The sequence below is a fragment of the Camelus dromedarius genome, chromosome 10 (genome assembly GCF_036321535.1).
Source record: "Camelus dromedarius isolate mCamDro1 chromosome 10, mCamDro1.pat, whole genome shotgun sequence".
Classification (NCBI taxonomy): Eukaryota; Metazoa; Chordata; class Mammalia; order Artiodactyla; family Camelidae; genus Camelus; species Camelus dromedarius.
In genome coordinates, this window is record NC_087445.1 from 58439567 (window position 1) to 58546523 (window position 106957).

The 106957-nt window shown below is 38.4% G+C and overlaps 1 protein-coding gene across 1 annotated transcript; it reads left to right on the forward strand.

The window, feature by feature from the left end:
• Window positions 1-4918: 4918 nt before the first annotated feature.
• Window positions 4919-92594, forward strand: MUSK (muscle associated receptor tyrosine kinase). The gene is made up of 14 exons (XM_064490389.1): window positions 4919-5135; window positions 16542-16668; window positions 20575-20726; window positions 26000-26127; window positions 27443-27584; window positions 53186-53310; window positions 63414-63573; window positions 70683-70689; window positions 75881-76144; window positions 81013-81188; window positions 87449-87650; window positions 88154-88345; window positions 89718-89866; window positions 91554-92594. The coding sequence occupies exons 1-14, from the start codon at window positions 5057-5059 to the stop codon at window positions 92234-92236; spliced, it is 2586 nt and encodes an 861-aa protein (XP_064346459.1). The 5' UTR covers window positions 4919-5056; the 3' UTR covers window positions 92237-92594.
• Window positions 92595-106957: the final 14363 nt, after the last annotated feature.

Consider the following 106957-nt stretch of genomic DNA (forward strand, 5'->3'; position numbering starts at 1 on the left):
TAGCATATAATAAAGTACTCCATTTTCTACATTCACTCAATTTTTCAAGTTGGAAATCTGGTATTCACCTAGACTTTATGATCCAATTCTTCTGATTCACCTTTCTGTAACTGTCTTAAATCTATCCATTCCTCTCCATCTGTACTATTACAACCTCATTGTCCCTCATGGGACTAGCAATGGCTTCAGAGCTGGTCTCCACTCTGAGAAATGAGCTTAACTAGACAGAAGCAAAATGGCCCCAGGTCATGAGCTACATTTCCCAAGGTGAACTCCTAAACTGGTTTAAACCTACCCACATCACTTAATCCCTCCCTTTACAGTGCTTGGCCCCATTATCCACTTTCCTGCCTTCCCTGTCCTGCCAATATCATCATTTGTTGATTGACTATCTCTGTCCTCAGTACATCATCCACTTTGCTTCCGACCATCACATTTCATTTTCTCTTCTGGAATGCGGTTTTCTTGGGTTACTATATCACTAACAAGTACTCTTTTCCTCCCCTCATCCCCAAAATAAACCTAACCCTTCAACATCTGTCACCTGAGAAGAGCTAGAGAAAAAAAATTACACCAGGGTATATGAGAATCAGCATAACTTTATAGGGAACAGCCTCAACCATATGCTCTCTTCTTCTCCAGAATAACTGCTTTAAATCTTCTTCGACCTCATCCTCTATTATATAGAGATGATAGAAGTCATCAGATGATGGCTCAGTAGACTCTTCGCCACTCCTGCCTACAAATTTCCCTGCTTATCCCTTCCTCATCATCCTCCATGACAAGAACCTATCCTCGGGCTCCAGTGCCTCCTGCCTCCCTTGAGACCGTGAACTGTCTGTTATCTCTTTTCTTTCCCATGGCTTTAACTTCTTTCTCTGTAGAGGATCCTTCACAGCATATCTTCAACATAAGTGAAAAAGAAATCAATTGTGTCTTCATCCAACCTCTCCCTCTAGCTGCTGCTTAACTTTCTCTATCCTTTCGATGTCATCCTTCTTGAGAGAAACATGTTCACACACTGTCTCCATTTTCATACCTCTTATTCACTCTTCAGTCTCTACATACCACTCTGATTTCTCACCTCATTCCCCACTCTCCCTTGAGACTGCTCTCAAGGTCACAGATTACTGCTATACTGTTAATTCAATGGAAAGCTTTCAGTTCCTTCTTACTTGACCTCTCCGTACCATTCAACACACTCCTGGAAAGTATGTTCTCCTTCTGGAAATGCTCTCTTCCCTTCTCTTCACTTTCATGACACTCGATGAATTTTTTCTATCTCAATAGCGGCTCCTTGTCAATCTCTTTCTCTAGTTCTTTATCTTTTACTGACTTTTAAAGGTTGGGATGTTTCATGGCTCAGTGCTAAGGCTTCCTCTCCTACCCTTAGCACAGCTGATTTACTTTTATAGGCTTAATTCCCATCTACCTTCCCATGATTTGTTTTCCTGCTCTTAGAATAAAGTTCTTACAGAAACACACAAGATCCTGAATGACCTCCCTCACCTGTCTCTGTAGGTTTTACCCTCAGTTTCTTTACTCCAAACACACTGTCTTTCTTTTATTCCCATTGCATCACTATGTTCCTTCACATTCTGGGTCATGTCCACATTCTTCTCCCACTTCCTGCTATGGTCCATTCCCAGACCGCCCGAGTTTGGCTGTCTGACTTTTACTCATCCTGCAGGGTTTGTCCTCACCAGTACCTTCCCAGAGAAGCACTTCTCGAGCCCTCAGACTAGGCTAGGTTCAATTCTTACATAATTTCACAGCACAGTGTGTCTCCCCAGATTATATTTTAGTTAATTATCAACGGAATTGTATGATATTTACTCTATCACCAGCTATTGTTTCTTGCTCCATTATGTCTTGCTGAGTGTCCAGCATGTAGTAGGTAGTCAATATGATTCATTCATTCATTGAACAAACATTTTAAGACTCCCTCCCAATTTTATAAAGTTTAGGTTCCCAAAATATTGATGCATCTCGAATCGCTACCCCAATATTTAATCTGACATAAAATCCATTTTTAAAAGTAGAACTCTGGAATATCTCTTTGACTTCCCAGGACTTTTCTGGAAAGGGCAATCCACGTGGCATTTCTGACCCACTGTCTGCTGACCAGTGAGGCAGACAACTAGGTCATTGCCCTCTGTGATAATTAGAAGGGGCTCCTTGCCAAGCTTCCCCAGATGCACAAGTGCATGGGCAGACCAGAAGCACCAGCTTGGTGATGTGCTGACTCGAGCAGGAATGGGGCTGGTCTCATCAGCTGCTGTATTGTTGAATTCCAGTGTCTAGTTCAAGATGTGGCTCTGAATGGTGCTACTTGCTCTCTTGGCCAGCTCTTGAGATGAAGAAGCAGAGATACCAGAGGTGCCAAGACAAGCTTAATTGGTGGCTAAGCATTTCACTAAAGTGAAGACTGGCCATCAGCCCCATGGACTCTCCACATGCCCGGAAAGAAGCCAAATAACTGGCCAGCATCCCATGTCCACTCTCAGAGGCTGAGTGAGCCTACAATTACAAGGAATAGGTTTGCTTGTCTTGTAGGATGGAAAGCCATTTTGTATCCGGGTTCCAGGAAACTGCTGTGGGGAGCATAATTGGCTGACAGCCTCCAGCTGCTACACTTTGAGATCTGCTGCAGCGTTCATGCCTGAGTCACACTCTTCAATGGCTTTTCTTAGCCAACAATTGATTCATTTTTAATCAGCGCTCTCTTACGGATTCTGGCTTGATTTTTCCCTCAACAGAGTTTTGTCTCCCTTTAGCTTTGCACAGTACTGTTTTCACCTTCAGGCTCAGGTTGTGGTGGAATTTGAAGTAGGGGCTAATGTCCTGGGGTCACTGGTCTAGAGGGTGCAATTCCTGTTGGATTCAAAACAGCCACCATCTGCACTTGTTCTACATTTCTGAGGAAAGGTGGTGTAGAATGCTCACTCCCACATCCTCCTCCTGGACATTTGAATAAAGAGGCCCCCTGAGTGCCTTACCTTGGACTTCCCTTAATTAATGGCTGGTCCTGATCCTGAGCTGAACTTGAGCTCACAAATTTATAGTCACCCAAATCTCCAAAAGCCTAGTGCTACTTATGGGAATAACAGCCACTCTGTTCATCCAGCTGATTCCTAAATTTCACATAAAAACGTGTTCATCCTGCTAATGTCAAAGTTTCCCATGAAATATGTGGCATTCACAGGATATTCTCAGAGCAGAAGCCTCACCATTTTTATACCTCTTCTATAAAATTACATCAGCATTATTTTGATTGCAATTTAAGGAATCAACCTCATATTAGCCAAGCCAAAAAAAAAAAAAAAGAAATTTATTAATTTCAAAAATAAGGAAATCCAGTGGATGGATCTGGCTTTGCACACTGTTTCTTGTTAATGAAGCATGAAGCCTGCAACAGCCTTGGCTTACCTGGTTCTCATAGGTGGTGATCTAAGGAGGAGGAGCTTATTTTGTGTTTGGTCCAGTGCAATACCAGGGAGACCTTGAGCCCTGAACCAGCTTGAGCCCCAAGCCCATTCCTGAAGCAAGCACCATATCTTAAGTAGTAGAGGTGCTTTGCACAGCAAATTGTTGCAAAATAAATACTGGACACATGATATAAATTATTTACATGCAGACTATCTTTTGAAACTCCTATACATTAATAAGAAAAAGAAAAAATGACCTAAAAGGAAAACAGACAAAAGCCACAAAAAAGGAAAATGGATACCAAATATATGAAAAATTCTCATTATCAGTACGCCTTCATACATCCATGATTTAGAAATCTATGTAGCCAGTAGAAATAATGAGATGGTGCTGTATACATGAACATGGAAAAGTCTCCAAGACATATTGCTCAGTAAGGAAAAGGCATTTCACATAGGAGACCATTTTGGAAGCCACGGAGGGGTGTCTTTGGGAGAATCCGTTGCAATCAACAGCCCCATCAGCCAACTCAGTGAACTCATGAGACCAAAGAATGAGGGAAACACCAACACAGAGGGGGAAAAAATCTTATAACAATATGATGAGTGCAGGGATAGAGATGTGCACAATAAATCAGAGAAGCCCAGAGGAGGCAAACCTCACGCAACTTTGGGAAGATGTGGGATTTGGGGGCTGGGAATGACTCCCAGGAGAAGGCGACGATGGAGCTGAGATAGTGTTAACTGGGTGGAGAGGAGGGGAAAGCATGCCAAGGCGGGGAACAGTATGAACAATTCATGGAGGCAGGAAAGCTGTATATAGGGACCGTCAGCAGGTTGCTAAGTATGAAAATAGAGGCATGGGTTGTAACAGATGGGAACAGACAGGTGGACGGAGTCCAGCAAGGCTCCCTATGTCATGTTAGAGAGGTTTGAATAAGTTTTGATGTGATGAGGAGCCCTGAAGCCTTTCGAGCAGGACAGGCTATCTGAAAAGGGAATTGAGGACTGGAAGACACAAGGCAGAGAGAACAGACAGGAGGTTACCACCATCATTCCCAGAAGATGAATGTCTGAAAGCGCGGTTGGGATAGGGCGATCCTGGTTGGAATCAAAGGAGGGGAAGAAATCAAGGAATGCTGATTCCTTGGTACAGTCTGTAGGCACTGGTAATGGGTTGGATGTGGGCGGTGGAGAGAGAGACATGGGGAGGAGACACGAGTAGATAGACGCAGGGTTCCGTTGTGAGTGCGCAGGAGAGGCGGTGAGCTGAGTTGAAGATCGGGAGAACTGCCCCTCAGGGAACACAGGGATGGTTGCAAAAGGCATCTGGTATTGTCCTTCTGCCTCTGTCTTAAAAGGATTCTACAGGGATTTTCTTCCCCTTGTTCCTCCAGCCCTACACTTGCATTACTGGCCTAAGAGGATACTCACCAGCTGGCCGTGTCCATCATTACAGCCAAGTCTGAGAATTCCTGCTTATACTTAGAGCCTGTGGAGCTGCTGACACAAACAGTCATTAGCAGACGACCCTTTTGTAACCAACTATGCTTTAAAATGTAAACCGTGGGGGCATTTTCTTTGCGTTGTCCGGAGAGAACTTTCTGCTGCCTGAGCCTGGATTAATCATGAGAGAGTTTGTCAACATTCCACTGGTACATATTCTTACTTTGGTTGCCTTCAGCGGGACTGAGAAACTTCCAAAAGGTTGGTTTGAGCAATCTTGTTTCTTGTCGCCCTGTCACAGTCCTGAAGTGCATGTGTGTGCTCTGATGGTGCCCGATTCATATTACAGCGGGCTCGGGTTTTACTTGCTGAAGTAGGGATGCGGTGTCTGGAGAGGGAGAAAACTATATAAATAAGCAATTGATTGATGGTCTCCTTTCTGGGGATAGCCCTAACCCTGCTTAAGTTCTGCAATAAGAAGTCTACCCGTATGGCGCATGCAGAACCCTCACTTGTAGGGGAAACATTAGCAGGTAGACTGCAACTTATCGAGGTCGGTTTGTTTATGTGTATGTCAAACTTCAGGGTGGTCTGAATGGATGATGAAAACCTTTTCGCATCGTTTGCCAGGAATATAATCAGCCCCACTCCCAGACATCCAGTGTGTTTGCTTCTAAATAAAAATCATTTCTGTGTTCAGTTTCAGCTTGGCAAAATTCTTAATCAATGTTTTCATTGCCCCCAAATCGGAATCAGAGAAACACACACACAAGTTGCCTCTAAAAGAAGAGCCTAAAGAACAATGGGTTCTCAATAACTTTGAGGCTGGAGTCATGGTTTGGCTTGGCAAGAGACTGTGAAAGGTTTTTTTTCAGAGGCTTTGGAATGTACCGGAAATAACACCACCTCGGGGGAAAGGAAAGCAACTTAAGAAACTGACAAGCACCTGTTGCAGGAGGGAGAATGTCCACGGTTTCTGGCCAGGGTATTATGAAACTGAGGCTAGTGTATCTCAAATCTGGAAGAAAGAGAGGAAAATGGGTGATTTGTGACGTGACAGAGGGCTTCATTGCAATCTTTTTAAAAAGGACTTGAGAGAGCAGATTGCATGATATCCAAGTGTTTTCAAGTTCAATGTATTACACTAGAGTAAAAAGAGTTCTGTGTTTTATGACACACTCAGATTAATTATTTTCCCTTCATCTTACTTTACCAAAGAACTGCACATGTTTGTATTGTGGAGAATAGTGAAGGTACTTTATTGTATGTAGATGGGAAACATAGCTTAGATTTTGTGGTTCACTAGAATTTCTGGAACCACAAGGTCAAAATTCAGATGCTAACAACACACAGCTTTCTTCTCAGACAGTCTGATTTCATAGACATGTTTTGTCGTTTTCTTTTTCTATTTTACGTGAGCAGAATGGTATCTTCAAATGTAAACTAAATGCTTAATTGCCAGCTAATACTTTAAGGTATCTCCAGATAAAAGAGAGTATAGATCTTTTCAAACAGCTAATAATAACCAGAAAGACTTAACATTGGCTTCAGATTATTTTAATACTTCCTGATCATACAACGGATGTCCGGGAAGGCGGCACCTGGATGTTTGCACTTATGGATTGTTACAAATCTATTTGTGCTATTCTAAACCATGAAGTTACATAAAAATGACATGGCTAAATGCTAAAATTTACTAAAATCCAGTCTTATAAGGAGCAGGACAATTGATTTTCTGGTTCAAATTAGAATCTTATGCATAAAAAAAAAAAAAGAAAAACCCTTTCTGTGTGAACAACTCCTAATTTATATTCTAGAAAGACATAATTTTCAGTTTCCAAACTTTACAGGCAAAGCACACTATGTACGTTTTTAAAACTTCAACAAAATATGGTAGCATAAACGTAACAAAGCCAAAATCCTGGCTTCTAAATAAAATAGCCAGATTGTTAACCCAAATTTGTTTATTTGTTTATGCTTTATTTATTGCTATGATTAGACTGTAGAATCAAAAAAATGAAAACAACATTTTAGCCTGGCCTCCTATTTGCATATTACTGTAAAATCTAAACTGATGTGGGTTTAACATCCACGTTAGCCAACACACCAAGCCTAGAGGAGCAAACATGCAAGAACTGCACTTAACCATTTCTGAGAATAAACGTTATCATGAAAACACGATCCTTAAAATTTTAAATGTTGACGTGCATGGAACATACTGAGACAAAAACATAATATGCGATTATTTTAATACTACTGAGAGTAATAAAATCTTTTCTACACAAAATATCTCATAGATGTCTTCTCTATTCTTGGCAGAAGGCAATGATAAAAAGATATTTTTAGATGCCGTACCTTTTCCCTAAGTCCTTTGTCACGAATAAATCAAGGCACCTGCACAATGATGTGTCACAACATAAACTGACGGATTTAAAATAGCGCGAGAGCATTCTATGGATTCTTTGCTGACTGTTGGCATACCATTTCCTCAATAAAATTAATAACTGACTTTGTAGAATTAATAGTTTATTGTTACAGTTTTAGTCTGAGATCCCTAGTGTTCAAAGACAAAGGGAAAAATCACCATCTTTCTGAATCATTGCAACTAGTGATGCTTTCAACCATGACAGCTCCGTATCACACCACAAGTGGGAGAATCTTACAAACTGTGATGTATGAAGAACACCTTCACGACATCCTTCAATAACATTTAATGCTTTATCAGGGAGTATTGAGTGTCTGGTGGGATTTTCTGTAGGAGTATAGGAATACATGTAAGCAGCACTGAATTTGTTTAATACGCACAAAGAAGTCCTGTCTAAACTCCACTTTTAAAATTACCCCACTTACTACCATACCTAGAATTTCTTGAGTCTAAGTGATTTCTCTGTAGGTACATTTTAGTAACTTCTTCTAAATCGTATGTATACAGGGACAGGATTCACAGATTCGACATATGACTAAGTCAGAGCGGGCACAGCTGTCATTGAAATCCAGGACACCAAGTCCTGGATGAATGTTTTATACTGACGTACATTGAAAGAGTAGCTCATTGCATGTTGGGGGAAACACGGTTGCTTTGAATTTTATTGACCTGAAAAAGCAGAAATATCAAGATTGCTACTGTATTTCCAAAAGTGAAGTGGGCAACTTCTCAGTGAAGCAGGGCTTGAGATCACTGGGGGGAAGTGACAAAGGAGAGGTGAGCAGAGGTCCTGAAGGAAGAGGCCCCATTCAGGAAGATGAGAGAAGTACACTGAAGAATGTGGAAGGAGGACCTGCTGGGGCTGGGGGCTGCACCCCTAGACTGGCCCCGATCTACACTGTTGTTTCACTTTATCCAACAAGAACCTATGAACGTTGGAGCAGTGAGGACAGCTGGTTGGATTAGTTCAAGATTGGTGTTTTCCAGGGTCAGTGCAGCTAAAGGACGAGAAAATAAGGGAGCTGCGATTACATGGCAACATGCAACGTGGTCCAGGTTAAATAATGAAGAAAGTGAAATGGAGATATTTAAGGCCTGGAAGAGAATGTTAAGATCAAGTTCCTTTTCCTAGTCTCCAGTGTCCTTCTGTGTGTCTTTAGGGAAAGAGTGTAGTCACCTTAAGCCTCAGTTTCCTCATAAAATAAAGAAGTACCCACCAGTGCTCAACATATCGTGTTATATATTGTGCTAAGGATTGCCAATGACTGGTGGCATGATCGCTCCTGGAGGACATGGACATTTTAGATGAGTCCCTGTGAAATCATGTCCTCACCTCAAAGGAATGCCTCTAGGAGGAAAAGAATTTCCAATTTCAAAGGAAATTTCATTTCAGAAATTCTAACAAGCTGACCCAGAACTCCATGTCAATGTCCTGTGTCATTCTTGAAGGCGAGGACCAAGCGTGTGTTCTGTGACAAAGAATTAATGCTAGCATTAATAAGTGATGATTGAGATTACCAATGAACTTTACAGGTTTCAAAGAAGTAATTCAAAAAAAATAACATATTTGATTACACCACCAGCAGAATAAATCTGTCAGTTTCTAAGATATGCCAAAGGATGAGAAATACTGAATATTGTCTTTCTTTGGGGGATTTGAAATATTTCCAACACCAAAGTGTTTTCTCACAGTGAAAAAAATTCCTGTATTCATGATGTTAGAAAACCATGAATATGTTCCAAGTCTGAGCACTGATTTTACTAAAACAGAAAGGAGCATATACACCTGATTTCTCTGTTTATTCAGTCATTTGGTCATGTCACTCAGCAGCTATTTGATCAGAAGTTGGTGTATCAAAGGCCGTGTGCGGGGACCCATAGAAGCGTAACATCATATCCTTCTCATCAAGCAGCGAGTATTCAAGTTCAGTTATTCTTTGGGTCCAAAAGAGCATTGTGTTCATTTTCATGTATTTATTGCTCATGTGGTCTTTGGATTGAGGGAAGAAATAGTGTCCTAGATTAAACAGGCCCTGGCTGAGATGAAAGCCGGATAGAATGAAAGCAAACAGGAGACAGTCTGCTGAGTCAACAAATATCATTAACTACCACTGTGTGATTGTGTCAGTAAAAATTTGAAAGCGGATTTGTTTGGATGATTTTGGAATATGGGCAGAATGGACTTAAGCAGCCATATTCTGCCTAATGAAATTCATACTGATGTAAATCTTTTTTTTTCCCCCTGCTTGTAATTCCAACTACACTGAAGATCTGGTATAGCTTAGAGTTAAGAGACAGAAACTTTAAACAACCTTAACCTTGAAGTTCAATTCTATCATTTCCTGCTCTTGTTTTGTTTAGACAAGTTATTTAACTCTTCTTTGCCTTCATTTCTCATCTGCAAATGAGAGTAGTAATAGTATCTGCCTTTACGTTTTTTGTGATCAATGAAATCATGAATGAAGCATATAATTCATGGCCAATAGCAGGTTCTTAATCAACTTCAGATGCTAAGATTATTAAAAACAGAATCAAACCTCACATAAGGCTGTTGTGCCACTGAGCATTAAGGGAAGGTGTTAATAAAGTTCTTAGTAACACATCATGTATTTCTCCACACCTAAGTTTGTCAAGACATTCTAAAATTTACCTCTCTGATCATAACTGATCTCAACAGAGTTCGTGCCACCTCATTGGAAAGATAATAGTAAGACTGTTACCTCTGTCACTTCTGCATCTGTATATTAAATGACAAGAAACTAATGAATACATTTTGGTTTTCTTTTTTGTAAAAATAATACACAGTCATTAAGAATGATTTTGAAAACACAAAAATATATAAAAATTTAAAAGAGAAAGTCACCCACACTTCCAGGACTGTTAATGTGTTGATAAATTTTCTCCCATTTTTTTTCTGCATATCCTAAAAGAGGTTTCATAATAAAATTGTCCATACAATTCTGCTGCCTGCCATTTTTACTTACCTGAGCATATTCGGAATTATCGATACTCTTCAAAATAGCATTTGCAGTGGCTGCGTAAACAGTATCCTGTTTAGATAACAGTTGTTGGTATATGTTTAACATCTGCCTCTCTGAGAAAAAAAAAAAAAAGGCCCTGATATGTTGCATTTGCTGACTTCTGTAGGGTAAATGCTCCAACCACAGCCGATTTCAGGGTACCAACAAACACTGAGCTGGGAAGAGGTGTACGGTAGCACGCTTGTAAATACAATTTCTATCACACAGACTTAGATGTAAATAACCCCACGGACACAGATAATAGTAAAATACTTAGGAAGTGATAAATACTGAGTATTGTTACTTTGCTTTCAGCGTAATTTATTTTCATTATAAATTTATATAATTCAGTTCTTCATAATGGCTCTATTTGATTGTCTTTACCAAATTTCTGAAAAATTAACATTGGTTCTTGCAAGCCAGTCCAAGCCAGTCCACGCCAGCTCCAGCAGACCACAGTTAAAAGACAACACTGTGTGCCTAACTCCTTCTTCCACTTTTGTACGATCAGTACAATTTAGTACAAATTCATCTGTCTTGTGTAGTGAAAGTCATCCATATGCCTTTGCACTTGGAGATGAATTTCTTGGGGTGGATTCCCGGAAGTAAGTATTAATGGAAACTAGGAGAATAACCGAACAGTTCAGGTTTCTGTCTCTAAATTATAGATTCAAATAACACGGAAGAGCCAAGGACAGTGTTAAATGCATTCCGTAAATTCATTTTGTTAATCCTCACGACAAGCCTATTGGTGGTTTTATTGTTAATCTCCATCTACAGCTGAACATGCTAAGGCACTAGTTACGTAACACAGTGGAGCTGGGAAGCGATGGAGCAGCGACTGGAATTCAAGCCCTGTGCTAGAGTCTCTCCCGGTCTCATTGTCAATAGTCTTTCTTTCTTTCTTTCCTTTTGTTGTTGTTGTTGGCTTTTTGTTTGTTTGCTTTTATGAGGGGGTGGTAGTTGGGTTTATTTATTTATTTTTTGGAAGAGGTACTGGGGATTGAACCCAGGACCTCGCGCATGCTAAGCATGTGCTCTACTACTTGAGCTACACCCTCCCCCACTCAACAGTCTTTCTTTTTAAACTATGAAAGCATTCAATACTATCAATTAACCTTTGGGCCCGTCCTTACCCGCATCCCACGATCTTACTATAATATTTTTTGGTTTTAATCTCTTCACATCTGTGTGATAATGCAATTGATTGCTTATTTCATTCATTAGCTGTTTAGAAAAATATAATTTTTTTAAGAGACCGACTTTCACAAACTTTGTCATCGATTACAAGTTTGCTTTCATTGCATTGGGAAATTAACATTTCTGTGCATTCTGATTTATGTATTATAATTTTTATTACAAAGATAATAAATACATGTTTTGTATTATATAATACTTTGCTGTAAGATGCAGCAAAACAAAAATACAAAATTATACATAATGCTTACAACAAGGGATACATGATAATAATATCTTGGTATTTTTGGTTCCAAAATATTGTTTGGTATTTCTCCTCTTTCTTTAAATGCTTATTTATCACCTTATATTCTATTTTTTTCTTATATTATACTGTATTGCTTTATCACTTTGTTTTGAGTGACGTTTGCTTTGTAGATATTTTTCCTTCTCTTTATTTCCAACATTTCTGTTTTATTTATGTCTTTTGTGTTTTTCAATCCTGTGTGATAGTGTTTATATTTTCATAGATCAGTTTATACCATTGGCATTTACTAGGATTTCTGATACGTCTGGGCATGTATCTTCCACATTATGTCTCTGGTTAACCAGACCTTATCTTGGCTTATTTATCCTCCTTTTCTACTGCTTCTTCATTAAAAAAAAAAATTGATACAGTTCTAGTTCCTTTTTTCCCTCCTGCTGTTTTGGAAGCTTTGGTTTTTGATCTGTTGTTTTAGTGGTAACCATTAATGAAATTTTTACCTATGCCTCTAACCATATATTTTTCTCCCCATGTTTGTAGTTATTCAGTATTTCTGCCATCTTCCTATTCACAGTAAAGATCTTAGAAGAATGTTTTAATAATCCTTCTTCATGAGTTTTCACCTTGTAATTGTCTAGAATTTTAGTTCCATTCTTTCTTAAACACAAAAATTAGAGGGTTTTCTAAAAACAAATTGCACAGTGTCTAGAACTGCAATAGTATTTTACCGTCATCTAAGCTTACATAGTTTCTTGTCCTTCCACCCTTTCTTCTGGGCACAAGCTATTTCTTACTGAGTTTACATACTTGCAGTAACTGTTCCAGAAAAGGTCTGACTCCTAACATTTGTCTGTGTCTTTATTTTTGTCTTCATTTTAAAATGATTATCTAAGTTGTCTATAGAATTCCAGGCTTAGAGTTATTTTTCTCTCAGCCCTTTAAAGATACTGGTCCAGATGGTATCAGTTGTGCTGAGTAATCTCAGGTCAGCCCAATTGCCGTTCTTCCTAAGGTAATTGATCTTTTCTTTCTAGGAGGGTTTAAGATTTTCCTTTGTCTTTAATTTTCTATAGTTTAACCCAGTGTATCTAAGGATGGATGTATTTTTCTTTATCTGGCTTGACGCTTGGTGGGAACTTTCAACCTGAATATTTATGCTTTTTTTTTTTTCAATTTTGAAATTGATCAGCAATTTATCCCTTTACATAGTACTTCTACACCATTCCCTCTATTTTATTTTTCTGCAACTTCTATTAGAAGTGTATTGGTTCCTGTCCATCTATACTTCATGTTTCTCGACTGTCCTTTAATACTTTTCATTTCTTTATTTCTCTGTCCTGCATTCTGTATATTTTAACGGTTATTTTAGTGGAAAGTTAGGAAAAGGGTGACCTTGATGCCTAGATATAAAATACAAAAGATGTCATTTTACCTAAAAATTCTGCCCTCTTATGTCAGCTACTCCCTTTCAACCTTTTTTTTTTTTAATTATGTCTTTTGAAAAGGCATCAGAAATAGAGTTTGGTTCTTTTAAACAATACATTAGTCGATGTGCTAGCCCTCCGGATAGAAAGAGGTCTGAGTCATGGTCCCTGACACAAGGCTCAAGGTTTTCATTACCGAGTGTGGGACAAAGACATAAATAAATCATTCTAACAGCATCTGTGCAGCTAGTGCTACAAGAGTGACATGTATAGGATGACCCAAGGTGAAAGCAAAGGGTATTTGGCTCTATCTTGCCGGTCTGGGAAACTGGGAGGAGATGGTGCTTAAACTGGGCCTTAAGAAAAGAACAGCATTAGTGAAAGAGAGATGGGCTAAGTGGAACACTCTCAACCACCACTTCCCTTACTCTCAGCCAGGGAGCTTGCCTTTGTGTTTGCTGAAAAAGTAAGTTTCGTTTAGATCGTGGATGCCTCTTTTATGGCCTATGTGCCACTTTGTTCTAGCTGTTTCATGAGGCTGTCACCCCGCCACTCTGCATCTAAAATATAATTCGCACTACTCACTTGGCTTTCCTATGCACCTTGCATTTTAACTTAAATGACCATATACGCAGCACTATTTACAATAGCCAAGGCATGGAAGCAACCTAAATGTCCATCAACAGGCGACTGGATAAAGAAGAGGTGGTATATTTACACAATGCAATACCACTCAGCCATAAAAAAGAACGAAATAATGCCATTGGCAGCAACATGGATGGACCTAGAGATTATCATACTAAGTGAAGTAAGTCAGACAGAGAAAGAAAAATACTATGTGATATCACTTATAGGTGGAATCTAAAAAATGACAAATGAACTTATTTACAAATCAGAGAGAGACTCACAGACATAGAAAACAAACTTATGGTTACCAGAGGGGAATGAGGTGGGGAATGATAAATTGGGGGTTCAGGATTTGCAGATTCTAACGATATATAAAATAGATAAACAATAAGGTCCTACTGTATAACACAGGGAACTATATTCAATATTTTATAATGATCTATAATGAAAAAGAATATAGAAAAAATATATGTGTGTATATATATATGTGTGTATATATAACCGAATCACTATGTTGTGTACACCAGAAACTAACACAACATTGTAAATGGTCTATACTTCAATTAAATAAATAAATAGGTGGGGGGGGTGGTATAGATCAGTGGTAGAGTGTGTGCTTAGCATGTACAAAGTCCTGGGTTCAATCCCCAGTACTTCCATTAAAAAATAATAGTAGTAATATATAAAAATAAATAAATAAACCTAATTATCCCCCACAAAAAAAAAAGAAGAAGAAATTAAAAATAAAAAAGATAGATAAAGTGACCACATAATTTATTGTCCAAACTAGGGTATTTTGGAGTATGGGGGCACAATTAACAATTACACCAGGATAGCAGTCATAACTGACTGTTATAGCTGATCACTTGATGTATCTAACCTACCTTATTATGTAGATTGTGGACTCTTACCAGGCAGAGATGTGCTTTACACATCTTTTTGCTTCTGGTCAACGCAGTTCCTGCTACATGGAAACCCACTGATACAGCTCTGATAAATAATAATAATAATGATAAGACTGTGGTGTTGGTGAGAGTTATTTTAAATCAGATTACACAATGGGGTAGATTTCCAGACTCACCCAAATACAGGTGCTGGCACTTTCTTTCTCACACCTTCAAGCCCTTGAGGTGACCAGGATCTCAGCCCTCTGCTTTGGTGGGATTCACAGGTTTGTCAATTGAAGAGGGGTGCATCCCCTCACCAACCCATTCTCATCCTTCTTAACTTCTTTTTCCTCCCCAATTCTTCTAAGCCAGGTGACCCTCATTTCATGGGAGGAGAGAAGGACCATGTGTATAGCCTCTCTTCCTTTTGTCTTTCTTTTTGTAATACACACACACACACACAAACAAGTAAAAAACCCCAAACAACCCCCCCACACCCCGCTGCCAGCTTTAGTGAGATAGAATTCACATACTAGCCACTTTGGGCAAAGTGTACCATTCACAGAGTTGTGCATTCATCATCATAATTGATTATAGAACATTCCTATTACAGTTATTTGAAATCCTGTACTCCTTAGCCATACACCACTTTCTAACCCCTCCATCCTTTCCCCAGATCCTAGACAATCGCTAACGTATTTTCTGTCTCTACAGATCTGACTATTCTGGATATTTGTATAAATGGAATTGTACAATATGCTGTCCTTTCACTTAGTTTATTGCTTCCAAGTTTCATTCATGTTGTAGCATGTATCGATACTTCATTTCTTCTTATTGTCAAATAATATTTCATTGTATGGATATACCACATTTTATTTATCTGTTAATCTGTTGGCAGACACTTGGCTTGCTCTGTCTTTTGGCTACTGTGTGTAATGCTGCAATGAACATAGGTATACAAATATCTATTTGAGTCCCTGCTTTCAATTCTTTTGGGCACATAGCCAGAAGGGGACTTGCTGGAACATATGTTAATTCTATGCTTAATTATTTGAGGAAACACCAACCTATTTTCCACAGTGACTGTGCCATTTTACATTCCCGCCAACGATGCACAAAAGATTCTAAAGGAAATGCAAATCAACACCACGGTTGGTGTTGATTTGCATTTCCTTATTGGCCAATGATGTTGAGCATCTTTTTACATGCTTGTTGTCCATTTGTATACACTTTTTGGAGACATGTTGACAGATCTTTGCCCATTTTTAGTTACATTGTTTGTCTTTTTATTATTGTCCTTTTTCAACCTATTCATATGCAGATGTGAATCTGATGAAGCTTCATTTTCAAAGCCTCTCATTTGCAAGGGCCCCCTTCTAAGACCTCCAGTGGGCTCCAGCAATGTGTTTATATAGACATATATTTCAATGAAATTTGGGGGAAAAAATGTTTTTAAACAACAGTTGTTAAGACTGCTTTCTCTTTCCAATTTGCCTTCCCTTCACGTTGATTGGTTTTAGGGAGGCAGAAGGCATTTTGTATTCATTATTTTCTGTATTTTTTTTCTTTCAAAGGACACCTAAGTCATATAACTTGGGCTTCACAAAATCTGGATCTGCTCCTACTCATCTATAATAAATTCTAAGTCCTACTCTCCTGAGAACCTTCTCTCTTGATTTTGTAGAAATGAAATCCTCTACATAAAATGTTTCCTTCCTCTTGGCAAATTACTGCTATGGGGAAGCAGAATTCTCATTCAGGTATGTGGTGGCCTCTGACTGCTTACAGAGGGGTAATAACAGCATCATAGGATGCTTTTCTTTGATTTCTCCTCTCCTTTCAGCTCCTGTCATCACCACTCCTCTTGAAACAGTGGACGCCTTAGTTGAAGAAGTGGCTACTTTCATGTGCGCAGTGGAATCCTATCCCCAGCCTGAAATTTCCTGGACCAGAAATAAAATTCTCATTAAGTAAGTATTCTGCCTTTTATCAGCGAGAATGCGCAAGGCTGCCTTGGGATTTATCTTTGTTACAAATATAATCACAGCTCTCAGCAGTACTAAAATTCACCTTTAGTCTCTGTTAACACAAGTCATTTTACCAATATCTCATAAGCTATTAGCTTTGTAATTTATATGCTTAACATTTTTATGAGTTTTATCCATTTTACTTTTGTCTTTGTCTCTTATAATAAAATTAAATATTCCTACATAACACAGAACAACCTCTTGAATAACTGTGGTAATCAAAGCACCTGTGACATTATCACAATAGAAGTTATAAATAGCTTTATATTACATTACGATATAATGAAATATTTATTGCTGCTTATATATTGAGATATTATTTATACTCTTCCCAACTTTTAAGTTATAATAGTTGTTAGATAGTCAGCATTTAATGTTCAAAGGTCAATATTCAAAGACTGTTCTCCCCCTCATTGTCTTTTAACTTGTCCAGGAAGGAAGTTTGACACCTATAATGTCAAATTGCTTTGAAAAATATTGCCCTATAATCCTTTCACATGTTTATCTCCCAGTATTACAAGGAGATGAAGAAATGGACAACCAAAGAGTTTTTCAAATCATGCAAAGAAAGTCAACCTTTTAAGTCTACTTCAGGAAATCATAAATACAAGCTTGCTCCAACTTGGCTTATAATACTACAAATAAAATTATTTTTAATACATTTAAATCTTCCCTTGACTGTATGGCAAAAAAATGTTACAAATAAATAAGAAATAAATGGAGCTATAGGTTTGAATAGTTGTTAGGCAAAGGATATGTGAAATAGGAAGAAATTATGTTTTAAAAATACTATTGAGTGCCTTTTGAGGAATAATGAATAACCTTCCACAGGAGACACCTGGCAAGCATCTCAGCCAGGTGATAAAAGTCAATATCAACAGTGAGAAATCATACTGAATGTATGTATGTGCCTTGTTATGATGGGATGAAATGGCACTCTACTTTTGTGGTCTTTCTCCCCAAAACTAGAAACCCAATTTAATCATGTTAAAACTATAAGACAAATTCCAATAGAGGAGCATCCTACAAAATACTTGATCAGTTCTCTTCAACAGGATGGATGTGGAGAAAAGAAAACCCTCGTACACGGTTGGTGGGAATGTAAGGTGGTGCAGCCTCTATGGAAAACAGCATGGAGGTTCCTCAAAAAACTGAAGTTAGAACTACCATATGACCCAGCAATTCCACCCTGGGGTATATATCCAGAAAAAGTGAAAAAGCACTAATTTGAAAAGATATGTGCAACCCTAATTCATAGCAGTGAACACATCTGTAAAATATTCCAATATTCATATTTTTCCATGAAAACTATTTACAATACCCAAGATATGGAAGCAATCCAAGTGTCCATCAACTGATGAATGGATAAAGAATATATGATATGTATTTACAATGGAATATTACTCAGCCATAAAAAATGAAATCCTGCCACTTGCAGCAGCATACATGGACCTAGAGAATATCATGCTTAGTGAAATGTCAGGCAGAAAAAGACAAATACTGCATGATATCACTTATATATGGAGTCTATAAAAGAATACAACTAAGTTTATATGCAAAACAGAAACAGACTCACAGATATAGAAAACAAACTAGTGGATACCAAAGGGGAGAGGAAAGGGGGGAAGTGTAAATTAGGGGTAGACGTTTTAGAGATACAAACTACTATGTATAAAATAGATGAACAACAAGGATGTATTGTATAGCAGAGGGAATTACAGCTATTATATTGTAAAAACTTTTAGTGGAGTATAATCTGCAAAAAATACTGAACCACTATGCTGTGTACACCTAAAATTAATATAAGATTGTAAATATTGAGTGTCCCTCACAATCTAAAAGCAATTTATGTACTTTAATTAAGCAACAATGATTCAACAGATTATAAATCTTTAAAACTTTATATTTCATAGAGTCCACAAACACATCTGTAAAATATTCCAATATTCATATTTTTCCATGAAAACTTATATACAGCAAAAGAGAAGACAAAAATTACATGTGATTGTCATGGCTATCTTCAATTATCTAACGTGATTTAATGAACTACTCGGTGATTATATTATCTTAGTCACATTAGACCAAAATTACTACATCTCTTTATTCCTCTTTAAGATCAAGTATGTGATGGAAGCCACCTGACAAGAATCCATTTCCTTTATATTTTTTGTTTTCACATTAAATTAGTCTCCTATTTCTGCTGTAATCAATTACCACTAACTCAGGGGCTTGAAACAACACAAATTTATTATCTTGAGTTTTGGAGTTCAGAGGTCTGAAATAAGTCTCTTTGGGCTAAAATTGAGACATTGACTGGACTGAGGGCACTAGAGGAAAATATGATTTCTTGCCTTCTCTAGCTTCTAGGGGCTGTCTGCATTGCTTAGCACCTACCTCCATTTTCAAAGCCAGCACTTGCGACACTCCACCCTCTGCCTCCATGGTCACATCTCATCCTCTGATCCCTCTGCTTTCCTCTTCCATCTTCTAAGGACCCTCATGATTACATAGGGCCCATCTGGATAATCCATGATACTCTAGTTTAAGATCCTTGACATCTGCAAAATCCCTTTTGCCATGTAAGTTTCTGGGGATTAACACATGGATCTTTAGAGGGGGTATTCCTCAGCCTAATGTACACATTTCACATAAAAACCTTTATTTGGTCTTAAAACCCACTTTTTTATGAAGTATAGTTGATTGACAATGCTGTTAGTTTCAGGTGTATAGCAAAGTGTGATTCAGTTATATATATATGCACACACATAAATATATTCCTTAGGCATAGAATCTTTTTCAGCTTCTTTTCCATTATAGGTTGGTACAAGATATTGAGTATAGTTCCCTGTGCTATACAGTCCTTATTGTCTATCTCTTTTATATATAATAGAGTGAATCTGTTCGTCCTAAACTCCGAATTCATCCCCCCTTTCCCCTTTGGTAACCTTATGTTTGTTTTCTACGTCTATAAATCTATTTCTGTCATAAAACTTACTTTTACACTGATGCTTCCCCTTAGACTTCTTTCTGTTATCCTAATTCCCTTCTCAACAAACACGTTTCATGTCCTTTAATGAGATCATATACGGAAGACCTGCATTTTTAGAGTTTGAGCCTGTTTTGCCTCCTCATGTGTCCCGAGGAGCTGGAACTGTGGGGCTGGCACTTGTTAGGCACTCAACACACATTTGGTTAATGAATGAACAAATACTTAGTTAACTGTTAATGACCTCTATAAATATTTAACCCTTTCTTTTTTCATTATTTAAAAAAATTGAAGTATCATTGATTTGCAATGTATGCTAGTTTCCGGTGTACAGCTTTGCGATTCAGTTACATATATATATTCTTTTTCAGATTCTTTTTATTATAGGTTATTCCAAGATATTGAATATAGTTCTCTGTGCTGTGCATAGGGTCCTTGTTGTTTATCTATTTTATACATAGTAGTGTGTACCCATTAATCCCTTTCTGCTAGTTGCATTTTATGTGTGCATGTTCATTATCCAGCTGCTACTTCCCAGTAAATATGGGGAAATACTTATGTATCTTGGAGAATGATAGACTTCCCTAAATAAAGTAAATACTACATGTGGGCTTATCAATAGGTATAACCTTTTGAAATTATTTTTGAAGGACTCAGTGGTGCTTTGATTACTGGAGACTAGGAAAGATAAGAATGTCGTATTAGCTTTAAATTACCAAATAAGGTTACTCTGTCGTTCAGAACTCACTTGTTTCCTGTTAGCTTTTCCTCCACTGACAAATCATCTGTTTTATCATTTAATCATCACCAAAAAAAGTTCATAGGTGAGGTCCTAACCTGCCATATTCCTCTGTGACCCACAGGCTCTTTGACACACGGTACAGCATCCGGGAGAACGGTCAGCTCCTCACCATCCTGAGCGTGGAAGACAGCGATGACGGCATTTATTGCTGCATCGCCAACAACGGCGTGGGAGGGGCTGCCGAGAGCTGCGGGGCTCTGCAAGTGAAGATGAGTGAGTAGGAAAGAGAATCCATTGATTTCCATTGATTTCCAAGCTGACTTGGTACACTTCCAAGTAGGCAATAAACAGAGCCTCCAGAATACCTGGAGGTTCAAGCAGCAAGACAAGCTCAAGTTCCAGTCACAACCTTGAGACAGTTAGCTCCACACCCCTTATTCCTGCCATCAACCACTACCCGACGGGCAAGCCTCCTACTTCCCCATCTTCTCGCATTTTCTTGCCTTTATACGGCTCTTTGCTTGCCCCACCCTGATGCCTTTCACCAGGGAACTTCTCTACAATTTTTACCCTGTGTCTTTAAAACCGTTTCATTACAACCAAACACCCTTTTAATCTCTAACCTCATGGCAGATACTTCTTCTACCCTTTTTCCTAATTTCAAACTTGGTTTTCTTGAGCAACTTTTCAAACTTGAGTGACTCTTCTACTTAAATGGAAGCTGTTTAGTATTCCCCACTTCATGTCAACAAGGCTGGCACGTATGATGGTTAATTGCTTCTTTTAAGCCATTATATGTATATTTTTTTAATTGAAGAATAATTGATTTATAATGTTGTGTTAGTTCCAGGTGTACAGCAAAGTGATTCAGTCATACATATACATGTATATTTTTCAGATTCTTTTCCATTACAGGTCATTACAAGATGTTGAACATAGTTCCCTGAGCTATACAGTAGGTCCTTGTGTTTATCTATTTTATATACAGTAGTTTGTATCAACTAATCCCACTCTCCTATTTTATACCTCTCCCACCACCTTCCCCTTTGGTGACCATAAGTTTGTTTTCTATGTCTGTGAATCTGTTTCTGTTTTGTAAATAAATCGATTTGTATCATTTTTTAGATTCCACATATAAGTGATTATCATATGACATTTACCTTTCTCTGTCTGACTTACTTCACTTAGTATGATAATCTCTAGGATGCAGCCATCCACATAGCTGCAAATAAGCCATATATTTTGTGTTCCTGTGCAAAACTTTTCCTCTAGTGAGGGCTTGTGCCATTTTGATCATTCTCTCTAACCCTGTTCATCAAGTCATCTACTCACTTCTAGGTCCTCTCCCGTATTTATTAAAGACTTTAATCCCAGATTTATTATCCTTCTATCCACTCCTACTCCTGCCATGATCCTGAGGGATTTTTAACAGCCATGAGACGGAGTGACTGTCCACTTCATCCTACAGCTCCTTGGCCTCCACAAGTCCGCTGATGTTTGCCTTAACTCTTTATCAGTCTACCCGATCTGTGACCTTGTCATCCCAGGAAACGGACTGTATTTCAAATCTTAAGCTCCAGTATGTCACACTCTGAACATGGACATTTCTATTTCCAGCTCTGTCCGATGAGGGAAGCAGTTTCCCACACTCATGATCTGCCTCCAAACAGGAGGCACAAACTCCATCTGTCTCTTTCTCAGCTAAGAACAGTGTCTAGCTCTCTCCCTCCCTTCCTCCCTCTCACTCCCTACTGTCATCGACATGGTCACGTTCTCCTGCCCTTGACTCTGCTGTCCTCTGTTCCACCAACTCCCAGCGGGGACTTCATTCAGTTCTCTCTCCACTGAGTTCTCTCTCCTCCCTGTGCGGTAGCATCAAGCACCCCTCACCAGCATCCTCAGATCTGTGAACCCCTGTGCTGTAGCATCGGCTGCTCTCGACCCTGTAATAATTCAACCTTTATTTTCCCCTCTCTGACACCACACTGCTGGTGGGAAAAATCACATGCATGTTGGCACCATACAAAGCAGTGGAATCAAGTTCCACCTGGGACCTTTACTGTGAGTTTTGTTCTTGTGGACTTACATCCCTGCTTCTTGTATCTCTCATCTCTCTACTCTGTTGTTACTGCTTTCTGGAGGGGGTCATCCACTGCTTCTTTTCAGCGTGAGATGCACTTTCTGAATGTTTGCATGGCTGAAAGTCTCTACTCTGCCCTCACTCTTGGGTAATACTTTGGGTATAGACGAGAGTTTTAAAAGGCTCTTGACTGAGGTTTTAGTAGACAATTATTCATTGTCATATGACATTCTATGTTGTAGGTGAGAAATCTCTCTTATCTGTTTACAGGTAAATCTGATGTTTATCTGTCTTAAAATTTCCAGGATTTTTCTCTTTATTTCTAGAATTCTTAAAATTTTCAAATAGATAAGAATACATTAGGTATGTTATTATCACTGTCTTTTATTAATACTTTTTTTATTCCCACTTAGTCTTAGGTGAGCCCTTTTGATCTAAAAACCAAAGGGTTTTGTTTTATTTTTTCAAAATGGGCTATACTTTTTTTTCCTACCTTCTTCCTCTTTATTCTCTCTATCTCATTCTTACACTTTTAATTAACAAATATTAGGTTTCTTTTTTTGTCCATTTTTTATGACTCTAATTTTTCCTCCTCACATTTTCTACATATCTATCTTGATACTCTACCTTCTGGGAGATTTATTTGACTTTTCCTTTTATATCATGAATTTGGTCTTCACTATGACCGTTCCGCTACTCTGATCTTATATTGAGTACTTAAGATCTTAAAAACCCATATGTTTAATTTCTAGGGATTATTTCTTCCCTGATTACTCCTTTTATTGGTAGCAAACTCTGTATGTTGTATGATGCAATATTCACTCAAGTCTCACTAAAGGTACCACTAATGCGTTTTTGAAAATCATTTTCTTCTTTTTCCTGCCTTATTTCTGTTTCCTTCTGGCTAAGTTTTTATTTTCTTTCTTTCTTTCTTATTTTTCCCTTCATGTTCATGGTTTTTCTCAAATGTCTGTTGATCTTCTAAGTTTGCTCACACTTATAAATGATGCCCGAGATTGAGTATAACAGGTATGGAGTGGGGCTAGTGGGACATCGTGGCAAAGCGGATCTGGGGGTTCTGTGAGTAAGTAGGTACGGGGGTACCCACAAGTGGGCTTTCTTTTAGCATGTGGGGCAGTGAGAATATCAGGTATGGAAGTTGGGACGTTCTCTTTTGTTGAAGAATGAGGCCTTGATTTTGAAGACAGAGCTCATTTAAGTACCTCACTACTTTGTGGCACTATTTTTCCTTTGAATGTTTCTCCCATTCTTTCTGGCACTAAATGTCCTTGATTTTGGTTCTATCCTCAATCCTTTTCTTCTCTCCACTCTTTCCTTAGGAAAACTCACCTATTCATGTGGGTATACACTGGTGTGGCCATCGCAACCGTTAACATTTTGGAATGCTTCCACACTGCTTGGTAAAGAGCTGCTTCCTGAGACCCTCAAGGTCCCCACCCCCATCACTACTCCAACTCCCCTAAGTCCTCCTCCAGGATCTCCCTCCCCCAGCTTCGTTATGGTCCATCAACTGAGGGCTCAGTTGATACTGGCATAGCAGGGTACTTCCATCATCCCGCATCAACAGGATGACCAGCTTTGATTAGTCAGTGTCATGGCTCCACCTGAATCATGCTCCCTTAGAGTGGGGAACCCATGACTCCACATCAACCCTCAATTCATTCCTAGCTTACTTTGTATTCAGTTACCCACAAAGGCTCTCCTGACCCCTCCCCAACGGATGACCAAGACACCTATTTCATTGAGAAGAAAGGCGTTACTTGCTTAAAACAAAGGTTTTCTGCCCAAGACATTATCTATGATCCCTTTGCCGTAGGGATCAGTTTAGGGAGCCCAATGGAAGAAATGCTCTCTTTCATACATCACAGGTGTATCAACTCGTAAGCTAAGCTAGGTAGCTGTATGAGAACCCAATTTAGATAGCAGGCAGGGACAAAGCTGATATTTTTCTATAACACATTTGAAGTCTGTCTTGTATTTTTGCCACAATACAGGATCATACCAACTCAGAATGGCAATAATGCCTAGATTTAAAATAAATACACCATGCAGTTTTGCAAATATCAACTGCCACCAAACCACACCCCCCGACACATACACACACACACACACACAATTGAAGTAGAAGGAAAAAAAAATCATTTCATGCCCTTCTATGTCAAAGTAACAAATTGATCATGGCACATGACCTGACAGAAATAAAATGCATCCATTCCTCAGTAGTCTGTCCTGCAAAGACAGCCCTCTGTTTTGCATCTGTAACATAAGATTCCTAAGGATGTAAATACAGTTCTCATTATTTTATGAATGTTTCAGATAGTAAAATAACTGGCAGCCTGAAGTGTCCATTTTTCTATACATTAGATTTAATAACTCCTTCCTCTGAAAGCTCAGTATTGGAGAATAAACATTAGCTGACATAAACTATTTCTTCTGAAAAAATTAACTTGTGTGTTTCACAGAACAGGACACACAAGTTTGCTTTGCATAGAAGAGTTTCTCAATCATATGACAGAATTTCTCTCATTACAAATAATGTCTAGTTTATTTTCTAGAGGATAAATGTATCTCATTTTTAATCATCATATTTAATAGTCAAATTAAGATGGACACTAAAGGGTGAGAAGGTAATTACTCAGAATTGTGTAAAAATATAAACATATCAAAAACTTATTTGAATATATTTCTATGTCTGTTGCTATGAATTGAATTAAATAATGTTGAATTGTTACGTTAACGATCTAATCCACTTTTTATTAACTATTTTTTAAAGTGAAAAATACTATGATAACTTCAAGCTCCTAATGTGTTTTATGAATTTGTTTTTCAAATAAGATAAAACAGAAAAAATAATCTGTCATATAAATATACCACAGCTTCTTTATCCAGTGATCTGTCAGTGGACATTTTGGTTGTTCCTATGTCTTGGCTATTGTATATAGTGTTGCTTTGAACATTGGGGTGCATGTATCTTTTTGAATTAGAGTTCCCTCCGGGTACATGCCCAGGAGTGGGATTGCTGGATCATATGGTAAATCTATTTTCAGTTTTTTGAGGAATCTCCATGCTGTTTTCCTTAATGGCTGTACAAACTATATTTCCACCAACAGTGTAGGGGGGGTTCCCATTTTTCCACACCCTCTCCAGCATTTATCGTTTGTGTATGACTGAAACATTATGTTGTACACTAGAAACTGACACACTGTAACGGACTATACATCAATAAAAATTTTTTTAAAACATAAAACAGAGATAACCTAAACTTTTTTAAATGATTTCTTTTTGATATCCACTAAAAACATGTCTTAGCCCTTGGTGAATTCCGTAATGTAATACGCCTACAAATATTTTTTAATGGATATTTAGAATTAAACATAAAGTTAGAAACTCTAAGTATAATAAAGCTATATTGCCTTTTTAATTTTTAATGTTTATTTCCCTCTAGAACCTAAAATAACTCGTCCTCCCATAAATGTAAAAATAATAGAAGGATTAAAGGCAGTCCTACCCTGTACCACAATGGGCAATCCCAAGCCATCAGTGTCGTGGATCAAGGAGGACAGTGCTCTCAGGGTAAGTGATTATTATGTTAAAACATGGTTGTACAACACATTTCCAAATACAACAATCCTTTGCGAACTCAGTTACACGCTTACGAACTTCTAGCATAAAATTTTGTCCATGTACCACATTTTAACTGAACTTAAATATTTCTGTTCCCATACAAGCAAATTGTAAGGCATTCCAGTTGGGGCTGAGTAGGAGAAAAAAGAGATGGGAACCAGGAGTATTAGGGATGAAAAATGAAGCCAAACCAAGCCAAGCAAAGCTAGAGTCTTTTTTGTTGGTTGGTTGGTATTTGAATCATTTACTGTTTAACACTGAATCTTTGAGATTCAAGGGATGAAAAAGACGGAACTAAAATCCCGGCTTTAGACCTGACAAATAGTTTCTGGGAGGAGAGAGAGAAATGAGGTTTGGAAGAAAAGGAATGAGAACATTCTGGAGTGAAATTAGAGCATCAAGAATCAAGAGCGGCAAACGAACACCTTGACAATGACCTCAGTCACACACGGCAGTCAGACTAGAAATTACGCCCATGCTCATTGTATTCTGCGTTCATATCTCATACCTGCATTCACTGATAAATTACTACACTGCATTATCACTGTGTCTTTCTGTCCTCATGTAACCTACCAACTGTGAACTCAACCAGGTCACAGATAATACATTTTTCATATTACTATACTCAGACAGAGTATTCCATGGGGAATACACAGGTGCTGATATATGTCGATTAACTGAAATGAAGTATAATATCAATAAGATTTGTTTTATTTAAAATAAAATAAATAATTTTAACTTGAATAATATTCTACATAATTCTCTGGCTTTCCTTTTAAGTATTTCCTGTAATAAAAGCAAGGGGTGGTTCTACATAGACTATTGAATATAGAGCCCCGAAAGAAAAGATAAATGTAATATCTCAACTATAAATACCAAATTTTATATTATTTGTACCATTTCCCAACTTTTCAAAGGACATATATTCCCTTAAGAATACCATGTAGGCAGTAAATATGGTGTTTAAAACAATGCTTTTTAATGAAACAGATTTGGATTTTTTAGAAATCAAATAAATTCCTAAAATAAGGCTTGTTGATTCAGGACATCAGATCAGCCTTGGTGTCCTCGTGTCATAAAAGAAAATAAAAATTGGTAATCTTACATGATCTCATTTATTATTGTATGTTATACATAACAAATGCCAAATAAATGTTAAAACGCTATTTCTGATCAGTGTGATAATGATGACCTGATGAAATATATCACATGTGTCCTCAACAAACCCACAGACATTTTAAATTCATGTCCCCATGCCTGGCAGGAAAACCCCCGCACTGCAGTTCTGGAATCCGGGAGTTTAAGGATTCACAATGTGCAAAAGGAAGACGCAGGACATTATCGATGTGTGGCAAAGAACAGCCTCGGGACGGCCTATTCCAAACTGGTGAAGCTGGAAGTTGAGGGTAAGGAGCTGCGTTCCTTCCCATTACGGTGTTACCAGGGGGCCTCGCGCGCTGCTGGGAAGGCTGGACTTCAGCCTGCGAAGCAGAGATGCGGTAGGTAGTTCAGTTCCCTCAACTCTCCCAGATATTAGACCATCAGGTCAAGACTTGGAAAATTGAAAAGAAAAAAAAGTTCCCTAGTATAAAGGTCATTTTCCACCTATTGCCCAATTTTGACCGAAACAGATTAAATTCATTATAATACTGAAAAAGTAGGATACCATATTAGAACATCTCCCTGGCTTGGGCATTTCTCTCTTGTTTATCAATTTGAAGATACTCGTCTTATCTTTTTCAGCATAAAGACCTGTAGGTATTTAAAAAGTATCCAAAGGAAAAACGTGTACCTTTTTTTTTCCAGATTGTATTCTGTCACAAAGGGTTGAGAAAAAGAAAACACTGACTCAAAATGTATAACCCCCAATGGTCCTACTTCTATGAGTTACATTGTCAAAATACTTTTCATTTTTAAAAATGTTCCTTTAAAGTCAGTTAACTCAACGACTGGTTGTAAAAGATCTTCACTGAGAAATCAGAATCCAGATAGAGCTAGGGATTCTATCATTGGGTCGTCAGATGCTTCTTGACTTAAAATTACATCATATTTTCTTAAAAACAGAAACTAGCAGCACGCCTGTACTAGGTGAGTAAACGGAGTGCAAAACCCTTCCCAGCTCTTCCTGTTACAAGACTTAGAATTAACCTCTGACTCTCAGTTTTCTTATCTGTAAAGTGGGGTTTGTTGTAAGTTTCAAAGAGATAAGCCATTGACAGTATTTAGCAGAGTGTCTGGCCCTTTGTAAACACTCAATAAATGTTGACTATAACAATCATCACTTACTTTTACTGCTTTTCTGTTATCTGATAAAGTGGTTGGACTGTCACACTTTGGCACAAATTCAATCAGGGAAGGCTTCAGAGCTTCCCCATTGCTAATTTTGATTTCATTCCTTCTCTCAGGCTAAGAATCTGCTCTTTCCCACATTTCTTCCTTCTCAATCACACAGATTTCTGCTAAGATTACTTTCATTTTCTAACTAGACCTTCTTCTCACAGCTTGAGTGATCTCATTTCCATTAACGTTCATGAAAAGGAATGAGGATGTTGGGAAGGGTGGTTGTCAGGTATAAAAAAGACATATTTTTAGCACCGCTGCTTAATTTAATATCTTTTAAATTATCAATGCTATTTAAAGCTCAGTCTGCAACATCCAGCTGATGTAACTTATCACGGAAAAATAAACAAGCACACAAACACACACACAGGCACAATTTCAGGCCTACTGAATATCGGCCTGGATTCAGTGTTTCCTTGAATTATGTGTGGAGTGATGCAGAACTAATGTTATCCATTTGTGTACAATGTCACAAAGATTTTCCTCTTCAAGATATGAAATATGAGCCCTTTGGATTATAACATATAACACTGATTGTTTAGATTACTGTCTTCACAGATTTTGAAACAATGTGCTTTAGTTTGGCCTAGAGAAAATGAACACAGATCAATTAACTGGGGTCTTGCCTTGCCATTTAATATTGTATCATGCCGATCAGGAAAACTGAATACTGTCTCCTCTCTTCCTAACATTTAAACAGTCATGTTCATTGTTTTATCAATTAATAGATGCTAGAGATTTTATTAAACATGCTGGTACTGAGAGCTCATAATATCAAAGCTTAAAGTTACTCTAGCAGTAGGTAAGATGCTCATTGTGGCAACCATGTCTATTTCCACTCTATTTTAGTCCCGACTAAAGTAGTCAATAGACGTGAAAATATGTGATCTGCTTAGCACGGTGGCTGGTACACAATCAGCATTTACTATAATAATTTTTATTAGAACATAAATATTGCAGCAAATCTGTTTTGGCTCTTGAAGCTCTGAAAGGTTGGCTTCCACTTAAAGAAAATAGTTGAGGCATTTCCACAAGAGAGAATGCAGACATGACCTATTTAAAGGAAGGGCCAGTTCAACCAATGACTCAGAGCAGGTGAAAGAAAAAAGCAACTAAGAAGTCACTGGAAAGATCCCAGTGTGCCTTCCCAGCAAATGTCTGCTGTCTTGGCAGTGGTGAGGGCTGAAGAGGAAGCTGGGCTACGGTCAGGTGCGGCAGACAAGCATTTGTTACGTATTGTGTAGTTAAGTCTGCAGATTCATTGGAGCAAATCAGAATGAGAGCCCTGTAAGTGCTGCCTGATGCTGGGCTACACTTACAGCCAATAGGTATGTCAGGGAAAGGTGGGCTTTGTCTGCCATCGTGAGCTTCTGATGAGATTAAGCATGTAAAGATATTCTCCCCTTCCGTCGTGTCTCAAAAAGTTCAAACAGTGATGTGCAAAATCGCTGATGGAAATCATCTAACTCAAGCATGGCCAAACAGGGAGGTCTTTCTAAAAGGATGAGCGATGAGATGGCTAACATTTTAAAACGCTAAATGCTTCGCATGGATTATTTTATTTAATTTTCACTAACAGCCAGTGAGGAAGGTCGTTTCACTGCGCAATTTTAGAAAGCTGAGGAACAGAAAGGATCAGTAACTCACTCAAGGCTGCACAGATAGAGGCATGTAAGAAATGGAGTAGCACTGAGTACTGTCTGTTCCATTAAAGAACAAGAGAATTATGTGTCACTCTGTCAAGCGTAGTGTCAGAACGGGGATGGGGAAAGAAGCCAGAATTCTGTGAATGATGGAGAATGGGAGCAGGGAAAAAGAGAGACATGGGTGGAGACAATTTTTTCCATAAATTTGGCAGAGAAAAAAGATGAGTCCAAAAAGTGAGCAGTAGTTGGAGGCCCATAGGTAGTGTTGTTTTGCAAGACTTCTCTTTTTAAAAGATTCAATGTTTAAAAAATGTTTACAACATTAAAAATATTAATGAGAAGGAAGCCAGACAGAAGGAAAATTTGAACGTACAGGGGAGGGGAGAATATTCAAGGGACTGTGATGCTTGAGAAGGCGAAAGAGAGGTACTCAGCCATCAGCTTTATACACGGGGTGACCACGTGTCTCAGATCGCCCAGGACAATTCTGGTTTACACCTGTTGTCCTGGAATCATTATTAACAGATTCCTTCTTTTACTTTCAAAAATATCCAGGCTTCGGTGGTAAATTATATGATTACTGTACTTATTCAGGAAGAGGAAACTTCCTTCCTTGGAATAGGAAGGAAGGAGAAAAGGGGTGTATTCTAGGATAAGGGAGTTCACAAGTTTGCTGGCTGGCATTTGAGAAAGCTCCGTTCAGATGGTCTCTGTTTCCTCTAGGAAGTAGGAAGTAAGGTTATCTTCTGAAAATACTTCTGTAAAGGGGGGCAGAGGGATGAGGAGAGTGGAAAGGTTTTAAAATAGCTGAATAGGGGAGATGACTCACTGGGCAACCAGGGTTGCTGGGCAACATTCAGGTTTTAGCGGAGAACAGAACTGGGAAGACAGAGGAACATTCATTTATTTAATTGCGGGTGTTTCCCCAGGGTTTCTTATACTGTCTCCAGCAGTGTAAGCTAGAAAAAGTTGACAGCCAAATCCAAAGGCAAGGTATAGGCAATGGAGTTTTGTGACGAAGGAAAATAGGGCAAAGGATTTGAGAATATTGTAAGAGAATGGTAAAAACCATGACTCATGGAATCTTTATGTACTAAACACACAAACCTGGGGTTAAATGCTTAGACCTTCAGCCATAGGACAGGCAAGATAATATGAAAATCTTCCTACTACCAGAAAGCTTGGTTAGTCGTATAACAAACTCATAAGGATAAAATGCAAATATTCAGGAATCAAAAGTGACTAGAAATTGGAAAAGCAGAGCAATAAGATCACGAGCTGGTTGTACACTGTCCTGCAAGAAAAGAGAGGTGCCTATTTCTATAATGTACAAGATTGGTTTTAAGTCTCTTAAAGGGACAGAAGACAAAGTCCTGGGCCTCTGTGAAGGGCAAGTTAGCATCAACACCCTTAAATAAAGCTGAGAACCACAGAAGTGAAAAGATGGGCCAGAAAAATTCTATCTGTTGGCATAGAAAGACAACACAGAGACCTGTCTGTCTTTTCATACGAAGAAAAATCAAGTCTTCTTATGCATGAATATCCAACACTCAGGACTATATCTCCAATAGATTTGATTTTTGAATTCATACTGCCAATCTGGGAACCCTCAGCTGGAGAAATTAACATAAAAATTAGCCCCAGGTCTTCTAAAGAAGACATAGAGATAGTCAACAGGCATATAAAAAGACTCTTAATATTGCTAATTAATAGAGAAATGCAAATCAAAACCGTAATGAGGTATCACACTAGTCAGAATGTCTATTATCAACAAGTCTACAAATAATAAATGCTGGAGAGGATGTGGAGAATGCACATTCCCACTATTGGTGGGAATGCAAATTGGTGCAGCCACTATGGAGACCAGTAAGGGGGTTTCTTTAAAAACTAAAAATAGAGCTACCATAGATCCAGCAATCCCACTGGATATCCCAGTCTGGAAAAAAATGAAAACCCTAATTCAAAAAGATACACGCATCCCCAACATTCATAGCAGCACTATTTACAGTAGCCAAGTATGGAAACAACCCAAGTGCCCATCAATAGACAATTGGCTTAAGAAGATGTCACACACACACACACACACACACACACACACACACACACACACACACACACGCACACAATGGAATATTACTTGGCTATTAAAAAAGAATGAAATATTGTGATTTTCAGCAACATGCATGGACCTAGAGAACATTATACTTAGTGAAATAAGTCAGACAGAGGAAGACAAATACTATGTGTTATCTCTTATATGCAGAATTTAAAAAGTAATACAAATGAATCTACATACAAAGTTAAACAGACTCACAGACACAGAAAACAAACTTATGGTTACCAAAGGGAAAAGGGAGGGTGGAGGGACAAATTAGGAGTATGGGATACACACATACAAACTACAATACATAAATAGAAAAGCAACAAGATTTACTGAATAGCACAGGGAATTACATTCAATATCATGTAATAACCTACAATGGAATATAATCACATAAAATATCACTAAATCACCTTGCTGTATACCTGAAACTAACACAATATTGTAAATCAACTATACTTCAATTAGAAAAGAAAAAAAATTGTTACAGGTCAAAAGTATAACAACAAAAAAGCTCAAAAAAGAAACACCTTACACAGGTTACATAGGATTTTCACAGATAAAGCCACACTGAGGATAAGTTCACAATGCAAAATTATAGCACCCACAGGAAACAACGTACCTTGCATGAGAATTAGCTCACACAATGTGCGAAGGGATTTAAACTCCAAGAAATTCAGTAAACAGCACAATATAATAGATACTCTAAAATAAATATGTTTAAACTAATGAAAGACACAAAAGGAGGAAGAAAAAAGAGAAAAATATGTTAGGAAGAAGAAAGGCAGTTCTGATAAAGAATTAAATATAATTTTAACAAGTGAAAAATATAATGATTGAAATTAAAAGTCAATGGACGACTAGTGATACATGAGAGAGAAATAGATGATTCACACATCAGAAATCAGTTCTTCCAGAATTTAGAATTCAGTGAAGAGAAATGGGAAAGATGAAGCTGAGTTTGAGAAATAATTAAGGATATAAATTATAGAAAGAGAGAATGGAGAAATATAAGAGAAGTTATACTCAAAAGTATAAGGACTTAGAACTTGCCCAAACTGATGGAAAATTTAAATCTTCAAGTATGAGAAGCGCACCAAGTCCCAATAGTAAAAATAAAGAGCAGATATATAAAGAGTTTCACACCCAGACTCATCATAATGAACCAAATCCATAATGAACAAAGGCAAAGATAATCTTAAATTATTAAAGAAAAGACAGATTACTTATAAAGAACAACAATTAGAAAAACAGCAATGAAGAGGGTGAGGAGAAATCAGCATTTCCAATTATTCTTATAATGTGGCATAGCCTAGTGGAGATGTTTTTGTTTTTTGGGTTTTTTTCCCTAATAAAAATCAAACTTTAAAATGTGTATAGATTTGTCTCAGTAATTTAACTTCTGAAAATTTATCTAAGGGAATTATTTATAGAAATACATACTCCAGATGATCATAAAGTTGTTTATAATAGTACAAATTTAAAAATAATTTCAATTGGCATCAATAGGGACTGACATGTGATGAAATTCTATGTGACCACTAAAAAGAATGAGATTGATCTATTATGTATTAATTTCTAAAATTATCCATCATGTATGTGACTTGGACCCATTTCCTATCTCTGAGCCTCAGTTTCCTCATCTCTAAAACAGGGATAAAACAGCTCCTACCTCATAGATCACTGCCACGATTACATGCATTAATACTGGCACACTGTAGGCACTATATAATTATTTGCTGTTTTATTATTTTTAATTGATACTTATATAGGCTTACCATCTTCAAGGCACTATCCTATTTCTTTAGAAATATTAACCCATTAGAAATACTGTGTTCATAAGTAAAAAAAGCTAAAGAACAGTATGTTATATATTTATACATTGGAGTATAAATACCAAATTGTTAACAGTCATCATCTCTGCACATAGAATTACATGGTAGGGGAGTTGGTTACCTTCTATCATATACTTTATATAGCTTTATATTTTTTGAACTTTTATAAAGAGACCTTTATAATTAGGAAGAATCAATGCTCGTACTTGTGCTTTGGAAAAAGTGATTTCTTCCACACACCATACTATTTTAATAAGTGACATCAACCTTTCCATTGTCCATTGGTTTGACATATAATTTTTGTAGTTCTGTGGCTCCATTCTGCTTTAGAGCAAACTCAAGGATGGGAAAAGTTTTGTCAAAGGCAATCGATTCTTATGCTGGTTAGTTATTCACAGCCCTGGGCTATTGGCTGAAGAATATTCAGGGTGGGGGTCATCTAAACAGAACACGGGACCATTTCCTGAGGGAAGGCATTAACCCACAAAGACAGTGAGTTGAGAAAGAAGGGTTGCCACCTAGATGGAGTGGGAAGTGAAGGGGTTCAGAAAGCGGCCACTGCTGGTGAGTTCTCCTCCCACAGGACTGTTCTTTCTTACTTATGGGCAGCAACCTGAAATCTATGATTCTATACTGTCTCAGATGATCAAAACCAAAATTCCACTTGGGTTCTGATTTCTCAATGAACATTTTCTAAAGTTGGTTGGGTGTTACTGACTCATGAAGTGAAACGAAGGTAAGTTCCCATAGAAAAGTGAAGCTCCACTGGGTGAGAACCACAGAGGGACAACTGATTTGACGTTGGCAGGCAACTCCGCGGTTTCCCAAATTCCATAGTTACCTAGAACGCAGAAAACAGCTGGCAATCTGACAACTGTGAAGGGGCTTCTTTGGAAAGGTTAACCCCTGGCTCAGGTTCCTCTGGAACAATGGGCTTTAGGATAGGTTTCATGGCAGAACGTGATGAGGGCCAGAGAAGTCTGCCTGTCATATTTCATAGATTCTAAATGCCCATTTTAAAATATCTCAGCATATTTGGAGTGAATCTCAGGGTCATCGGTTTCTTACAATAACTGTTGGCTAATTTGTCGGTTCATTATTATGCATTTTAATGTCTCTGAAATTGAGATTTGTCTTACCAGTCTTAAAGGTAGATCAGACCCCATGTGTGGCTTCTGCCCTTGAGCTAAGATCATTTCTTAGCTGTCTCCAAATATGAGCATGCATTTACAATGATCACACAAAGATAAATCAATCATACTGGCTCATAAAGATTTCCTTATATTTAACTAGAAATATTCCCTTCTGTTTGAGATCACTTCCTCTAATTATCTCCTTGCAGAGATGAAAACATCATTTTCAGTAGCATAATTCCATGTAGCCTCCCCACCCCTTCCCCACTGAACAATGATATTTGCTGGATTCGTTTTGTTTGGTCGAAAACAGAGACAAAGTGATTTTCAGTGCCCTATAGAAGGAATTGTCTCCTAAGCCAAGAGACAGCCTTGTCTCTCTCCAAACCCCTTTACATTCTACATTAGGCACAATGTGCATCCAAAGATCCATATTGTTTCTTTTATGTATCTTTAACTGAAACAGTCTTCTCCTGAGTACTCTAAAGGCAGAGAAGACAGATACTCAGTGGCAGGGTGATCCCACCGGGGAGTGTGATGACTTTAGTGGCAGAGCTGGAGTTTCCAAAAGGAGGCTGCCATCAGGGAGGCTCTGAATGACCTCGAAGTACCAGATTTGTATTTTATTTTCCCTTTTTTGACCAGAGCGATATTCTCCCTTTAAAAGAAATGTGTTTCATAAACACTACACCATAGAAATTAAATACTTTTAGTATGATGATATAATTACTCTTGTTTTATAGCTGGAAATTGTTGTGATGGGTTTTTCAATCACTGGGAAAAAAAAACCATAAAAAACTACAAATATCTCATTTTCTTATATTTCCCTTATATGCTTACATATTTCCCTTTTACTTCCCTTACATTCTTTGACTTAATTATTAGGAAATGATTTCTTTATTTGGAGCGAAGGGCAGATCCTGTATATTTTGTGAGTATCACATTCAGACGAATCCTGCTTTGTGGACAGAAACTGGTTGAATGTAGAATACTTGAAGTCCAAGTTAAAAGAGATGGATGTTGGAATGCACGGAGCTCCCTGCTGATTGCATTTTCGATTATTACCTTGTTTGCCCTTGGAGCTTTAAGCCCTTAAGGAAAAGACGGGTCAGAAAAGGCGCTGGAACCAAGCGTTCTTGGCATCCCCAGTGGGAAGACGTGGCTTGGCACCAGTACCAAGCTGCAGATAAGAGCCCCAGAAGCAGACCAAGAAAAGACCAGAGCCCTTCCAGGTACAAGCTTACTGTAGGCTTCCCTGGGTTTAAACAACTCCCCATTTGGAAGAAGCCCCCAAAATAGACCCCTGTCCCCAAACTTGGGAGAGGCATTTTGCGGAGGGGCTGGTGAGCCATTTGGCAAATTTAAGTGGTTTCAGCGCAAGAATCTCCATCACTGGACAGGGCACTTTACTGCTGCCAGTCCCTTTCTCTGCAATCTGAAAGGCTTCACCCCGTATCTTCAGGCTGACCTGGTCTACTGGAGGCTTTTTGTTGTTGTTGAAGACTTTTTGCAGACCTATGCTGTACATATGTAGAATTCTCAAAGACCAAAACAAATAGAAACACACCTATGACATCCCAGAGGCAAACATCAAACGATCTAACCATAAGAGATCAGGATTGTTTTCAAAAATGTTAGACTTCTGGCTGTCTTCTTTCCTAGAGATCAGATTTCCTTACGGCATCTAGAAAAGTGGAAGTGATCATGTCATGTTTATGCACATTTGATTTGCTTTTTCCTTTGTTTATGCTGCAGCTCTTAATATGACAAATGCCACAGAGAGAGGTATTTAAACCCCCCAATGTGTGCTGTGCTCACAGTGATTGAAGTTTTAATAAAATTTGCAGTGGTCCTGTTCCCGGCATCAATTCTCCCTGCTTGATGCCACTAACAGGTTTGATTTGCTGTCATGAGTACATTGTGTATTTAAAAACCAAAGAAAGGAAAGAGGCATAAACCTTTGATATCCCTGGGGGCTACCAAGGGGAAAATTAAACCTGCATGATTAATAGGGTGCATGCTCTTAAAGAAGAGTTTGACCCACTGGTTTTGACTTTAGGGCATATTATGCTGCATTCTCACCTAAAAAGTTCCATAGTGCTTTCAAAAAAACAACAGTAAGGTGGTCCTTTAGTTGAAGAGTTGTCAGTAAAGTTCTCTAGGGACAAAAAAGTTATATAAAGATTATAGCGCTGAACATACAATACTTCAAGGTCAAGAAGAGTTAGGCCCTCTTTCATTGCTTTGAAGAAAAAAATGGGCTCTTAACTACTATATATAAAATAGTTAAACAACAAGGTCCTACTGTATAGCACAGGGAACTCTATTCAATACCTTGTAACGGCCTACAATGAAAAAGAATATGAAAAGGAATATATATTTGTATGACTGAATCACTATGCTGTACACCAGAAATTAACACAACATTGTAAATAGACTATACTTCAGTTAAAAAAATGTGCTCCAAAGATTTGTCTTCAATTATTTAAGAGGATAGAATTGATGAAGACAACGTTGACATTATATTGTTTGAAACGAAAAGTTACTATGACCGAAAAAAAATGCCTTCTCTACTTGGAGTAAGCTTTTATTTTCATTGTTTAGGTAATAACATGAGATGCACAAGTTCAAACATACATTCACACACACACAAAAAGGAAAAATTCTTTCTCTTTAAGGCGTTGATTCATCCAACAAAGATTCATCGAGCAATATTCCGGGCACTGTGCAAGACGGAGAAAGCCAGCTCATCACTGGTCTTGATTTCAAAATGTAGCTATTTTGAGTCATGCCGAGATACCACTGGGACTCCGTGGCGATATGGAATTCAAAAATAACATTCACTTGTTCCTTTCAGAAATCAAATATATGACTTCACATTTTAATTAGTATATTCATTTCCATAAAGGATAAACTGTACAGGGCATGTTTTTTGGAGGGAACGAAGTGTACTGGCTATTCACACAGGCGGCAGAGTCTAGAGTCAACTGCCTGAGTTCAAATCCTGCGTCCACCACTTAGCGCTCGTGTCATGTCTGGTAGGTCAACTTGGTTACTTTCTGGCTCAGTTTCCCTTCCTGGAAAATGAGGTTAATAATACCTTCTCTCTCATATGTTGCAAAAGAATACACTTAACTACTACACGTAAAGCTTTTACAAGAGTGCTTGGCACAGAGTAATCGCTCAAATAATAGTTATCAATGTTAGTTCCAGGACTAATGCAACTTCTGTGCAAGAGAGGCAAGGACTAAGCCCCTGTCAAGACATCACAGCTCTTTATTCCATGAGTCATCTTTACCTTCGAGGTAGAAGCAATAAAGTTTATTGGCAAAGTGAAATGTGTATTTCAAGTAGAATTGATGTTTTATTAATTTTGGTTCTATCAGAAGAGTAACCATAGACTTTAAATCTGAAATGAGCCCTAGGAGTTATAGCTCAGTTTTTAACCTGAATTTCCAGTTAAAGGAAACTAGAAACCAAAAAAAAAAAAAAAAAGGCTATTTTGCCCAAGTTAGCCAAATGCTTGGATGTCTTGACTCCTAGACCAGGACATCTTTCATTAATTACCCTATTCTTTTTTTTTATTTTGAAGCTTTTTTTTTTTTTAACTGAAGTATAGTCAGTTTACAATGTTGTGACAGTTTCTGGTGTGCAGCATAATGTTTCAGTCATCCATATACATACATATATTTGTTTTCATATTCTTTTTCATTATAGGTTGTTACAAGATATTGAATATAGTTCCCTGTGCTACACAGTAGAAACTTGCTCTTTATCTAGTTTATATACAGTACTTAATACCTACAAACCTCAAACCCCCCATTCCTGAGTCTTTTCTCTCTCTGTGTTTCTGTTACGTAGATCAGTACTCTGGAGCATTCATCTGCTTTAGCATCAGATAGACCTGGGTGTTAATCCTGACTCTGCCACTTACTAGTTATGGGAGGTTGGATAATTTACTTAACCTGTGAAAGTCTATTTCCTCTTTGTGAAACGGGGCAATATTACTTACAGTGTGGAGTTCTTAAAATGGACTGAGATAGCATATACACAGTGTCTACATGGCAGCTCTTTGGTAAATCCTATCCATTGTCGGTATTGTTGCCTGTTGTTTACATTGTTATAAAGCTAATTGACTTCTATCCAGAGAATATTGCTGGTTAGGCTTCTCAAATTTCACAAATAGAATGTCAACATTACCAACTGCTCCTCTTGCTTCCAAAGAACATAAATCTACCCTCAGTCATCAATGCTTTGTCCCTGCATTCTTGGTACTTGTTGGAGATTATAAGTTTGGTTTGGCCCCACTGTGACAAGTGATGGAAGAATGCTTACCTAAGGAGCCTTTACTGGCAAACGGGAAAGGGGGCAGTTCAGAATCAACTTGTCCAAAAAAAAAAAAGAGCATAACAGCGTGAAGGTCAAGGCAACCTTAGCGTGTGTCCCACCCAACCTTACATCATATTTTACTCACTACAGAAGTATCTGCTTGCCAAAAATCTTGTTAAAAATATTGATGATTCCATCACTTACTGTTCTGAAAAACATCTTAAGTGAGAAATTGCTTTAAAACTTTAGTGCCTAGGGAGAAAAAAAATGGGGGGGTCTCTCCAGGAAGGGGGCTCCTTCCTGGAGCCAGAACTGTGTATTTTACTTCCTTGTACTTCCTTTTTTTCCCTGGCTTGCGTGTATCTCAGAATCCAGTTTGAAGCTTAGTCATAGCATCTGTCACACTAAACCAACAAGAAGTCTCCTTTCCTTGATATTAATATGTTGCTATTTCATTTAATTTATTGTCACATCATTGATTATACTCACTTTAAAAATCTCTATGGAAAGAGATGGAAATAACCAAGTTGATGGATTAATGGAACTCTTCCTCCTCAGATGGTGGTACTCAAGCATCAGTGCTCATTAGAAGCATCTGCAGATCTTACTAAAAGGCATAGTGCTAAGGTGCATTCCCCAGAGATTCAGATCTAATGGGTCTGTATTAGGGCCTTTTAACAACCTCCCAAATGATCCTTACACAGGGGATCTATGAACTACACTTTGAGAAACACGGACTTAATGATTTCTACCTAGAGTATCTTTATTCTAGAGGATGCTCAAAATTTTAAGGAGAAAGTTAGCTTATTCCTAATTAGTAGGACAAATGTTAGGAAAGCTTCAAATTTATTCATTTGTTGAGTACCTACTACATTCCACGAGTGAGGTAAATCCAAGGATACAGAGATAAATAAGACATGGTTCATTTCTTGAAAAGTTTTCAAATTTAGTGGGGAAGACGGACAAGTAATTACAATAATTAAAGTTCAGTATATTTGCAATGATAGAAATTTGGGCTGGATGCATACGCAGGACAGGACAGGTAGAGGTCAGGGAAAGCTTCACAGAGGCGAGGTCCAACAGGGATTTGATTGATGTAGGGCAGCTCATGGAACAGATCCTATCTTAGCGAGGGAGGGGAAAATGCAGATTTATTATGCAACCACAGGCTGACACTGACCCTAACCAAGGAGTAAAAGATGGACTGGAGCGTTTGGGACAGTAGCTATTAGAGGTGCTCTGAAAACCAGAATGGGCTGCAAATTTGACCCACAAACTAACACTGAGTTTACACTCTATGCTGTCTTTCCTTGAACATCATTTTTAAATGGGGATATGTCTACCATCTCATCAGCTTGGGCACCTACAGTTTGGAGGCCAATCTGTGGTCCTATGTGAGCATCCAGAATCCCATCTCAAAGGCTACAGAAAATGTTCCTAAACCAAGCCGCTTTAGACAACCAGGATACTATGGTGTCGCTTACAATTAAAGTAGGGCTCCTGTTCCTTTTCCCAGCTAAACTTTCTGGTTAGCTAAATAAATAAATAAGTGGAAAATTCTGCTTCTTATTAAACTTTCTTTGGCTGCTGTCAGAGCTCAGGAGATTAGGTCCAAAATGTCATTTAAAAGTAAACTAAGATTTTGATAACTGTGCCGTGGTTATATAAGATGTCAACAGTAGAGGAAGTCACGTGAAGGGTGCCTGGAAACTTCCTTAAACTTCCTTCTTGACTCTTCTGTAAATTGCAAATTATTCCCAAATAAAAACCTTTTGAAGGGCGAACCAAGAAAGGCTCCTGTCCTAATCATTAAGCAGATGCTAAACCAAAAAATACATTTTTCGGTTTTTCTTTTTTAAAGAATGATAAAAGTAAATCAGAACCGAAATCCAATTTTTTTTTTCTTGGCTTACAATTAAACTTGTGGTATATTTTCAGAATCACTTCGACAAAAATATTCTTAATAGTTGCTCTAGCTCCATCTAGGACTGAAATCAAAACAAATTAACTTCATGTGGCTCTTGTCTGATCTCCCTGGTAAACACGTCTGACTCACAGTCATTATTCACCATCCATATTTACAAGCTAGGAAAATGTTATTATCTCAAAGGCCACAGAAATGTTCCCAACTCAAGCCACTTTAGAGAATCGTAATGTCACAGAGGCACAGTCCCTGTTTGTGAGGGTGCCGTGTATGTTTTTTAAAGGAACTTGCGCTCTGATTCCTTCAGAGATGGAGCCACGGGGGATAAACCTCTGTATGCATCGCTCTGCTTCAAAGGGGACAGAAATGTAAACAGTGGCGTTGTGCCAGGATCGGGTGTCTTTGCTTTAGCCACCAAGAAGTCAGGGAAGGAAAACCAGGTATTCACTTAGGTTTATTATCCCCATTGTCAGGTTTTCTTTTCGCGATTGGAAAACAAAAGGAGAATCTGTTCAGAAATGAAGCACCACAGAGCCTCAGTGTGATTACTTTTCAACCACCCTGGGCCATTTTCTCTTTTTAAGTTAAAAATTAAAATGACCCTTTTGTTCTTTGTGGTGGTTGTCCTCTAACAGGAATCCCTGACTCAAGAATTCTTAAAATATGATGCTAGATGAAACAAATGTAGCCTATTTAAGAATGGATTCAAATGATCTAATATTGATTAGCATCTATGTTTTAATAATGGACCTGAAGAATGGATTTCTTCTTCTAGAGTGATTCTTCTCAGGTAATTGAGGATTGGATTTAAACACATGATTTAACATCTACAAAAAAGGGCATTCAACATGATTAATATCTGGGATGCAGACAGCTCAGGCAGATTAAAATTTAAAAATAAAATAACCTGCTTTTGAAGTCAGTGGGAGGAGTAACTTTCATCAGTCAGGAAGATACCATAGAGATGGAAATAGCTCTGAAAAAAAGAAAGAAAGGAAATAGGAAGGAAGGAAGGAAAGAAGGAAGACAGGAAGGAAGGCAGGAAGGCAGGAAGGCAGGAAGGCAGGAAGGCAGGAAGGAAGGAAGGAAGGAAGGAAGGAAGGAGCTAGAAGACATCTTCAAAATTAGCCTCCAGTACTTTCTGGCTGTGTGTTAGTTGCTACATTAACTACTTTGTTCAGATCATGTTACTTTATCTTGTCCATAATTCTACAAGTTGGGCGTTGACACCTACATTTTCTGCATGAAGAAACTGAAGTTCAGAGAAGTCAAGCAATAGTACAGATCAAACAGCTAGTAAGCAGGATTGTGAGGACTCAAACCCAGATCTGCTTGTCTGGTTTGTTGTAAGGGTGTTGTATACAATTGCAAGGCAACAATTCTAGTAATACGATTTTGATTTCCCAATTTCTGAGTATGTCCTTAAAAAAGCCCTTGAATGGTATATTCTTAGAGTACCAGACAGTCAGAGATTTCCTTAAGATACTATGAAGAAAATTATAAATGATGCCATCCTACAAAGAGCAAAGAACATGCTATTTCAGCCTTCACTGAGACTTCAACTGTAGGTAGCTGAATTCCTACCACCTTCTTGGCTTTCCTGACTTCTGCAGTCAAAAGAATAGAAACCATCACCCCGGTCTGCCTGTTTTCTCTTCTGGTTTCATTTCTTTCTTTTCACAAGATCTATGTGACTATTATTTTACTTAATGTATTCCTTTTATTTCTACCAGAGAACCTTGACGGCTTTCTTTCTTCCTATATAACAATACATTTCCCCTCCAAATATCTTCTCCTATCAACTAATACAGAGAATTGAGTATGAGGAACTCAAGTTACTTTAGAATCAAATCATATTTACTCACACACACATTCACATTCAAAACTGGGGAGAGAGACCCTAATAAGAGCAAATATAAAAATGAGTATTGGATATTCATGACTTTCAATAGAATCAATAACCTAACTGTAATATTATATGAATGCAAATAAAACTCTTTAGAGAGAGTCTTGAAATTCTTTGAATTTATGAGACTATGTATGTGTTAGTTTTAGTTCCAGATACCACAAGATAAGAGGATAAATTAAGATAAGAGGGAAAAATAAGAGGTTCAAAAAGTAAGTAGTCAGGATGGTGAACTGGGGCAAGCAAACTTGGAAAAATAAAAATATTTGATGCATTTTTTTTTTCATTTTTGTCCAGTGGATATAAATAGGAACTAGGTCTTGCAGGTGGTCATTGTAAAAGGACTGATTTTGGTTTGATTTAGATTACATATGTATTTTAAACACAGTTGTTTAGAATGGGTTACTATGACAGTGCTGAGTCCCCCATAAATCAAAGTACTCAAGAAAATGATGAATATACTATTGAACTTGGATGTTGATTATGTCTCAGATTATTCCAATATGAGAAGTCTCAGGTTCTCTATCCTAAATGTCCTACTGAACAATCTCAAGAAAGCTGAGAAGGAAAATGAATCACTATCCAATTCTTTTTTATAGTATTTCCTTTTTCTACAAAAGACAGTGCTGGACTTTGAGGTGGTAAAAAGACACAAGAAAAGTAAGCTAAGCTCCTCTCTCCTCCATACCCCCACCACCAAAGACTACAAATCATTTTGGAAGACAAGACTGATGCATTATACATAAAGCAGTTAGAAAAGAATTTTAGCAATTAAGGGAGAATAAAGACTATGAAGCAGAACATATAAACATTGCTAAGTGGTAGAACAACAATTTCAGAAGTCAAGAGGGATCATAGTAGGCTAGGCAGGCAGGATGCATGGAAAAACTAGAAATACAGTTTGACCTTGAAATGACAATCATACACTGAATGAATGTACTCCACCTTAAATAGGTTTTACAGTACTCTTGCATATTTTTCTCTAATTTAAAGTAACCTCAATTGTGTGTGCATGTGTGTGCATGTGTGTACATACGTGTGTATATTAATACATAAGCATATATTAATATGTACGTATAAAGATGTATATTTGCATTTGTGCATAAAAAGAAAACTTGAGTCTCTATATGAAAATAGAATTTCTGGTGGAATTGCCAGGTGTCCTTTTAGGAAGATGGCAATTCTTAGACATTCTTTCATCTCTTGTGTTGGTTCTAATCTGCAGTGGAGGAGATGGATGCATTCTTTCCAAACCGCTTCCAATTCCAAACAAATAAAGCAAAATGAGCAATCATAACCACGACAACAAGGTGAAAAATAGCGAAGGAAAATCAGCATTGCCCGCAGAGTCTACTTTGAAGTATAAATCCAGTAAAAGATCACTGGAGTAAAATTCGAAGGAGACTGAGAATTTACCTGCACTTGCTCCCAAACTCTAAAAGGAGTAGTGTAAGGTGAATAAATAAGGTTCTCAGAATTGACTGAGGCCCTTCAACTTTAGAAGAACAAAATTTTGGAAATATAGCAGCCAGACTATAAAGACACTTGATATTCCCATAGAAATTCCATGCCATCTCAGACACCTATAATGTAGTTATTTGGCTGGTGAAAAAAAAAAAAAAGTTTTTTTTCCCTCAAGCTTAGAAATAAGCACAATTGTGCTGAGAAACTAGAAAGACATTGTAAAGCAATATTTTTTGGTGTCAAAGTGTACCAAAAATTACATTTACATACAGAAGGCAAAATGCACATATATTTGTTAACAGGCAAAAATATTACCAAATGCTGCTTACTTCATGTTTTCAACAATCACCTAACAATCCTAGATGAATAATACTTTTTTAGCTTTTATTATTTAATGATATTTCCTTATCTAATAATTTATCATTTAATGATATTATTTAATGATATGGATATCTGCTTTCAATATATAATAACCATTTATGATAAGAAAAGATTTTAAGGCACTGTGATTATAATTATTGGCTATCATGATACAACTTCCATTTAAGAATACAATTTTTCAGGCCTAATCTGGTCCAAGTCTGGACCTTCGTTTATTTCTGCTATTAAAGGCTGTGTTACAAAAAGGGAAGCTCTGTAGTTTTCAAGTGTCCAGGTGACCAGTTTTAAATATGGAGGAAAAACTCACTTTTGTCCAATATGACCTTGATACTTAACAAAATAAGATAAAAATGTGCCACAGACTTGATTGGTAGAGGCAGGGAAATCTCAAACAGTAAAAGCTAACTGGGAAATCATAAGTTCACTGAAATTTAAGAGGATTGGGTGTTAGGCATCAAAATGAGGACTTCTCACCGTGATGCTTGGTTAGAACGAAGACTTGGTGTCTGAAAATTGGAGTGGCATTTCTGGCTCTGCATCTGCAGCAAATCTGAGTCTCAGACTCCTTTTATAGAAAAATGGGCTGAATAATATCAGTTACGTCCAGCCAGAGGGCTATGGGGAAGCTTAAATGAGTTACTGTACAATAAGTGTGGAAGTACCCATAATCTGTAAAGAATTATACCAATGTATTCTTATCATTAAAAGTAGTTAACAATAGCATTGCTGTTTTATACTATAAACACATACTGTACTTGGCTTATCACTAATTCAAAGAAAGGTCTAAATTGACATGAAAAAAAAATCTTCATCATCAAAAAACAGAGCTCCATGTGGGATCTACCTCTGATATGGTTCTATTAAACATTTTGGAACCATTAATTTGGTAGTTGTTTCTTTTCTAGGATTTTTAAAAATTTATAAATTCTCAATTCCATATACCCAGCTTAGACATTTTTACACTTTCCTTTGTAGCTTGCTTCACTGGCAGTCACCTGAAAGACCATGACTTGCTCCCCTTTGCTCTCTGAGCAGCCCCGGGAATTGATACAGAGGAGAGAATCTCTGTCCATTGTAGGCTTTGTTCTGCAGAAACCCCCTAATCCTCTGTTTACCACAACAAGAGTCTATTGCCATAGAAATGATAGCTGAGATCCCAGATTCAACATCACTGACTTCACAGCAGGGCCTTGTAAAAGGAGAAGCCACGCTAACAGGGAGGAGCGTCATTTATCAGCATCATAGGCAGTGTGTTGCCTTGAAAGGAAGGGTAATTGTCAATGTTTGAATAAAAATGCATGGATGAGCTATGTTGTTGGGTGTGCTGTAGTTCATTTTCTGTGTAGTACTGCCTGACTGAAAGTAATCTTTTGAAATTTAATGTCATTTAATAGTTTGCTTTTCAAAGGTCAGACTTTTCCCTTGATTGCATTTGTTTCTTATTGAAATAAGAAACAAGCAGATTCTAATTAATCTTGTACAGCTGATGTTTATGTGGTCAAAGATTCCCTTTTTCATGATGTGTTGTTTCTGTTTGTGTTTGTGTGTTTTGTCTTGTTTCTATTAATAGAAGAGAGTGAACCTGAACAAGATACTAAAGGTATTTTTTTTCTTTCTGCACTGCTTCCTTTTAAATGTATGTTTCTATTCAACTGTTTATTTCTCTGACCTTATAAACAACTCCAAGTGCCATGACTTCGTAAGGACATAGCAAACGCCGTATGGGGAGTGTTAATTCAGCATTTAACAGTGTCATTAGATGGCCTGCTTTATTATATGATTACTGAGCATTTGCTTTTATTAAGAAAAGACTTAAACTTTGTATCCCAAACTCTGAAAATGCAAACTAAAGGAAATGACATAAATCAGCACGAGACTATCACTCTCACACAGATTGGAATAGAAAGTTCCTTTGACCAAAAGCCTTAGGGGCTGGGGGGGTGGGAGTGGAGGGTACAATCTTTGGAGACATGTAAAAATATCAAGGTGCCAGGTTTTATTGTCATTACTTTAAGTAGACAAGCATTATGCAACTGCTCCAAACCAAACCAAATCAATCAAACTGTCCTAACCTAACTTTTGTATATTTTGGATGAAATTCACAAGTTCTCATATAACACAGTTTGGCTCTAGGCATAAACCCTAGGCTGGTATTCTTTGAAAGAGCACCTCCTCATCTTAGTATTTTGAAAAATTTCTTAGTATTTCTAAATATCAGGCTGCTTATAACTAAATTTAGATAAAATCACTTCACCTGCTCCTGTGTAATTTTTCTCCTTTTTTAGTTTTGGCTTTCTTTGTTTTCAATTTACTCCTATCAGTCACTGCTGGTTTGAATCAGGTAACCCCAAAAAATCTCTTTAAGGGAAGCTAGAAAATAAGAAAGAAAGCAAAGAACAAAAGAAAATAAAATCCATGCAAGCTCATTGTGTCCTTTGGAATAATTGCTCAGAAATAGAATTTATAAGGGGCTTAAGTATTCCTCTGGCTCTATTCCCTTACCAAGAAAAGAGAGGTAATTCATCTCAAGCCAAGCTGCCTATTAATTTCAGGATTTAATTTGGGTCCCCCGTCTGTTAGGCTTTCCATTACACGACCAGTGCCATTTCAGAGTGAATAATGGCTCCATCTCCTGATTACAAATTCAGATTACCCCTTAAAATGACAACCAATAATAGAACTTATTCTGTATCTGAAAGAGCTTTGAAAAATGGAACAAGAGAGACAGGCAGGGTAGGGTGGGAAGGGAAGGGGAAGGAGGGAAGGAGGGAAGTAGGGAAGGAAAGAGGGAGAGAGAAAGAGAAAGGAAGAAAAGAAAGAAAGAAAGAAAGAAAGAAAGAAAGAAAGAAAGAAAGAAAGAAAGAAAGAAAGAAAGAAAGAAAGAAAGAAAGAAAGAAAGAAAGAAAGAAAGAAAGAAAGAAAGAGAGAAAGAAAGAGAGAAAGAAAGAGAGAAAGAAAGAGAGAAAGAAAGAAAGAAAGAAGAAAGAAAGAAAGAAAGAAAGAAAGAAAGAAAAGAAAAGAAAGAAAGAAACAAACAGAACGAAAGAACAAAGAAAAGGGGAGAGAGAAAGATACCAAGACAATATGGTTATGTTATAAAGGACTTTGGAATCACTGGCTGCATAAGCCCAGTTTTGAATATAGGGATTCTCAACCTGCAGTTAGTACTGTAAGTCTATCCAGGAGAAATTAAAGCCCCAACCTCAGGAACAGACCCCACGAGAGAAAAACCCAAGGATAAATAGATTGCCAGTGTCTATTTCCTATGTTGCAGATGAACAATAATGTGCTTTCCCGCAGGAAAGCAAGTGGGAAAGAGCTCACAGTAAATTGGAGAGTTACGGATAAGATGATCTATAGGAAGAAGAGTTGCCTAATTTTTTTCTTTAAAAATTCACATCAAAACAGTAGTAAGCATGCTCCAAACTGCTAAGGAATGAAATGCTGCTTCTATCAAACAGCTTGTTTATGTAGCAAAAATACTTTTATGTTGTCTTTCATGCAAATAAAAGGCAAAATAGGGATATTCAAAGGACATTTTATTTGATATGAAACATATCATATTACTTTTAAAACTGATGACTTAGAATGTATTTTGTTTGTGGCTACCACTGAAACCATGGAGTTTATTATTGAACTTCATCTAAGTTTATTATGACAGGTGTATTATTATCCATGGAGCAGTCTGGAATTTATTTTTAATGGCAACTGGTGTTATTGTTTTTAAGGTTTGATAAATGTGGTGAAATTTCTTTCACCACCCCTTCACCTTTTTCCTTAGACCTGGCAACAAATACAGATGGGTATAAAAATACTCATTTTATTGCTGATAAAGCTGGATCAAAAAATAAAGCTAAGAATTAGGCTCACAAAACTTCTGATTCCTCCCCACTCTTCAACTTTTCACCTGAAGTTGTAAGATGGACAAGCCCTGACCTGGGGAACTTACCTACTGCACATTAACGCCATACCCTTTTTATTTGCTGGGTAGCTGGGAGAATGATGGCTCAGAGAGGACTGAGATACTTATCATGTATGCAAGTCCCTTTCCCCAGTCTCACCAATCAGAGGAGTCACTCACTTCATTCATTCATTTATTCAGCAAATATCTATTGAGTGCCTACCATGTAGCATGCCAGGTTCTGGATCAATCAGTCTATCAATCAATCAATCAATCAATCAATCATTTGTCTGTGTATCTATCAATTAGCCTGTGTTAATGAGCAAAGCAAGCTCTTCCCTTATGAAACTTACACTCCAAGAGAAGAGACAGCCAAACAAACAAACAACAAACAAATCAGCAGTTATAACATGATGACAAGGGCTATGAAGAGACAAAAACAAGCGTGAAGAGGAAGGGTCAAGAAAGCATCATTAGGAGACGTTTGAGTCAAAACTCAAAAGACATCTGCAACTTTTTTTGAGGCAGGGAAATTGGGAGAAAAGGTAGACTATCTTTCAACACTGAACAGAGGCAAGTTTCTAATTTATCTTTTGGCAAGAATGTGGGAGTGCAGGAGAAACCAGCTTCCCTTTACTTCTCGGCCTTTTTTTTTTTTTTTTTTTTTTTTTCCTCTTAACCCACCAGACTTAACAATGAAACCCACAGACAACCAAGGATGTATGCGCCCCTTTGGAGGAGACCAGCAGTTTGTCGGCACAGTCCTACATTCACACCATCTACAGTGCTAACAGTGCTTCTTTCTGTACCCTTCTGTGTTCCACTGGACCTCCTGGAGGGTTCTGATGTGGGACAAAGCAGCACATTAATTAAATTAACTCCAAGGCTATGCTGACCTCCAGAATGATGATGGATTCTATCTTATTTACCATCTCACCATCTCACATAATGCTTAGCTGTGTTGTGCAATATGGACCATCAGAGGTTTTGCAGTGAGCCCAAACGATATTCCAAATAATGTAATGCCAGCCAAGAGGGAAAAAAAAATGCCACCAATTACAAAATAAAATAAAACCAAATAAAATAAACCCTCCCTTATTACTAAATTTCCAGGAAGACTTTAAAGTCACCAAATGAAAACTCTTGCCTTTGTAAATTACAGCAGAAAAAAAAAATCTAGATTTCATTCTTTTCCAGTTTCTTCTTCTCATTTTCAGCCAGAAGGCTCTCATTCAGGTTTAAGAGTACACTGAGTCGTGTTATCTCCAGCAGCTGCTGTCTACATGTTTCCAGCATTCATGGGATTGACATAATCCCCACTCCCAATATTTCAAGGATCCTGCTTTTTTCCCCCAGATTCTCAGAGGCAACGGGATCCATAAAATGGATCACTGCAGTAGTCTCACTCCCCAAAAATTTCAGTCACACAAGTATAGCCCAGCCCCTATGAATTATTTCAGCCAAATAATGAACATGGACTCAATTATGTTTTGTAATCTAGGTCTTCATAATTGTGGCCAGAAAATGTCAGAAAGGAAGAGAGTACCTGGGTGTACCCTTGCTCAGATGCTAGTCACTCTGTGTTAGAGGTCAAGGGTCCACATCCTGTGAATTTAGACTGAGTGGGGAGAACCCTCCTATCAGGTGGTCAGACAGAGTACCATGTTTGTCACGCTGGAGGAAATGTGCATGGCCTCCTGGCTGCCCTGTCTTTTTGAGAAATTTAGACTTTTCAGTGGGGGCAGCCTCTGTCATCGAGTCCTGCTTGATGCTTCCTTCAGACCCACCCAGCACATTCACAACTTGTTATTTTCCATTTCACCTCGGAGCCTTGTTTTTCTGGAATTTCAACAGAGGTGTAGCCTTCACCCCCTATTTTAAGCAGGCATTTTTAGCCATGGCCTCATCAGGATTGACTCCATAATTTGTGAGCCTGGTGCAAATAACAGTACAATTCAAAAATCACTAATAATTTCAAGACACAGGCAGTAGAAAATGAAACCAAGCACAGGGCCCTCTAAGCATGGTGACCTGTGGGACTACACAGGTCACTTCCTCTTAGAACCGACCACCATAATGACTAGTACTCCCTCCTGATATGGAATTTTTTCAGTCTGGAAATATTGCCTGCTAGGGAAAGTTGTCCCTAAGTCCCACACTTCGGTTCAACTTGGAACCACCCGCACCCCACAGAGTTCCAATCTGAAACTGTTGTGGATTTTTCTGAAGCTCTTAGCAATGACACCTCTGCCAAATATTTCCCCTCAGAACCTTACTTTTCTTCAGGAACTAGGTTTTCTGGTAACTTATGCTATTTCAAAGGCAGAAGAAGTATGAGTTCCATTACATGTTTTTCTGGAGTTGTGGGGTAGGTTCTACTGCATTAAAAAAAAATTCTAATGTTAAAATTTTTCAATTTTATAGAGAAGTAGATACGGTAATATAGTAAACCTCCCTGTTCCTATTACCCAACAGCAACAATGATCAGTAGTCTACCATTTTTGTTTTATCCATCCCAGTGCTATTGTGTTGCTGCTGGTTTATTTTAAAGCAAACTGACGTGGAGGGAGGGTATATAGCTCAGTGGCAGAGTGCCTGCCTAGCATGCACGAGGTCCTGGTTCAATCCCCAGTACCTCCATTAAAATAAACAAACAGATAAACAAACAAACAAAGAAAGAAACAAACCTAATTACCCACCCCCAATTTTCTTAAGTATATTTCAACATTTTTTAAAATTTTAAAGCAAACCCCGGACATGAATCCAACCAATCCACATGCACTTTGATGTAAGGACTTTTAGCACAATCACATTACCATTTTTATGACCTAGCCCATCCCCAGTTAGCACAAATTTCTTACTACCATTTACTATCAGGACTTTGCAACTCCATAAATTTCACAATTTTTGAAAAGACTAAGCATCAAAGCATTGTGTACATTGGAATTTCATAGTCTATTATTATGTTCTGTGCTTTGGTTCTGGAAAACAGAAGGCAAGAGCAAAAAAAGTATTATATCTGCAGTAAATGGGCAATTAAAAGGATTCCATAATGGTCTAAAGAATACTGGATTTGAATTTAGAGGACTTAAGTTCCAGTTTCTCACCCATCAGTTTTATGACTTTGGAGAAGCAACTTAAATGAATGGGGATTTGGTTTCTACATCTACTTAATAAAAGCAGAAATCTAGTTGATCTCCGAAGGCTCTTCCAACGTTAGTGATTCTGTGAATCTGCATATCCCTCAATTTGTTGTACACCCTGAACCTCAGATCCACTCTTTAATTAAAGTTTAAATTGTTTCCTCTTATCTAGTTGGTGGGGATTCAGCCTCAGAAAGGAACATAAACCACTCATTCTCCTGCCCACCTTTGCCTAAAATAGTCCTTTTCTTTTGTGGACCCTCAAGTTCATCTCACTCTCTGAAGAGCTGGGCACATTTTGTCTGTCCTCCCACTATGACAGGTGAAGCTGTAAAGCATTAATTAATTCTTTCATTAATTCAGTTAAATATTATTACTTTCGTAGGCAGTCTTCTAGGGACTGAACAAAACAGGCAAGGTTTTTGGTTGCCGAGAACTCATGATCTAGTAGGGAGAGACAGACAATAGACAAATAAAAGATAAATAGTTTTGGATAGCGGTGAGGTCTGGAAAGAAAACAAAATAGGGTGATGAAAACGTGAATGGGGGGAAGGTTAGACTTTATGTTGGTGGGTCAAGGAGGGCCTTTCTGAGATAATGTCACTTAAACAGAGACTTGGATGGTACAAGGAAACTGCCCTGTGAAGATCTGAGGGATGCACCCTCCAGGTCAAGGGATGGCATGGGCAAGCTCGTAACTTGGGAACAAGCTTGGGGTATCCTGGGGTAGTGAGAAGCATAGGGTCAAGTATAAATGGCTTAGAAGCCGGGGCATAGCATTTGCTATTATCCTTAAGACAGAGGGAACATGAGGGATCTTTCACAGGAGACCACGATCTGATTTGCATTTCTAAAACACCAATCCGGCTAGGAGAGTCACTCACCACTTCTGTTTTCCTAACAGTTTTTGCCAGAATCCTGCGGGCTCCCGAATCCCACAATGTCACCTTTGGCTCCTTTGTGACCCTGCGCTGTACAGCAACAGGCATCCCTGTCCCCACCATCACCTGGATTGAAAACGGAAATGCTGTGAGTGCCATCTGTATGGGGACTTGTCGGGGGAAGACCCACTGGTGGTGAATTTCAGGACAGACCACATATTAGTAGAGTTTGACCTTGATCTCTGTCATTGGTCCCACCTGTACCTCCATTTTCCAAAGCTTTACAATATTTTCATCCTAGAAGTTTCACTGCCTTGGAAATTGAACTCCACAGGTTTACTTCTCTCCTTGTGTCATGGGGAATAGTAGAAAATCAAATTCATTCTTTATGCTTTGGTGCAAAAGGAAAGTGGTAACAATTCCTTCCCACACAAAACTCATCCGTTTAAGAATTAATTCACTACTGGAGCCTACTTTGATGAAAAGTGATCCAGAATTAGATCCCGTGTCTGTTAGTGCAACGTTCTTCTTTTATTTCTAATACTCATAATAATAATTAACCTATAGTAAGTGAGTGCTATGACCAGCACCTGTTCTAAGCATTCTACACAAAAGTATTCATTTATTCATTCTACAAATATTACTGAACATTATCTGGGTGTTAGGCATTATTCTAGACATTGTGGATACAGGTGTAAACAAAACAGATAAAGTTTCCCACCCTCGAATTGCTTACATTATAATGGGGATAAACAAACAATAAAATGAACAAACAGTAGAATCTACATTCTATGGGGATAGTATCAAATGCCAGGGAGAAAAATAAAGCAGGAAAATGAGACAAAAAGTACAACCTTAGAAGAAAGATTCTGTTTTCAATAGAGTGGTCAGGGAAGCCTTATCTAGATGAAGATGTTTGAGCAAAGATCTGAAGAAGGCTGAGGGAGGAGGCTATGTAGATAACTAAGGAAAGATAATTAGGCAAAGGCTCTGAGATAAGGGCGCACCCGGTATGTCAGAGGAACAGCCAGTAGGTCAGTGTGGCTAGAGATGAGTGAGGAAAGAGAAAAGAGGTAAGGAGTGTGTACAGGCGTGAATCCTATAGGTTTATGTAGGTCATTGAAACAATTTGGCTTTATTTGAATGAAATGGGATGCCATTGTAGGTCTGTTTCTGTTCTCTGTTTTCCTGCTGATTTTCTTTCATTGTGTTTTGTTTCTTTGTGTGCCTAGTTATCTCTGACTATGGCTGTTCATTGTTTTGAAGAAAAAAAGAGTCAAGGATTGGTTTGAGATCTAGATGAAGGTATTTCTCTCCAAAGAGAATTTTTGTTTGTTTCTGCTAGGGACCAGGGCCTACTACTAATCTTGGATGGCCTTAAACTAAGCTCAAGATTTGAAGCCCCGTGGACTTCCCAGATCATTACAACATGGTCTTCAATTCCTCATGTGGGGCACTTCATTTGAAGTTCACACAAATATCTCCCTGATATCCAATTTTATGAGATGTTAGTTCATTGTATCTCTTATTAGACTCCTCACTTTCATGGAAACTGAGTTTTAATTTCTGTCTCCTCATTCCTCAAGGCCATCCAAGGGAAAGTTAAACTTCTCAGGGTTAGAAAATTGTCTTAGAGTAAATAGAAGCTTCTAAGTTTGTTATATCTGTTAAAAATATTCTTTCAGAATTTTGTTTTCAGTGTGAGTTGCTCTGAATAACATAGCTTACCCATATCCTAAGCAGGAATCCATCATGGTTTATTGTCGTAATTTTATTTTATAGACTTGTCTATGTTTGGTTTGCACTCTGCACTCAGTTTCTAGTTTCTGACACTATTTATGAGGTTAAGAGTGCTTATTTTTTATCTTAATTTAATAGGTTTTTTTTTTTTAAATCTAAATGTATTTTAAAGTCATATGCCTTATCAGTTATTTCAACTTTTTGATGAACATGTAGTTTTCCACTTTAAATTGCAAAGCTTCCCTTATGGTGAATCATTCTTTCATTCTTTGAATATTTTACTTTTTTTTTTTTTTTTTGAATGGTATTGTTTTAATTTGCTGTAATTTTATTTAGGATTATTGCATTTGTTTTAAAAAATGGGAATGGTCTATTTTTTATGAGCTATTTTGATCAAGGTTTTGTTAACAATATTATACCAGCCCTACAAAATCAATTGGCAAGTTTACGTATTTCCTTTTGATACAGAACTGGAGGTGAGGAGCTTCAGGTGAAAATCTCTCTTAAACTCAGGGACATTTTCCTCTATTATATCTTTAATTATTGCTTCTCTCTTCTCTATGTTCTCTCTACTTAGACTTCTATTAAATGAATTTCTTTTAAAACTACAATCTTTCCAACATTTATGCTCTGCATATTTTTGTAGATGGACAAACAGAGTCCTACTTAATCTGTCAAATTTTCTCAGGTTCTAACACCCATCATCAGTGTCCACCATAAGAACCCACTAAAAAAAATCTCATTCACAAATTCTAGGTTATGGACAGATGCCGCAGCCTAGTGTTATATGCATACGTAATAGTCACAATATTCTTCAACTGCTTTACTGACTCTCTCAAAGTTTTTTCCCACTTATAGCCCTGTTCTCTGAACTCTGGAATTTTCTATGACTCGCTAGAGAAAATTTATTCATTCTCCTCTCAGTAAACTTTTAGGCTCCAGCTACTTTGTTGATACTAATTTTTCTATCACTGCAGTCACATTGCTTTGTATCTTCCAGAAATTGTTGAAAAATCCTTGCCCTTTGATTATTATACCCATCCATCTTTCTATGGATTTATTTTTCCTAATTTTAAATTAGGATAAACACTAATTTAATAAGGATAAACACTGTTTATCTTTGGGGAGTTCAGTTAGAAAAAGGAGAGTCAAACTTGTGGGCTACAACTATTACTGTAACTCAGGTGTTGAACAAGCATGACTTGCGTGTAATCCAGCCTCATTTAATACTTTCTCTGCCCTCTTAAGTTTATTCAGCAGGGAAGGTTCTTTTTCCACCATGGAGGTCTACCCCAAGCAGGCTCTGTGATTTTTCTGGTTACTTTTAGGTGATTTTAAATCACTAACATCATCCCAAATTAGTAATTTTAAGTGTCTAAGCCTAAGTAATACCCAAAGCCTCCAGCTGCATTCACAGATGAGATCTTTCCCTTCCTCCCTTCTCAGGACTATTGCAGGCGAGCTACCTGCTACCTGCCTTCCACAAAAGTCTTGTGGCTGGCTTCTTATCTCATACTCAACATTCCTGACCCATCTCCTAGCTGTTACTTATGACTCCTCCAAGTTTGGGGTGGGAGGAAGAGAGGAGCGGTAACTGGAGTGGAAAAATTCTAACTTAACTGGCACTCTTCTAAGTTGACTTTACACCCCTGTGTCTGACAAGTATTTAAAACTATTTCCATTATGGATACATTCGTGGTTCTTCAGAAATCAGGGAATATTCAAGATGACATCAGTGACACTTTTCCCTCAGGACAGCCCTCAGTTTGTGAGTTGATAGTAAGTTTCTTTATTGGGGTCCCATCAATCTTCCAAAAAGTCCTTTTGGGAGGATTTAAAATAACTCCAAATCAGATCCTCTATAAAACCTCTGTATCTACAAACTCTTGGATCTAGACCATCGAACAAAGCTCCTCTCTCCACTCCTTCCATTGGAGCCGCTAGGCAGCCTGACTGTGCTTTTTAGGTTTCATAGGTGGGAACGGATACTTGTCTGCTGTGTCAACAAACTGCAGATATGTCAGGGTCTCCATGACACCCTCAAGTTTGGTGATTCGCTAGGACTCAAGGAACTTAGAATATCTGTTGCACTCATGGTTACAGGTCATTACAGTGAAAAGGATACAGACAAAACTCCGTTAAGGATAATCAGTTCTCCTTTTTCAGTGACATTTCATGGAGAGTACTTAATTCTCCCAGCAATGATGTGTGACACGATGTACAAACATTGAACCAAGGAAGCTCACCTAAGCCTTGGTGTCAGAGTTTGTACTTTGGTCAGTTACATAGGCGTGAGAGGCTCACATGACTGACCTTAGCTAGTCTCCAGCCCTTCCAAAGGTCAAACAGATACAGCATAGCCTAGAGTCCCTGGTGAACAAAAAATGGTTAACATAAACTCTCTGGCATGGCCCAAGGTCTCAGGTTTTCAAAGACACTCTTATTAGGCAGGATATTCCAAAGGATACAAGGTTATCTCTCGGAGCAAAGTCAAAGGCCAGTCCTTTCTTTCAAATGCACAGGGTTTGAACTCAAGCCAAGTTCAAGTCCACTGAATTTAACCCTAAACTACAGAGCAGGGAACATATACCAACTCTCCATGTGGTCCTACTGAAGACCTTCTTTCATGCCTTAAGAAGATGAAGTAGAGGTTCAAACCAGTCTTTGGGTGGGGTGAGGCTGGCTCTCAATAAATGTAAGCAACTCAAACCTTGATTAGCCATCGAGACGGTTCTCAGTTATTTTCATTTTCCATGTCTTCCAGGATAATCTCTCTCCAACTTTTTGGTATCTTGGCTATAGTTTCCCATATATTATCCTAATACCATATATTAACAGTAGCATTTTAAAGTCACAGAAGTGTTCCAAATGAAGAGGGGAAAAAAAAAAAAAGGAAAAAAAGGAGAGGAAAGGAAGAGAGGAGGACTGGGACACTAGACATGGGGAAAGGAAGACGGGGAGGAGAGAGAAGTGTGTGGAAACCAGAGTGTTCCTGTGTGAAATTTTGGTGGATGTTGTAAACCAAGCAAAAGATGCCAAATCCTAAGTTTACCCCAATTAACGAAGACTATCACCTTGCACTAGCATCCTCTAAGGCTAACAATTCACTGATTACTTTTCTTTTCAGTGCTGTTTTTGCTGAAAGGCTTTTTCCCTTTCTGATACTCGAACAAAACCACTTTTTCCCTCCAAAGTTTGTTATTAAAATGGATTCATCTTATCTTATTGTCTACCATCCATCTCTTCAAAAAAGGTGCATAAACAAGTGAATGTCACTTTAGAGGCTTGTGACTTGAGGTATGGTGGAATGAGAATTAGGCGGGGAGTCAGAAGACCTAAGTCTTAAACGCTCTTCTTCAGCTAATGTAATTTTAAGGGGAGGTCCCTTTACCACTCAGACATTGATTTTTCCCATGTCTACAATGACAGAGATGCCAGGTGGCTGGAGGAAATGCTTCCCGTTGTGACCTCCGGGCTAAAGTTCTTTAATGTTGTTAAGTTACAGTGAAGTAACTCATAGTCCCTGTTTTTCTTGATCTCTCTAATTAAATTTCCAGCTCTTCTGTAAAGCTGCAGAAGTGGTCTTAAGTCCCTCAAGGTAGTGTGAACATATGCCCTAAGAAAACTGGGGAGACTGATGATCTGACTGTAATAATTTGTCTTACTCTGTGGAAACAGTAATGAAGAAATTGGAAAGACATATGTTTGTTAAAAATTCAGTGTTTTCTAGAAACAGACTCACAGACTTTGTAAGCAAACTCACAGTTACCAGGGGGAGAGGGGGTGGGAAGGGATAAACTGGGAGTTTGAGATTTGCAGATACTAACTACTATATAAAAAATAGATAAACAACAAGTTTCTACTGTACAGCACGGGGAGCTATATTCATTATCTTGTAGTAACCTATGATGAAAAAGAATATGAAAAGGAATTTATGCATGTATATGTATGACTGAAAGATTATTTTGCACACCAAAAATTGATACATTGTAATCTGACTATACTTCAATTTTTAAAAATAAAATAAAATTTACTTTAAAGAGGAAAAAACATTCAGTATTTTCAAAAGACTCCTATGAGTGTAGGGCTGAAAAACATGTGATTATTCTCTACTAGAGGTGAGAAGTAATTAAAAAAGCCAGATGGTTTGAGTTAGTTTTGGTATTACTGAGACTCCAACTTAATCGTTCAAGATGTGATTCGCAAAAAGCAGAAAGCAAAATAGATTCTTGGCCTCAGATTCTAAAACAGGAATAAAATAAACTAATAGTGACCTTCTTCCAGGAAGAATGCATACCAAAATCAGCAGTTCTCCCGGTCAGAGACAGTGTTGCCATCACAGCCATGTTTGGTTCTTGGTGCCACTAGCCAAGTCCAGGTAGAAGCCGAGATGACTTTGCCCGTGCTGACGCACATCACAGGACATGAAGGCAATTTCAGGCATTTGATGGTGTACAAGTAACCAACCAGAAAAGTCTGTGGAGGAGAGCAGGGAAGAGCCCACAGCCCTGATACCACTTTGGGTGGGCAGGGTGAAGACAAAGGCAGACCCGGGAGCTATCTGGTACAGAATAAAACAGGATTTGAACTGTGGCTTTTCACTAATTGCAAACCAGTGAATTAACTTCACTAACCCACCACCAAGTATAATGAGTACCTTAAAAGATGTGAATCCTCCTTTTCTCCCCCTCCACGAATGTACCAATGAACTAAAACCCTGAACTATTAGAGCCCAAGAACAAGACAAAGGCAAGTAACACTGTGCCCCAAAGCAATGAAGTCTTGCTTTCTTCCTACAGAAATGTCATTCATTTTTCATGAAAATGTATAGTCTTAGGTGAATGCACAGTGAGCAGTAATATTCTCTTTGTTTTACAACATTGCAAATAGTAGTTTGGTGTGGAGAGAGCAGAGATTACTTTTCTAAAAGAAAATGTCCTAGTATTTTAATAACCGGGTTTATTTAAAGTCATACTGAGATCTCTATTGTTTGGGCATTCAAATAAAAAAATGTAGAAAATTTGCACATCCCTCTTGCTTTGTCCAATCAACGTAGTTCCTAAAATATTTTTAAAAGGTGAATCATTTTAATTTATTAGAAGAATGTCATAAAATAAATAGCCAAATCATCTGTGTTGAAGATTGAGTTTTTGAATTTTCCTTGAAAGGAGGCTCACCTATATTTTATACACATTTTTAAGAGGCGGCATTTTGGGTTCAAAGTAAATGAGCTTTGGAATCACCTTATCTTACTCTCTGGGTAAACCAAAATAATTACATATATCAAGTGGAAGGTATTATGTGGAATATTTCAGCAGCCAGATTGAAAGAGGTCAATATTCATGGCTACGTTGATGAGAAAAACCATGGGAAATTTTCTCAGTCTATTGTCCCTTTTTCTATGATGCACAGACAGACATCATCACCACGCCCTTAACACATGGACACTATCAAGCCACATCCTGAAGTCCCACGAGCTGTTCCTAGGCAGCTGGGACTATCTGCAAGACTAGGTCATTGAAGTCAGAATACCGTTCAGAGGTCTTCCTTATACTGAGATCAAATCATGGTGGAGTTAACGAGATTATCCCCAACTGGGTGTAGATTCTCTCAAAACAGCATTATTAATGTGTTAATGATACGGAAAAAAAATATATTCCACTTCCTGTAGTGCCTCCTTGAGAAGGCTTTTGCATACATTATCCCAGGTGTGAACTAATACAACTACTTAACAGACCTTCCGGTTCGACGACCTCGTACGAGGTCAATGTCTCAGAAAGGGAGCACCACACAGAGCAGAGAGCTGTTTATCCAGCTCATTCGGGTCAGTGTGCCGGCGTGACTTGGAGAAATAGTATATTTCCTGTAAAAACCAGAAAGAATCACCTCAATGAAGTCCTCGGCGTCGCCTCAGCATACTTTGGTCAAAGCTCCCAGGAATAATCTGAACTCATCCTTTCGAGTTTTTCAACCCAAGAGGCAGAAAGATCAACATGGAGGGCAACGGGGTGTGTTTAATTTTAGGTCACCAAAAATACTAAATTGTCGGTCGGGATGCTCCGTGAAGAAAGAAAAACAAATTCGAACTATGACTAACAAGGCCTGCTGTGTGTGAGTCACACAACGAATCAGGCGAGGCCTCTGGAAACAGGAGGAAATGCACTTAGGAACCACATCATCGTCAAGCAATGAGCCTCGGAGCTTGCTGGTCTCCTCGCCCGGACCACGTCAGCACTTGGATGACGTCCAGGAGAAGGGAGGTCAGGCAGCTGAAAACTCACTTCTCTTTCCTCCCAAGAATGTTCTCGGTGACCTTGAGGAGGGACGGTCTGAGGTGTGAACATGAAAATAGTGTGAGTTTAGTCAGCATTGGGGGATGACTCTTTCCTGAGCCGCCTCCTAGTACAACTGTCCAGTTGACTTACCTCCTTGTCGAAGCAGGGAATGAATTTTGCAAAGGAGGAAGGTAACTGTTGTGCGGATTTCATGTACATCAACAGGAAAGGGATCATATTTACAAACAAAATATCCTGATAGCATAACGCATATTGACTGACAGAAATTTCAGGACTTTAGCTTTGTTCTCGTTGGGGATTTGTATTCAAATTCAAGGAGAGTTCAAAACTGTGTTTTAAATGGTTCAGTCCTTTTGATCTAACTTGATACTCACATCCATAAGAACTTGTACCTCTGATAAATATGATAATGATGAATTCAGTGAGAATTCCCAACTGAGTGTTAAGATATTTTTCTCTCTGCCTATTTTTCTCTTTCCCTCTTATCTGGGGAATCTGGGGGAAATGTCACAATACTTGATCTGACCTGGGAAGTTTTCCCAGTTCAGGTAAATCGATGCTCCCATAAACCAGTTTTTCTCATAAGGGTGGAGACAAGGAGCACAGGTAAAGAATAAAAAGACAAAGAAGCTAATTAATTGGACAAACTCACAGCCTAATTGCTCTAGAGAGTTACTGGTTCCAGAGCCAGCCCATGCCCTGGCAGCAGACGGAAGGAAAGCTGGTCTCACCTCAGGGCTTCCCTCTTTCTGGCTGGTCCAACCGTGAAACCCTCCCTCATGTGAAACAGTAAGACAACTGGCTCCAAGTTTCTCACTCCCAGCCTCATTGTCTCCTACCAGACAGAAAGCTCTCTTTCAAGGCCACCATGGTCCCCACCCCGACTCCTCCAAGATCAGGCCAAGGTAAACCATTAGCTGATTGGTTGTCAGTCCATTCACACTCACCTCCAACTAGCATCTTCCTCTCATACGAGCAGTGATAGTTAATTAAAGAATAATTATTGAAAAGATGGACTAGTGCTCAAGAAAACAGTGAAGAAAGAATCACCACTAAAAAAAAAGATGTTATCACCTTAACAATGACGTTGAAGTCAGACGTGTATTTTGTTCATGGTTGATTTCAGGTTACTGTTGTTACTGATCGTGTTTTCTAATAACTCTTCATTTATTGCTTTTTCTAGGACTAGGGAAGGCACTAAAACATAATGATTAAAAGCACAGGCTTTGCGGTCAGACGAACTAGGGTGTAAATTCCAATAGAGTGAGCCGGGCAGCTGTCTTTCTCAGAGTTGGAATAATGATGACTAATCAGTACTTACATAAACTAACCTGTCAATTATCTCCTAATATTGTATTGATATCCTGGCTCGTAGAGGACATTTGATTGTCTAATCTAAGTAGTGAGGCCAAAATAGAATTGGTTGTACAACCATTTTTCTTGATAACCATCCATCTATCTGATGTGCATTTATGGGGAACTGAACAGAGTTATGAAAATAAGTCCAAAAGTCTGCAACCTCTCATAACTGACTGTCTCTCTCTTCAAGACAGAGAGAATTATCTTGGTGAATCCACACAGTGTATCCTTCCTACCTTGCATTAGTTATCTGTTCCTATATCACAAACACCCCAAAGCATAATGGCTTAGAACAATAACCATTTATTGATGCTCACAAGTCTGTGGGTCAGCTGGTTGGTTTTGCTGATTTGGGCCAAGATTGCCTAATCTTGGCTGATCTAGCTCCTATGACTGGCAGGTTGACTGGGTGCTGGTTGGTCTAGAATGGCCTTACTTGTATACCTGGTGGCTATTGTTGGCTCCCAGTTGGAGCAGTGGGGATAACTGGGCCATGTGTGCCTCGTCCTCCAGCAGGCTAGCTCTGGCTTGTTCACAGGAGGTCACGGGTTCCAAGGGCAACAAGAAAGCAAGCCACAGTGTGCAAGAACTTTACAAGAGTCTGTGTCTTGGTGAAACGTGTCACAAGGCTAATCTAGATTCAAAGCATGGAGAAGAATGCTACCTCTTGAGGGAAGAGCTACAAAGTCATGTTGCAAGGTCATGGGCGTATAGAGAGTAAAGTTTTTGGCAATTTGTACAATCTACCATGCGCCTTTTGATTATAGTCCTAATCCCTTTTCTTTGCAGTCTACTGATGCAGCATATTAGGAAATCTTTGACCTAATTCTATCTTCTTTTTCCCTAACTCCACCAGGTTTCTTCTGGGTCCATTCAAGAAAGTGTGAAAGACCGAGTTATTGACTCAAGACTGCAGCTGTTTATCACCAAGCCAGGACTCTATACATGCATAGCTACTAATAAGCATGGAGAGAAATTCAGTACTGCAAAGGCTGCAGCCACCATCAGCATAGCAGGTAGGATGGATTTTCACAATCTCATTGCCCCAGGAGAGGAGAGAGTTGGCACTATTCTGTGACATCTTTCACTAGGGGAAATCTTTTATTTATTTATTTTTCTTACTCCAGTCCCATTCAGGATATTTCTTCCTCCATAGCGACACTCCAGAGGTTGACTTGGATAATTGATTTTGGCTAATTTGTTGCTTCAGAAACTAACTCCTTAAATATCTGCCCAAGTGATGAGTAGCAGCTTCCAAGAGTTCGTTTCTTTCAGTCTCTTTCTCTTTCATTCTTTTCTTTTCTTCCCTTTCCTTTCTTCCCATTTCTTCCCTTTCTTCTTTATTCTTCCCTCCCTTCCTCCTTTTGTCTCTTTTTCTTTCCTTTCCTTCCTCTCTTTCTTCCCTTCCTCCTCCCTCTTTCTCTCTCAGGGTTAATCAGACTTTCCAAGGCTCTCAAAAGTTGGCAGAGAGTTAACGTGGTTGTGCCAATTTCTGCATGGCTATTTTTTGAAGGCATTTTTACTTACGAGTATGTGATCTCTCTTGCGGTCTCTCCCTTTCCTGTTTCATGCAACTGATAGCAGGACCTACAGGTATTTTTGAGGACAAGGGCTGACACATGGATTTCTAGGATATTTGTGTTGAGTTATAAAGGTTTATTTTTAAAATTTCAATGTCCCAAAGGCTTTGCGAACATTTGTGGAATTCCTAGAGATGGAAGTAATCCCTGTATCAGGAAATGCCAGGCATGATACAGTCATAGCATGCCTACTGCCCAAGGGTCAACAGAGAGATGTTTGGCCTCACATGTGAGACAAGCACTAGTAGGACCTGTGAGCAGGGCCAGCTCCCCAGAGCCTGCTATTCCTTATTACAGGGCCACTTCTTTGATCTTCCCTGATGGGAAAACGACCAGTAATGTTGGTGATTTTTAGCAGGAGGTGAATAAAGACACAGAGAAATATACAGGGAGCATTGGACAAGGTTGGCCCTCTGTCCATGATGGAAAAGAGAAGATGTCAAAACCAAGGATCCCTTCTGCCTTCTTTTCCAGGGAAACTGCCTACAGTATCCTGAGGCATCCTATCAGTCATTCTAGAATTTCCACTGACGGGAAATCATTTTCCCAGAGAAGGATGAGAGTCTCAAAAGTAAACTCAACTCAATTTAACAAATAATAATAAAATGATTCCTCTTGACATAGCACTTTGTTGTTTATACAGTACTCTTGTGTGCATTTATTAAATGCACTGGGTTCAGTCCATTGTGTTGGGTAAAGGATGCAAACTTAATTAGCAAATGGGATCATTAACAATGGAGTCCCCGTCTTCCAGGGACTCAATCTAAAAAGGAAGCCTGCTGGCCACATACATTATGGCACAGACTGCGCTCTATGCAGGAACACAGACAAAGTACAACAGCAGAAAAAAAAGAGGGAGAGTTTAAAGGAATACCACTTGAGCAGGAGATGGGAGTTGGAGATGAAAATGTTGAAGTGAGTTCAGAAAAGAGCAAGTCATGATGGGGACTGGGAGTGAGGTGGAGGATGGGAAGAAACGTATGAAATGCGAGCTCCAGCTGGGTTATGAAGAGCCTGAATAGGTTGACTGTATTCTTCAATTAATGGGAAGTCATTTAATTTTTTGAGAGGAGACAGGTGATATGGTCAGATATATCCCTTATCAAGTCAACAGGTACTTGCGAGAAGACTGGGAGGAATGGCAGGCAGTCAGGAGGCTATTCCAGGAGTCTGGAAAGGTAATCAAGGTCTGAACAACAACAGCGACAACTGGGAGAGAGAGAAGAGCAGAGATGCATGAGACCTCCCAGGATAGGAAGGCTAAGATTTGAAAGTGCTTGAATGTGGCAGTGTGGTAGAAGGACTTAAGATGTGTTTGAGACTTTGAGGAGGGTGTCTAGAACAAACAACAATAGATAAAACAAAACTGAAGAACATGAGAAGGTTCAAGAGATAAGAAAATAATTACACTTTTGATGCCTTTGAATTACTTTGAATTATTCTGGTCTATCCTGTGTTTCATTTGACATTTGATCAAGACCCAATGTTAAATACATAAATATGTATTTATATAGCCTATATCTATACATTTATAGAACATCTGTGTGTGTGCAGAGAGAAAGAGAAACATTTACATATGAATACTCAAATCCAAGAAAATAAACTGATCTAATCTAGCTTATACCCTATACCTCCACTGGTTAGAAGAGGAAAATTAATGTCGCTAATCTTAAGAGAGTCTCATTTCAGGTGATTATTCAGTCACTCAAAGCAATTCCCTCCCACATCTCTTTGTCCCCTTCCTCCTTCTGTCTCTTCCCTAGATGGAAGGAGGGCAGGAAACTTAGATTCATGCAGTTGTATCCTCGGGAAGTCCCCTGGGCGCTGGTGAAGTCTACAGCTAAAGAACTAGTGATTTCATCTCTTGGCTTGATTGGGACCCAGAGGATCTCCCTGTCTGCCTCAGCCCCATCCAGGTTCTTTCCATAAAAACACAACCCTCTACATCCCAGCCAAACCCTTCACCGAGCCCCTCTCTAGAGTCTACTCTGCAACCGCTGCACCTAGGTCATCTGGCTCTCCCTATAAAGCCAGGCATGCTGAAATCTAAGTCAGCTCCCTCCTTATCCCTCCTCCCTTGGCTTTGCCTTTGTCTTTATCCACACACCTCTCTTTTAGGACTTTGGTCCAGGGAAAGGAATCTATAAAATGTGGATCTGAATTCTTAATTCTCCTACCTTCCACCTTTACCTCCCAAGCTGGAGGGACTGGTCAGGGACACCTTCTTTAGTGTGGTAACCTGCAGTGCCTGCCCATCATAGTACAAAAATGGGACTGAAGGCAGTGCTATGACCAGTAAGAAGGAGAACCTGATAAAATGGGTATATCCTTCCCCACACAAAGGCAGATCCATCACATGACATGATCTCCAAGATGCTAAAAGGACTACAGAGCATAAGTGCCACCATATTGTATACAGCAACATCACCCCCCTTCATCCCTGTCCTAGTCCAAATGAGAACCTGATCCAACAGCATTAATAAGTGGAATATACCAACAGAGGAAACTATAATCCTAAAGAAAGTAATGGTATCTTCTTCTGGTGGTTATAAAAAGCCTTAAAGTATGGACAGGCATCATAAAAAGGCAATGTCCCAGAATGCAGGGAGAAGTGGTCAATGTTGAGAATAGATCAGAGTGAGGATGAGAGCAATCAGCCATGGCAGCCCGGGAAAAAATTGCCAGAGAATTGCAGTGAAGAAATGGATGGTGGGAGCAATGTGTGGATTGGCATACAGCAGCAGAGGGGGCTGGAAACCTGCTGCAGCAGGAGAGGTGAATGCAGATAAGGAGCGGTGACCTCAGTAGGGGTGATGGTCAAGCAGACTGAAACCAGCAATGACTTGACTTTAGCCAACAAGCCTGGTAATGCATGTTTAGCAAGTGTTAGCTACTGTATTTGAACCAATAAATGTGACTCCATCTGCCCACGGGAAAAAAAAAAAGTTACTAAAATGAGTAAAGAGGGACTCCCTCATGGAGCTAATTCATAAAAAGGTACAAGACCCTTTCATTCATCCCCTGATCTGTTTTTCCTGTTGGATCCCACTGACTATGAGACTTGAAGCTCCCCTACTTTTCCTAAAATGTCCTCAGGCAGATCTAATGAGGTTGTTTTATGAGTACAATGGAATAAGACCTCTGAACCATGTCAAGAGACATGTTCTTTTCAGTCAAAGTTGCTAAATGCCTCAAAAAGGTCCCCCTACCAACACTGGGGAAATAACCTTCCAACTTGGGGGTGCAACCCAAACCAATATTCCAGGAAAGTGAGGCCACTTTGGTGAAAAGGGGATCTGTGGACCCACTTTAATTCAGAATCATTTCAAAGCATGGTCTCGGGCTTTCCAGATCTCCCAGGGCCTGGTTGTGACACCTGCTTTCTCCATTTCTGCTTTTGGCCTCCTTCTCCATTGGCTTCTGATGGGTCTGGCCAGTGGTCCAGAGCCTACAGTCAGACATGGTGCCTCCTATTAACATTCTAGCAACAATGCTTCCTTACCCTAAATTCTCCTTTCTCTCATTTCAGCCATCTCCATCCTTCCCTAGTGTTCTATAGTCAACAGCCCTCTTTGTCACATTCTCTGTGTTTCACTTTGAAGATTTCACTCCATCTGTTTATTTACTCATCCCAGCAGGAAAACTGGAAATGGAAAAATCTGCTCTAGTGCTGAGAATTATATCTAATGACATTTCTAGTGTTTGAAAGACAACTAAAAAGTAAAGATCAGCCTTCATTTTCCCAAAACTCTTCCATGTGTATGCCCAGATTCATATGCATTGTTTGAGAAATGTGATATACTTCTTTCTGATTCATTTACATTTGCTGTTAGTCATCAAAAGGAGCCAGAAAAACTTTTGGAACCTCTCCCTATGAACCAGGAAGTTCCATTTCCCCTCTAGTCGCAATCTCGAAAGGCTCAAGTTGCAATTCAAACTCACCAGGATGCCGGGTTGTTGGCAAGATGCCTCCCTCTGTCATCAGAACCCTCAGCTTTATGACAGAGACCAGCAAGGCAGCTCACGACCCCTGTAATGAGCACAGTCCTGGAAGAGCCAGAGGCCATCAAAATAGACATAGGTATTAATTTTACCAAACAGTTAAAGAAAAATTAACACCAGTCTTTATTACCCTGAGACCAAAGCCAGATAAGGACATTACAAGAAAACTACAGGCCAAAATCCCTGGTGCATATAGACCAAAAAAAAAAATCCCAACAAAATTCTAGCAAACCAAATTCAATAGCACATCAAAATGATTATACACCATGATCATGTGGGAATTATATCTGGGATGCAAGGATGGTTCAACATACACAAATCAATTAACATAATACACCACATTAATAGAATGAAGGCTAAAATTCATGTGATCCTCTCAACAGATGCAGAAGAAGCACCTGACAAAATTCAATATATGTTCATGATCATCACACAGAAATATACCCACACATATATACTACCATATTTCAAACTCTCTCTAGTGTCTCATGGTCACACTCCTGTGTCCCTGGCAATGTTTTCCCCAGTTGTGAGACATGTGATGATGTTGCAGGAGCGCGTGACTCCCTCTACCACCCAGTGCTTTAGCCAGGATGGACAGAATGTGTTCTTATTAGCAAAACAGACTCCGTCCCCTGGCGTTTCATGGTGGACTCATATGGTTTCAAATTGATTAAAGGTGTTTGTTTTTGTTTCTAATAAAATAGAAAAGAATGAATGACTAACAGCCAGTAGCCACACTAAATTGCTACCAGCTGTTCTGCAGCTAAGCCTAAGAGGTAAGCATCTTTTTTACAATCAGGCAGCTTTCTTATATTAGATTGGCTGTATGTTTGAGAAGAGAGCCAACATTTGACTGGCTTTCCCAGATAATTTAAAAGATATTACAAATATTGATGACTGTTGGAAACTTTTGGAATTTTTAAAAATCAAGTGTTGAGATAAAAGTGCTTATTAGTAATTGCAAAGTTCTTGGACCCATTCCCTGCTCCCCACCTCCCCCACCCTAAAAGAAAATGTGACTGGAGAAATTTCTGTAAGAAACACATTGAAGCCTAGTGAATCATCCTCTGAGTCTCTTAATATTCTTGAGAAGACTCAGCACCCTTAAATGACCTTGATTTTTCTTTCCTTACATGTCTTTGAAATAGAAGCCTAGCTAAGCTTATTGTCTTTTCCCAAGTTCTAAGGCTGGATTCTCTTTAGCATTGGTTCATCTCTACATATTGAATCTTCCCTTTTACATTTTTAAATTGAGGGCTCTTTCATATACATAACCTTGGCCTTTTCATGTTTCAGTAGGTTTCCCTGCTCAGCTGCTACTAGAATCTGTCTTTACTCCTCCAAATTATATACCTTTTTCTCTGCAAGAATTTCTTGATGTTCCTTCCATCCGCTCTATCTGCCCAGGGGCAGAATTGCCATGAAGTTTGGGTCAGGTAGGTTTCTCATGTAGGTTGGTTTCTAAGCCTTATCCTCATCTTCAGGCTCATTAAATAAAAAGTCCATATAGAATAAAAAGTCACCCACATGCGAGGTTACAAAAACCTCAGAGTCACCAATCCCCACAAATGTAAAAGAGAATGATCAGAAATATAAACTATGGGTTTATAAGGTTTTTCAAGAAGTTTGGCTTCTCAGAGGAATTCATTTTTGAATCCCTAAAAATGCCAAAAGACTAACACCCAAATGGACCTACAAATTTCCAAAGGAGTTAGACTTCAGAAATTCTAATAAACCAAGTTGGTTTTGCCAAAGCATAGGTTTTACTTCTTACTTTTATAATGGGGGCTGGGGAGGACAGTAGGAAGTAATCCGCAAAGTGCTTGGTCAAGATTGTGAAGTTTTACATTTCCTAAACAAAAAGCAATGGAATCATTCAGAAATGCTGGTCACATGACCCCCTCCTAAGAGTCCTCTTGCCTTGGGAGAGTCCTAGTTGGGGCCAATCACACTGGGAGCCCAGTAGTTCACCTGAAGAGAAGGGCAATGCCCTCAGGGCCCTGAACTTTCACCTCCGTGGGCAAAATTTATGGTGAAAATGTGGGGACCCTTGTTAAAAAAAATTATTAAGTATTTCAAGATGATAACGGCAGAGCATTAAACTAAGTTGGAAGTCTTTATGAGTGTGAGACCCCGTGTGACCACGTGAAGCCAGTGGGTCTGTGAGAATAACGGCTCCTCCACCGGTCCCCTCTCTCCTCTTCCCGCTCAGCCTCCACATCTTGCTTTCTTGATGCAAAGTCCCTGGGTGGCTGATGGAGGGATGTTCTGACCCGTGATACTGCCTGGGCTAATGATGGCTGACTGAGCCTGGAGAAAGAAGAATCAGTTCCGGGAGACACTGAATATTTTCTTCATCTCCTTCTCCAAATCTGCCTGTTAATGCAGTGTCTGACCTCCTAGCCCAAGCGGAGAGCTTTGCAGAAACTTAGAGAAGTATCAGATTATCTCTTACAGACCTTGAGATGCAAATGTACTAACTTTCCTTTCTTCTCCCCTCTACTTGGATTTCCTGTGGGGACTGCCTCTCCTGCTGATAGAATGGAGGTAAGGTGCTGTTACTATTCCAATGGTTGGTTTTGTTTGACATCCCATTTATTGAATGTTTCCTATTGGTTGAGCACTGTAATCTCAGAAACTTTCCAATTTCTCATCCTTTTAATACTCTTACCAAGTGATAATGAACTTGAAGATATGTAATGTCTACCTATTGAATATTTACTATGTATCAGACACTGTGCTAAGAGCTTTACATGCATTTTATTTTTTCATTTCTTAATTTTTTTTTTGTTTTGCTTTGTTTGGGGGGGGTAGATAATTAAATTTAGTTTATTTATTTTAATGGATTGAACCCAGGACCTTATGCTTAGCTAAGGACACCCTCTACTGCTGAGCTATAGCCTCCCTCCTCTACATGCATTTTAAAAGCCGATCCTCGGGACATCCCTATGTAATAAGTGCTATGATGGTCCCTATAGTGCAGAAAAGAAACTAAGAGAGTTTCTTTGAACCGGACAGTTCAGGTAACTTACACAGCTAGTAAATGACAGGCTTAGAAATGAGACACAGAACCAACTCCCAAGCTCTCCCTCACAGCTTTGTCCTGTCAATAAGGGAGTAGCTCCTAACAACACATTTTGAAACTTACAGCTTGATTTGCATAAAATTGACTTGCATAGAAACTCTGGGATGTAGGGCAACTATTTTAATCTAATTTTACAAATGATGAAACTGAGATTCAGAATGATTAATTCATGAGAAGAATAGCAGTGAAGTTTTGTGCTACACTTTTGAGCACCACTTTTCTCATGTTAGTTTCAGCAACTTTATGGGGCCAGAACTATCCTCTCTATTTCTTTGAGGCATAAAATGTTGCCCAGATCCTCCAAAATGATCACTCCAAAACTAACTCCAAAGCCTCAATCTGAGCTCAAGTAGACAGACTCAAGAACTCAGATTTATAAATACTTTGCTAACCTAGGTAACACAGTAACTAAGCAGGACCTGCCACTCAAGCCATTGATTCTAATTCCATGGAATGAAATAATTCATTGCCTAAGAAAATTAAGTTTGTTTGCAATCTTTTTCCTAATTCATACCACACTGATGCATTTGTGTACCTGATAAATAGGACCTGAGAATTAGGTGGCTATCACGGATCTAAGAGACAGTCCTGAGCCTGGAGGACTCTGTAGAGAAACTGGGTATCTACTGAAGGGGGTACATGACACAAACATGGTAAAAAGTAAATGAAAATGCAAGCCACCCACAGAAGAGACGCCATCTTTCATTCACATGCCTCGCAGCACACCTGTCCTCCCTGTCCGTTTTTAAACCACTCTGTCTGTTCCTGGCACTATATTGGAAAGTGGAGAAACAAAACCAATTGCACATATTCCCTGCCTGCAAGGAATCTGCATTTTACTAGGGGACACACACACACACATTAATTACAAAGCAACATTCTAATGGAAGCATGCACAAATTCGAAGGGCTCAAGAACAGAAATAAATCACTCCCATGCCAGTAAATGCAAATGAAAGACTTAACTGATTTGTAGTCAAATAAATGCTAATTAAAGAAAAATTCCGTATCATTTTTCACTTGTGATAACACCAGCACTGTCCAACTCTACCAGTAAGTAGAGAGAAAATTGATATAACCTTTCTAGCAAGCGTTCGGCAGTTTTGACTACAAACCCCAAAATGGTTGTATCTATTAACTGAATAAACCCACTTTATACTTAAATTCTTTAAATATTTGACCAAGGAGAATTGTCTGTTATAAAAGAAGTTAAAGGGGGGACATGGGATCAAATATCACCTGTTGCCTCTAAAAAAGAGAAACTTTACAGAAGGAGAGGTCAGCCAGGTTTAGTTTGTCAGGAGGCGAAGGAGGGACTGGCTCCATGCTCAGTATTAACTAGCATTTTTGGAGGTAGTCCGGCAGATCATTCCAAAATAACCAGCATTCTGTGAACAGATCCCTGTTTACTCTGCCCCACTGTCCAAATGAGCAACAGGACCAGCTGCTTCTGGTGTTGCTCTATCCTCAGCCCCGAGCACTGCATGTGGAGAGATACGACTTCAGTCAGACAGAAAGGGGACTCATCACTTGCAAAAGACAGCAGAAGATACCAGCGGAAGTTTTTTGCCTTCATCTTGATCCCTAGGTTTTGCTGTGAGCTCCTTTAAGAAAAATTTTAAGTAATAGAGTTAGGAGATTGAGGGGGGGAAAATGGCCCAACTGGCCTCCATTCCTTGCCTCTAAAATTTGATCACTGCATAAAATGTGAGGTTTTATAAGTTTGCAAAAGATGGGAGAAAAAGGAAAAGGAAGTTGTTTAAACTCTGAAACTGTGACTGGACAGTCTTCATAGGTATGTATGGATATGTATGCGGATATAAATATATACATGGTAAAAGTCAAATTAAAGTGTAGGCCACCCACAGAAGAGATGCTGTCTTTCATTCACGCACCATTCGGCACACTTGTCTCCCTACACATTTTTAAACCACTCACTCTATTCCTATATCTGTATCTTTATCTATATGGTCCTGTATATCCTTTATCTTGTGGGGCTAATCCAGGCAAAGAGGTACCACCAAAGCTAGTCTTTAATGCTCCCAGAACATCACAGAGGCACAGAAAATTACTAAGAACCATATACTTTGTCCTTGTATGTTTTATTTTCCCAGCATGCAAAGGGTTTTCACAGGCTAGTCATCTTCAAGCCGATAGAAAGCCAAACCAAAATTAACACCAAGATCTCATTTCCGTTGAAAACCTATTCTGCTTTTTTTTTTTTTTTTTTTTTTTTTGCTTTTGCTTTATGTAGCTAATGCTCAAAAATAAATGAGGACTCAGTACCACTAAGACACACTGAGGTTGTTCTAAAGATTTTCTAGGGCTTAGCATGACATAGCATTGCAAACTGACTATACTTCAATTAAAAAGAAAATAAAATAGCTTAAAAAAGAGAAGCAACAGAAATCCAGAGAGAAGAATTGATTGTTAATTGATTATTAATAATATTTGTCTCTGCAGTTTTTTTTATTAATTTTTTGTATAATTTGTCTTAGTTTCCAATGCTTTTTTAAAAAATGGTTTTTGCTTGTATAATTAAAGAAAAAAATCATGATCTTTTTTAATTTAAAAATATTCGTGGAAAAATAATCATTTTATAGCTCACACATGACAGCAGAACCTGGATGAATAATTCTCAGCTCAGAGACACTAGGAGAGACATTTAATTTTTACATGATACAGTTGTTTCTAAGTGATAAGAGCCACGCCTACTCTTCTCAACCCTCCAAGGGATTATCAATATGTGTGACCATTTTGCAAACCAGTTTGAGGTATTTCTTATTTTTAGGTATTGTTACTCAGTTTCTTAAAGTACAGCATCCTTGCTCCTCCAGAACTTTTAGCGTCATCCTACCCTAAGTTCCCTAAAAGGCTGAGTCATGAGCTATTTCTCTAGGTTTTTTCTCCACCTTATATGGCCCAAATTTTCATGGGAGTTTTGTGTTTTCTTTTTCAAGGCCCTTCATTTAAAAACATCCCTGATGAATTTTAAATAATGCAATAAAATTCATGTTGACTAATTAGTAAACGGCTATAGCATGAATTAGAGAATGATTCTGTATGACAAAATATTATTTTAAAATACAGTTTTTCTTGGAAGTTCATTGTTTTACCTGAATGAGTCATATCTCATTTAATAGATTTGCTTTAAAGACCGGTCAATAATGACTCAAATCAATTTTTCAAATTCAAATGGGGTCTGCTAACAACTTAAACATTTCCCACAAATTCCAGTTTGTTTAATCTTCCTTAGCTTAAAATTCTGTGTTTAAAGATCGTGAAATGCTAAATTCCACAGATGTGCAAATCTAAATGAGAACACAATTTGAATTTGCTGTCACTGTTAACGATATATCTGAAAGAAGGCATATGGATGTACTGAGACCATCACAGTGCCTACACATAATAAATGCTCAATAAATATTTGTCATGTGAGTGAGAACAGGAGTTGTCATTACAATTCCCAGCATTCCATTTAAGGGAGCAGTGGACATGCGGGGAGAGCACCAACAGGAGTTTCCATTCTCCCTGTTGACTTCTTCAGTCGTCACAGCAGGTCGGCTTTTAATCTTATTTTTGTGCTAGCACTGCATAATTTACAGTGTCTTTCCACTTACATTACCCATTAACACACAGTAACCAGGGTTCAGGTAATTACTGACATCAATTTACAGAGTAGGACCTGGGGACTCGGAATGACCAGATAAGTTTCCCCAAGACACGCGGTGAGAAAATAGCAACACTGAAGGTGCTGCTTAGCTCCTCCGAGAGCCACAGCCAGTGCTTTCTCCTCCCTGCGTGGCTTTCTTCTCGTTTAATGAAATGCTGAGAGGATGTATGAGTAAGAGGATCTGAGCACGGAAGGTGTGCGCTGCAAAGTTCAAATACTTAACTATCATAACGTTGAAATAAACTATGTTCATAAAGCTGCAAGCTTTTTAGGTCAGAGCAATTCCTATGCTCACTCACTTATTGATCATCACTTATTAATCATCATGATGAATATGTTTTTCAGATGTATTTACTTGCTACATCAGCTTATTTGTAAGAAATGTGTAGTCAATTTATTGGGAGTCTGAGATTTGCAGATACTAACTACTAGGTATAAAATAGATAAACAACAAGGTCCTACCGGATAGCACAGGGAACTATATTCAGTACCTTGTAATGGGTAATGGCCTATATGAAAAAGAATATGAAAAGGAATACATATTCATATATATGGCATTATATATATATATTTTAATATATATATATAAAACTGAATCACTATGCTGTACACCAAAAATTAACACATTGTAAATCGATTACACTTCAATGGAAAAAAAAGAAATGCAGTTAAATTTTCTTTATGATGTAAATAACAAAAATACTCCCATCCATTCAGCCCTTGAGAGGTTCCAAAGCTTTCCACATCTGTTACCACCTTTGAGCCTCATAATAGCCTTCTGGAGTAGCTAGAGGTAATATAATTGCTGTTGGAAATGAAGACAATATTCAGATGGAGCATTTCAACCGATTTGTTAGTACAGTCTTCTCCTATTTCTGTGATGCAGATGTGGAAATGGAAAAAAAAAAAAAAAAAAAAAAAGGCAGCTTGAATGCTAAGAAACAGCATGTGATTGGGAATACTGTTCCCTGCTTCTTTCAGTAAATCCCAGAGAGAAAACAAAGGCTACTGTGCCCAGTACAGCGGGGAAGTGTGTGATGCTGTCCTGGCGAAAGATGCTCTTGTTTTCTTCAACAACTCCTACGCAGACCCTGAAGAGGCCCAAGAACTGCTGGTCCACACTGCCTGGAATGAACTGAAAGCAGTGAGCCCGTTCTGCCAGCCGGCTGCCGAAGCTTTGCTATGTAACCATATCTTCCAAGAATGCAACCCTGGGCTAGTGCCTACTCCTATACCCATTTGCAGGTAAAAATATATAAATGGGAAAATTCCATTTGTCTGTTTGTGAATGGGAAGAGTTTTCCAAAGAGTAAGTTGTCACATGCAATAGTCCAAAATATAAGGTAATTGAGGTGGGCAGGGGAGGGGGGTGTAGCTCAGTGGTAGAGCGCATGCTTAGCATGCACAAGGTCCTGGGTTCAATTCCCAGTTCCTCCATTTAAAAAGAAAATAATGGTAAATAAATAAACCTAATTACCTCTTCAAAAAAAATTGTTTTAAAAAACAAAATATAAGGTAATTAACGGGACAAAAGTCCTACCATATGAATCACTGATGATACCCTGTAATACTAGGGCTCTGAGCTAGAAAATGTCATAAAAGGTGTAATAATCTATTACATGTGTTATTATTCACATTATTACCATATTCATAAATATTCCTGCTTCCTAGGAAATAAAAAACAAAACCCTAAGTTAACATGGACCACATTAGTCAGCCAAGATAGAGAAAATAAAGACTACATTTCAAGTGCTTCAGCATTATTTGCCAATAAATATGAAATCTTGGTGAGCATTTCAGAACACTATAATATTCCACCCAATATTCTGATTTAAATATTGATGCTCTTGTCTCATGGGGGTGGGGGACAGTGGACATAGTTATAAATATATATTTCTTTAACCCCCCCATAGTCTTTAAACATTGAAATTTATAAATCCATGTTCAATAGAATTATCTTTGCCTTTATTTACTTCTTATGTAGAAAAGACAGGAATCAATCTAGCTTTTGAGCTAAATGGAACAAAGTTCAAATACTGTTTGTACTGCTTTCTAGATGTACCTGATCTTGGGCTAAACTTTATTTTCCTCATCTGCAAAATAGAGTTGAGAGGATTAAAGGATAAATTGCACCCATGGTATATATTAGAAACTGGACAGATATTGCTTCCTTTTCAAGAAAACACATGAAAACTACCAACACAGCACATTTCCACCTGTTTTTAAAAAAAAACAGGAACTATTTAAATATTGAAGTAATTTTAAGATACAATCGTAAAAGGACTACAGTGAGGTCATTAAAATAGTGAGCTCTATGTTTTAACTTACTGAAGATTTTGATGGCTTGGAGACTTTAAAAGAGAAATATAATTTGTCATTTCGACACTTAAGATTATATTTTCATCAGACATGAAATCTAAGCATCTCTTGAGGAACAACCAAAATTAAAATTGAATTGTATCTTTGTAGGCTATCACAAAATAAATTTGTCGAGTAACTTTCCAATATTTATGCCCTAAATTGGTTTACATGCAGAAGCCACAGGTGTCCTTTTTGAAGACTGGAGATAATTTAACCTTTTTTGTTTTTTTTTAAATCCCTTTCACTGAGATTTCAGATTTAGCAGAATAGCATAATTACCTCTTAAATCTATAAGCTATTGTTAGCATACTTAAAATTCTTTTTCCTAATTCCAGTTATTATTTAGACAAGTATTTTTAATCTGAAAACTGTTTGCTTTTTTAAATCCTTATAGTTAAACATTTTGTTCACACTGGGATTGAGAAATGCAGTCTAGAAATTTTCATATTTTTACATTTTACTGAGGTTTTCTTTTCTCTCATATATAATTAATAATTGTAAAAATATTAGACATTTAAAAAGACTTATCTCTGCTTTTAAGGTACAAGATTCATATGTAGTATGTAGGTGATTAGTGTTATCAGTAATTAAGTTGTCCAATCCTTTCTGCTCTTAAGTGAGTTTGTTCTGTCTGATTCAATGCAGTAAACCTTTTCACAATAATCGTTTTTTTTTCTAAGAAAGCTTTCTTGCAGTTCTGGCAACTTCTGCTTTCTGTACCAATAATATTTGAACTAAAATTGAGCCCGCTGTTAATAACTAGTAAGTTTGCCCTCTAAATGTGCTCCTTTTGTTTCCCTGTTCTTTCACTCTATCTTTCATAACAGTTTTTGTTTGCCTTTATCCTTCCAAGTGGTTCAAAGGTCTTCCACCATTTTACATTCTACTGCTAGTTAATTTGTGCATTCCTCACAGTCTTCTGATCTTAGATGGCAATTTAATCATTTGTTCCTCTTTCCCTGAATGACAAGGAATTCCATTTATTCAACAAATATTTATTGACCTTCTAGTGGGCTCCAAGTACTATTCTAGGGTTTTTGTCCATGGGGCTTACATTCTAGCAGGAGAAGACAATTAGCAAGAGACATAATAAATAAATAACTTACATACTACCTTAGAAGATGTTAAGTGTCACAGGAAAAGGAAGAAATGGGCACCAAGGTGAGGAAGATCATGAGTACCAAGGCTAGGGGAGGAAGTTGTAAACTTAAAAATAGGGTGTGGAAGGTAAGCCTAAATAAGTTAGTATAATTTTACCAAATCCTCCATTACTTGCTTGTTAAAGCTTTATCTGGAATTATAAACCAGGTTAGTATTATTCAATTGTGTTGCATTTGCAGATGCTCAAATTTTGGAATATTACTCTTAGCTTTTACATCCGATTGCATAATTACATATGCAACAAGTACCTGGAGCAGTTCTTGTGCTATTTATCCCTGACGTTCACAGTCATTCGTTCTATTAGAAAATCTTTTTTCCCCCCTTAAACTCTCAATTTTGATTCATTTCTTATTTAGCTAGAGTAGGTATTTTACAGATTACATGTAAAAAAAACTACTTCTCTGTAATCTTATATACATGTGTTTTTGACTGGGTACTTAAATCTTGCATTACTCTCAATTTTCCTCAAAATTCTATGCACAGTGACCAACTGTTTGGGGGCTGTGTTTTAATGAAGAACAGATAAGGCAATCCTGAATTTTGTGCCTTTTTAGGGAATATTTTTCTCTTGCTAGCTGGTAAGAAGATTATTTCTTTAATTCTTGAGATTCAAAATATTTGTAAAATTCATCTGGAAATAGATTTCTTTTCATCATTTTCTTTCCTATAAATAATATAAAAAGAATGGATAATATGCTTTCATTATCAGGTTTATATCCTTTTTAGCTTGAGAATATTTTCTTACGGTATATGTTTGAGTATTTTCTATTCTCTATGTGCTCTAGTTTCTTGTGGGGAAACATTGTTACTTGTACTTTGGATTTCTTGCTTTCTTCTCCCTCTCAGCTATCTCCTTACACACCATTTCTATTCATTCTTTCTCTCTGCACTCAGGACTTCTGAAGTTTTCCTCTATTATTTGTTCGGTTTCTTACAATGCCATTTCTTACTGTTTTCAATGAAGATTTCACCTGTTTCATTAAAACAAAGTTGTTTTCTTTTTTTTTAAATAGGAATTAAAATTCTTTTTTTTTTTTTTTACATTTTTTGATTTAAAAACAAAGTTTTTTTCACTTCTTTGTGGTCTTTATTTTCTTCAGTCACTACCATGTTCAACTTAACCTAGTTTTCAGACTATTTTCCATTTCATCTTGATTGTTTTCCTTGTGAAAAAAAATCTTCTATAGAGGGCATGCTTCAATGCATGTCAATGAAAACAAAGCAAAATTGAAAAACTTCTCGAATGTGTTTTTGCATTCATAACAAAAAATACTTTTCCCAGTTATTTGCTTTCCCCACATAATGTGGGCTACAAAGTTTTTTCATATGCCCCCTATTGATTTTGCACATTTTAATTGTACTGTCCGAATGCAGAAAGATGTGCTATATGACCAAAGGATGGGACCCAGGCATAGTACGAGGGAAGCCAAGCAATGCTTCTCCAATTCTTTAGCTTCATAGAAGCTTGAAAGACCCGTTACTCCCCCTCCCCTTGCAGATATATTAAGAATCTATATCCTATTGTTGTACTCATGACCCCCGTTGTATCCCATCACCTTTGATGCAAAGCCCTTTCATTTTGCTCATGCTGGATTGGTCCATATTGGCAAGTGGTTGCCTGGGAAGGCAGGTGTGTAGGCATGAGTATTAAAAAATATATGCATATGTAAGGACACATACACACATATATATACACACACACAATTTCTTCCTCTCGGTATACTTCAGATACTGAATGAATGACACTGCTATTATTACCCTTAATTTTTAAAATTATCTTTAATATCCTCTTATTATGAATCCCAAATATCTTAATTTGGAACTGACCTGGTCTCTCCTTTGTCATCTATCCTACTTCCTGTAAGTTTGAACAAATATTAATCCACAAAATTCTAATTAGTCCAACTAGTCCACCTAATCTTTCTTCAGCCTCTTCACTCATGGTGCAACACATAGATGAACACTACAGCTTCATATTCAAATAGGCATTACTCTAGCTTTCTCAGGTGGAAGCACACACCGCGATGGGACAGGACTCAGCTTCTCCAAGGCTAGGGCTGTGTAAGAACCCACATGCCTGCCTATAACCTTCCAGGAAGGTGATGCTGTCTCGTTTTGGAGAACAAAGCACGCGCAGAATTGCTGACTGTGTTCCTCAGGCCCTGCCCATTAGCCCCGAGGTTACAGAAAAACCTCCCAGGCTGGAAACTACTTGACAATGATCCATGACTTCAGGATGTGTGCTTTTAAAACTCTGGGTCACTTGTTTCTATACCTTTGTCATTATTTTAATATGAACTTGAGAGAAAACATATCTGGGATTCCTAATCTGGTACCTTTTGAACTTGAAAATCCTTTCCCCCAGGAGCATTAATTATGTTTTAAAAACAAAATAAGAGAGTATTTCACAGGAATACTCTCACATAAAGTCTCACATTATTTACATGAAAAGGATGTTTACAAAAACACTTTTTCAGGAGCAGACAATGTATTGTGACGATGTTTTGAAAATACAGGATTTAGGTTCCACCACAAATTTGGCTTCAACATGCTATAATTTATCAAATTTTGTTCTCCATAAAATATTCTAGAGAATACTGCCTGGCAGTGAAGGAGCTCTTCTGTGCAAAAGAATGGCTGGCGATGGAAGAAAAAGCCCACAGGGGACTCTACAGATCTGGGATGCATCTGTTCTCTGTGCTAGAATGCGACAGACTGCCCAGCATGCACTGGGACCCCGCGGCCTGTACCAGACTGCCGTATTCGGGTAAGAGTTCTGGCGAGACTTTGGAGGTTAAGCAAAACTTACTATTTTGAGGAAACTAAAGTGTGAATTTAAATCTCCTAGTATTTCTAGACATTCCTTTTTTTTTTTCTTTTTCTTTTCTTTTTTTTTTTTTTTTTTTTTTTTTTTTTTGAGTTCTGCCTTCCTTCCATACCTAATAACAGAATCCTACTGCTATCCTAATGCACCAGTTAGCATAAGGATTTATTCCATTTGTTCTAAAAGAAATTAAAGAGCACTTTTAACAGCTGCTTGAGATCTTACCTTACTTCCTAAGAGGATCTTCTGAGAGCTTATAACATTTTCTGGAATGTGCAGAGAAATGGCTAAGAAATATCTCATATTTTGTCAGAGGAGTGGAATAAAGGAAGAAAAGTCCTCTTTCTTAGCCAATGAAGCAGGTTTTGCAGCATGCAAAAACAAGCCACGTTTGAAAATGCTGATCTCGCAAAACAAAGCTTAATCACTGCATGTTGCTTTAATGAACTTCGTTTGTCAGGAACTATGTCTTCGTTAACCCTAACAGCTGGTTTAATTTCAAAGACGCCATCCTTGTGCATTCGAATGCCAAGAATGTTCTCCCGTTGTATATTTAAAAAGCTGAAAGAGAACTTGCATTTCTTAGCACGCTCTCACAGAACATATGAGCTATCTGAATGTCCATTTAAAACAAATTTTTATCCTTTCCCCTTCAGATTATAAAAAAGAAAACCTAACAAGTAAGTAATTTTCTTTGTGCCCTTGAAACCTTCTGTGTATGTAACTGGATTCATGCATGCGTATTGACACCCATAGTTCATGACGTCCGGAACAGCGGGATGTCCGGGTTTTTCACTGTGCTCACCCGGGGTCTAACGTGAAGGAAGATCACTGGAGATCCCAGTTTATGCCTTCTAATTAGGCCATGGAGAGCGCCATAGTTAGTGAATGACACAAGGTTATTAAGGTGCTTTATCCCTTCTACGGCTATGAAATAAGCCACTTTAAAATAACACCTTTTGATTTTGCATTCATGATTTTTGTGTCACTTCATTCTTTCTAGATGAAAACAAACATTTATTTCTTCACTGAGCCAATTCATGGTCTTCATTTGTGACAACAGATCCTTCTTTTGGAAGATAGGTGTTTTTTAAGACAGCTAATACGCAGTATAAAGTTTACAGCGTCAAATCAAATGGTTTTAAAAGAGTTATCTCCAAATCCCTAGGAAAGAATCAAAGAAGGTTGCATGAAAAGTGATGTCCTAAAAACGAATCTGTATCAGATGGTGCTTTAAACCTACCAGAATGCAGAAATCTTCAGAATGAAATTAGGAAATGTTTTCATGTCAATTAATTTCCTCTGATTTTCCATGTTTTAAGGCTCAAATCATATTCATTTTCTGGGATAGATAGTCCACCCCTAATTGCCTCTGTTCTTGGCTAAGTGCCAGGACTTGATTTTACCAGCCTACTTGAAGGTCTAAGATTTAAAGTATTCAAAGAAAGGATGCTACTGGTCACAACTGAATTGCTCAGAGCTGGTAAACAAGAGCAGTTATGGAAACTCTAGAAATCTATTATTCTGGAAGTCTATCAAATTGTTATTCCCAATTTGAAAGAATGAAAAAGAAATGTTTCCCTTCTTTGTTATATAAGCAGCCGAAGTTTACTTTGATTGGACTTGTAATTGATGACTGCGATCTTTGTCATCTTTGATTGTTCCCTCATTCATTCATTCAAGGGTTCACTGAGGGTTTACCATATGCAAGGTGCTGACCTTCAGTCCAAGATTAGACAGGACTAACACCACAAAAGCATCCATATTTCTGCCTTGTACACTGACTGATTGGAAGGAACTGTTAGCAGCATATACCAGTAAATATTTTCAGGAAATCTTTGGTATATGTAAGAAAATGAACTCCAAATGTCCTAAAACTAATCATTTCATCTGGTGAGGAACGTCTGAAAATATGCTCCCTGAGTTAAATACAATTATTATTAAAGAAACTGGCTCTAGCTCTTCAGGTAGGCTGGTAGTTGAGCAGAGGAGGCATCCTTACTTACTAGGTCCGGTGTCCCATAGTCTATGGCAATGGGAAAAGTCCACAGATATTTCTTGGAGAGTTTCTTGATGTCTGAATAAATGCTAAAGGATATTACAGTCCACTTTGAAGGGTGATGAAAGTTTTTTTTTAATCATTAGTTTACCTTTGGCATAACTGCTTGTTTTTTGGTTTTGGTTTTGCAAAACTGCTTGAACAGTTTTAGTGGTTTTCATTTCTATAATTTCTTTCGCTGAAATGAAGTATCTTTCTGAGCATGTGATGCCTTTATACTGTTTATATCATTTGTCTTCTTAGCAAGCAATTCACTATTCCTGAATTCCTGGACTCTGTAGAACCGCACATACTTTACGTGTTTCCACAGATGGGTTCTTGGGTGACAGAGTCTCTGAATCCTTGCCTATCTTCAGAATAGCTTTCTTTTACTTGGATAGTTGAATGCTATGGTAGCTGGATATGGAATTCTTGAATGACACGTCTTTTCTCTCAGTAGTCTATAGATGTGATTTTACTCCATTTTAGCTTCTAGTTTTAGAAATAGGTAGTCAGGGAGAACAGGGAGAATATTTTGGGGGTGGGTAATTAGGTTTTATTTATTTATTTTTAATGGAGGTGCTGGGGATTGAACCCAGGACCTTGTTCATGCTAGGCATGCACTCCACCACTTGAGCTATACCCTCCCCCAGAAATGGGTAGTCTCATATGAGTCTAGTTATTTTTTCCGGTATGTAATTTATTCTGTCTACATGGAAACTTTTCAGATTTTCCCTTTAGCCCTATGTAACAGTGTTACTGAACTCCACATTTGGGGCTTCACCTTGCTAGCCTGAAATCAGCCACTGTGGAAGTCAGGCTGCAGCCAGGTGATTTTTCTAAAGCAAAAAGCTGACCATGCTACTCCACTGCTGAAAACTCTCTGATGGTTTTCTCCATGTACTGCAGGGCAGAGTCCAAATTACTAAAGTTGGCATACAAGGTATTTGATGACCTAGACCTGGTATCTGCAGCCTTACTGTCAGACATTCCCCAGCTCAACAATCAAACTTGGTACACTTTTAGAAAAGCACTGCAACTGCTTGATCCGGGCTCTGACACGTATCATTTCTCTTTTGTGGAATATCACCTCCCCTCCCTGACACCCCCCACTCCCTTCCCCCGCGCCGCACACACACATACACCTTCCGTGGGGCATCGCCTACTCACCCTTTATATTTAACTTAAAGTTACTTTAGAAAACCTCCCCAGGATGCCTAAAGCCTGGACTTGGGCTGCCCCTGGCTTCACACGAACATCCTGTTCTCACCACTCTCATAACACTCTTTATGTTTTATTGTAATAATCTGTTTGCTAATTGTTTCACAGTTGCATATTTTAACACAGAGACTTGTCACAGTATCCTTGAAACCTAGCAATCAATGTTCATTTAATAAATACATTAATGTTTGGATGAATGAGTGAATAAGACCCCCCTGACGTTCAGAGGAGAAGGATAAAGAGAGAAAATTATGAAATGAGAAAAAGATTAAAAAAAAAAAAAAGAGGAAAAAAACAGGGGACCCAAACTGATCATTTGGATACAAAGAAATTACTGATGTTACTCTAGGGAAGACGAGAGCAAATAGATCAGAAGCAGTAAACAATGAATAACAAAATAAAACTAGCCTGAAAGGAAGAAACAATTAAATCTATAAAGCAAAATTCTCCTTGAACCTCTACCAATTTTTGCATCTTGGAAATAAATCTTACTAAATCATCATGAAGTATTCTCTTACTATGCCATTAAATCCCATTTTCTGATATTATTCTAATGGAGGTATGATATTATTGCTAAAAAAAAGACCCTTATATTTACTAATGAGATTGCGCTGCCAATTTCACAAATTCATTACATTCCCACCCGTGTTAAATATGGTATGAACTTCCCGGATAAAACCCAGATACAAAAATTGTCACCTCTCCCTGTCTTTTAACGATTGCTCCTACTATGATATTGGCAGGAAGTTTAGCTCTCCAATTTAAGGCTCCCTCTCCATTCGTCTTGGATTGATTTTTCAAAACTTCGAATGACTCAGTCCAAAGAAAGTCAGAGCAGCTTTCAAACTAACCATAGAGGAGCCTGGGAAGTCTGTCAACTCCACCACTGCTGTAATGGTTGATGAGAAATTCTGTCCTTGGTCCCGCACAGATGTGTTGTTACTGCTGTGTTGATATTCTCCTAGTTTCAGGTGCCTGCTTGAGTCATGGCGGTGACCAAATTTGGTCTCCCCAGGCTTCAAAATTACATGTTGTTTAACCACCGGTGCTCAAAGCATAATCACTGTGTCCACGCCTAGACTAAGTCACACATGGGCACCCCTTATAACCTCTGTTTTCACAAGTGTCCTATTTCAAATGGCTTTGGGTGTCCGCTGCAAGAAAAGTTTTCCTGATGTGTTACATTAATATAATTCCTTCTATTCAATCATTATTCTTTTACTATATTGTAGTCAATTGCTAATGTTTCATTTAGGATCTTTTAAACCTATGTTCTACAACTAGGTGTGCACTTTTCTTTCGTGCTAACATCGCCAGGCTGTGATCATAGCATTAAAATAACTTCCTAAAATAATCTGATTTTTCTCCTACTGGAACATATTATAAAAATGTGGAAACTGTATCCCTTCCAAGACTGAAAGAGTGTAACCATAATTCTACAATGACTTAAATTTCCTAGTTGTGGCTATATTAGATTTTCTAATTCTTCAAATTTGGTAATTAATATGTTCCTATCATTTTCCTTAAGATTTTTAGATGTAATTCCATAATTATATATTATTTCATTTTTATTGACCTTTGAACCTGTTGTTATAACTACTTTATCTTCCTAATTTTGTATGTTTGTGCCTTTTGTTTTCCTCTTAAAATTAAAATGTCACTGATCGGACTACTCTATAAATATTTGTAAGACCAACTATTGACTTTTTTTTTTTAATTCTATCATTTGTGGTATAGGTATTCTAACTTACTAATTTCTGCTTGTACATGGCTGTTACTTTATCACCTGTTCTCCTTTGTTTTCTGTAGTTTTTGTTTCTTTTCCAAAGTCTTAAGTAAAATTTTAGTTCATTCGCTTTCATTCTTTTTATCTAATGGAAAGAAATAAGGCTATGAATTTATCATTGAGCACTTCTTTGGTCACATCTCATACATGCAGTTAGGAAGTTATTTCATAATCTGTAAACTATGGCCACTTCGTACTGTTTGATTAAAAAAAGTATTAATTTTTTTTCTTTTTTTTTAGATGTCCTATTGGACTTTACTTAATCTACTATTCATTGCATTTTGATCAAAGAATAGATCTGCATGATTTCTGCTTTCGAAATTTGCTGAGATTCACCTTTGTGGCCTGATGAAAAAGGTCATGTCAGCCAGTATCCCACAAATACTTGAAAATTGGGTTTATTCTCTGTTTAGGGTACAAAGCTCATTCTTCACTATTAAGATATTCTTGTTGATTGTATTATTAAAATATTCTCTATCCATGTTTTTGTCTTTATACAATCAACCAAAAGGACTTAAATATAATTAATGATGTTATTTTAATGGATATACCATGGACTTTGCACTTGATAGTGATGAGTAGGGCATCTTTTGGTTTCCAGCAGTAATGCAGATTTTAATTTCTTCGTATATTGCATTTACCTTTTTAATAGGAGTTTGACAGTTCAATTGTTGGATGAATTAACTTCCACTCATCTGTATCCTAATATTTTCATTTCTCATCTTCTTCCATTATTTTTATTGTTTGTAAATCAACCATAAATGTGTATAAAAGCTCAGTTTTAGACAATCCTGCCTTCAAGTATAATTCCATTAACATATTTTACTTAATAATTCAATAATTTCCATGATCGTCATCAGGTCATAAACAATATGATGAGAGTAAAGAACACTAGTCCAGGATACGCACTTGTCTTGGAAAAATTATTTCTTTTTCTGAGTCTCATCTTTAAAACTCTGTGAATTCTATAAGCTACATTTTCTTACAACTGGACCTCACTGGATTCTTACAATTGGACCTTATAGGGAGGACCTATATAGGGAGAACCTGATACATAAAAACATAGTCTTCAAATTAAATTTAGTTTACTGACTTGAATACAAGAACTGCCTCTTACCACTTGAAGAATAAATGAAAAGAATTGTTGTTTACTTACAGCATTCCCACCCATGACGTCCTCAAAGCCGAGTGTGGACTTCCCAAGTGTGGATTCCTCCTCCTCTTCCTCCTTCTCTGTGTCCCCTACATACTCCATGACTGTAATCATCTCCATCATGTCCAGCTTTGCAATATTTGTGCTGCTCACCATAACTACTCTTTATTGCTGCCGAAGACGAAAACAATGGAAAAATAAGAAAAGGTGAGAATCTAGTTAATTGCGTGTCGTAATATTTTAAAACCTTGACGTATTTAAGATCAAAACTGGGGATGGAAGGAGGGATGTATTTAACACTGCCAGTCTCCTTATGACATCCACTCCCTTGCTTTAAAATTAAGCAACCCCACCATGATCTGTACAAATGTCAATGAGTTTTGGCATTGGAGCATATCTCCTAAGGTTAGATTTTCACAGCCGTTAGAATCTAAACCACAGTTTGGAAGCGAACATCTTTTTCTGCTCCATGTAAGCCCTCGCTGCCCCACTGCCACTGCCAGATTGGATAGCAACAACATTCCTGAAAAAAATGAGTCTTTAGACTCCAAACCAAACCAAATTCTTCATTGCTCTAAAACGGAAAGATCCTTGGTGAACTTAGTGTAATGTGTTCTGTGTCCTCCTCAACACCATGTCTCTCTAGAACCTAAGCCCAAGCTCTCACCTGGTCCTCGGGTCATTCCTGATCATACTTGTCTCACCTGCAGAGAATCAGCGGCAGTAACCCTCACCACGCTTCCTTCGGAGCTCCTGCTAGACAGACTTCACCCCAATCCCATGTACCAGAGGATGCCACTCCTTTTGAACCCCAAATTGCTCAGCCTGGAATATCCCAGGAACAACATTGAGTATGTGAGAGATATTGGAGAGGGAGCATTTGGAAGGGTCTTTCAAGCAAGGTAAATTTGCCGGTGTAAAAACACTCTAACTATTGAAATATGTTGTGTCTGAAAAGTTACCAGACTATAACTTTGAAGTCTATGAATATGTATAATAATTATTATCAAATTAGTTCATTTTTCACATCATTAGCCTTATTTGTACAGAGTTCTGTACTTTGAATCTTAGTCATTTCCCCTTTCTGCTGGAAAATAGGGTTGCGTATATGGAAAGAATCTTTATAAAGTGTTCAAATTAAAAGCAATTAGCAAAGTTTCAATTATATTTCCTTTTCAGAAGAGAATTTGGCATACATTTTAAATCATAATTTCTTGCACGGCTTTTAGTAAGTATGTCCAGAATTCTCTTCCATTTTTAATTGCTATCATCTCCACTTCATGTAAAATTTATTCTGAACCAGTGTTTCCGTTTAGGAACTCAGAGTCCGAAATTTGTAGATATTAAATAGTTGTTCATGGAATGGCAAAACAGAAAAAGGAAAAAATAATGCAAAAACATCAGAAAACAATGAGCTTATGAAAAGAGTATGAGTGTTAAGTATATTATATTTGTAGTACATTTAAAGAGTGCTTTATAACATACTTGTATTATTATATTCAGGTCTCACAACCCTGGATATAGATTTTATTATCCCCATTTTATAGATGTACAATAAAACTGAAAAGATTTGTATAAATAAAAAAAGAAAATTTAAAAAAAAAAGAAAGGAGAATGTATTAAAGCCAGTGATAGCCCATTTCGTGTCTTTGTGTGGACTGAAATAAAATCCCCTCTCTGCACAGATGTGGCTCTGCAGACACACAGCTGCACCACAGAATGTGGACATGGTTTTAATTACCAACTATCACTCAGATCTGGGGCTCTTGGGCAGGACACAGCCTTACCTGCACTCATAGTGGCCGTGCTATGGAGGTTACATGATGAATGAAAATGTTACAAATATTAACTGAGAACCAAAAGTACGCAAGGCACCATTTTAGGTTCTTAGGGGATATAGAAAAGAGTAAGTCATGATCCCTGCCTTCAAGGAATTTAGATTCTAGCAAGAGATTAAGAGGTTAGGATGGTAATGATAATCCTGTTGGCTCTGGGCACTTTGGAATTCCCGCAATTTATAAATAATGCATTTTTCAAACTTAATCTATGTTGAAAAGAACGCCAGTGATTTTTATTAAGTGGAGTCAAGGAATTTTAAGTATGATCTGCCACTGGCATCTTTCTTTGGCTCTGTGGCTCAGGGAAAGCTGCATGAGCAGAGGGATGTGTATGAATGGGGATAGTTATAATGTATACATATAGTTATAATGTATATAATGACTACGTGTAACACTGATGATCTCTGATTTCTTCCTAAATAAATGTATCTCTTAGGGCTCCCGGCTTACTTCCCTACGAACCTTTCACTATGGTGGCCGTGAAGATGCTCAAAGAAGAAGCCTCAGCAGATATGCAAGCCGACTTTCAGAGGGAGGCAGCCCTCATGGCGGAATTTGATAACCCTAACATCGTGAAACTCTTAGGTATGAAAATGGAAGGGGAGAAATGTGTTGCCTCGGAAAACAGAGGCTTGCCAAGTTTTTTTTTGCCTTTATGCTGCCTTTATGTTTTTTTTTTTTCTTTCATTTCTTGATCAGGGAAAAGTCTCTGTTCCTCTCCATAGACTGTTTTCTGTATCAGGGACTAGAACATTTCATTAAATTATCTGAGTTCAAAAAATCGAGTTTTTAAAATTTCTCAAAGAAACGTATGGTCATTTTATTCATTTTCTTTTATTAATTTTTAATTTTAATTTATTTTTATTTTTAAATTTAATTTATATAGTATATATAAGTACACTGATTGCTAAAGTCCCTGGAATTAAAAACTAACATCCAAATAAACAAGCCAAGACGATAGTATTCTTATTTCTCTTCCTTTATGAAAGAGACTTCTAATTTTTGCCTAAAAAAATTGGGTTAATAATCTATTTTTATGCTGATGTGAAATTGTGACCTTCTGATCTAATATTTCAAGTTGTCCAGTTTCCCTCTCAAAGACAGCAAGATTTTAAGATTAACAAAAGCCCACTTGGCACTAAATCTAAGTCTCTATTTATATTAACATTTTTTTCCTCTCTGGGATGAACGTTATAAAATTTACCTAAATGTTTTACTACACTAAGCTGAATACCACATCTAAGATCTTGGATTGTTTTTGTCATCCCTTCCAAAGTGCATACAACAGCCTTCTTATTACCATTCTTCAGAAAGCAAGCAGAAACACAGAGCAATTGCATTACATACTCAAAGCAAACTTCCATTCATAAATCCGCTCACCAAATATTTATGGAGTATGTGCTCTGCCAGACACGTGGTAGGTGTGTGGAATTTAAAGAAGACTTAAGACATGATCTCTGTTTTCAAAGTGCTAAAATGTTGGGGACGAACCTCAAATAAATGGAGCATTATAACAAGCTGATCGGTACTATGTTAAGGGTGATGCAAGGAAAATCTGGACGTGGAAGGGTCAGGTGCTGGGGCACCGTGGGAGGAGTCACAAATAAGTTGGCTCTTAAAAGATAAATAGGAGATGTTTACACAAAGAAATGGGGGAGAAAAGTGGGGGAAGGGTACAGCTCAATTGGTAGAGTGCGTGCTTGGTACACATGAGATCCTAGGTTCAATCCCCAGTACTGCCATTAAAAACAAACAAACCTAAGTACCTCCCCTCCAAAAATTTTTTTAAATTAAATAAATTAAAAAATAAATACATAAAATGTTTTTAAAATATAATAATTTCATGTTCAAATGGGGAATGTCTGTGTGGATACTTTAAGTGTATGGTATGAAAGAACGAACCCAGAAAACTCAGTGCCCCGGATCATTTTAAACTCACACTGAAAATAATCTGGTCATTACTGTTGATAGTTTCATAAGCCTTTATCAACTTGCTCATTTAAGTTATCTGTTGTGTAGCTGAAGAATTAGTTTGATAACATATATATATGTATATATAGTAAATAAACCTAATTACCTCCCCCCGCAAAAAAAAAAAAAAAAAAAAAAGAGAGAGAGAGAGAAAGAAATGGGGTCAGAGTTTGACTACGATGCTGTGGACAGAAAACCAGGGCCCACACTCTCTGATCCGGTCATCTGCCTTTGCACTCTTCTTTCCAATGTGTCACTTGAGGAACCCATCCTCTAACAGGGGGCGTTGTTTCGGTTGCAGGCGTGTGCGCGGTGGGGAAGCCCATGTGCCTGCTCTTCGAGTACATGGCCTACGGTGACCTCAACGAGTTCCTGCGCAGCATGGCCCCGCCCACCGGGCGCAGCCTCAGCCCCGGCGACCCGGCCACCGCGGGGCCGGCCTCCAGCCCCGGGCCGCCGCCCCTGTCCTGCGCCGAGCAGCTGTGCATCGCCAGGCAGGTGGCAGCTGGCATGGCCTACCTGTCGGAGCGCAAGTTCGTCCACCGGGATTTAGCCACCAGGAACTGCCTGGTGGGTGAGAACATGGTGGTGAAGATCGCCGACTTCGGCCTGTCGAGGAACATCTACTCGGCGGACTACTACAAAGCCAACGAGAACGACGCCATCCCCATCCGCTGGATGCCGCCCGAGTCCATCTTCTACAACCGCTACACCACGGAGTCCGACGTCTGGGCCTACGGGGTGGTCCTGTGGGAGATCTTCTCCTACGGCCTGCAGCCCTACTACGGGATGGCCCACGAGGAGGTCATTTACTACGTGCGGGACGGCAACATCCTCTCCTGCCCCGAGGACTGCCCCCTGGAACTGTACAACCTCATGCGCCTGTGTTGGAGCAAGCTGCCCACGGACAGACCCAGTTTCACCAGCATCCACCGAATTCTGGAACGCATGTGTGAGAGGGCAGAGGGAGGGGTGGGTGTCTAAGGGCGAGGGTGTGCCCGGCGGAATCTGCAGCCTCCTCTCAGACTCTGTGAGCCCGAGAGTCCCACGCCAGAGGCCCGGGGAGACCCTGATAGCGAAGAAGAGCAGCACACGTGGGTACCACGCTGTTGGTTCTCAGAAAGAAAAAAAAAAAAAAAGATACCGCAGAACCCACGTGGTAGATGCAAAGTGGGTGATGGGAAAGGTAGGCGAGGAAATGTGCTACACAACATAACTACTCTTCCTCGTGGGGAAAGTTTGCATTACATTTTGTCCAGGGAGCACCGTCCCGTTCCGTTCCTGGATTCACTGGCAGCAGAGTAAGACTCGGCTGTATTAAATTTTAGTATGAAATACAATGGAGAGCTTCATTTTTAATAGCGTTAATTCCTGTCCATTAGGAACGTAGCGTGTCTTCCCGTAAGAAGTTTTAGCTCAGGTACAGAAGACTAAAAAGAAGGAAAAACCATTTATTTTTCTCTCCACCTAAAGACTGGTGTTGGTTTTTTTAATTGAATTTCTGTCTTGCGTTTCATGCATCCTTTTATATTTGCTTGTGTTCTACCGACTTGTAGTTTATTTTATCGATAAGGGGTTTCCAAGGAATAAAATGACAAATCAGCAAGGCTGTCTTCTTACTGTTCCCTTTTCCTGCCTCTGTGCCTCAATTTTAGAAGCTTTTCCTCTGGGTGCACCTGTCATGAATTTAATCAGCTTACTTTATTCCTGCAGTTTTGTCTGAAAAAAAAAAACAAAACTCTTTTGTGGCTAATTAATTTACCTTTCTCTTTGAAGATTTTATGGGTACCTTTTTCTTTGCTCTCATCTTTATTTCTGCCTCTTTTCAGGACTTTCTATTCTTTTTTGGCTATTGAGCTGTTTTTTCCCCTTTTACTTAACACAACAAACACCCTGGCGGAAATAATAACTTTCCAGATAACATTGTGGACTGATATATTTATACCTTTTACAAAGTATTGCCATTTTCTCCTGTACTTGTTTTTGAAGCCATATATTTCAAAGTCATCAGTCATTAATTTTATTGCCACAGTTTATTAAATCTCTTAAACCATGGTTTATAATATGGGATTTCACAAGATGCTCTTGTGATTCTGACTTATTTCAAACCTGATGATTTTGTGCATTGTGATTTTTTTTTTCCTTCTAGAAACCAACTCGATAGGCAGTAGAATTAATATAGGGTTGCTTACCAACTTCCTGCAGGGCTATTAACCTATCTCGTTACATCTTACAATTCTTAACGCAAAACAAAACAAAAACAATCTCTAGAACTCAGATTCTTGGTGCACACGATTTCTCGGTGGAGCCCTCACAATGTATCTTTATCTGAGGCCAATAGCAACGATCAGAGTTTATTCCTGATACAGTATGAACCCAAATTCTCCTGAAAAGCAAATAAACAGGGGAGAGAGAATAGCAGTGTATACCAGCTTGCATTAATTCTAAACGCATTGGTAGGGAGGGCATTGGAGAAATGCCTAAATTTACTTTCTAAATTCTTGAAAGATTTTCAACTGTCTGCTGGAAGTCTCTCCTTGAAATCTCCAAATTCACCTGCATGCTGCAACTTTGTCATCTTCCCTGGAAAACCTGAAACTTCTTGTTCATAGTCACCCCAGGCAACCAAGACAAAAACCCAGACTTTTGCCTCTCCTTCACCCATGAAAACTCTTGTCAGTTTCACTTTCTAAACTCCTGCTCTCACCACTTCCCCTTCACTCGACTGCCCACTGCTCAAATTCTACCACTGTCTACTATCTCATCTTCCTCCCATTTCTAGCCAGAGCAGATTCCATAGGCCATGACAATGTGAGGATGGGCTCCCTCACAATCCTGACTTCTAAGAGTTTTCTGATTTATTAGGAAGGCAGAAGTTAGGACTGAGACCGTGAGAGGTGCTTTAGGTTAAAGTCATGATGGTAAATCCAAAATTAAGACAGTCATCCAAAGGGCTACTAGATGAGGAAGGAGGTTGCAGCGTGAGTCAGAGACAGAAGGCCAAGAGGCTAGCAAAGCAGAAAATTTGGAGAGGGCCACCAGCAAGGCTGGAACCTTCCTAAGATATCCATGACACGACACGTGTGTGTGTCATCTACACTCTGCAAAGTTCAAAGACTTCCTCAGCTGACTTCGTTATAAAAGAAAGACATGGAAGTCAGGCCAATCAGAAAAGCCACTCCACAGAGAAGCAAGATCAGGACAGAGTTCCTTGGAGTCGCTGCCGTGGGCTGAGTGCAGGAGGTGCCATGTCGCCCCTCAGGACAGGATCTCCATAGCCCTGTTTGTATCGAATGCCACTTAGAGTCCTGCTCTGCTTCCCTCCCCAGTGCTAAACAACCGCCCTTACTTTCCTGTCTCTTCCTCATGCCTCCTACAGCCTCCTTAAGCTCTGGTGTTCAAGATCTCAAAGCCAAAAAAAAAAAAATCATAAAAATATAGGTAAATTCAGTGAGTGGATGAGTAAGTGAGAAAGCAAGTAACTATTATACAAAGCATCCAATTTTATTAAATACCTAAAGGAACTGAAAACTAAAACAACTAGAAACCCCACTATAGTAAGAGTCGTAGTAAGGCAGCACCATCAGCTAGTATTTGTTGAACGCTTATCATGTGCATTCTAAGACCTCTAAATATATTTTTAATTGAATATGTTAATTTAAAGCACACACCATCCTTGTGACGTCAGTACTGTCATTATGCCTATTTTTTTTTTTTTAGGTGAGGAAATAGGCACAGAGAGGGTGTGTAACTGGCCCGAGCACACAGAGCAGCAGAGCCTAGGTTATGACCAAAGAGACTGAACTCTCTATCACCATATTGAGGTGCTTCAGATGATTAGAGAGGGAACAACTGAATCTTGATGATTACGTGGAGGTGGTTTGTAATTTGCATGTAGTTTCAAAGCACAGGCTATGTCCCTCATACCACCAATTTCCTATCCAAGTCTTTTTGTTTCCTGGCAGAATTTTAGCACTGTGCGTTTAATCAGAAAGTCCAATAGATGGCATGTCTGTTTTTTCATTAGCTCTAGAGGCATTTTCAAGTTATGTTAAGATCAGTCTTACTTCCTTAGTATTCATCCCAAGGTTCTGTATCTCGGGAATATGGACCCATTATTTACCAGTATTGTTTTCCTTTTGTAAGTAGTTTTCCCATTTAAAAATCATTGTATACATTCAAAAAGAGAAATCGAGTGACAAACACTCCCGGTACCATTGTTGCCAAGTGTCGGGACAGGCATCGGTGAGGCGCCAACAAGTGATGCTAAGTGGTTGAATATCCAACATGACAAGTGTTCCAGGGACCGCACGTGGCATCAAAAGCACACGTTCCCTGATATCGTGATGGTGTAGAAAAATCTACTCTTCTCACTTTGCAGGATATTATAAACCTGTGCTATGTCATTAACTGCTCTTCTAAAAGTCCAATTTAATTTCTGAATAATATTCCATTTTATGGATATACCGTAATTTAGTTAACTTATCTTTGAAGTCTTTTTTTTTTCCAGTTTTCACCATTACCAGCAATACCAACAGTACTAGAATGGTTATCCTCATTTGCATATGCCCATAATTACTGCTTTATGGAAATTTCTGAGAAAGGGAATGTCCAGGCCAAATAGATTAAAATCAAGCTTTTGTGATATGTTGTCATGTTTTCTACAAACACTGTTCCCATCTCTGCATTGTACCAGAGATGTCATAGCTCTAAACATTTGCTGTCATACAAAGAGAATTAATTCTCTGTTTTTAAGAAGACTTTGCCTATTTGGTTGTAGTAAAAGGTGATCTCATTTTGATTTTTTTTTATATTATTGGTGAGTTGAATTTTCTAATTCGTAAGTCGTTTATAGTTTTTATTTTGGGATTCATCTATAGTTCACTTTTCTATTGTGTAGTTCATTTTCTAACTGATTTGGTAAAGTCATTCTATTTTTAAACTATTAAGCCTTTGTCATACTTGACACAAAAGAGAAAATATATACATATTTTTACTTTAAAATAGCATTTACATTTTTATTACAAAATAATACTTGTTTACTTTTTGAAAAGAAAACATAAGCAGTAGTATATAATAATGACATATAGTGTACAATAATAAAGAACATGAAAAAAACACCAGCCAGTGGTAACTCACATTAACATCATGATAAATGTTGTTACAGCCTTTTTCAGATATGCAGGTAGGTAGGTCGGTAGGTAGGCAGGCAGGCAAATAGATGATAGACAGGGAGACAGGTGATCATTTTAAATGCAAAGATCATACTGTTACATTATTTAAAGCTTTGTTTTTATCACTGAATGTCTCATAAACATCTCCAATATCAACAAGTAATCATGTGCGACTCCACTCTTGATGTTTGAACAATATTCTATTATGTGGAGTTACAGTGTTGGACTATTATTCTGTTGTTGACATTTGGCTTATTTCTAGTTTTCATTATAAAATACAGTATTTTGATTATCTTGTTGCTAAATTTTGTGAGCATCTATCTCAAGTGATTTCTTTATACATAACTCCTAGAAATGGAATTTCTAGATCAAAGGGTATATACACTTTTAACGTTTTTCATATGTTGACAGATTACCTTCCTGAATTATTTTATCAATGTATCACCTTCCAGCTAGATGAGAGAGCCCTTTTCTTTCAAACTCCCTCGTGCTGAGCATTAACATTTTAATCACTGCCAGGATAATAGTTTAAATTTGTACTTTGGAGCTTATGCTTCCATTTCTTTAAATAAGATAAAGTTGAACATTTTTCTTCAATGTTTTGAGGACAAATGATTTGCTCTATGATTTGCTTTCTGTTACTTTTCTATTGGGTTTATCTTTTTCTTGTTGCTTTATAAAAATACTTTATATATTAAGGAGTTAAATTTTGCTGAACATGTTTCAACCACCTTTATCATATTTAAAATGTATACCTCTGTTTGTCTTTTCTTGTAAGATTTTATTCATCAGAAGAGAATCTTGAATTTTCAGTCTATTGAGATGATTATGGTTTTTCCTTAATTAATCTGTTAATAGGTAGAAATGTATGAATTGATTTCCTAATGTTGAAATATCTTTATGTTCTGGGAATCAACTCTCTTTGCATGTCACATCAATTTTTTAATTTACTGCCAGATCTGTTATATTAACATTTACTTGCATAAATACTTATAATTTCTTGAAATTAAAAGCTTATAATTTTCTTCTCTGTGAGAATTTGGTATCAGCATTATGATAGCTTCAAAATCTTAGGCGTTTCTTCCTTTGTCATCTTGATTAGTTTTTTAAAAATAATTGTAACGTAGTAAGCATGTATATGTATGACTGGGACATTATGCTATGTACTAGAAATTGACACATTGTAACTGACTATGCTTCAACTTAAAAAAAAAAAAAAGGACAAACCTAAAAAAAGAAAAAACAATACATACACATGATCTAAACATTCCTAGGAAGGGTACAAATAAAAAAGCAAAAGGTCCTCTCTTCCAGATCATCTTTAGTCTCAACCTAAGTACAAACCACTTGACCCATTTCTGGTCTCCGTTCCGACGATTACTGCTGTAATTCTAACAAATCTACTTACATCACTTTTTTAATTGAGCAATTAAAAAAGGTATGTAATATCTCCCTTCATAAAAGGTGGACCATTTAGAGCACTTTTCCTCAACCCCCTCTCGGTTTCCTGAGTTGGTTAACTTCTTATTATCAGTTACAGTGTTTATCATTACAACTTTTAAAAATACACCTCAAGTATCGCCATTGATTCTGGAGTATCTAAGATACAATGAAAGCTCCCATATTTCTTTCACCAGGCTTCCCCTCCCCTCTATGTTTTGTCACCTGTTTCTATGCTGTACAGCTGTTCCTAGGCTGTCAGGATCTGTAACGTTTGCATTTTGTTCTTCAACAAGTTATAGATTTGAGTGTTGACTCTGGGTTGATTCTAAGCATGAAAAAAAGAAACAGTGTCCACAATAGTGTGATGATGGAAATATTTATGCCCTGCCTAACAAAGAATGGTATCCAGTTCTTTTAATTTGATAATATATTTTAATACCCATTAATTTCTTTTATTTCCTCTATTTTGTGGATGAAATATTTAAAATATCGTAGAATGTTCATGTTCTGTTCCTTGCATTATGTTTTTTGTCCTCTTTCTTTTGCCTCCTCCTCATGCTTTTTTTTCCACCAATGTCTGGTGAGGGTTGATTTTACATACATAATTGCAAATGAAGGGTGGTTGTGATTCGCATTGGCAGCAGGAGTGTAGTCTTTTGCAGTTTCGTTGGAACGTTTATGCAGCAGGGCGTCTCTTTAATGGGATGGCGACCTGTAGGGTCTAGATACCTAGTGGTTTGTGAGGAGGGCACAGGCAGACTCAGTCAAAACTGCCACAATTGCCCAAGCAATAAGACTCCACTCTGAGGATGTGATGCTTTGGTATTTCACTCCAGGAGAGACCTGTTATTCCCACACCCCTTCCATCCCCTGTGAGAATTTAGGACTCACCCCCTGCTCTGCTCTGCCTCCCTCCCTGAATTCAACACTCACAGCAAATCCCTTTCCCTGGCAAATCGTCCCATCTATTCTGACTTTCGTGGGGCTACAGCTCTCAGTCCACCTGTTTTCCATACAAGCCTCGCGTTGACCACCCTGATTGACAACCCACAGCCCATCCCTGCCCTCTGCATCTGCTGACTCAGAGCCTGGAGTCTTTATTCGCGTGAAATCACTTCCCACCTCCCCTGACAGCTGGCGTGTGCATACTGCAGGCTTTAGTGTCCTGTTTCCCGTGTTATTCATGAGTAAGAACATTAGATGCCTTCTGCTTTCCAAATAGTTGTCAGAGTGATGCCACTGAGATTGGTTTTGGCATGTACATAAGATTTATTCTTATTTGTATATATTTACTGTCACTCAATGAAATCTTGGGAGGAAAGGAAAGGAAAGGGTTCAGTCAGTCTACCATTTGGATGAAGAAGTCTCTAGAATAGTTGAAATAAGAATTACCTGCTCACTCCTCCTCAATCTTCCTTGTCAATGCTTTCTCTCCTGCCTTCTTCTCTTAGCCCCTTAAGACTGGAACAAGCCGCAGCTCCATCCTTGGGCAACATTTTTCTTTTACCTGTAGTCTCCCTTAGAGATCGCATCTGGCCATCTCGTTCACCGATGTGCCAAAATGTCTATCTGTAGCTCAAACCTCTCTCCCCAGATTCATACTCATATTTCTAACAATCCATTATAGACCTATTATAAATGAGAGCTTCGAGTTCTCCACCCCACGGCTCTCTTTCTGTGCTTGATCTGCGAGCCAAGCTGAAAAGTGCTTCACAGCTTGATGTCGCCTCTTATGTCAGGGACAGGTCGCAGAGCCTTTCCAAAATGAGAGCACCCTTCGGGTCTGGGTGCCGTTGCAGACTTGGTACTTTTTCTCAAGAGGGCAGATTGTGTCCCTTTTAATAGCTTTCAGTACCCTCTCCCATTTCTATTACAGCCTCGGAAATTCAGTTTTTTGCATGGAGCTGTTACCCACCCTGATTTGTGGCGCTGATGTACCTGAGTCCTTTTGAACACAGTCTGTGTGTACTTCTAGAACAATTAGGGAGAGGAGAACTTGGGGCTCTGCTCCAATCACTACTTTAACCTAAGTCTTTCTTTCTCTGGGGAGATCTGTCCTGTCCTTGTGGATTTAAATCTTTATAGCAAGTATATTTCAGGTCGCCACTCTTTGACTTGGTTGAGGTCTATTTAAGTAACACAGGCATCAAGATATAGGCACGCAGAAACCTCACTTGGGTCCTGATCACCACAGAAACAGCATCACTCACTCAGTGGCTTTTGGTCCTGTGAGTCATCACATCGTCATGATGTAGTCAGAAATTCCATCAGCAGGGAAGACTCACAGGCGTGAGGGTCTGATTTTTTAAAAAGTCTTTACCAGTGCATTTCTTATGAACAAAGATATGTATGTGTCTAGATGTTTGCCTTGCCTTCTAAAAGATGATGTCATCCGAGTATAAAGCAAAATAAAGGTGGAGAGAAATAATTACTTGACTTCTCAACTGTTACGTGTCTTCCCTACTGAATCCCTCTTCATTAAAAACTTCTAAGAGATTCACAAGGGATATTTTTTCTTACACGCTTCGTCATCGTACTTGTAATTCTGCAAGTAGCCATCATGACTCTCCTTTCAAACCACAGCCTCTGGAAAGTCTACGCCACATTTAGAATTGTGCCCATCAGAAGGGAAGCCACCTGCACTATCTAAAGTTATGTCAGAGAGATGCTACCCACAAAAAACACCAAACTGAGATACACACTGTCATTTTCTGGGTGTGTTCTTAACCATTTAGAGCTGTGATTAAAATTAGAAGTGTTGGCATGACACTGCTTTCTGACTTCCTCTTTTAGCAATGTTCCACCATCATGGTTTGTACAATGTTCCTTCTCATTTCAGTTGATGCTTTACTCAAGGATGGACTAAACATATGATTTCTTGTCAACTCCACTTTTGCTATTTTGGTTTTTAAAATTATTGGGGTGTATTATATTTAAGGATCTTAAGGACGTCGAGTGAGTGTCATATACTCATTCATTTTCTCTCCACTCATGTAAGTCACCTTCCTACACAGAGATCACCTTCTCAGGAGAGAAGAATGATCTCAGGAGCATTCTGTCCACATCACTCTGCTAGGGTCATTTTGCTCATGGTAACCTGAAAAAAGAACCATCCTGATTTCAGTCTGTTTGCCAAAGTACCCTCAGAAGTGACAGGCGATGCAGGGTAAATAAATAAATGAAGAGGGAATGTGTTGAGAGAGCAGAGAACCACAAGTAAATTCCATTTCTAAGGAGGCAAAAAAAAAAAAAGACCAGGAAATGCCTGAGGAGTCATAATGTTTAAGATAAGTTTTAATAATAAGCCTTTTAATTTTTCAGGGAAAACTTCTTTATCAGTTCCTATGTCTGACCAACCCAATTTTTAATTATGAGATCGCTTTTGCAAAGCTTTTATGAAGTCATAGTTTTAAATTTTTAAACACAAGACAGTTTGGGAAGGAAGTCTGCCTCTACTCATCCAAGTGTTTAAAAATTTGGAGAAAACCCAGTTTTTCTTCTGAAAGTCCTCTTGTTGCAGTAAATGTGAATTTCTCTAGTTCTTGCCCCAGACTTGTCATGACTAGGTAAATCGCTGTATCTACAGCATAGGCAACAAGATGACTAAGACATCACAGCTCTAAAGGAAGGACCATTCAACCTTTGACATGACTCTTTTACACTTAGACTCTCCATTTTCAAAATCTACAGTTAGATTTTTTTTTCCCCTCAAGATCACCTTGTATTATTCAGTAACCTGGCAGTTATCCATTAACAAAACATTTGGAACATATTTTTATATTTTAAATATGAACAACAAAATTTTAATGGCTATATAATGAACCATTATACACATGTTACATAAGTGTTCTCTAGACAGACAGCAGATGGAGTGTTGGAAGGCGTGGATTCAGGCACTGACTCAGATCCCAACAGTTGACTTAAGCCCTCGATGCTTCCATTTTCCTCATCTATAAAATGAGAATAATAGTAGGACCTAGTTCATAGGTTGTTGGAAGGATTAAATGGGTTACTATGTGGGCAATGCTTAGGAAACACTGGTAAACAGCAAATACTATCAAGAGTTTTGCTAATATAATTGTGTCTAATTTTTGCTAATACACAGGAAGCTGCCATGAATAATTGCTAAATCTATAGCTGTCATGAGCTACAGCTAAATCACTGCACACATCTTTTGACTATTTCCTAAGAATACAGTAATAGAGCTGACATAATTGGGTCAGACTCAATACACATTTTTAGGAATTTCAATGTATGTTGCAAAATTGCCCTCCAGAAATCTTGCAATAATTTATACAACCAACAGCAATGTGTGAAATTAACCATTTCTTATCCTGGCTACCTTAGAATGTCATCAAATTTTAAGGGAGACACTTTATCTCATTGCCTTAGTTTGATTTTTTTTTTTAATTCCTGGAGACATTGTGGACTTTTTTTCACATATTTTAATCAACTTTTTGGGGTCATTTTGTGAATTGTGCATGCTACTGTTTCTGTCCTACTGACTGTCCTTCATCTGTCAGTTCTAATTTTTTGGAACCCCTATTAGAACACATGCACCAGAACTGCTATTTACACTCATTATTTTTACTCTCATCATATTAATTTCATATTGTTTTCCTCTGGGATTGGATAAATGTCTTAATCTGCTTTTCTAATTCATTACATCTCTTATCTAAAGATCCAGTCTGCTTTCAGTAGTTTCCATTGCATTCTTTAATTTTTACTTAACTATTTTTAATAAATAATACATTCATGTGAGTCAGCCTCCAGAGGTTATACAAATCTATACAGCAGACATCTGCTTCCAGAAAGATGGAGTAGATTTGCTTTTCCCTATTCTGACTGCTAAATATAACTAAAACCCTGAACATGCAGTATAAAACAAACATAAGACTGTGAGGGAACACTTCCACACTATAGATGGCAATGTAAATTGGTGCAGCTACCATGGAAAATAGTATGGAGGTTCCTTAAAAAACTAAAAATAGAGCACCCTATGATCCAGCAATCCCACTCCTGGGCATATATCTGGAAGAGACAAAAACTCTAATTCAAAAAGATACATGCACCCAAATATTCATAGCAGTACTGTTTGCAATAGCCAAGACATGGAAGCAACCTAAATGTCCATTGACAGATGAATGGATAAAGAAGATGTGGTATATATATATACACAATGGAATACTACTCAGCCATAAAAAAGAATGGAATAATGCCATTTACAGCAACATGGATGGACCTAGAGATTATCATACTAAGTGAAATAAGTCAGAGAAAGACAAATATCATATAATATCACTTATTTGTGAAGTCTAAAAAAATGACACAAATAAACTTATTTACAAAATAGAAATGGACTCACAGACACCGCAAAGAAACTCATGGTTACCAAAGAGGAAAGAGGGGTAGGGATAACCTGGGAAGTGAGGATTATCATATACACACTACTATATATAAAACAGATAAACAACAAGGACCTACTGTATAGCCCAGGGAACTATATTCAATATCTTGTAATAACCTACAATGGAAAAGAATCTGAAAAAGAATATATATATATATATATATATATATATATATATATATATTCTTTTTGTGTGTATATATATATATATACACATACACACACACACACATATACATATATAGGTATATATATATAGGGATATATACATATATATCTGAATCACTTTGCTGTACATCTGAATCATCGTAAATCAACTATACTTCAATAAGAAGAAGCTGTGAAAGGTAGAGAGAAGAAGGCTGATCAGTTAGGAAGGAAGAATAAACATGGTGGTGAGTTTCCTAGATTTTCCTTTGTCCTCAAATATATCAGATTTGGAGCTGAACAGGCTGAAAACCCAGAAACACCAAAGGACATATACCCTTAAACACCTGTAACTAAAGCCTGCTCTCATTAGCCTGGAAGAAGGGCAGCCTAGCAAGACAGAAAGCTTTGAAATAATTGCTCTACTCCAGCCAGATACCACAGGAAAGACAGTTTGTTTTCACCCAGGTCACCAAAGGCTGAACATGGGCCTAGACTCTCGCACCTACCTGTCCATAACACGGGGTTCAAACCCTACAGGAATGGGTCAGAAAAGTCTGAGTGAAGTCAGGAGCTAAGACTCTTATCCCCACGGGGTCCTACATGTGTGTAGAGGGAGCATTTAAGGCAATTATATTATAAACCAGGGAGGCTAGAAGGATGTGAAGGGAGGCGAGGTTTCTCCACTTCATTTTAACTGGTAGACTGTCAGCACCAACAGATTATGACAGGTTACACATGTACATACAGTGGATTATCTGGAGCAACCACTCACCAAACTATACAAAGAGATATACTTAAAAACACTGCTGGTAAACCAGAAGCGAATTCTAAAAAATGTTCAAGAAACCCACAGAAAGGGAGGAAAAAAGAACAAAGAAAAAATGGAGGAAACAAACAGAAAGCAACAAATAAAATGGCAGACTGAGGCCCTACCATATTAATAATGATATTAAGTGGAACTGTTGTGGGATTTTCAATGTTTGGATGGGCTTCCAGTCCAAGATGGGAGAGAGAACACATGTGCTCACCTCACCACCTGGGGTCTCAGTGGACTATATATTGTGATAAATTTCTGGAAGATAGAAAGCAGATGGAGGCATGCTGACAGAAAACAGAACACAGGAAACAAAAGAAGGCCGCAGTAGATGTGGAAACCATTCTTCTTGGCTAAATCCTTGAGACTATTTCCCCAGATCTACTAACTAAACTGGTATCCGCTGGCAAATGGGGAAATTCAGGCCCTGTGGATAGTGATCTTTCTGTTCTCAGTGCCTGGGCCATATCAGTAAATATTCTGACCATCAAACCTAGTAACAAATCTTCTTTTCAGTCACTCCTTCCTCCAACCCCTCCATTAATTGTTTATTCATTCATTTGACCAATAGTCACTGATTAGCTACTAAATGCCGGGCACTGTTGTAGGTGCTGGGGAAACATGAGTGAACACAATGGACAAGTCTTGAATGTGGTTGTTTCCCCTCTAGTGGAAAACAAACAATAAACATGAAAACAAAGATCATTTTAAATAGCAATGAGTGCAATGAAGGCAGAGTCACTGCACAAACTAGTCTATTTCCTTCCCACCTGCTGACCACAAATAAATGTATTACAAATGCACTGCTACCGCGTTCCAAGGGCTGTCTCTATGACACCTGCTCCCACTGATGGGGTCCTAATTGCCGTCAGTGAGTGATGCAACTCTAGAATCCCATCCGTAGAGAGTGCTTTCTTGGACCACACCTAGGTCGCTGTTTCAGGTCAGGTTCCCTAAGAATCATGGGTAAGATGAGGATTCTGGTGCCAGGGATTTACTGAGGAAGTGTCCTCAGGGGAGAAATTCTTCAGGGGAGAGGGAAACAGAATCAGACAGCAAAGGAGCTGGGCAAAGGGGGTGGTTTCAGCTGAAGTGTGACTCAGCTTGACCTCACTGGGAGCTCAACCTCAGAAGCTGTCCTACCCCGAGGCAAAGGCAGCGGCATTGTTACGTCTGTGCTTTGGTCAGCTTTGAGCTGGAAGTCGCCCCAGGGCGAGCAGGGGAGTGGTGGCAGGTTTCCTCTCAGGCATCACCATGTAAGACTTACGCTCCCTGTCATCAGAGGGCAGTCGTCTAGAGAACGGTGTTGGTGTAGCAGCTGGGGGGTGGGTTTCTGAGCCTGGGAAAGATCTGAGTGGAGCTTTTAAAGCCTCTGCTGTGCCACTGTGGTCTTCAGTTCTGCCATTCTGAGAATTCCGCTAGATGGAGGTCTTTTCCGTGTGCCTTCCAGTCTTCACTCATGGATCGTTAATCCAGATTCACCTACTCCCATCTTGCAAAAAATCCCAGTTTCTGACTTGTAGATGACACCCTTCCCTACTTCGCATGGCTAACACAGTGCATAAATCTCACTGGATTTCTTTTTTTCGATTGACTCAATCAAAATCTGGAAGCGGAGAAGGAGTTGAAAGATGAAAGGGTATGCTGGAATCACTATCTTGATTTCAAAGCCTGAGTTTCCTGACTTCCTAAACTTGCCATTTGGAAACATTCGTATTATCAGGTTTATTTTTATGGATGCAATCTTATTAAAGAATCACGACACATTAGCCTTTTATGTTGAATGCCTCCCTTCACACTGCTAGTAGATATGACACAAATCCCAGTAGTACAAACAATCTTTTAAGTTGGTCCAGGATCCAGTATCCTTCAGTGTTGAAGCAGCAGCTGAACTTCAGAGGAAAGAAGAAACTCTCCAAAGTCAACCCTAGGTGGCTACAAAAGGAAGGAGATGGAACGTGCCCACTCAACCTTTTCTCCACGCAACACTAACAGCACAGATTTATCCCATTAGTAAGTCTTCTTCCCCATGAGAAAGCTTCCATTGATTACTAGTCATGGGAGATGTGCATTCTCCCAGGCTTTTGGAGACCTCCAAGTGTCACAAATGCAGAGAAGAGCCGGGGAAAGAGGGAGGAGAAGAAGAAGCAGGGAGACAATCTCCTACCCTCTTTACTATTTACAAACCACTGCGTGTCCCTCATTTCTGTCCTTGATGTGATCTGGGTTTTCAGCATTTAAGAAGAAATTGAGACATTTTCCCGTAGCTCTGATTAAAAAAAAAAAAAAAAAAAAAGTATTTCTGGAGGTCTGTGCCTCTATGTGCTGGAAATGCAAAAGGGGAAGTGTCCCAGTTAAAGTTTAGTAAACCATAACTCTTCCTGTTGTCAGGGATTTCACAGCTGTGCTCACACTCGGGAAAGCTCTCAGAGCAAATCTGACAATATTTCACAAATACCACAAAAGAACTTGCTCAGCAAGGACAATTCCAGGCTTGGCGCTAAACAATGTCTTCTGTCAAATGGCACCAGTGAGTCTCCCTTGATATGAATGATCCACAGCACAGACCAGTACCAACCTTAGACCTGGCCCTCACTCTGGTCCTTCTCTGGCCATGGCCCTCCTCCTGGGGGAAAGGGTTCAAGAAGCCAGGGAGACATGCCTACTCAGAGCCTGTCTCTCTCCTTTTAAACCATGTTCCAGGCATCAGGGACCCT

Bases quoted from the DNA above. Each gene is read 5' to 3' on its own strand.
- MUSK (XM_064490389.1), top strand. From the start codon at position 5,057: ATGAGAGAGTTTGTCAACATTCCACTGGTACATATTCTTACTTTGGTT. The intron at 88,346-89,717 runs GTAAATTTGCCG...TGTATCTCTTAG, and splicing joins GGAAGGGTCTTTCAAGCAAG to GGCTCCCGGCTTACTTCCCT. The intron at 89,867-91,553 runs GTATGAAAATGG...TTTCGGTTGCAG, and splicing joins TAACATCGTGAAACTCTTAG to GCGTGTGCGCGGTGGGGAAG.